Below are 142,451 nucleotides of genomic sequence, written 5' to 3' on the forward strand. Positions count from 1 at the left end.
TAAATATCAAATTTTATAAAAATCGGTGGCGATTTAAGATTTTTCCCATACAAACTTTCAACCCCTTATTTGCACCCTTAGGGGAAGAATTCTAGAAAACGATGAAATACGTGTTCAATTAAATACTTTTAAAAATCTAAATTTCAAATTTTATAAAAATCGGTGCCGATTTAAATTTTTTTCCATACAAACTTTGAACCCCTATTTCACCCCTTTAGGGTTAAAATTTTTCAAAATCCCTTCTTAGTAGATGTCCAGATTACGAAAGTAAACTTTTGTCCAAATTTTACTTTTCTACGCACAGCGGTTACGGCTGTGCGTGCGTCTTACCTCAGTCAGTGAGGACAAGTCCTTTTATATATATAGATATACAGTGGGTAAAAAAAGTATTTACACACCCTAATTTTTTGATGTTACATCTACAAAAAAACAGAATGCTTTTAATTAATTATTGTATTTAATAGCTTAATCTATATATACAGTGAGTAAAAAAAGTATTTGCACACCTAATTTTTTTGAAGTTACACCTAGAAAAACAGAGAATGATTTCAGTTAATTATTGTATTTAATAGCTTATTCTATATATATTTAGAATTGATTATTAAAAATTCTTAGAAAACAGAAATAAAAAAATTAGATGGTTAAAACACCTTTTTTAAAGTCAAATAAGTATTTGCACACCAACCATTCCCTAGATACAATGTTGCAAGCACCCTTCAAATCATTTTCATTTAAAAATATAATTTTCCTCAAATTTTAATCCAGCAGATGCCATGAATTTTCAATTGGGTGGATGACTGGCGTTTATGGCGGAGTTTTCGGCATTCTACGGACATTGTACATCACCCATTCCTTAAGTTTTCATAGCTGTATGCTTAGGATCATTGTCCTACTGAAAGTAGTATGTCTCACTTACGCCTAATTTCGATGCGCTGCAAGATAAAATATCGCGCAACACTTTACCGTAATCTACTGCTTTCATTATTCCTTCGATAAAAGCCAAGTTTCCCACACCATTTGCTGTCATGCAGCCTCAAACCATCACAAGACCACCGCCGTGTTTGACTTTACTATGCACATATTTCGCCTGAAGTTCAGTATTTGGCTTGCGCCACACGAATGTTTGTCTGTCCGTTCCAAAAAGATAAAATTTGCTTTCATCAGAAAAAAATAAAATTGTACCAAAATTCTAAAGGGGTATTTAAATATTCTTTCGCGAAAGTTAGTCTTTTTGCTATATTGGCCTCACTTATAAAATAATTTTTCCTCGTTGTTCTGTTACGAAGACCACCATTACCCAGTAACTTTCTTACAGTATGGGCACAGACAACCTTACCTGAACTTGACGCGATATCATTTGCTAAGCTTTGAGCGCTTGTAAATGGTTTATTTTGTACTGATTTTAAAATTTGTCGCCTTTCTCTCGTACTGAGCTTCTTCGGAGGAACGGACCTTTCCCTATTTTCAACACTACCCATTTCTTCTCGGTTTTTTATAATTTCCTACACAGTCGAGTAATTTAACTTTAAATTTGACCCGATTTGGCGATAACTTCAACCTTCATTACGGAGTAAAATAATTTCTTCACGCGTCGATAACGACAGTTCAAATTCTTTCGGCATATTGGCTTCAAGATTTTTCTGAACACTAAACAAATGTCTCGTTATTAGAATACGTTTCCCAATGTTCACATGTATACATACAATGTTCACATTTTACCTAAAGTGACAAAATGTCGCGGGAATAACATTGTATCTAGGGAATGGTTGGTGTGCAAATACTTATTTGACTTTAAAAGAGGTGTTTTTACCATCTAATTTTTTTATTTCTGTTTTCTAAGAATTTTTAATAATCAATTCTAAATATATATAGAATAAGCTATTAAATACAATTAACTGAAATCATTCTGTGTTTTTCTAGGTGTAACTTCAAAAAAATTAGGTGTGCAAATACTTTTTTTACCCACTGTATATTTTTCTTACAATAATTTTGAAGTTTTTGTTTGGATTTGAATATTAATACTCAAAACTGGATTTTTAGACTTTTAATATAAGCTATTATTTTTGTGTTATAATTTTCATATTTTAGGAGTAATGTTTTACTGTCTTAGAGTTAAATAGAACTGTGATAAGTTTTGTTAATGTATTAGTAATCAGAAGACTATTGCTCGCATGCCACGCCATGAAAGACTGGAGTAGATAAAGAAAGATGGCGCATGGCGTTGTATCGATAAATATTTTATTTTATTTAATTTATTTATTATACAGAAACCAACAGCATATTTATAACTACTTATATAAAAAAAACTTATACAAAAAAATAAAGCCAATTACAGTTTTCTACTTATAACTATTATCTATTACTAGTAGTACTACAGTAGTACTGTACTAGTACAGAGCTACACATCTTTTAAACATATTATAAGAAAAAAAAAAGATATATATTTAAATCTTAAAAAAAAAGAAATAACAAAATAAAACAATGCGAAGTAAAAAAGTAAAAGTAATAATATATACCAAAAATAAAAAATAATAATAAGATAAAATGCCCCATTTGTGTGTGTGTACGTTTGTGTGTGTATGTGTGTATAACTAAATAAGCAATTATGTAGATTGAAATTGTTTAATTTGGTTTCTAAAAGAATCTGCAGATAAATGGAAGAGATCAATATCAGAATACTTTTTATTGTATAATAATGGTACCCGAGAGAAAAAAGACTTAGCCGCGTATTTAGTATGTGATGTAGGCACATAAAATAGATTAGACTGGGCTATTCTAGTTCTTTTTATAGGTACGTTGATATTTAGACATGAAAGCAATTCGGGTGAATCAATGCTGCCTGACAGAGGGTTATAAATTATCATCAAGTCCAATAATCGACGATCACTTAGCGAAGTAATATGAAAGTGTTTACAGCTTTCCTCATAGGTCCCAAAATTCCTATATATTTTAAAGTTCAGGTGTTTAATAAACTTTACTTGTATAGCTTCAATAGCATTTATATATTTAGCAAACTGAGGATTCCAGATACAACTACCATACTCTAATATGCTTCCTACAAGCGCAAAATAAACACACAATTAAAGTTTTTGAAGGGTTTACATGAACGAATAACAAAACCTAAATATTTGTAAGCTTTATTCGTAATGTAATTAATATGTTCATTCATTTGCAATTTGCTATCCAATAAAATCCCTAAATCACGAACCAAATTAGTTTTGTTAATTGGAGAGTTATTAATAATATAGGCATGATCGATTAAAATGTTTTTTCGTGTAAAAGTAATTTGACTGCATTTTTCGACATTGACAGTAATCCTATTGTTTCTATAATATTGACTTAACCTATCTAAGTCGCTTTGGATCAATAAGCAGTCTGTAATACTGTTCACTTTCATGTACACATTCTTATCGTCTGCAAACATTGAAAACTTAGAATGCTTAAAACAATCTCTTATATGAAAAAGATATATATTATATAGCAGTGGTCCTAAATGTGAGCGTTGGGGTACTCCAGAAGTAATACAGACGTAATCAGATCGAGACCCCCCCCCAATCTAACAGCTTGCTTTCTATTAGACATATAAGACTTCATCCAACGAAATAAATCTCCTCGTATACCTAATACGTAGTTATAGTTTTTTCATAAGGATAACATGGTCCACGCGGTCAAACGCTTTCTCCAAATCTGTATAAATTACATCAACCTGATATCCCTCGTCCATGTATTTCAAAATGTCACTTGTAAACCCAATCAGTTTAGAATATTACATTTACAATTAGAATTTTACATTTCAATATGAGATAAATCAGTTCAGTTATTTAGTCAGGGAACATATATTAAAAATACTATTCAAAAATTTTGATAATTAAGTCAAAATAATGAGAAACAAATAATGTCAAGGTTATTTTAAATTTATAATTAAATTATAAGTTTAATAAATTTATGAAATAAACACTTATAATTAAACATAAGTTTATTTTAATCATAATACCAATATATTACTTTATATTCTTATACATATTCTCATCTAAAGTTTCCATAGTTATTAGCAGAAACTACTATTCTATTACAGCTACAGATATAAGTATTTTATTTACTACAAATAGCAGTTATATATTATTTACATGAATTATTTAATTCCACTTCCACTAGTAACAATCTTTGGTTATTGTGTTTGTTGCTCGTGCTTCCGGCACTTTGGTATACTGGCGTGGCCGTTATTGTAACAATGCTGTTAAAATAAACAAGAAGAAATAATATTAGACTAGTTAGAGGAGTAATACATAATCTGTGAAAATAAAAAATCTGGTTAGGAAATTGAAATTTTTCATGATATATAAAATTTCAAAGGAATGTTCAATGCCATGCACAAGTGTGCAATATGTGCATGCAATTAAGTAATTAATCTGTCTGATCCGTCTTAATTTTTTTACAGTGACGATCTATTTATTATTATATTTTATTAACATGTTTTACGACGACGGTACAAGTGTATAGGTAGCGGTAAGCGGTCGCCCTGTAGGTAGGTTTTCTTTTGTGCACTGTTCACTCGCAAGAAAAATAATCAATAATAGGAAAAGTCAACTTCAGCTATAGCTACACTATACATCTTCCCGTGCGCTGTCCATAGTCAGCAGAGCCACGTGTTCTCCGGCGGAGGAAGCGGCGTTAGGTTGCGCTAGCGGGCACGGCGCGATCGCACGTAGCGCTTCAGCGGCAGTGCGCGCGTGCAGCGCTTGCGGGGTGAGCCCCTCCACCGCGGCCAGACGCCGCGCCATGGCCTCGCTGGCCTTGTAGAACACGACCATGCGTCCGCTATCGTGCAGCTCCTTCAGAACGCGGGCCAGCACCTGCGCGGCGGTGTAGTCGAGCAGAGTCAGCTCCTCGCAGTTGACGAGTAGTGGACGAGTCGCGGAGGCCTCCTCGGCGGCGCGGTGTATGGCGGCGGCGCTGCGCTCCGCGTTCACGTACACGAGCGCGCGGCGTAGGCGTACTATCACAGCGCGCGCGGCCGCCTCAGACCACTGTATAGTACACGTAATGTTATAAAATAAATGATAAATGTTGAAAATATTTAGCTTTTAAACGTATTTAATAAATTAATAAAAGTTTTATTTATGATATATAAATCTAATTTATTCCAAATACTAAAACATGCAAAAAATTTTTTTCATACACGTAAAAAGAGAAGCAAGAACTTAATGTCTAATATCGTTTGACGATGAGAGTGCACAGCGAGAGCAAATGTTCGTCACAAGTTATTCGAGTTGACTATGTTAACTTTGGATTTAAGATTATTTAAGACAACAAAAAAAAACTACTTGTAGGAGCATTGCACAATTATTATATTGCACAATTATGTTATTTTTCCGCTATAGTTTTGTAGCGTATAAATAACCAAATTATTGGATACCCTGATGTTACTCCGTATTAATAGACGAGACCGATGTAAAGATCCATTGAACTGCCATAGAAGTTGAGGACTTCAAATCAACCCAATGACTGCCCGTCGCAATTCTTTACAGGTTTGTGAAGTGCACATTCTAATCGGCTCCCCACAAGCTGGTCCCACCGGTTAGAATTTCGAAAGGCAATACACCACCAAATTCGTACATAGAGATCTTCGGGTCAAGATCAAATGTGCACGTACCCGCCGCCACTTCCACCTCGCGCCGTCTGGTGCGCCACAGACGTAGTACTATACCTTGTCGCTGACGTCCTCGGAGCGGGCGAGCGCGCAAAGCGCGGGCGCGCGCAACACGTCGCGCAGCAGGCCCGCTAGCGAGGCCAGCGCGCCGCCCAGCACGGCCGCCTCCACGCTCACCAGCACGCCCACCGCGCACGTGCCCGCCGCCACCGCCGCCTCGCGCCGGCTGGTGCGCCACAGACGTTGTACTATCTTGAAGTCGATCTGGAGCATATGGGTTGTAGATTAGATCAGACAATGGCACTAATATTAGGTCCTTATATATGAAACTACAAATTTCCTCTTTGGTTAGGAACTCCAAATTTAAATATATACAGCTATTTACATGTGTTTTATAAATGTATTTGTGTTTCGTTAACCGCCATTCATTTGTCTTTTTTTCTGTTACTCAGTTTACGAAATGGAAAAATTGAAATATTGAATTATTTACGAGTTCCACCGTGGCAACATATACAAAACCAACATCAACTCACGTCACTCACTCAGTTCTGCTAAGAAGAAAGCTAACATGCAGGTTACGTAGAGGGAATAGTGTTAAGATACTTCTTTTTTATTAAAAACTTTTGGACTCAATGCCATGCTTTGCCTCGTTGTCAGAGCAAAGCAAGAAAAATATTAAATATTTCAATCTATTCTATATCTAATTAATATACATTAACAGTCGCACACTTCACCAAACACACTGACCATGAAGACAACGGCGCAGATGAGCACAGCGGAGAGGCAGGCTTTGGGGATGAAGTAGAAGGAGTGCGTGAGGTAGTTGAGCGCCAGCAGCACCAGCAGGCCGGCGTAGAGGCCGGCGGCGGGCGAGCGTACGCCGGAAGCATGCGACACGGCCGAGCGTGTAAAGGCGCCGCACGTGGGCATTGCCCGCACCAGGGCCCCCAGCGCGTTGCAGGCGCCCAGCGTCAGCATCTCCTGCGTAGCGTCCACGCGCCCTCCCGGGCTGAAGGCCTTGGCGATGGCGATGTTAGCGATGACCATGACGAGCGGCAGCAAAACGAGGCCGGAGCCGAGGCGCGCCGTCATCTCGCCGAAGCCCAGTGTCTGATTGTTGACGACGGCGCTGAAGGGAGGCAGACCGAACTTGGGCAGCCCTGGCTCCACCTTACCTGAACACCAATGTAACATTATGTCAATTAGTTATAAATAATATTCGTTTTAATTAAATCATTAAAAAAACTGGTAGCATTTTCCATATATTTATGGACTACAGAGTGGGACAGAAAGGCGTGCGAATTTCATAATCGGATTGATCGTGAGAGGGACGTGGGAGCTGAGCGCAAGTAGTGGGGATAGGTAGTTTGGTTCTCGGAAATTTAGTCGCCATGGAGCGTTTTACCGGTGAGCAGTTCTGTTCTGTGTAAAGGCTTCTATTTCGCTCTGAGTTTAGTTTACATCATTTAAATCAATGTCCTAGTGATAGTTTTATCAGATCGTGGGTCAAAAAATTTGAGTCTACGGTTTCGACACTGAATCATATACCTGCGGGACGTCCAATGTCAATTAGAACAGAACAAACTGTAAGCGAAGTAGCCACGTCCGTACGGCGCGATCCCCAATTATCAACCCGAAAGAGATTAACCGAGCTCACTATATCAAGAACATCATTAAGGTATCATCATGTTCCGCTTACGATAATTTCACCCGTATAAACTTCAATTAGTCTAGGAATTGAAACCAAATGACCACCATCTTCGCATAACAACTGCATAATTTGGAAGCCTATAATAGCAGGACCTGGTTTCAACAAGACGGCGCGACATCTCATACATCCAATGAGTCCTCAGCAGTTGTAAACGAAACGTTTACTGGAAAATTGATATCGCGTCCAGGACACTGGATTTTTTTCTCTGTGGGTACCTCAAGATCCGCGTTTATGCCAATACACCGACGACAATTAACGAACGAACATCATTCGAACAACATTCCCGAGGAAATGTCCGCTATCCCACGAGCGATGTGCCAGCGAGTTTTTTCACATTTGAGGTTCAGATTCGAGGAGTGTGTACGTTTGGATGGTACACATCTCAGTGATGTTATTTTTTAAAAATCCCATGTATTTACTTTATCTATATATATAAAAGGACTTGTCCTCACTGACTGAGATAAGACGCGCGCACAGCCGTAATCGCTGATGGTAGAAACGTGAAATTTGGACAGATGTTTATTTTCGTAACCTGGACATCCACTAAGAAGGGATTTTGAAAAATTTTAACCTTAAAGGGTTGAAATAGGGCTTCAAAGTTTGTATGGAAAAAAAATTAAATCGGCACCGATTTTTAAAAAAAATGAAATTTAGATTTTTAAAAGTATTTAATTGAATACGTGTTTCATCATTTGCTAGAATTCTTCCCCTAAGGGTGCAAATAAAGGGTTCAAAGTTTGTATAGATTTTTTTTAAATCGGCACCAATTTTTATAAAATTTGAAATTCAGACTTTTAAACGTATTTGATTGAACACATGTTACATGGTTTTCTAGAATTCACCCCTAAATAAGAAAGCGAAGCTGCGCGCGTCCGCTAGTAATAAATAAAGATTTTCTTTCCTAAGCCTTGTACTTTTTTTTCTATGATTGTTTCAAATACGCATATCTTAATGACCCACTCCGTACATACTAATTTCTAAAACCGAATAACTCAATAGAATACGAAATGTGCACAAGATGGGGCCCATACCCGACAGTTTGAAAAGCGGCTGGTCGGGGTCGTGGGTGCAGTAGGCGAGGGTGGACGCACCGAGCACCACGAGTGCGTTGCGCGCGATGGAGATCAGCCACAGCGTCTTCTTCAGGCGGTGACGCTTCGGACTCACGCGCACGTCTTTCAGTTTCTGCAGAAATACGTGTTCACAATTAATAGACCTACCTTTATGATTAGTAATATAAACAACAAACAAACAAAACAAAATACTCTTTATTGTACTATAGAAAAGACACATATACATGTATTTAAAACATAGAACAGTACAATTGGCGGCCTTATCGCTAAGAGAGCGATCTCTTCCAGGCAACCTTTGGGTAGAAAAGAGAATACATTGTCTGAAAAGGGAAGGGGTGTACAGAGCTGATATCTAGTTTTACACACACATACATAAATACATAAATACAGACATACATACATACATACATACATACATACATACATGCATACATGCATACATACATACATACATACATACACACATACATAAATATATAAATAAATACATAATACTTTGGTTATAAAATAATTTCTATTTTTTTTTTGAACACAGAAACAAGAACATGAAATAAATACAAAAAATACTATCGAAACCTAGGTACTTATAGCGTTAAATAATAATCTTTCAGCCTCTTTTTAAATGTTTGTATAGTCAAAGCTTGTTTGACTGTTATGGGTAAGGAATTCCACAAGCGCACAGATTTGATAGTGAAGGAATTGGTATAGAAGGAAGAAGAAGAACGAGGAAATTCAAGGGTTAAACGAGACTTAGAGCGGAGTGGTAAAGTATGTGATTCACATAAAAACTTAAATCGTTCTTTAAGATATGAAGGGGAATGCGTAGAAAAGAGAACATTATACAAAAGACAGAGAACATGAGTATTCCGGCGAAGTCGAATAGGGAGCCACTTGAGTTTTTTACGAAATTCGGATACGTGGTCGTACTTGCGAAGTCCAAAAATGAACCTTATGCAAACATTTTGGAGCCGCTCAAGCTTATTTAATTGCTCCTCTTTTATGTCAAGATAACAACAATCAGCATAATCGAGAATTGGTAGTAGGAGTGATTGTGCCAGCGCAACCTTAGTAGGAATGGGTAAGATATTACGTAGTCGACGTAACGACGCAACAGCTGAAAATATTTTTCTACTTACCTCACTAATTAACGGTTTCCAGGATAAATGCTGGTCAAACATAATTCCTAGATTTTTAACTTTGTCAGTAAAAGGGACGCAGGTTCCATCAAGCGATAATAATGGCAATTCATGAAACGTAATTTTAGAGATAAGTCTTGGACTACCTATTATAATTGCTTGAGTCTTTTTTGCATTTAGTTTTAAGCCTAAGGATTTACTACGTACTGTAATAGCTCTCAGTTCTTCATTCAACGCTAAGATTGTGTTTGAAAGATCGTGCAACGAACTTTGACGACATATTTGCAGGTCGTCAGCGTAAAGGTGGTAGGGAGAAGCAATATTATGACAGAAATAATTAATAAATAGTGAAAATAAGAGAGGGGACAACACGCCACCTTGTGGAACGCCAGCAAGCACCGGGGACCATTCAGAATACGAATCCTGTGTCCGGATACGTTGCTTGCGACCATGCAAGTAAGAATGAAACCAATCAATCACTTTAGGAGATATGTTAAGAGAATACATAATGGCTAATAGGATATCAAAGTCTATGGTATTGAAGGCGTCACTAAAGTCAAGCAGAATCATAACGGTAACTTGATGATTCTCCATACCCAGACGAATGTTATCCGATATGTTAACCAGTGCAGTAGTCGTACTATAACCGGGTCTGAAACCAGATTGCAAAGGATTAAAAAGGTTGTTATGAGTCAGGTATTTACTAAGTTGTTGGTGTATGAGACGCTCAAGGACTTTTGATAGAAATGGTAAAATGGATATAGGTCGGAAATCAGACATGGAAGAAGGATTGCGGTTTTTAGGCAGTGGCGTTAGCTGAGCTTCTTTCCAGGATGAAGGAAAGGTATCACTTTCTATGGAAAAATTTAGAATTGTTGTTAAGACAGGAATCAGGATATCAAGGATAGGTATGATCATCTTACGACTAATGCAATCAGCGCCAACAGCGTCAGATGAAATGGCCAATATATTCTTCTTAACATCACTTTCGGTGAATTGAGTGAAGTTGAAACTGTGATTTATAGGGGTGGGTAAGGCACGAATTTGATTTAGAGATTTTAATTTAGTGGGTACATCAATTGTAACAGAAGGAGAGAAATGAATATTAAGTTTATTTAAATCTATATTACAAGGATTGGAGTTCTGCTTTGCTTTCCCAACCCCAAGGGATTTAAGAAATTTCCAGGCCTTTTCTACGTTGTCTTCCTCGACAACAGACTTATGAATATGGCGTCGTTGTTTATCCCTACACACCCTGTTGCATCGATTTCGAGCTTTAATATATTTTATCCGGTTGTTCTCACTTGCATTACTTTTATATTTTAATTTTGCGCTATTTTTTTTATTTTGTAACTTTTTTATATCTTCCGTAAGCCATGGAGCCGGTAAGTGCTTAATACGTATGGGTCTTATAGGAGCATGAGTATCGTATAATTTAATAATAAGGGAGTTAAATACAGCTATCTGGTTGTCTATACTATTTTCTGTATAAACCATATTCCAATCTACATTTCCAGCTTCCTCACGTAAACGTTCTAAATCCATACCAGTAAAGTTACGCTGGAGAAATATTCTCGATTTTGCTTTGGGAGGTTTTGCTTTGTACGATAGAAAAATAAGATCACGATAGGAGAATGCGGTAGCATTGCATTGACCATGTGTTGCAACATGATCAATGGAAGAAACTAAAATTAAGTCTAAAAGAGAAGGGGTGCAGTTGGGGAATGTGTGAGTGGAGGATAGAGGGAGAATGTGCATATTAGTTCCGTTTACTACGTTCCGTAGCCGATTTGTTCGATTATCATTTTTAAGCAGGCACGTGTTGAAATCCCCCATGATAATCGAGTGGTTATATGAAAGAGTCAGTTTTTCGAGAAGAACTTCAAATGATCCGAAATAATCCACTGTAAGCGATGGGCTATAGTAAACGCCCTATATATAATTAAATTAGTATAAAAAACAGAATAGCCACTGAACTGAAAAGGCAAAAAATCAGGACTACAACCGCTTTGCCAGCGTTGCCAGATTTTTTCCCGGTGAAAAGCGGAATTTTCGAATATTTTAAGTAAAAAAGCGGGACATAAATATAAAATAGCGAGTTAATTTATTATTTACTAGCGACCCTATTGCGGCTTCGCCCGCTTTTACTACTGGATTATTCATATAATGTATGTTTGCAAATCACTTAAGATAATGTGAAAATTAATTAAACCCTAATGCAACCCGCATTTTCGTAGTTTCAATAAGGATTTTCCAATTGTTTTACACAGCAAGGATTTTTTAGTAGGTACCGTAATTTTATATCTGTGATACTAATCTTTTCAAGTACTTATTAAAATATATTTAAATTACTATTTTTAGATAGTTACATTAAATAGTAGATACATTAAATAATACATTCAACTCGAATTACGTGCAAACGCATCTAAATCTTCGTTGTTATAAAGGCAGGCGGGTTTTTTTTTTCGAGCTTGTGGTTAATGCTGAAGAGGGTATTCTTTCCCTGATGAAAAGCAAGCACTACGTGGCTGCCTGTGACGAAAATTAAATAGAATGCATCGGCCGGGAATTGAGCCCGGGCTGCCCGCGTGGCAGGCGAGCATTCTACCACTGAACCACCGATGCGTGTAAGGCAGGCGGGCGCGGCGGACTCGCTTGTATAAGCATAACGTCGCGAGGCGAGTTTCGCAGCAAGGATTTTTTGATATTGTAACAACTTCTAAAGTACTTATTAAAATGAAAAACAGAAAAGACAGTTTTGATCTACATCAAATGGCCAACGTAACTAATATACTTATTTATATGTTGAGAGTAAGGGATAAGTGAAACTTGACTCGATACAGTTGATGTGTGAACGGCGTGATGTGTCAATAATTAAATGCGTTTTTCTCTAAAACTATTCGCAATTTCGAAATAGTTTAAAAAGCAAATTTTATCTTCGTTTAACGTAAAAAATAATAAAGTATTTTAAAGGATAAGGATTAATACCATTATGGAGAAATATCCCTCACAATAAAAAATATATTGAAATTACAATTTTTAGACAGAAATATGATCAGTACACGTTATTCTTAAAAGATACGAATATGCTCTCGCGGACTTTTTTGTAGATCTTATTAAGAGGAACAATACTCCAGTACATTTTTTCATGTAGTACTTACCATTAAAGCAGCGCATGCGCGAAAGTGTCTCAGCGGGTAGGACCTTATACACATTTATCGTATTTATGTTAATTTACATAAGAATGTACAAATAATAAACTATATATAAACCTTCCCTGAGAAATACTCGACCTAATGGTGAAAACCGCATCCAAATCCGTTGGGTGGTTTAGAAGAAGAAGAGTTAGAAAGTTCAGACAGACACAAAAAGCGACTTTGTTTTATAAGATATAGGATTACTTATCCATTTTTAGGGATCCGTACATTTCAAGGAAAAAAAGGAACCCTTGTAAGATCACTTTGTTATCCGTCCGTCTATCTGTTGTCTATCAAAAGCCTTTATCTCAGGAACTCTTGGCGCTTGTCTAGATATCGAGTTGAAATTCAATCCATATACTCAGATCTACGGTCACTTGATTTCCTTAAAATAGTATTTAATCGTACCTATTTCTATATTTACTTAAAAACAGATATGGACATTTATATCGCATAAAATAAAAGGAATCAATTCGATAGTATAATGGGAATCAAAATGAATAAGGAACTTCCTGTTGACCTAAAATTTGAAATATGGCAGCTAGCATGCACAAGTAGTATTACTTCAGGAAAAATCAAAAACTACACATTTGTGGTTAAATCCTAAAAAATATATATTAAAAGGAGGAAAAAAAAATTGGTATTAAAGCCGCTAGTTCAAGAGAGGTATCAGATGGAAGGGCTCTGGCTAAGCGAAGCTTAAATTTCAGAAAATACTCGAGACTCCAGTTTTTGTATGAAACCCTCGGTGGGCGAGTCCGACTCGCGCTTGTCCGGTTTTTGGAGTTTTGAATAAAACTTCCAATGGTGATAGACATCAATAATTCAATATAAAATGTTTTTTTTATTATAGAAAAACGTCACTGTGCTTAAACGGTATTGTTAATATACTTATTTGTATTTCTATGAAATTATTAATAACTAATTAAAATCTTAAAGTAATAAATAAAGATTTTTCACAGCACGTAGAATAATCCCTAAAAAACAGGACAATGCCTGTCCCGATCGGAACGTCTGGCAACGCTGACTACAATCTACCTCTGATTTCTTAATTTTCCCATATCTATAAGCTACTAAAGCAATTGTAATGAAATTTGTACTGTTCCCTAAGTATCCATTTAAGTTAGGTATACTTTAACCTAACTTAAATAGATCATCATACTTAAATATTATTTAATTCCAACAATACTACATACATACATCCTGTGTTTGTGTATCGGCTCTTACAAAGTGAGAGATATTGGAGGTCTCGAGCTTATGAAGTTTTTGAACACTTAAATATACGTAGAACCATGTAGTTGTATCGTAAATAATAAGCAAAAAGATAGCCACCCTGAGCAGCAGCAGCACCGCGCAGCACACGGCGGCGAGCGCGGCGTCGGGGGCGCGCACTTCCCGCCAACGCTGCGCTATCATGTACAAGTTTTCCGCCGGACTTTCCGCCACGAAGCTTAGCCCCACCAGCCCCTTCAACTGCGCCACCACGATGATCAGGGCTGTGGCCGATGTGAACCCGCTGGTCACCGACGGAGAGATCAGCTCGACCAGGAAACCTGCGCAACGAGCACCACACATTACACACACTTTGCAATACAATCCATGTACATCATAATATGTAAGGAAGTCCTTTTAATTAAGAAAATAGCAATTTATTAATAACTGAGAAAATGGCCTCACGGATATGACTACCTGCAATGCGGGTATCGTGTTCTATCGGTGAATTTCTTAATTTTCTCATAAATAGTAATTTAATACAATATTCAATGGAGTTTATTATATTCATATTTTATATAAGTAAGTATGGGACATACTTATCTGATGAGTAGCATCAAAATATATATGTGAAACTGAAGTATATTGTGTATAAGTATGTACCTATATCTAGTTTTGCAAATGGTAAAGATAAGGTATTTTTATTAGTTGTCGCTCACAATCTTGTTTATAAACTCTATGTATGCGACAACTTGACATGCTCCCTTGAGCGCGGGGGACGAGCTCCCCAGGGAGGCTCACAGCAATTCCGGCGTTACGTTGTACAGCACAAGGCACAGCACAAGCGCACAGTTAGTAAATAAAATGTGCGTCAATGTTATATTTATATATGTTTAATTTAAATGTTGTTTAGCGTTTTAATATTAAGGCACATATTAAAGAGTACTGTAGAAGAAGACTGCTGCACCCCGGCAATTATTATGTTTACAAATACTAAACTCTTGAAAGGACTATCGTAAATAACAGCAGGTGTCTAGCGTCTAGAGTCTAGCGGAACCTGTTCATCCATGCGTACCATAATGCGGCGCCTGAGAACAAGCTGTCAAGTAAACAATTTCAAATATTCTCTTTTTGCTTGTATTTTTATTATAAGTAAGCTTACTTGCGCACAATTGTGCGGCCGAGGTAACACTAAGACAAAGAACAAATTAATTTAAAAGCGAGTTACACGAAGATAACAATATAAAAAGATTGTAGTTTGTTTTAGTTTCAAGTTTTGTCCGCACACAGCAGGCAGAGGGAACCTGGACATCTAATGTTAACACACCCCATTCCCATTAGGGCACGTCCTTCGCCAGTTTCTGCCGAATTCCGGAGGCATTGCGTGTGACCAGAGTACCTAATATATATTGTCAATAGTAATACGTGTTGTCAATTTCTGTGCAAATGAACATTAGTTTGAGTGGTGGAATCTATTGGTGCATACGCGTCGTGTACTGCACCAAGTAGAACATTGTAATCGTATTTAAAGTATAACATTTGAATTTAATTTTTGTGTTTACTTACCTATGTATGCCTAATAAGTGGATGTTAGCATGAAGACCGTCGCCGCAAGGCCGCTGTCATCTTTATAATTTAGACAACCTAATTTGTGTAAATGTTTAGAAGCTTTTATTAAAAATCTTAAGCAATTATGTGTTGACATAAAATGATATGTTATCTGTTTGTAAACGTTGTAAATGTTATGAATGGCGGCGACTATTTGCATTGGGAAACCAGTTTTAGGTGAATGTTACATATTATGTTCCTCTGATTATTTATTATAATTAAATTCGCAGTTTTCAATTTCTGTCGTAAAAAAGCTCATTAATTAGAGATATTTTGGCTTTCAATTAATTTGTAGGATGCAGTAAAATGGCAATATTTCGAAAAGCGCTATACAAAACTATCGCAAGGTCTATAAGTGTGTAGTGGGTACTGACCGAGGCGCAGCAGGCCCATGAGCAGCACGACGAGGCCGGACAGGAAGGTGAGCAGCACCACGAACTCCACGGGCAGGCCGCGGCATGTGTGCAGCGTCAGGAGCGCCATCAGGCTCGTCGGCCCGATGCTCACCTCCTTCACGGTGCCCAGCACCACGTATAGCATTGTGCCTGGTGCCCCACACAAACATATGTACATACTTACTCTTACAATCGCTTGGTATATTCAGTGCTTTCTTAATGTTATATAATATGATTCAGGCGAAACTCGATTATGTTACTTTTTAAAAAATGTTGAGCGAAATTGTCATTAATCTGAAACTTGCGTCTGGACTGTTACGAACCTGACTGACTGTTCATATAAAGGCAACAAACAAGCTTAAGGTTAATTAAATAAAATATTTTTATAAATAATTTTAACTAGTTTCTTGGGGTATTTTAAATAATTTGTGAATATAAGATACAACATAGTGGTTTATGATGTACATAGTGTTGGTACGTACCGACGAAGGAGGAGTAGAGGCCGTACTGCACGGGCAGGTTGGCGAGCGCGGCGTAGGCGATGCTCTGAGGCACCAGCGTGAGGCCCAGCGTGAGGCCCGCCACCGCGTCCGCCGCCCCGCACGTGCGGTCGTAGCGCCGCGCCCAGTGCAGCACCGGCAGCCGCCGCGCCAGCAGCGTTCGCAGCCCCGCCCTCGTCTTCTGTGCCCCCCGGTCCAGCGGGACCAGCTCCTCGGCGCCCATGTTGCGTGTTGTGTTGCTACTGTGCAGGCGTACGCGCGCGAGGACTATCGGCGACTGTCTAACGCCCAGTGAGCTGATAAAGCAGCAGCGACCTTTGTGCGCAAACAGGAGATAAGGCCGCTCCGACGACAACCACCGGCCACGGCGACGCTCCGAGAACCTGCTTCTAGTCAGCGCCAATCGTTAGATGTCGAAACGGTCGGCGGAGTCAAAGCACTTCATTAGACGAACGCATTGTGTCATCCTCGTTAGGAGAAACGGGTCCTAATGACCGTAAATAAAATTCAATATAATATGAAATACTTATTGCACTGAATTATTAAAACCCGCCTCGACTTAACTATTCGAAAGTGCCGCGCGAGTGTCCGCCGCGTCGCGCGTCGTCTTGTCCGGACAGAGATTTTGAACAAAATGTAAATTCAAGGATCCATTTACTTATTTGGTGTTTTTGTTATTCGCGCAATAAATAATTAATTAATAGATACTTTATTTAATGTGGTACGATATACGAAATACTACATTGTAACCTCATAATATCTGTTACAAAATTAAAGTTGAAATAGGACAATTAATATACCTGTGTACAGTATAATTAACATAATCGAAATGAATACAGAAACACATGAATAAAACAATAACATATAGTTTCAATTTTTGTGTTGATTCCCGGAAGTGTGAAATATCACACTCTCTCTGACTCGGCTCTGGTTTTCAAAAGGCACGGTTTTAAATCCTTTACACATTTTATATATAACTTCGCGATGTATCCCGCATATCGTAGGGAAGGCAACGAACACATAATGTTAAAACACTCTACTCCCCACTTTCCGTCAAATTTCTGAGGTATTGAGCCGCGCTTTTGTCTTGATACCAAAGAAGAAAACTGAAAGTATTAATAGATAATAATCCACTACCTCGAGGGGGAACCAAACCCACAACACTACAGACACGCTTGTGCCCATGCACCACCACGGCCCTTATAGGTAGGTTTTCTAAAGAATAGCCAATATCAACTATTAATTACGTAATCATGAGTGTGGTATGTATGTATGTATGTAGATAGAAGTTAAATTGTAAATGAAACAACAAAGTAGAATATAACACAATAGATTTATTTATATATTTTTATAAACCAATACTCTACACCATTCTGTTTCTGTACAACTAGCACTAGTGGTAGTCTACTGCTCAGTATATCACGTGTAAATGCACCGCCGCGACGTCCCCGTGACGTCACTGCGACGCCCCCGTGACGTCACCGCGACGCCACCCCGAGTAGAGTCAAACATAACAATATATTATATAATATTCAATTCCATAAGCTCAGGTACTTACAATTACTCATTATCTATACAGCAACATTGCAGTCAACAAATGGGAATACAATGCCAAATATTGTAGAATATCATAATTATTTATTACATAAACTGTGAAAGAACCAAGAACCATACAAAAGTGAATATAATTACTAGAGGACCTATCATTACCTCCCGAGCTTCAACTCCGGTCCCCCGGTCACACCGGTGAGGCGATCATCAACAACAATATAAATAAAGAGAAACAAACGTAATCTGCCCTGGTGCTGTGGTATGCGTCGCCCGGACTGCCTGCGACCCCCCGGGCGGGTCTAGCTGGTCACGCCCGCCACCTTCTGCATGATGATGTCGATCTGCTCGTCGATGCGCGGGCTCGTGCCGCTGCGGGGCAAACACTCGCGTTAGGGCCTGGGGGATAGGTACACTAGAGGGGGGCAGGGGGCAGGATGGGACACTCACCGGAAGGCGGCGGGGTCAGGCCCCACCATGGCGACAAGCTGGGGCACGTCGTGGGAATGGTGCACGAGGCGCGCGAGGGCAGCCAGCGCGCGCCACAGAGGCTCCTCGGGCGGCGCCCACGCGACCAGCTGCAGCGCCGCCATGCACAGCTCCACGCACACCTCGTCGAACACCTGCAGTGCAGTGCGCGCGCAACGCTACTTCAGTTACAGTTACAGATCTATTGACGTCGGAGACTAGGTACCGGGTACTGGGTGCATGTCTCATTGGGATAATATTTATATTGTTATTGTAAAATTTAGAATACAATAACATTCTGCTAATAAATAGGACGAGTAACGCGACTGTTGGTTTGATCCCCAATCGAGGGAATGAATGAGTATTTCTTAATATTTTCATTACTTCGATCTGACATCAAGGGAAAAGCTTGGCGTAGAGTTCCATCACTCAACACGCAATGCCTCGAACCGGAAAGTGAAACAAACGGAAAGAAGTGTCCTAACACAAGATTCCCTCTTCCTATATGCGGGATACACCTTGAAGCTGATTTTTTTTCATAAATATGACCAGATTCGTATTCAATATAATTTAAAAATTGTTATAATAAAGCACATACCTGTACGGTTCAACAATATATACCAAAAAAGCAAAACATTGATATTATAATAACTCAATTAAAAAAAGGAAATTTAAATATTAAATACAAATTACAAGGATATGATAATATGAATTATCTTAAAACATAATATTAATATGTTAAGATCGTCTCGGCGAATATTTCGATATTAGTATTCCCGAGAGTCCGGGTGACCGCGCAGCAAGGAGCGCGGCGAGGGAACCCGTTGGGGTCAATGACCCACCCAGGGTTACATAAGTATTATTAGATTGACGTATTCATTTTCCTTTCTTTTCAATTGAGATATAAACGAATCGACGACGTCTCAGCCTCTACAATATTCGATCAATATGGATCAATCAAATATACAATATTATAATTTTTAATATTTATTACTTTCTTCTCTTCGGAACATTCTCGAGACAATACTTCAAGTACTAAAATACTACGGCGCGCAATAAAACAAGCAATTTGCGAAATTAAAAAGTAAAAGTATCAGAAATAAATAAAACGTTCCCAAATTTCGTAAACACCCGTTTACCCGTTACCCTTCTCGCTCTCCAAATTAAATAATCGATTTTTTTAATTGAATTAAAAACCTATGCTGGGGTAGATTGAGTGATTGCTATATACATTATAAGGTCGTCTCCTTGTCTCCTGGCGGCTGCCTGACCGGTGGCCACGTGGTCGGCGGCGGCCCTTACAGCACACTCACTTTTACTTTTGCATTGCAAATATTCTTAAAAGGAATTGCTAAGGTTTTCTGCACAAATCGACTTTTCCCTTTTATGACAAAAATATAATATGTGCAATTATTGACACATTCTCCAAATACAACGCGGGCCGGTCGGGAGTTGAATTCCGACATACTATTTGTTAACTCTAAGTAAATCGGCTTCATCCTTGAAGTAATAAAACATTACAGAGGTTTAATCTGGCGCTCATACTGTCGGTGTCAGCTATAAATATAAATATAAATAAATACACACAGTACGTGTGATATATATGTTGTTATCTTGTTTGTTTGTTCGTGCACTATAACACTATAACCGACACGAGTTGACGGCGTACAGCGACGGTGCTCGTGGCGTAGAGACTGGGAATCTAGTGCTAAGACACTCCGTTCCCGTGAAGAAACTCCTGTCTCCGTTTTCTTCCGAACTATGAAGGCATACGTGTTAAATGGCGGAATTCGGACCAGACCAAAGGAAATGGGAATATCAAATATTTAATTTCCTCGAATTAGAGTCGAAGCCCGCATATGACAACTGCGTGGTTACTTAGTCGCTCCATCACCAGTTGCAACTGAGCACATGTACGAGTACGTGTTAACGTGGGCTCGGAAATTACTTGTTCTTCTATATTTGTTAAGTAAATCAACATTGACTTAGAAAATGTTATCATATTCTACGAAGATATCGGAGTAAATAGATTTAAATACATTTAATATATTGTTTGACAGACTTAATTTTCCCTCGCTTTAGTAATGAACCGTAGCGCGGCGTTGAGTTCCGCCACTCAATGCCTCGGGAATTCGGCGTGTAAGTGTCTTATTGGGAACGGAGTGTCACAATAGCTTCCCAGGTTTCCTCCGCCTACTCTGCTATATGCAGGATACAGCGTAAACGTATATATAATATATATATTTTAAACTAATAATTAAGACGTATTCGTATAAACACCCAGACGCACACACACACCTATATCGCGAATAAATATGCATATCGCAGGTGGGAATTATTTCATTCAATAAACGACCATGTTCCTTCCGAAGGATTACATGTTCTCTACATCCTGTTCGAGTCGTTTATTTTTGGAAGTCATTGATTTTTTTCTCAATTAAGTAACATTAAAATTGTAGAAAATATTACATGTATATAGGCATACGTGCTAATACCCAACGCGAGCCTCCACTGAGTTTATGAGTTAAGACTTAAAAGACAAAAGGAACATAAATGTTGAAAAATGATTAAGTAATGTTAAAAGGAAATTTTAATGAACATCAATGCTTTCTGCATTGAGGATGTTAGATATGAACAACAGAGTTACAATGGACCGGCGGTCATCACATAAAGTTTTTGCAGGGCGATAGTACCATCTAAGACTATATTTTATAAAGGGAACCCTAAATTCGTATATCAAATGTTTACAGGTCACAACTTTTCCAATCTTACATTACATTACTGAAGACCCAAATATTAATTTACAATCATTCTGTCGGTGATGCCGGGGGTCCACTATTACTAATTTCCATGACATATGTAGTACATTAGTTATGACATGAACTAGGCCCCGGTGGTGGTAGTGGTGGTGTCACCTTGAATTTGGTGCCGGGCTTCAGCGGTTGGCGCAGCGTCGCGCACAGTCCCAGCCGCTGCAACAACCACACTTCTGCACCACACGTCTGTACACTCCTACCCATTTCTCGACACTCTCCGAACCAAGTTATTGAGCAAGTTAGGAAAAACTCAGCTTTATTATAAAAATATTAATTAATAAATTTAAAAGAGATATTAATATACAATGTACAGGAATTATTTCCATTTTAATTAATTATCAAGAAAACTTGTAAGTTTGAAGACAAATATTAGCTTAAAATTGGATAATTTGGTCGGCATCAATTCTTAAGAAAAAGTGATTAGGTCGTGCAAGTAAGCTGGTTATCACAAATGATGGAATGCTCCAAATACAATATAGCAGAGTGCGATGTCGTACATACTTGCGGACAGACATGCACACTGCACGGGCAAGTAAGCAACTGTATTATAGGCATCGCCAGAGTCCCGATTTTGGCCCTTCTAGATTTTTAAGCCTTAAATTGAATATCTTCTTATATTTTCCTATACACCGTGAGATTGTTTTAATTACTTAATTTTTTTATAAGTGACTAACAGTTTCGAGATATTATTACTAACTGCCTTACATACGGGGTAAACCATAAAAATATAATAATAAGTATAGTGACGTTTTTCCTCTAAAATATTTGATATTGTTATCTATCATAGAACTAATGAATAAGTACTTCAAACTAGAACTGTTACTTATATTGTTTTGATCTGTGTTCTGCTTTTGGCGAAAGTCCCCTACATATACAGAATCTGGCAACCATGATGATATTGTTACAGGTTAGGTTGTCATTTTGACGATTTCGCTTAATATTTAACTTTTAGAAATAAAGCAAATACTTAGTCATTATGTGTACAATTTTCTGAGGAAGTAGTAGGTATTATTAAAGTTTTCCGTTCTTTAAATATACATAAACTTTAAATATAAATACACTAAACGGACCCGTCGACAAACAAAATTAAAATAAACTAACTCGTTGAAACTTGAAAACTAAATGTCAACGGGCAGAAACTTTACTTATAATTATTTATCTTAAAAATAATAAAAGCGTCACGTTATCAATATAAAATCATACTCATAAACTATGTTTGCAAAATTGCCTTCAAAATTATGTGAAAATATAAGAAAAATAACGCAGTTTGGATATTATACAATCTGTATGAAATTACTTAAGAATTATCATTATACTAAGATGGATATAAATAAAAAAGGCAAAGACACCTTCATAATTTTAAATATTAATTCACGTATTATTAAATATAACATTTCATTTTTAGGGATCCGTACCTCAAAAGGTAAAAGCAGAACCCTTATTGGAATACAACGTTACCAGTCTGTCCGTTGTCTGACCATTTATCTCCATATCTGGTGGTCCACTTTCGGGGTATCAAGCTGAAATTAATGTCAAATATCCAAGTTTAAGGTCCCTAGAGGAGAAGAAATTCGCTGCCCATTTGAATAAAAAAATCAAAACATAATAAAATGAAAGAAAAGATTATTACAAACTTATATTTGTAGTTCATTTTATACAAAATGAGTGCATATGCCCGCAATTTAAGCTTATCAACTTTTTTATAAGTTGCTTCCTGTTAACCTATAATTCTAATATTGGTACTCCGGAAGCCTCGGTGGGCGAGTCCGACTCGCACTTAACGGGTTCTTCAAGATCAATAACGAAGTGTAAGGTAGGTCCTACACCATTATGAAATGATATAGGCTTGCTCTTGATTACACAATACTGCAATTTTAAATGTAATAATAAGGGGTATTATGATATTTTAATAAATAATTACAATACACTTTACTTTAATGTTCACTTACAAAATTATAAAATGTAGATCGAGCCGAGATCGAGACAGTCTTCAGACTGCACAATATTTGTGAGAGGCGAAAGGAACATGCAAGAGGCAGCGCTCCTTTTACTGAACCTGCATACATGCAGGGCAATATTCCTCCTATACCCTATATAGTAAAATATTTCAAACCCAGAGCTAACGAAATTAATCAATGTTGAGTTAACAGTTCCGACCATACCTGTATTGTCGGAACGTGTGACGCACACGTACGTGTTATGTTATACTTCACAAATGGGGTTTTATTTTAAAACGATAATTTTATTATTTATTTAGTTTGGAAAAATAACTTTTTTATTTTTGGAAATTTATTTTTTTGTGAATTATATAGGGCTTTTATAGAGTAGTTAAAACTGTGGTTTCATTTAAAGTGGTGCTGACAATTCCAACCTGTATATAAACTTTTAAGTGTCTCCATTAGCCACCGGCTTGCCCCAAAACTACTGAAGTCTTCTCAGTTACAGAACTCAGATCAGATCGCGAAGATGCTTTGTTGACTTGAGGGAACCATCGTTTCTATGTTAAGACAATATACCAGCCTCCGTCCGAGCGTGATCGTGATTCGATTTCAATTGAAAACCTACATTTATTTTTAGAAGTTTAAAATTTATCGACGTTATTAATTGATATATTCAAGTATAAATAAAAGCATAATAATTGATTGAATTGAAATTGGGAAAAAATGAAGAAGCAATAATATAACAAGTGTTACATAAATAGGACGGGCAATAAATGATACAATGTTAGCAAGTCGTGGCGCTCTCTGACCAACATGTGTTGTTTACATTTAAAACATTTTATATCATTTGTCATATTTAAGGTATTTATTTGTGTATTCTTTTATCTTTATAACTAGTATAATGTGCTTCTTTGCGTTTCAACAGAAAAATAAATAGAATTTCAGATTTTAGAAAAGAAATTTTTAGAACAGAACTCAACACCACGCTTTGCCCCGTTACCAAAGCCAGGATATGAAAATATTAAATCTTTAATTTTTCGAGTGGGAATCGAATCCAAACCGGTCGCGTTTGCCATTGCACGCTGGTGCCTCTGCGCCATGATTCGCTTCATTAAATCTAATTTAAGAAAATTATAATTTACATATATAATATTTTTTTTTATAAATTAACATTATGAAGCTTATACTTTTTACTAAAAATACACATTAGTTAAACAAATATTAGGTCAGTCACAGGTGCCAGGCTTTCTTATTTCCGACATACATTTAAACTCCACTGTAAAGACAAGACACCTGTCACGTCATATTAAGTGTTCGGTAAATATTTGCTACATACAGGTGTTTGACAAATCATTATAAGATTTTAGAGCATTATCGTAATGAAAGTAATCTGGGTCAATATAATTGTCTCTTTTTGGCATATGTTTGTTGTAGGTTTTGGATTTGGAAGGAGTTTCTAAAATACTAGCGAAATGGTTGCGGCTTCGCCCGCTTTAACTACACAATTGCTAATCTGAATGATATTTTTGTACATTGAAAAGTAAAGTTTTAGCTAATTCAATTAAATATTTATATTGTAGTAGTGTATTCTTTGAAGCATTCATTTATATGGATATATTTTTAAAAACTTTGATCCGATTGAAATAAAACAAACATAAATAAATACTAAGGGAAATTCACTAAAAATAATAATGAAAACTGGACGGTTATCGGTTAAGCTGTTTCTGAGATTAGTGTATATAATCGTGTAGACAAACCAACAAACAGATAATGGTTTTGGATTCTATTATGTTGATAAATTGCGTCCAATAATAGATTTTTTGTTTTTCCTGTACCTCTGAACAGTCGTCAGTTATCATTTTATTGTAAAGTATAGATATAGATTTATCAGAATTAAACAAATAATTTTGTGTGTGCATTGTTGTGGAATTCAAATTTATGTCTTATTAGATAACCAGTTAAAGTTATTTTAAATTGTAAATATTATTATTAAAATAAGGAAAGTTTCGGTTTTTGTACCAATAGTATGTAGTGGTATGCTTGTTGATTAGAATGTAAAATTTTTAAGTTTTCATATTTTTTTATTTTGTTTTGCAGATTCTGCTGTATGTATAGTTAGTAATTTATTAATTATGTAAATTATTTTATATTATTACTAGCGGGCGCGCGCAGCTTCGCTTGCTTATTTAGGGGTGAATTCTAATAAACCACGAAACATGTGTCCAGTTAAATATTTTTAAGAGTCTAAATTTCAATTTTTTTAATAATCGGTGGCGTTTTAAAGATTTTTCAATACAAACTTTCAACCCCTTATTTGCACCCTTAGAAGGAGAATTTTAGATAACGATGAAACACGTGTTCAATTAATACTTTTAAAAATCTATATTTCAAATTTTATAAAAATCCAACCCGATTTAATTTTTTTTCCATACAAACTTCCAACTCCTGTTTCACCCCTTTAGGGTTAAAATTTTTCAAAATCCCTTCTTAATGGATGTCCAGATTACGAAAATAAACATCTGTCCAAATTCCACGTTTCTACGCACAGCGGTTACGACTGTGCGTGCGTCTTACCTCAGTCAGTGAGGACAAGTCCTTTTATATATATAGATTATTGTTTGTAAGTGATTTGAAATGTTTCAAAATTTTTGAGTGGGAAAGTTAGTATTACATATTTAAAATTAATTTTGTTATGATTAGAAGAAAAAAAATTAAATAAAGCAGCTATTAGACTGTATCATCATACAAATATGTACACTATAAAATCATGTCTGTATGAATACTTTAAAATATTATGCATTACATGTTTTTACCCGATTATGACGAAGCGAAAAGGGTTATGATTTTGACCATTATGTATGTATGTTAATATTTTCCCTCATAACTTCTAAACTACTTGCTATAATTAGACAAATGAGGAATTGTTAGAAGCGTCTAGCTAGATCGCCCGCTGGTTGTAGGCTGGCGTTACGTTAAATTGAATGTGGAAGGAACCCTCTGCGTGGAATAATGTCATGATATAAAAAATGGTTTAGGGCGGGGTATCAGATGAAACGGCTTTTCAGACTTTTTAGAGCGCGATATTTTAGTAGTTGGGTTTTAGTTATTTTTTTTTCTTGTTGTTAAAGTATAGGTGGCTCTTTTATATACAATGAGAGACGAGAGAGACAGACATACATGAAACATGCAGACACTCAACAGTACGTGCAGTACGGAGCAGGAGCTGATACCGACCACGGACTTTACCTCCTTGGTGGCGATGTTGTAGAGCAGCGCGGTGCCAGCGTCGCGCAGCGCCGGCTCGGTACTCAGCACGGCGTGCACGCACGCCTTGGTGCTGGCGCGCATGTTGCTGAGCACGCGCCCGCCACTCTCCCATTCGCTGATGTAGAGCAGCCACTCAGCGGGCGCGGCGTGAGCAAACAGGTTAGCCAGGAAGCGCGCCAGGGCCAGCTGCTCCGGGGGGCTGCCCTCGTCCACACGCGCCGCGTATGCCAGCAGGCAGTGCGCGCGCCTGTCCTGGTGCAGCAGCAGCGCCACGTCGTCGCGCAACGCCGCAGCCGCCAGCCAGCGCAGCGCACGCACGCGTGCCGCCTCGCCGCCCAGCCCCTCGTTGAGCACGCGCCCCGTCAGCGTTAGCACGCCATCGCCCAGCACCCAGCTGCCCTCGCCGTGCACGAGGTATTGGCGCAGCTCTTCCATGCTCTGTTTGTCCTCCTCGGAGAGCTCGACGCCTTCCAGTTCTTTCGCAAACGCCTCGAACTCTACAGCGCCCTGTAATGTAATTCAGGCGAGAAAACATATATTATTGCAGTGCTTGCATACGAAGCCGTGAGGGGGTCGACTAGTATTACAATATTTCTAAAACTTTTGTAATAAAATTTAATTTTTAAACACTAACAATATATAAACCAATAATATGCAAATGTGAAAAAAAATACATTTACAAACAGTATATCATAAGTAACCGAAAAGTATTTTGACTTAGATTAGATTTATAAAGGCATGGTATTGACTAATTAGTTATCTCTAATTTAACAATTAGAAAGACTCGTACATTCACTTATTTTATATAGATGTAATTTACCAATTTATAAATAACAATTAATGAGTAAATATTAGCGGCGCTACCCCCGTCCTCCGTCCCCCGCCCACCCTCCGCTGGCGAGCAACCAAGTGACTGGACGTTTCTGGAAACTAACCACCACTCACCACTCACTGGCGTAAAGAACACTCAACTTCATGCCTCGCGCCCTACTCGGCTATGGCTTTCGAAATACATTAAAGTGTCCCAGTCACTCCACACGGTGCTTACATCATAATTTAAAATATGAAATGACCTCAGTACAGGGAGGAACGATGCGCATAAAATGTTCCAGCAATACCTAAAGATATCATTATCCAAATGAAGCGTCATACAATCAATGTTTATTTTAGTGTTTATGTTTAGAATTTAGATTAGTGGGTTTTTGTATGTTGTATGCATTAAAGACGTTATTGAAATATTTTTCTGGTGTTTTTTATTTTAATTTAGAGCAATTTTGTTTGTATAGTATGACTACGTAAAGTGTGATGTTGCGTTTAAATATGAAATTATTTTCAAATGTAATGTGGCGGGATGCGAGCTCCGACGATAGCATATAAAGCGTGTACACGCTTGTTACAACTTATTTAATACAACTTATTTTCTTAATAAATTATTTGTATTTCCACGCTCTGGTAACAAGACAAAACGCAGCTTTAATTTCCATTTTCCATTTAAAATGTTGTTGTCTACCCTGCTACGAGCGATGTATAGCGTGAAGCTAGCAATGGAGGTATTCTCACATCAACGTCGGTGAACAGTATGGGCGGGTCGCGCTCGCGGCGGCGCTCCTCGGCCTCCGCCTCCGCCTCCGCGTCGCGCGAGCTCGGCCCTGCGCGCTCCACCGCCACCGCCGCGCCCGCCGCCTCTACCGCCTCTGCCATCTCTATAAACAATAAACATTTTACCATTTGTATCATATAGGCCGTCGTGGCGCAAGGACACAAGCGTATTGGGTTTGATCTCCACTCGGTCCCCCGATGAAATATTTTCACATCCTTCATTGCTTCAAGTAAATATGGTAGTTTGTATAACGTTGTTTACAATCAATCATATTTACCGAAATTAAAAAATCTATAATAATTATATATACTCAATGAATGTATCCAATAACAGTCGTGCCACTAAGACGCATCATGTAACAACCGCCGCCCGCGGGATATTTTAGGCGGCCCACTAATCGACGCATGTCGCGATCGAAACATTTTATTGCCCTCTTTTTTAGATTGTTAGTCGGTTACCTTACTAACTAGAACACTGTGGTACAATAGTACAGCAGTCCCGACCTCACACACCTAACAGAACGGTCGAGAACCGGTAGCAGAGCGACTGGAGGGTCGGTACGTCGTACGAGTGTAGTTCAGTGGTGCACGTGAGGCGCGGTGACACCTGGCGGGTCGCGGGTGCTGGCCGTGCTGTCCGCGGACGACTGCGCGCCGCCCGCCCTGCGCTGGCGCAGCGCCAGCCGCCCCTCCGCCCCACGCCTCACCTTACCACCGCCCGCCCTCGTCGCAGGCATATTTATAAAACGCTCCTCAAATCTAACACTTAACGAGCTATTTCAATTGTGAATGTCTTGGATATTACTATTTGAAAAAAAAAATGACTAAATTAGCTAAAGTTCCACGTGACTTTATTTGATGTACTTGTTTGGGGAGCGTTCAACCGCGTAGTTAATAATAGATGAGGTCACTGACGCGTCAAGAGTGCCTCATCGTTTTGTACCGACTTCATATACGCTGGATAAATATATTTAGAGTTTTATTTTATAAACATCTTTTCATAATTTTATAAGCAAATGGAAATATACGAATATGAAACTTCCAGAAAATAAGATCCACAAATTTCTGCTATTGTGCAATTATCACCATATAGGTACAATACGTAGTTTGAAGTTTTTAAATACCTAAATAACTAATATAGTACTTTATTAGTACTGCCATAGCGAATATGTACGAGTAACTAAGAAGTAGGTACGAGTTAATGTAACTAATTAAATCCATCACAGTCGATCTGGGCAACTCTGACAGCTACTGGTACCTACGAGCGATATTTTAATATCTAAAGTTAGATTTGTAATATGCAATCAGTACAGTTATTTTACAAATAATATTATAAATCCTTACCCAAATCAATAATTTATAATTTAAGGCTGTTTCTGAATGAGTAAATTAAATTGTTCATTGACATCAACACATTTGACTGTCAGTCAATTCTGTTTATTAAATAAATAATGATGTAGATAACGCGGGCGAAGCCGCGGAGGGGCTGTTAGTATCCTATAGAAACATGTCATCGATTTCATAAGAATGACATCGATGACATGTTTCATAAGCTGCACGTTGATTAGAAGCGTCAGATTATCAAATTACCATATTGGCACAAGTTGGTTTGGGCGACCAGCCCTGTCTGTTTGTCTGTCATCGATATTTATAAGAGCAATGTCAACCATTTGCTATGCACTCGTAGATAAATGAAATATTAGGAACATGATTTTATACTTTAATATTGTATACAAGTACCTATTGAAATGCGACAAACCTGAATACTTTTCTTAATCTGTAGTTCTAAAAATATATTTCAATTTTCAAAAGATTAGAAATTATCTTAGCAAAATTAAAAGACTCTTACTTGTATTAATAAATAATAATGCATTGTAACTTCGCAAACGTTAAAGTACCTTTTTTAGGCTTTTTGACGTATCCCGCACATAGCGGGGCAGGCAGAAGGATAAGACACTTCCGTTTCCCACTTTCCGCCGAATTCTCGAGGCCTGTTGAGTGGTGGAACTCAACGCCGCGTCGTGCCAGTAGTCAGTACGTTTAAGTACTTTTAATTTTTAAAACAGTAGAAGTGGTTAAATATCCGTTCAACGTCCATTAAAACTTTCTTAATTTCGTCAATCTATGAGACTACAAGAAATAGATTCTGACGTGCAGTTTACTGGTGGTACTCTTGGAAGATGAAATGGTTCAGATGAAATTACTAACGGTAACAAGGAAAATAAACAAGTGTCAGTAAAATAAGTGAGTGAGTACACTCACCGTCCTCCGACAGCGCGGCGCCGTCGTCTTGGTCGCGCTGCCGCTTGCGTCTCTTGTCGCGGCGGCGCTGCTTGCGCGCCAGCTTCTCCGCCAGCGTGTGGCGCCGCGCCTCCAGCTCCGCCGACACCGCCCTGCACAGCACCACACCGTCACACATGCTGCATACTAGCTCATTTCATCATGAGAGTAGCCTGTTTATATAGTAGTAGCGAGAACCTGGCAACCAAGTGTTACGACATTCTCTTCCTATTAAGGCACCGTTTCCCATTTTTCACCGAATTCTTGGTGCATTGCGAATTGAATGGAATTAAATATTTCATTCTCTCTAGTGGGAATGGTCGCGCCTAACGGTGGCCACGTTTGTGCCTTTTTTGTTGAATACAATTTAATTCCTTTTACAGTATTCCTAACACTAAAAATTTGCTATAAATTTTAACGCAACAAAATTTTTATACATTTACACACAAATTATTTTCGGTTTTAGAATTAGAAAGAAAATATAAGCCTAAATAATTCAAATATGCTAAAAAACAATAATAAGTGGAGATTTATTATTAGAAACAATATCTGAGTAATTGAAATGAACAAACAAAAGAAGTAAAAGTAACTAAAGGAAATTCTTAATATTAGAAAAAGTACCTAAAGTTTGCCGTGTGCGCGTACTAGATATTTTTCTATATTAAATAATTAATAATTTTTGCGAATAATATAAAATAAAATCCCAAATGATTAAAATTACGTTATCTTAAGTGTGTAACATCGGTATAGATAACCGAACCTCAGTTCGGTCTCTTATATTATATTATTATCTCAATAATCAAAAATATTTTTCTAAATATATTTAAATAACATTAAATAAAAAGTAACAGGCAATGTCGCGCAGGACCAAACTTTACACCACACCAACAAGTTAAACTACTTTTTAAATTGCTCTTTGGTTCTTTTCTAACAGAGTTCGAAGAGACCTAAAGAAAAGTATAAATTAATTATAAACAGCAAATAATTACATAAAAATTAACAGTAGTTCGAAAATATATAAATATTTACAAAACCATCAAAATCATCTGCCCGTTCGTGTCGGTCATACTATGCCGCTCGTAGGCTAGGTCATTCCGAATCAGTGGCATCGCCTTAATTACTAAAAAGGCGAAATAAATTGTATTTTTTTTTATAGAAAAAGGACAAGGCAAACGAGCGTTGGCGTCACCTGATGGTGATCACCGCCGCCCACGACCCCATGCAGCACCAGAGGAGCTACAGGTGCGTTGCCGGCCTTTGAGGTGGAGATAGACGCGCTTTTTGAAAGTATCCATATCGTACCGACCTGGAAACACTGCCGCGGGTAGGCTATTCCACAGTTCGGTGGCGCGTGGAAGGAAATTCCTACGAAACCGCACAGTAGTGGAGTGCCACGCATCCAGATGGTGTGGATGATATTTAAGTTTGTGACGTGCTGTGCGGTTAGAAAATTCGGCAGCAGGTAACAGGTCAAACAGTTCTTCAGAACACTCACCATGATAAATGCGATAGAGAACGCACAGCGAGGAGACGTCTCTACGCAGAGCCAAAGTGTCAAGCCTTTTACAGCTTACTGGGTCCTTAATGATTCGAACAGCTCTACGTTGTATGCGATCAAATGGGTCAAGCTGATACTGGGGTGCACCAGCCCAGAGATGAGAACAGTACTCCATTTGTGGCCGAACCTGGGCCCTATATAGGGCCAATCGGTGTTTTGGCGTGAAGTACCGTCTCGCTCTATTGATGACCCCCAGTTTCTTCGAGGCCAACTTGGCCTTGCTTTCCAGATGATCGCGATACTGGCAGTCACTCGAAACATTAAGGCCCAATATGCTGATACTGGGCGCGGCTGAAAAGTTAGTGTTCTGAAAGACTGGCGATACGATAAATGGGTTTTTTTTGTGGTTAACGTGCAAACCTGTGTCTTCAGGGGGTTAAATTGGACCAGGTTCTTTTCACCCCACGTAGGTCAAATTAATAAGTATTTTAATATATTAGTATATATCCACAACATTACAAATATGAAAATAACAAGTAACCTATGTTCATCCATCCTATGCTGACCCTCAAGTATCTCTATATTAGTATTTTATCACAATTAAATTAGCGGTTTGACCTTGATTGCGTAAAAGACAGACAGACAGACTTTCGAATTTGTAATATAGGTATGGAAGATATGGATTAAAATATTTTTTTATGCAATATTTTATAAAATTATTTCAATCAGTTGCTTTTTCTGAAGTTTTCTTATATTATTCTTATTAGGCAGCCATACATTTCACTTAATTCAATTATTGTTATTGTTATTATTATATTATTTATTTATTCATTCATCAGAAACTTAGGAATACCATTAATATCAACCATATCGACATTTAAAATTAATCAACATTTTTTATTTATTTTTTTAAAAGTGTTAAATTAATGTACAGGGTAACTTTTCCTATATCATAATTTCAAAAGACAGGAAAAACTAACTACAAATAAACACCAAGTAGTACTATCATTGTTTATTTCATAGCTAGTGAATACAAACGCGAGCGACTAGTCGTAGTTACTTTTACTGTCGACTGTACTACATCTATCTAAAATGGTCGTCCGTGTCCGCTAGTGAGCCGCAGCCGCACGAGGCGCACGAGCGCGCACAGCGCGAGCAGCAACGCGCGCACTTTACGTGACACGTATCTACACATGGTGTGCCTGTTTGTTTGAACGGTAGCATAGCAGGGAGGCGGAGGGAACCTGGGAACTAGTGTTGAGCCTATACACTCCGTACCCATTAAGACATTTCCGTCTCCCACTTCCCGCTGAATTCTAGAGGCAATGCGTGTTAAGTGGCATAACTAAGCGTTGCGCTTTGCGTTGTTAAGGAGAAAAAATGAAAATATTAAACATATATTTTATTTCCTCGCGTCAGAATCGAATCCACAATTTGTAGCGTTTCCACATGTGTGCTTGTACCCTTGCTGCCCAGATTATTTACTAATGTTTACTTCTAAGTTCTAATACAAATGAGAAAATTTGTCGCGATCCCACCTGTACTTGTTGTTTACATTTTCATTTAAAACCGTTCAGTAGTTTTTGAATATAATTGGGACAAACAAACATCCTTACAAATTTCCACGCTAAGCTGACGATTTTACAGTAATTTATTAATGTAAAGTTTTTAGAAAAGCTAAGTTAAGCTAATAAGAGGTGAGTAAGGCTGTGTACACAACACACAACACACAACACACGCACCTGGCCTCCTCTATCTGCGAGTTCAGCGTGACGTAGTCGGGGCTGTCGCGGCGACTGTGCCGCACGCCGTTGGCCAACACCTGATAGGGAGCGCATTATATTTTATCACATTAATGCGGTCAAAGGTTATTGTAACGCAACAGCGTAACGTCGTTACATAATGGTTGTGGGTTCGATCCCCCCGTGGGGTTTGTGGAAATGAATTACTTCTATGTTCTTCATCCCTCAATGTGTGTAGAACGGAGTGTCTTAATACAAGGTTCTTTTTACATGCTATACATATGTGAGATATAAGGTAAAAAAAATATTTAGAACTTTAATCAGTTGTCAGTGATGTTTTTTACTAAGGCAGGATTGTTGAATATATATTCAGAAAATATATAAATAAACATTAATGTAGCGAAGGACTCGAACCCAAGCCGCTTGGACCCCATACAGAGATGGTACCTGGTCCCCGTCGGGCACGAGCGCGTCCAGCGCAGCGGCGAGCGCAGCCCTCAAGGGCGCCGGGAGCACGTCGGGCTGCGCCAGCACGCGCTTGGGCACACGCGCGCCGCACGCGAACTGCGCCACCTCCTCGCTGAAGTGGTTGCAGTTGTGCTCCAGGAGGTGGTACGCCGCGCCGCTATGGGGGATAAGTACAGGTTAGAGTGCCAGGTTGTATGTATGACACAATGTTCATGTGTCGGGCTGTACCCACTGCTATATAAACACATCTTATAAAATCTAGTTTACTAAAACTTATAGTGAGTGTAGTGTTCATTTTTCTTACTTTCAATTATTTTCCTACTAATTGAACAATACAATACAATGATAATAAGTTTTGTAAGAGAAAATAAACAATGGACAGCGAAAACTGCGCAGAAACCATGCGTTACTCCGTTATTATAACTTTACTGAGATATATCTAAAGTGTGTATGTATGTATATATATATCTGGTTTTGTGTAGGTTTAATTTTTTTATATAGTTAGTACTATTCACACCCTACTCACTATCTATTTATTTTTTAACCGATTTCTGTAAGAAAAGGAGGTTATCAATACGACTGTATTTTTTTTGCGAATTCCAACGCCCTAAGGTTGCCTGGAAGAAATCGATATTTCAGCGATAAGGTCGCCTATTGTACCATATTCTTTTATTTGTATTTTCCTATTTCTTTTTTGGGTGTACAATAAAGAGTTTCTATTATTATTATTATCTTTTACTTGCAGAACGTAAGGAAAACAAAATTTAATATTTTGTAATCAATGTTAGATAATTGTAACCGTTGCGGGTTCGATCCCAACTCGCGTCAACACATTATTTTCATTTCCTCACTTTGTTAAAAGACCAAAACGCAGTGTTAATTTCAACTTTCAAGACGCAGTGTCTGAAAAGGATAAAAAAGGTAGTATAATAGTGGTGTGCTTTAATTGACGGTTGGTTACAGACCCTCGGGAAATGACATTGATTATATCCTGCTGGTGGGTGTTTAGGTCAAGGCCTGTATATACCTGTAGGTCCCTACGCGTAATATAATAACAGCTGTAATGTGGCTGGAAGCACGGCGGTTGTTCCCTCTGGTAATAAAGTAATGTGCCACATTGTGTCCCGTCACTCAACACGAACACGCAGTCTCGAAGATTCAGCGGCGCGCGGTACCTTGCTACATGCGTATGTACTAACGTGTAGGTGGTGGTGGCGAGTCCCTGTATGTACTCGCTGAAGACGGCGAAGGGCACGAAGGTGGTGCCGAGGCGCTCCACCTGGTGCGGCGCGCCCAGCTGCGTGCTGCCCTGCAATGCACACACTCATATAACGTCACGGAGCAGGTATCTCACATAAAGTAGACTACACAGAGAGAACCTATTGTTAAGACATTCTATTTCCCACGCATCGTGTAACTTTTTGCGCTTACTTTTACTCTTTTTATCAGACGATTCCTACTCGGGGGGAATAAATAAATTCATTCCCCCCCAGTGGGAATCCAACCCATAGCCGTCGCCTTTGCAGACGAATATGAAAACAATGTGAGTTGAACGATGAAACGAAATGTAACGAAACGTTTGTTTTATCAAAGGGAATAAAAAATGTTTAAATACAATCATGAACGAATTATCTTTTAGAAATACGAATTTATACCGCAATAGAAATATCAACAAAATATGTACATACAATTGATGTAATAGAATAAACTACGTTTCCACATCGTGCTGGAACAGCTTCAGTGTAAAAATACAGCGACGCCCACAGACCCCCCCTTCAACACCCCCCCCCCCCCCCATTCGCTGTGGCATTTACGACGAGAAAACGAACATGAAGTCACCTTTACGATTTGAGAGCATTCCTCGACACGATTTAGGAGGACATTAACGGGCGTGAGACAGGGACACTAGTACTGGACAACGGGCAAGTGCGAGCGGGACAGACGTCGCGGGATGGCTATTCCGGGTGGAAATGTGGAGCGGACGACACACCGCGCTGCAAGTGGTCAACCAATTCGCCGCTGCGAATATAAATTTCGGCCCTCATTGAAAAATACTTGTAAACGAACCATAATAATAATCAAGCATGCGCAGAGCGCTGCGTTGACAGATTAAGAAAGACTCGGCAATGTTCACGTAGCGATTATACTATTGTTAGCGCACTCGTGTAACGTGGCGCCGAGGCAAGTACGACGACGCGGTTGTGGATTCGATTCCTACTTGAAAATATTTCATATTTTCAATTTCTCGCTTTGGTGCATAGGCAAACCGCGGCATTGTTGAGAGTGGTTCACATAATTTTCTTCGATAAGTTCTATGCGCGATTGTGCGCGTCGAATTGATTTTTAAGTTGCATAAATAAATGGTCGTATTATTTTAAGGACTTTAAAATTACTTTAATTGTTTAGTCAGATTGATTTAGTTCTTTCTACTAATTTATATTATTTCTATGAATTGTACAACATAATTTTCACTAATTATAGCCGCGACGGGCTCGGGGACATCCATCACTGTTTACATAGTAGTACAGTCACCTTTATTTCTGTCCCTCTACTAACTACTCGAATATATGCCTTAATTAGACCGCGGCTCGGGGGACGCGCAGGTTATTCATTCATCTGATGTCAGCGACGCATTACGCTCATGAAACTACCGCATTTTACGTGGTATTGTAGTCATCGGCGCCTCGAACAGTAGACACTACTTTAATTAACTTTTATTTTTTTGTAATTTCTTTCTTAAATCTTTTCTAATTTAATTTTTTTACTAATTTTTTTATGTAATTTAATAATTTAAAATAATATACTTTTTTGCGCCTCTCGGGCCCAGTCTTGAAACCATTTCTTTAGTTCAGTTATAATTCAGTTAATTTTCATTCACTTCAGTAGGTAATTATAGTTGTAGACACAATAATTGCAATTTCTATTCCCAATCAGATCTATATACAAGGATATAAAAGAACATGTTCCCACTGACTGAGGTAAGACGCACGTAACCGATGTGCGTAGAAACGTGAAATTTGGACAGATGTTTATTTTCGTAATCTGGACATCCACTAAGAAGGGATTTTGAAAAATGTTAATCCTAAAGGAATGAAATAGGGGTTGAATGTTTGTATAGAAAAATCTTTAAATCGCCACCGATTTTTATAAAATTTGAAATTGATACTCTTAAATATTTCACTGAACACGTGTTCCATGGTTTTTAAGCATGAATCTGTTTAGCGACAGTAGGCAAGTGGCATACGACCACGGCTATACTTTACACGTATCTCTATCAGTAATACTGGCTCAGTATGCGTATACCTACTACACAAGAGATGTGCCATACACGAGAACAGTGTAATGTATAATGCGTAGTGACCCGTCACTACCTATATAGTGTACGTACCGGCGCGCAGATAGTGACGCCGGCGCCGCCGTAGAAGTACTCGCGCTCGTACACCACAATGGAGGTGTGCCACACGCCCTCGACCTGCTGTCCTGTAATGTTACGACGCTTTGAGAATTATATGTGTGTACATTAATGAGATGGTTGTGGCTTTGATTCTCACACGGAGGAATTAATGTTTTTATCATCAGTTAGCATTCGGGACAAGACAAGCGCGGTTTTGACTCCTGTATATGTATACAGCATGTGGAGCTAAGTAATCATTAATCAAGTTATTTTTGTTATTATCACACTACAGCTACAAAAAGACACTTTCGTTTCGGGACAATTTATTCTGAATAGCAGTGCATATGGATAAAAATAATTTTAATAGAATCATACTTTATTTGACATTTAATGCCCTACCTTACCTCAGTATCTTATTGGATTGTTTTCTGATATGGGTCCAAACAGATAGACTTAATAAAAATATCCCAAAGTAAGTGCTAAGAAACAAAACTGAATTAAAATTTTTGCATTTCCTAAACAAATATTATAGTGCTGTATTATTTTATTGCTCAGTCATTATATCTCATTAAATAATTAACAAACATTAATATTATTTTAATTATTATTAGAAATGTATCCATTTATAAAATAAGGAAAACTATATTATTTTTATTAACATTTCAGCAAATGAGATAACATTTCTCAATTTCCTTATATATACACAAAACATTGTTATGAACTTCGCAACACATATTTGTAAGTCTTGTAAACAAAATCAAAATTACATTAATTACATTAATTATTTTCCACAATAAGTGTAGTGAGTTCCAAAAACACATTAATTGAAAACATAACACCACTTTTAAGACTTCTGTTAATTTTGTAGTCAATAGACATAAATACAACTAAATATTATCTTGTTTTGCAGACATTCTTATGAATAGCAAATATTTTTGAAAAAATAATGTATTCTCAAATATGTAGGAAATAGAAATGTCCTTGAAACATATCTATAAATGCATGAGTGTTGTCCCACTAACATCAAACAAGTGGGTCAACTCGCCACTGCCATTGTGTACTGTAATTGTAACACCTTAGCCACTTGACTACAAATATTTAATTAAATACAAAAATATGTATAAATGAAATATATATATATTTATTTTTGTTATTATATTTTGAAACAATGTTGATTTTAAAATAGATCATATTTAAGTTATTAGAACTTTGTTCAGGTAACTAGCAAAGATAAAAAAAGATGAGTAGAAAAAGCAATCTAATGTGCATGAAATCTAGAAAAGTAAACACCAGGAACTAAATTAATTCAAAATGTAAGAAATAATGTCAACATTTATTATATAGTTTTGGTAGATACAACATTTTTATGTTTATTATAAAATTTTAAATTTAATTTTAGTATCAATTTATACCAAACTTTGAATTACAAATTTTTATGTTTTAAAAATTATTAAATTAAAGTAAATAACAAAGTAATACTACCTATTATTGCTGGAGATAGCACAGATGCAAGTCCATGGGTCAAATCATAGATGTACAGGTCAACGGGCACTCCTTCTTCACTAGCCATGATCACTGAAGGTGGAGTGTTTTATTATCTATAGATTATACACATATATTTTAATATTCACTTAGCAGTAATTTTTGTTTTCTTTAGTATAAATTACACAGTGTAAATGTAATTGCTAATAATGACGATATGCAACGCGCGGCGACGGCGATGCAGCGCGACGAGCACCTGTGCGGTGTGCCTGCGCCGCGGCGCCTCGCCATTCGGTCCTATCGTACACTTCTATACACCGCCCACTGATTTTACATTTACTATTTATAAGCTACAAGACACGTGAAACTTATCTCACAATGTTCACGTTATTTTGGGAAAATGGTGACCGAAAACTGTTTAGTAATTCGCCTAAATTACTATATACTAAGTGTAAAATGTATAATATAATATGTATAATAAGTGTAAAATGAAAATTGTCATAATATTATTACCAATTACTTGTGGCAAGTTGGAAATACCATACAATTCACACAATGTTTATTTTATACATGTTGACATAATTATATTTGCAAGTTTCCGATTCCTAAGTTATTTGTAATTCATTTATAAAAAAATATTGAATTTGTAAGAAAAAGAAACTTGAAACTAATAAATAAACAATGACAGTAAATGAACGACTTTGACATTTGTTAATTTTTTGTGAAATTTCGTTCTACAACACAGGAACATTAACAATTATTTTATTATTATTTTGATTTTATATTCCTTCTAAAACATTGTTTGACAATAAGTTTAATATACATTAAATTTATTGTCAAACAATGTTTGACATAATGTATAATAAAATAAGAATAGCTTTGATCATACTTATTATCATTCTTCTTTAATACAGTTTTATTTTTTTAAAGTTATAGTCATAAAAATTTAAAAGCAAAAAATATGGACGGCGTGGTATAATATTAAATCAAAAAAATGATATTGATGACTCATGATATACAGCGTCAAATAGGACTGTTTAAGAACGTTAGTTGTTACTTGTGTCATGTCATTGTCAATTTGTAAAAAATATCATGTCAGTGTAGTTGTGTGTAGTTGCTTTTATATTATTAAAATATGTCTGGATCCAAAAAAATGGTAAAGGGATATCTTTGAATTATAGCGTGACTACCATAAACTATTTCTAGTTTCAATAAAACAATCCTAGTCTTAGAAGAAAGGCAAAGGCAGTAATCCTAAGATTCCTTCAAATATTATATGTCAACAAAATTTTGAATTTTTATAACATATTCACAAAAATTTTATACTTATAAACACTGTCAGGAATGCTAAATATTTATTATTATTTAAATTGTTAACTGTGGCTTTTACAAGCGTGTAAGAGCTAAAACAGTAACGATGACTTGGCATATTTGATAGCAACGTTTGTTGTCACTAATAACTTAGATATGATTTTCTTATACTGTTAGATGCTACGAGTGCAGTCGTCAGAAGGCACAGCTCGGGTCGAGGTTCTGGACACCGACGTCACGTCACGATTATTTGAGCGCGTCTATGCCAGTTTACATTTGAACACATTTGGATTTGCGTTATTTAAAGATCGCGCTAAAAAAGAAGAGATTGCTTCGAGCAAATCGAGACAGCTCCGAGAATATGGCTTGCAACACGGAGATATGATCTACTTGACTCCTGTCAATGGTGCAGTTCTCTTTGATCAGCCTTCAACCAGTGTTGAGGTATTACAACCCTGAACATTCAATATAATTAAATTAAATTGTTACTGGTATTAAATAATTAGTAATTGCTTTGTTTATATTAGACGAATGCCAAATCCCACGAAGAATCTATAATAGCTGATGAAGCCTCAGAAGCACCAGTGCTCCCGTCCATAGACATAAATAATCTAGAAGAAGATGAAGTGGACATTGAACTGTATGGCCTTTCAGGGAAAATAGAGAGACAGCGAGATGAAAAATTGTAAGGAAATTATTTTAATAACATAATTATAAAATTTATTATAAACAATAAAAGAAAATATTAGCACCTTTTTTTATACATACTTACAAAAACTGCATGTAGTTCTCTTGATGAATTTTATATTTTTAGTCTTATAAGATAAATTGACAAACACAGGAAATATGTTTTGCCTTTCCATTTAGCTCAGAGTTGTATTTTTTATCTTGACAGTGTCTTCAGATTCAAGATTCAGGTTTTTAATTATTGGGATTGTTGATTTTAAAATTTGAAACTTCTTTATCAATTTAATAAGTTATTAAGTTGCATTAATATGCATTGAAAAATATTATAAAAGTACATAATATTTTATTTGTAGATGTAACCACAATGCCAATGGTCGGTGTGTGCACTGCTCCCCGTTGGAGCCGTGGGACGAGGACTACCTCAAGGAACATAACATCAAACATATGTCGTTTCATGCATATTTACGTAAGATGACAACTGGCAAGTTCGTCACACTGGAAGAACTCTCATTTAAAATAAAACCAGGTGGACCTAATATATTTGATAACTTTTATTAACTTTTCACTTTTGCTGAGAGACGTTTTTGGTCAGAGAGAACAGAACATATTCTTAATACATGGCCCTCTTGGGCCTTTAGTCTCATCAATACTGTGTTTTCGAAGGTCAACAGAGGTCCCACTCTGCTTCTCCCTTCATAAATCTTTTTTGCCATTCTTCCATTACTAATTCTCTTGATGATTTCATATATTCTATACAATACAGTATCACATAACAATACTCTGATTAATTGAATGAGCCCTTATCTGATCTACTATGTCAATCTGCTTATCTAATTCCGGTTATTATTACTAGACTATAAACATATTATACAATAGATTAAGCTGTGTAACACTTAAATCTTGATTAAAAATGCCTTTTTATGAGTGTATAAGTCCAAGCAATAGTAATAGAGGAATATTTGACAAACAAAGATTTTTTTCATATTATTTACATGTAGTATGTTTAGTGTTATTAATTGAATAGTCATTTTTTTCAAAAAAATTAGGTTATTAATGTTTTATTGTGTGAGGACCCCAGTACATGTGTTAAATGAAACCACTGAGCCTATTGGTATGTTTATATTATCATCATTAGCATCCCGGCTACATGGCTTGCTGCGGACTGGTGATGCTAACTTACAATATTTTTCATTATGCTTACTCATACATAGCCACTACAATTGCATACAGTTTAGTAGTGCATCGGGTGTATTATGTGTGTAGGTTGCAAAGAACATCCGCCGTGGCCACGCGGCATCTGCTCGACGTGCCAACCCGGCGCCGTGACGCTCAACCGGCAGCGTTACCGGCACGTGGACAACGTGTTGGTGGAGCACGCGGCGCCCGTGGATCGCTTCCTGGCTTACTGGCGCGCCACGGGCCACCAACGCGCCGCCTACCTACTGGGCCGCTACGAACGCCACGCCGATGTGCCGCTGGGCGTGCGCGCGCGCGTGGCGGCGCTGTACGAGCCGCCGCAAGAGGGCGCGCGTGACCGCCTGCGCCTGCTGCCCGACGCGCGCGCGCGCACCGTAGACGCGCTGGCGGCGCGCCTGGGCCTGCGTCGCGTGGGTTGGCTATTTACGGACCTGCTGGCGGCGGGCGCGGGCCAAGTGCAGTGCCTACGCGGCGCGGACTCGCACTTCCTGTCGGCGCAGGAGTGCATCACGGCGGGCGCGCTGCAGAACGCCCACCCACGCGCGTGCCGATCCGCGGCCGCGGGCGCCCTGGGCAGCAAATGGGTGACTGTGGTGGCCACGGGTGACGCGGCGCGGCGCGTGCACCTAGAGGGCTACCAGGTGTCGGGCCAGTGCCAGGCGCTGGTGCGCGATGGCGTGCTGCTACCCACGCGTGACGCCCCCGACCTCGCCTACATCCGCGACAGCTCACCGCAGCAGTTCGTGCCAGATGTCTACTACAAGGTTTGATTCAAACATTTACTTATGAAATGTTTCGCATGTAGTTAAGTTACAGTTAGACATACTCAATAAATGGTATGCAATGGTATCGGGTAATTTAACGGCAGCGTTCAATCTGTGGAAGATTTTGCAGATCATTATGATCCATAAACCAGGAATTTTCTGCATGAATATAAGTCCACTTGTATGTTATGGTCATTTTTTATATAGTACAGGGCTTCTTAAACTTTTGTCATTTACGACCCCATTTATAATTGCGAGTTTCTTAACGACCCTCTATCTATATATATAAAAGGACTTGTCCTCACTGACTGAGGTAAGACGCACGCACAGCCGTAACCGCTGAGTGTAGAAACGTGAAATTTGGACAGATGTTTACTTTCATAATCTGGACATCCACTAAGAAGGGATTTTGAAAAATTTTAATCCTAAAGGGGTGAAATAGGGGTTCAAAGTTTGTATGGAAAAAAAATTAAATCAGCACCGATTTTTATAAAACTTGAAATTTACATTTTTAAAAGTATTTAATTGAATACGTATTTCATCGTTTTCTAGAATTCTCCCCCTAAGGGTGCAACTAAGGGGTTAAAATTTTGTATAGATTTTTTTTTAAATCGTCACCAATTTTTATAAAAATTTGAAATTCAGACTCTTAAACGTATTTAATTGAACACATGTTTCATGGTTTTCTAGAATTCACCCCCTAAGGGTGCAAATAAGGGGTTGAAAGTTTGTATGGAAAAATCTTTAAATCACCACCGATTTTTATAAAATTTGAAATTTAGACTCTTAAAAATATTTAATTGAACATGTGTTTCATGGTTTTCTAGAATTTACCCCCTAAGGGTGCAAATAAAGGGTTGAAAGTTTGTATGGAACAATCTTTAAATCGTTACCAATTTTTATAAAATTTGAAATTTAGACTCTTAAAAATATTTCATCGAATACATGTTTCATGGGTTATTAGAATTCACCCCTAAATACGCAAGCGAAGCTGCGCGCGTCTGCTAGTACAAATATAAAAGAAAAATAAATTAATATTTTTTGATGATTTATTTATTAGGCAACAATATACATATGAAAATATATAGTTTTAGAATTCGTTTTGAAACATAAAAAAATCCGCCAACTCTAGTGATGTTATAAAATGGTATATATAAATATTTGACATTAAAATCTCTCGCGACCCCAGAATTTTGCTACGCGACCGCGGTCGCGACCCATAGTTTATGAAACCCTTATATAGTACATTGAAATATTTCCAGGAGCGTGACGCGTACGGCAACGAGGTGAACGTCTCGGCGAAGCGGCTGCCCGTGGCCTACCTGCTGGTAGACGTGCCGTGCGGTGTGGCACCCGACTCCGCCCAGCCTACCTTCGAGCCCGCCGCCGCCTTCCCGCCCGCGCACCGTGCACTGCCGCAGCACGTGCAGTCGCTGCGCACGCTGCACCGCCACGTGCAGCGCCACGCGAGCTTCCTGGATGCCGCCTCCGACTTCCACGTGCTGCTATACCTCGCCACCAACGAGGCGCTGCCGCTGTCGCTGGAACAGCTGGCGCCGCTGCTGGACGCCGTGCGCGAGCGCGATGCCGCCGCAGCCGCCGCTTGGTGCACCACGCCGCACGCCGCCACGCTTCTGCGCCTGGCTCGCGCCGCTGACGAGGCCGAGCCGGCGCCCTCCTCCGGCACGCCTCCCGGCGCGCCCCCCGGTCCGGCCGCGCTCTGGACGTGCCCGCTCTGCACCTTCCATAACGCGGCCGCGCTCGACGCCTGCGAGATGTGCGCCATGCCCAGGTAATCAATCACTTATGAGTCAATCAATTTTAAAGGTACTCCTTTTGATGTGAATGAAGAGGAAAATTAAAAATAAATATCTGAGAAATTTGTTGCATTACAAAATGTTTTTAACATTAGCCTAGATATTTTCATTACAGTTTTCGGGATATTTTAAAACTGCGGATGATCTGCATGATAGTTCTCTTGCGTTACCATAGTATTCTTATTCAATAAAACACAACATTTTATTTAGGTATATAAATGATGAAATTGATTGGCCATAATCAAAATAAAGTAATTAATACAATTAATTCATTAATTTATTGTAATCTATATATATAAAAGGACTTGTCCTCACTGACTGAGGTAAGACGCACGCACAGCCGTAACCGCTGATGGTAGGAACGTGAAATTTGGACAGATGTTTACTTTCGTAATCTGGACATCCACTAAGAAGGGAATTTGAAAAATTTTATCCCTAAAGGGGTGAAATAGGAGTTCAAAGTTTGTATGGAAAAAAAATTTTATAACCGATAATTAACCGATTTTTATAAAATTTGAAATTTAGATTTTTAAAAGTATTTAATTGAACACGTGTTACATCGTTTTCTAGAATTCTCCCCCTAAGGGTGCAAATAAGGGGTTGAAAGTTTGTATAGAATTTTTTTTAAATCGGCACCAATTTTTATAAAATTTGAAATTCAGACTCTTAAAAGTATTTAATTGAACACATATTTTATGGTTTTCTAGAATTCTTCTCCTAAGGGTGCAAATAAGGGGTTGAAAGTTTGTATGGAAAAATCTTTAAAACGCCACTGATTATTATAATTTTTTAAATTTAGACTCTTAAAAATATTTAATTGAACATGTATTTCATAGTTTTCTAGAATTCACCCCTAAGGGTACAAATAAGGGGTTCAAAATTTGTATGGAAAAATATTTAAATCGCCACCGATTTTTATAAAATTTGAAATTGAGACTGTAAAAAATATTTCATTGAACACATGTTTCATGGTTTATTAGAAATCACCCCTAAGGGTCCAAGTAAGCAGGCGAAGCTGCGTGCGCCCACTAGTCTTATTATATTCCACTTAATTTACTTTGAAACTTTTTTTAAATTACAATAATCCTAGTATAATAAAATCAGACTTACTCCTGACATACTATGACAACAATTAGTCAATAAAGCACAAATATTGATAGTTTTTATGCATAGATGAATAAACAAACGTGTATATATATATAAAAATTAAAGTTTTTTACACGTATATATATATACTAGCGGCCCGCCCGCGGCATTGCCCGCGTGAACTACGTTATTATTAATTTCTGTCTCCATGAGTACTTACGTCCTATGAGTGACGACCATGCAAAATTTGAGACTCCTAGCTTTTGTAGTAACGAAGTTTCATACAAACTTTCAACCCCAAAAACAGCCCCTTAGAAGTCGAATATTACAAATTCCCGTCTTAGCGAGCACCTACGTAAATCTAAAATCTAAACCTAAATTTAAGATTCCTAGCACATGTAGTTTCTGAGATTTCGTGATGAGTGAGTGACCTTTCGATTTTATATATATAGATGTTCCCACTGATTGAGGAATAGACCCGCGTACAGCCGTAACTGCTGATGGTAGGAAGGTGAAATTTGGATATATGTTTGTTTTAGCAATGTGAACACCCACTAAGGGATTTTGAAAAATTTTACCCCTGAGGGGGTGAAACAGGGATTAATAGTTTATATGGAAAAATCTTTAAATTGTCACCGATTTTTATAAAATTTGAAAATTTGACTCTTAAAAATATTTCATTGAACACGTGTTTCATGGTTTATTAGAATTCAACCCCTAAACTGAAAATATTTTCATAAATATATTTAATAAATATTCGAGAAGTTCAAGCGGGCGAGCCGCCCAAGTCTGCTAGTAATATATATTTTTTAACTTAGCTTCACGTTGTATCCCTAGTTGTCAGTGAGGACGGAGCGCTAAACATTTCCCTGGGTGGAAATCGAACCCTCAACCGTCCCCGCTTACGGGTATTTTAAAACAGAATATGATTTTACTTATGTCTTTTTGCAGGAACGCGATGTGAATATCTGCGAGACTCCCCTTTTGTACGGCGACACCCACTCCTCCCCCTCCCGCGCCCGCGCGACACACGTGTTCTATTGTTTACTGTAAGACATTAATTAATAAACGTTATTTTATTGTAAACGCTTCTTCTATCATTATTTTACATAATATACTCACATATAGCGGACGTACTGCCCTGTCGTTGATATAACTGTGATATTATAAATGTATGTAAGAACATACGTAAGGAGCAGGCTCGCTGAGGGCGTGCCAAGCGGACACTGTCGTATCTATTGATTAATAAAAAATAATCCTATTAATATTATAAATGTGCAATTTTGGGCCATCGCATCATCCTCGATGTATGTTGTATATCCACACTACAAAAGTTACTTACTATACATAAGTTACAATTTATGTAAACATTTTGTATAATTTGGTTACAATAATGTTATAATTACTTTTTGGAAACGTGATTGGTTTGAGTCAAAAAATTGTGTGTTATAAATTAATATTTATATATTGTAGGTTTCCCTAAAAAAATAGATATAAGTAAATAATCATGTTATTTTTTTTTTACATGATTGTTACATTTTGAGATGATTACAAATGAGGAATGCAAAATTTATTCTAAGCAATGATTAGACGCACAGACGGAGCACAGACGGGCGGGGACCAGATCTATATACCAATGTTCCTTGAGTAATGTTATATGAAATATGTATGTTGACTACATGTACTTACACTTTAGATCGCTGGTCTCCCAACAATATGTGTTATAAATACGCATGTCCATTTTACAGAACAGAAAAATCACGCTATAAATATATATGAGCAACAAAGTTCAGTAATTTACCACATAAATAAAAACCTCATTCAGTATTAGGCGTAGCGTGTGACTGTAGTCACTATAAAGGTGGTATGAATACTCATTCGAGGGTACGAATTACCTAATATTTTCATTTCTCCGCTCTGGTAAGAAACAAAGCGCCGCGTTGAACTCCGCCACTTAACACGCAAAGTCTCCAAAATTCAGCGGTAAGTACAGAATGGCGTACTTCACACATGTATGTTCGCTCTGCATACCCTGCTCCATGCGGGATACAGCGTGAAACGTGAAGCTATAAAACACCATTTACTGGTCACGGCCGTTCTAATACCCAGCCATTACTCACTCGCAGCAAATATGTCCGTTGCTCTCATGTTTTTAATGTTGCCAATATTTAAAAAATACTAAACATTATTATTTCACTTAGTAGTAATTCAATACAAAGTAAAATAAGTATAATAACTATAAAACATAAGTGTACTTTGTGTGTCAATAATTGATGATGGCGTTAGTTGAAAACTTGCGACTGACATTTATACTGCATCCGACGTGTCAATAAAGTTTTATTAAAATATATTATATTTTTTTATTGTTCATTTATAGATTTTCGTACTTACCTAAATAGGTAAGCAACTTTAAAATCAATGTTGCTCTAAAACATTTCCTCCTAACTAATCTAACTAACTAACCTAACCTAACCTAAAACTTTAGTATAACATTAGATGGTATGGACAAGTACGAAAAGAAAAATACAAATAGCATGAAAAAGAAGTAAATAAAAACATTTTTACATTTTTAAAGATTTATTCCAGACTTAAAAAATTCTAAAAAGATATATATATATATAACTAGTGGACCTGGACGCGGCTACGCCTGCTTCAACTATAAGAATATTTATTAAATATATTCATGAAATTATTTTCAATTCTCAATAGAATTAGTAAGAAAATATAAGCTTAAATCATCAAAAAGAATAATAAGTAGATACACATTATTAGAAAAAATTATCTGAGTTATTAAAATGAACTAACAAAAGGATTAAAAGTAACTAAAAGATAGGTATTCTTAATATTAGAAAAAGTACCTAAAGTTTTCCGTACGTGCGTACATAGATATCGACTCTACGAAATAACTAAACATTTCTCTTTATTAAGTAGGATAATTTTAGCGGGCAATATCAAATAAAATAAGAAGAGAATCAAAGTGTATTTTAAATTAATTATAAACAACAAATAATGTTCGAAAATCTATGAAAATTTATAAAACCATCAACGTCATCTGCCCGTTCGCGTCGGTCATACTCATACTGTGCCGCCCGCTAGGTGGCTAGGTCATTTGGAATCAGTGACATCTCCTTAATTATTTATTAGAATGTTATACAGTAAACTATAATTTCAATCTAGATAAAATGCTAAAAGTGACTATTATATTTATTTTCATAAGGATGAATATCAAAACGTCGCGGTAGCGGTCGCGTAGCAACGACGGTTGTTATTAACATGGCAGAATAAATTGCATGTCAAATTAGAATGTACTTTAAAATATATTAGTATATATGTGTAATGTAATGTTATATAGCCTATAGCACTTCTGAAGAATGCAGCTTTCATACAAAACAAAAACAATGAAAATCAGACCAGTAGATCCAGAGATCTTAGCGTTCAAACAAACAAACAAACTCTTCCGCTTTATTATATTAGTATAGATGTAATAGGTACGTATATTTTTTTGTATATTGAAACGTAATGTCCCTATTGCTGCTTTGATAGTAATATCATTACATAATTAGTCTCTACAATTACTAAGTTATAAGGAAAAATAATACATTTTTTACTTACTATTTGGTTTTTATGCAATTTTATTTTTAACTAGAGGACCCGGACGCGGCTACGCCTGCTTGAAATATAAGAATATAATTTCTATAGAAATATAATTTCAATCTAGATGAAATGCTAAAAGTGACTATTATATTTATTTTCATAAGGATGAACATCAAAATGACGCGGTTACGAACGCGGTCGCGTAGCGACGACGATTGTTATTAACATGGCAGAATAAATTGCATGTCACATTAGAAAGTATTTTAATTTATTAGTATATATGTGTAATGTAATGTTATATAGCCTATAGCACTTCTGAAGAATGCAGCTTTCATACAAAACAAAAAGAAAGTAAATCGATCCAGTAGATCCAGAGATCTTAGCGTTCAAACAAACAAACAAACAAACAAACAAACAAACAAACAAACAAACTCTTCCGCTTTATTATATTAGTATAGATAATAAGAACATGTATGCAAATGCTTGAAGCAATTGCAACCAATCTCTTACAGACAAGGTTTGATAAAAATTAAGATCTTGAAAGTTTTAAAAACAGGAAAAGGGGAATGACAATAGTATTCCATGAAGTAGATATGTTATGTACGTGGACGAAAGAAATGAAGACAAAACCAGCTAGGTGTCATCCATTTAGGTAGGGTAGTTTAGCTAGGTTTGTAAGGGTTTGTGATATTATTGATTTTTAGAATTTTAGGCACTGATTGGACATGTCAATATTTTGTCTGGCAGAGTAGACCTTCCTTAGACTAAATTAAATTTTAGAAAGTAGTTATATAAAAACATCTATTTGTACGAGATATCTTAAAACCCGGACAAGCGCGAATCTGGCTCGCCCACCGAGGCTTCAACCTTAGCTTCGCCAGAGGCCTTTCATCTGATACCTCACTTGAACTAAATTTTGCCCCCTTTTAAAGCTATTACTTTTTAGAATATAACCACAAATCTAGTTTTTAGATTTTTTCCTGAACTAATACTACCAGTAGATGGTAGCTGCTACAATCTAGGTGGGAATCGGAAGTACTTCCGATTGACCTAGAATGCTATGAATTTTGATTTCCTTCAAAATCTAGAATTACGCGTTTTTTTATACAAAAATAAAAAGTTACAAGATTTATTTTTTTAACGTTCACAAAAGCTAGTGCCTCAGACCTAAGGAGAACCGGCGCAAAAAACTCGGCAGGACGTATTTTTTTAAAATGTTGAACAAATACTTATTTAATTATTTACGGTTGGTACGGTTTGGTATCATTGTGATACCATTGAAACAGACTGGAGCGAGCATTTCATTCCCAAGGCGTGTTATCTATACTTATACTTACTAATATTATAAAGCGGAAGAGTTTGTTTGTTTGAACGCTAAGATCTCTGGATCTACTGGTCCGATTTACATAGTTTTTGTTTTGTATGAAAGCTGTATTCTTCAGAAGTGCTATAGGCTATATAACATTACATTACACATATAAACTAATATATTTTAAAGTACTTTATAATTTGACATGCAATTTATTCTGCCATGTTAGTAACAACCGTCGCGTCGCTACGCAACCGTTACCGCGACATTTTGATATTAATCCTTATGAAAATAAATATTATAGTCACTTTTAGCATTTTGTCTTGATTGAAATTATAGTTTACTGTATAACATTCTAATAAATAATTAAGGAGATGTCACTGATTCGAAATGACCTAGCCTACGGGTGGCACAGTGTGACCGACGCGAAAATATTAGTTCAAGCAGGCGTAGCCGCGTCCGGGTCCACTAGTCATTTATAAAATCATTAATTTGGTAATAACCTTTAACACACGAACAATTTTATTAAATCGTGATATAGAAAATTCTCTGACGTTTTCTGGTATCCTATTGTAAAAGCGTACACATTGTCCCATAAAAGTATTACGGATTCGATGCAATCGAGTAACAGGTGCACTAAGTTTAAGCCTATTCCTAGTGTTAATATTATGTACCTCTGGGGTGCCCTCTTTAATTTGGAGTCTATTGTGATACCGAGAAATACTGTAGAATCGACAGGATCTATGGGTTCATTATTCAAGAGTTCATCGGCAGAGGCCTAGCTAGGGGGGTGCGAGCGGTGGGGTCGCACCGGGCATCAAAAGGAAAAGGGGCATCAAAGTCGACGATCACTGTTTTTTTTTTAGAAATCATCCCAAGGAAAGGGGCATCAAGTCCCCTAAGCCACACCGGGCAGCAAATACCCTAGCTACGCCACTGTTCATCGGCTTTAATAATTTTCATGTTAGGTGTTCTAAAAATCATGCATTTAGTTTTCTTACTATTTAATAGTAGGTTATTAAGACTGAACCAATGTACTATTTTCGAGAAAGCATTGTTTTTATATCGTAATATACGATTTGTCCTCTTTTTCGTTTAAAAATCAAAGAAATGTCATCATCAAACAATACTATCTCATGGTTCTTTTCAACTACTACATTTATGTATATTAAAAAGAGAAAAGGACCAAGAATAGACCCTTGTTGGACCCCCATGCCGGTTATTGAACTAGGAGATTTCTTGCCATTCACATCAACCCTCTGAACTCTGTCAGCAAAATAAGAGGTCAGAAGATTGAGTGCACGTCCTCTTATGCCGTAGTGGTATAGCTTCATGACCAATGTTGAGTGCTGGACGCAATCAAAGGCTTTCGACAAATCACAGAACATGTCAAGAGTATCCTGCGATCCCTCCCAAGCCTCATATAAGTCATATATATTGTTTATAAGAGCTATGCCCACATCTGTAGTTGAACGTCCTTTAGTAAAACCATACTGTTTATCGTGCATAAGATTATGTGAACTAAAATTAAAATGCAGTAATAAGTATTTGATTTAGAATATTTTTTTCAAAAATCTTGCTAAACGATGGTAGTATAGAAACGGGTCGAAAATTATTGGGATCTTATGTACTACCCGATTTAAACATAGGTATGACTTTACTAAATTTCATTAGGTCAGGAAACACACCATTCTATACAATTATATATATGCGTCTATTATATATATAAACGGCGGCCGTATCTTTTTTTAAGTAGGTAAATATAGAAATTCGATTTTTTCGGAAATCATGGAGCCATAGATCTCAGTACCTATATGGTTTGAATTTCAACTCGATATCTCTAAGCGTCCCTGAGATGTCAATAATCTCTAGCGAGGTAGTGGTATATTAAAATAAACACGGGTCGAGTGCGAGTAGTACTCGCCCATCGAGACTTATGTAATTTTAGGTATGTCTACGGACATTACAAATTATAAAAGTTGACAAACTTAAGTTTGTGGATCAGGCATTATATAGGCACTCAGTTTGTTTATAGGCAATCATTTTGTATGAAATAAACTAAAAATATAAGTTTGTAATATTTTTTTGTGTGAAATGTAACGATTCTTGAATTTTTCGTTAACTTGTTTTGTAAGTTCTCGCTTTGTGCTAAATTTAATAGTTGTGTAAATACTCGTTTCTTTTGACTACATTGAAAGTTGTGCTCCAAGAGACCGTAGACATGAAATTTTGATATTGACACCTTCAGTTTTTTCGCTGACGTTTGTTATGGTTGACACACGTGTTAGTGAGAGTATCTTATTTTAGTATATTATTTTAAAGTGAAAATAGTTGCAAGTTGTTAAAAGATCTATATTAAGAAGGTGTTGGGTTGTAGTGAGTGTTTGTGTCGTTTTATTTGTTAGATTAGTGTTATTTAAGGTAGGTTAGATTATTTAGTTTTAATATGGATCCTGATCGTCCACCTGATCCCCCTGATCCTGGTGGTGATATACAATCATATTCCAGGAAAAGGCAAGGTGGAGACACAACTTCTGAAAATGATTTAATTAAAAAAACTATTTTTGATCCCTCAACCGCTACACCTTCTATCCAAAACCTATATGTCCATCCATCCCTATCTGATATCCCAAAAGCATATATTGATTCTGACAAAGGCCCTTTCTTAGTGTATGTGTCAAGGGAAACCCCTGACCCTGCAGCTGGAACAACAATTAGAGCTATTAAATTTGGTCAGTTTTTACACAAAAATAAGATAACTGATATTACCAAGGATGGAGTTAAAAATGTTGGGCGTAATAAAATTTGCGTCCAATTCTCAAATGCTACTGCAGCGAATTGTTTTTTATCAAACCCCATTCTTAGTCTATGTAAGTATGTGGCAATTATCCCAACTTTCAACATTTCAAGAATGGGAATTATAAGAGAGGTCCCAGTTGACTTCTCTTTAGATGAATTGGTTGAATCTTTGGAATTTCCCTCTGGATGTGGTCAGGTTTTGAAAGCGAGACGTTTGAACAGAAAGTGTGTTAGTGAGGGTGTGACTACATGGGTCCATACTCAGTCGGTTGTAGTTACATTCATTCATACACTTGTCCACATGTAGTTACATTACATGTGGACAAGTGTTGCCAGAAAGGGTCTTCTCATATCATTCTTCCCTACCTGTTGAACCATATAAATATCCTACCATCCAGTGCTTAAATTGCTGTAGATTCGGGCATGTTAAATTACAGTGTAGGTCTCAGCCTAGGTGCTACAGGTGTGGCCAAGCTCACTGTGGTGATACATGTGACATACCTAAAGAAATGTCTGTATGTTTGTTTTGTGATAGCAAGCATTTTGCTAATGACAAAGATTGTCCTGAGTTTGCAAGACAACAATCCATAAAAATTACAATGTCACAGGAATGTATTTCCTATATGGAGGCATCCTCTCGTTTCCCTCCTGTCCAACGATCCTATGCGGATATCTCAAAACAACTATTTTCCCCTCCTACTTACTCATACTCCCAACCACAAAAAGTCCTAGCCCCAGTCACTCCTTACAAATCTTACCGCAAGACTGTTTTCCAAACTCCTCGTCCCCGCGCTCCTTTAGCAAAGGGATATGACAGACAGGCTCACCAATCCATAATTGCAAATTGTTCCTCATCTCTTCCTAATGGCTGCGCTCTGAATGAAGGTGTTAATCAAGGTGTTGGCAGCTCAACAGAATCTAGTAAGGATCTGTTGATTGCTTTAATTAAAACCCTCATAAGCATAATCTCAACAGCCAATGAACTTCCTATACCGTCCAACGTTGCCTCTAACCTACTCAATATCCTTAATACTCTCAACAATGGCGCCGTTGTCCATTCTGCAGTGGAATAGTGGTAGTATTCGTGCTAAAAAGCATGAATTACTTCATATTATTTCTCTGCACAAACCTGCCATTGTTGCCCTCTCGGAAACATGGTTGGTCCCTGGTTCCCGTTTTAGGGTGCCGGGGTTCTCCTGTTTAAGGGAGGACAGAAATGATGGGTATGGAGGCAGTGCTATCCTTATCCAGCACTCCTCACCCTACTCCCTAATTCCTCTCCCCCCTCATAGCCAACAGATTAATGCTGTTGCCGTGAGGGCTTTCAATATCTCCTTCCTATCAGTCTATATTCCTCATCCCTCTTCCTCTCTTTTCCTTGAGCTTAAGTCTGTTATCTCTTCGCTTCCTAGTCCTGTGCTAGTCCTGGGAGATTTTAACACTCATCACACTTTGTGGGGGTGTTATTACTGTGACGGAGTTTCTCCTTCGTTGGTAGACATGATTGATGATGTATCTCTATGCATTCTCAATGATGGCTCACCGACTCGTAGGGATCTTCCTAACCAGAATCCAAGGACTGCTATTGACCTTTCCCTATCGTCCCCCTCTCTTGCCTCCCAGCTATCATGGTCTGTTCTTACTTCCACCCATGGTAGTGACCACTTCCCTATTCTACTTTCCTTGTACCATAGACTTCCTCTTGCTCCCATCCCTAATGCTCTGCCTAAATTTAACCTTAAAAGAGCTAACTGGAATAAGTATGCTAACTCTGTGGATTGCATGCTTGACAATCTTCCTGAGTCTAGTAATTTTGAGAATATCATTCTTTGCTATGATCGGTTTATCTCTACCATTGTATCTGCAGCTGACTCTCATATTCCAAAAAAACACTCCATTCAGAATTGGATGCATTTCAATCCCTGGTGGGATCAGGAATGCTCTGATTCTGTCCTTCGGCGAACATCTGCTGAGGAGTCGTACACAGTCTGTATGACTATGGAGAATTATATTGAGTATGCACGTAACGATGCGAAGTTTAGAAGAATGATTGGGAAAAAGAAGAAACTTGGATGGGTCAATTTTTGTGAATCCCTTGATCCCCGTTCTCCTCCTTCCCTTGTGTGGACTAATGTTAAGAGATTTCGTCGTTCTCTTAACAATGCTCCCAGTCCCAATTCCAATAATCCCTCTTTGTGGCTTAATGATTTTGCTAACAAACTGGCTCCTCCTTTTGTTCCATCCCATGATTTAATTATATCCCCTCTGATTGAATCTTCGGATGAAATGGATGCTTGTTTTTCATTTGAGGAACTCAATAATGTCTTAACGGATTTGAGAGACACTAGCCCAGGCGAGGATTGTGTTTCTTACTCTTTTATTGCTAGACTAAATGAGAAGTCTAAGCTACATTTTTTAAATTTGATTAACAACATCTTTCAATCAGGTAACATTCCCGAATCCTGGAAATCCCAAATTGTTATTCCCATCCTAAAACCTGGAAAATGTCCCTCTGACCCTAATTCATACAGACCTATTGCCCTAGCATCTGCTTTATCAAAAATTATGGAACGGCTTTTAAAAAATCGTTTGGAGTGGACAGTGGAAAGCAGAAATATCTTAGCACCCTCTCAATTTGGCTTCAGAAAGGGGTTAAGTACTACAGATAGTCTCAGTGTTTTTACTACAGACATTCGACGAGCATATGCCAAAGGAGAGTATTTGGTTGGTTTTTTTCTAGATGTTGCGTCTGCATATGACAATGTTCTTCTTCCGGCACTCAGGCAAAAATTGCATCAGCTGAGTATTCCGCCAAGGATGACTCATTTCATATGTAATCTGCTGACCGGTAGATCAATATCTGTAAAGCATCCACTTCTTACTATACCTCCCAGACTTGTCTGGCAAGGTTTGCCTCAAGATTCAGCTCTCAGTCCTCTGCTGTATAATGTATACACCCATGACCTCGAATTGTCTGTCAATAGTTTTTGTAACATTCTTCAGTATGCTGATGACATCGTCCTTTACTACAGCTCAAAATCTGTGGAGGACATAACTTATCGTTTAAATACTGCTTTGCACTATCTAAACCAGTGGCTCTCCAATCATGGCTTGGCACTATCAGTAGCAAAGTGCCGGGCGGTAGTGTTTACCAAAAAGAGAGTAACTCCTGATTTCCAAATAGTTTGCGGTAATAATACTATTCAATTAGCAGAAAATGTTAAATTCTTAGGCATGGTTCTTGATAAAAGACTGAACGGAATTGCTCATGCTGAACATATCAGTAAAAAATGTGAAAGCGGCATCAATGCTTTGAGAGCGGTGTCTGGTGTGTGGTGGGGTGCACATCCATATACTCTTAAACTACTGTACAATGCCATAATCCGTAGTCACATTGACTATGGATTATTTGTTTTAGACCCCTTTAACAAAGTTGCTACTGAGAAACTCAATAAAATTCAATACAAATGCCTAAGAATTATTATAGGTGCAATGAAGTCGTCCCCCACCAACGCACTGCAGGTGGAATGTGTAGATCCGCCTTTTCCTATCCGTCGACAATTCCTATCTGATCGGTTTGTTGGTAAAATGTTACAGCTTTCTTCCCATCCCCTATGGTCTAAGCTATCTGATTTAGCGGGCCTCATCCCTCGAGGCAGGCCTCTCCCTTACTTGCTCAATAGTTTCCTTAAATTTACCTCTCTTTCTCATCCCTTGTCATCTTTTCCATCTAATCCTTTATTCCGCACGCCTTATAAGGCTCTAGTACACCATCCTACTGTCATCACTAATCTTGGCCTAATCAAGGGAGATGTTGACACCAACACAAAATTTCAAGCCATAGTAAATGAAAATTTTTCAAACCATGTCCTCATCTTTACAGATGCATCAAAGCTTTCTAAGGAAAGCTGTGTTGGTGCAGCATGCTGGATACCAAAATACAAAATTATATTACAATTTAAATGTCCTCCCGATTCATCTGTGTTTACTGGTGAGGCTGTTGCTTTGTTAGAAGCAATCCGGTTCACACTCTCCCATGACTTTAAACTGACTGTCATATGTACCGACTCATTAAGCTGTATATTGGCGATAAAGGGAAATCCATTTCGTAGTAAATTAAGGTCTTCAATTATTTTAAGGATTCGTGAAGAACTGTACTCATGTTATCTAAAGGGATTGGATGTTACTTTGGCATGGATTCCAGGGCATTCTGGAATCAGTGGGAACGAATCTGCAGACTCTTGCGCAAAATTAGCCATCCAGTGTGGAAATTTAGATAACTTTTTTATTTCGGCCCAGGATCTGTTGTCACTTGCATTAACTCATTTGGATGTGTCTTGGTCTGAGTTCTGGGAATTATCAAAATCTCAGAAAGGTAAATTTTATGCTACTATCCAACCCAATATCCCAAGGCGACCTTGGTTCTTTTCTCAAAAATTTGCTAAACGGAGGATTATATCAACTATTTGTCGATTGCGCCTTGGGCATGCAAGTACACCTGTGCACCTAGCTAAGATCAGGGTCAGGGACCACTCACTGTGTGAGTGTGGCCTGGATGAAGGTTCCCCTTCCCACATCCTTTTCACATGTCCCAAGTTAATTCGTCCCTTGTATGATGTCCTTCCTTATATAGTTCCCCGCCCCCTTAATGTTCAATGTTTGTTAATGTTTGTATTTTCTCCTTTGTGTAAGTTTTTATGTAAATATATTAAATATAATAATATTAAAGTATAAGCTAACAATTTTGTAAAATATTACTTAGTACTAACCCTTTATTATGTATATATTGTTATATTTGTATATATATAATATCTATTCTTTTTACTTATAGGTGAAGGCAGTATATTAGCTGGATCTCTTTTTAACGTGCATTCTCCTATTGCGTTATATTATCTGTTTTACCGTACATTCTCCTTTGTGTGTTTTCCATTCAACGTGACACTGGCGAAGTGATTAGTGCTGAATTGGCACGCTCGGAACGCCATAAATAAAGAGCAACAACAACGACACCTTCACGCGATCTCGAGAGAAATGGTCTTGACGGACGGACCTATAAGGATTCCTTTCTACCTTTAACGGAACTTTAAAAACAATACAAACAAGTGTTATTTATATAGCTTAGATTTTAATAACAATTTTAAGTTTGTTTTTTTTGAATCTTAAGATTGATTGATTGGATGTTTGTGTAAATAAAAGACCTGCTAGGTTTTGTAGAAATTTATTTAATATTTACAATTTTATTTTTAGCAGCTGACGATACAATCACAGCGACACGCCTCGGAGCGGCACAGACACATTATATAATAATAATATTAAAAGAATAATTCAGACATTAGCGTACATATGACAGCACTCGTTAGTATTTGATATGTGTTGCACTCGCACCGCAATGGCGTGCTCGTCATTTTTACGTGACTTTTTTTTTTAATTCCTCTGCGGCATTCGGGATACACCAATAGTCAACACATTCATCACCTTCCATCCGCACGCACACACACACACACACACACTCACACGCACAGAGCGGGCCTCATAGCATTATATTACATTAAAAGTGCCTACGTTATGTACAAGTTTAGTTGCGCACGCGCATGTCTCGCCGCTATCTCATGTCATAAAAACTTTGAAAAAATATATATTTTAAAACATTTGTCATTTTGTTAAAATATAATTTAATGTGTTGAAGTTACGCTAACCGTTGGCGAGACGCGGCGCGCGCGTGTCGGTGAGGACTCGCGGAGACCTACTGCGTAGTCGTAGAAGCTTATTTTGGTTTATGCACACCCATCCTCAAATACGCGAGACTCAATTGAGCTAATATTTAAATCGATACCGGGTCGATTTGAGAACTTATAGTTAAAACATAACAGAGAGATCCCGCGAGCCGACCTCGCCGGAAGGCTTGGGGACCTCAGAAGAGGTACATTTAAAATAGATCGTTCAAGTTATATACAATTTGTTTACTGAGACACATTATGCTAACACTCGTGCATGTTGTAGACTACTGCGGGGGCGGCGCAGGGGCGGCGGGGGCGAGGCCGGGGGCGGCAGCGGCGGGGGCGGGGGCGGCGCGCATGGGCGGGAAGTGGCGTGGGTCGCGCAGGTCGAAGGCGCCGCGCGGGGGCGAGCCCGCCAGCGCCGCGCCCAGCTCCGACGCGCGCTCCGACTCTGCGGACACACGCGCACGCGATACACCAGCTGGTACCAGCTGGTAGGTCGTGGATAGTACTCGTGTTATCAGTTGTACCCAAATCCTAGCTCATGGCCAGGACTTTAAAATATTAATGAAGACAACTGAAAACACAAGCCTTTGAATATTTTTGTCAAAGACCATGAACCAATTGCATTGTGAAAAAATTACTAATTTTAGTAAATAATTAAATGTATGCGATAAATATTTTAAATATATTTTATTATAGATTAAAAGAACAGCCTGGCACAGTATAATACGAAACAAAAATTTTGAATTTAGTTCGTAATGGTAATGAATACCAGTTAATTAAAAGAAAAATTGAAACAAAATATGAATATAAAATTGTTTTAAAACGTGACACGATATTTTATCATATGAAATGATATACTATAAACTAATACATGCTAAGCGATGAGAATTAAGTAACGGAGACTGTACAGATTAAGGATGAACTGGTCACAAACAAATATTGAAAAACACTGTAGTGAAAACTTGTAAGTGGCAAAAAGGCTCTGCGGTGTACCACCTCGGACCCTCGAGCAAGCACCATCAGACGGGACGCACACGAGCCAGGGCTCCAACACCGAGTGCTATACCTACCTACGCGTTACCTGCACGCCGCGTGCGTCGCTCTGCTGGCGGGTGCACCGCGCCTGTCGTCACGTCACGCCTCGTCCGCCTCTACGCGCAACAAACACTGCGTGAGCGAGCTACTTACACGTGTGAATGCAGAGAGCTGAGGTTTGCTGTGGACAGCGTCTAGCGCAGCGAGCGGCGGCGGCGACCGCGACGCCCGCGGCACGGGGCCGCGGGCGCGCGCGGCGCCCCGGCGCATCTGCGGGCGGACCGGGAGTGTGGCGGGGGAGCGGGGGGAGGAGACAAAGCGAACAAACAAGGTTGAAAAGACCAAACGCAAGTGTATCGATGTACGACGACACTGCCGGGTCGTCCGGGGCTGGGGCGGGGCGAGTCCGGGCCTGGGGCGTGGGGGCGGGGGCTAGCTACCTGTCATGTGGTCCGGGTGCCGCCCGCGCAGCGCGCCCGCGTAACTGCAGCCCGGCGCGGCTGCGGGACATAATTCGTCAGGGTGCCTCGCCACCGCCCTCGCGGCCTCGCGCTGCCCTCCAACCCTCTACGCGCGCGCCTCCTCTGGACGACGCAGAGACAACCAACTTGTAAAACATTATTGCGGACTTCGAACCGACTTTCGGGAAACTTGGCGTCCATTTTGATATAATATTTAAAATTCAAAGGTTCGATACGGAGGGCGCGGGGGCGGCGGCAAGGCGACACACGACAAGGCAAACAAGGGCGGCGAACGAGTGGGCCGCCTTCGCGGGTATTGTGGTTATAGATATTATATAAGTCGATACATATAATGTACTTTTCATAAATTTGTATAAGTAACCTATAAGATCCCTAACAGCGTGAGAATAAGATTATGGAGGATACTGAAACATATTATTTGGGACCAATAAATTAATTAATAAATAAATACGTAAAATAATAAACATAAATAGTATATATGAAAATATTATAAAAAATACATTTTGGAGTACTTCGCATGGACGGGAGCGGACGAGGATGCATGTTGAGGGAGAATGTGGGTCTGATACTATAGGGCGGGGGCGCGCGGCGATCGCCACGAGGCGGCGTCGCGTGCCCTGCCCGGCGGCCTGCGGCCTGGCAGCAATCTCAGTAAAACAGCATTAATAAATATATACGCTAGCTAACAGCTATCAAGTACCTTCGGTGGCAGCAAGCGCGGGCGCGGCGTCCAGCAGGCGGTGCGTGCGCAGCAGCGCGCAGTCGCCGCCCTCCAGCGCGTCCAGCGCGTACACGTACACTACGCCGTCGGCCGTGGCCACCACAAGCCGCGCCGCGCGCGCCACGCTGGTGACGGCTGCCACGGCGCGGCGCGGCGCCCGTGGCAGGCGCGCGGCCGCGAATGCGCGACCCTGCGCCAGAACATCCGCCACCTGCGCCGGCAGGTAGCCTGCGCCCGCCGACACGGCCTGTGACAGCCAGTCCATCCAGCCCGCCTCGCCCGCCGCCTCGGCCTCGCCCGCCTCGGCAGGCGCGGGGCCCGCCTCGGCCTCCTGCAGGCGGAACACGTGCACGGTCTCGGTGTTGGAAGTGGCGGCCAAGTAAGCGCCGCACGCACTGAAGGCGAGGCAGGCGATGGACACGCAGCGCTTGACGCCGCGTCGAAACTCGTAGAGGCGCGCGCGCTCGGGTACAGCGAACACGCGGATGACGGTGCCACGCTCGGAGGCGGTGGCGAGGCGGCGCCCGCACATGGACCAGGCCAGCGCGGCCAGGGGGCTGTCGTGCGCGCTCAGCACGCACTTGGCGTTGAGGTGCACGGCGTCGAAGATCTGCACCTCGCCCACGGCGCTGGAGCCGGGGTAGGCCACGTAGCAGTGCTCCACGCTGGGCGACAGCGCGCAGAGGCCGCGCGCGTTGGGCGGCGTGTCGCGGATGGTGTGCAGAATCTTCATGTCGCGGATGTTGTGGATGTGCAGCGACTCCTCGAGGCACACGATGAGGCGCGACCGGTTCAGCTTCACCGCCAGGATCGTGTTACTGTAGCTGTAGTTGCATATTTCGGTGCCCTTCTTGTAGTGGCATACTATTAATTTTCTGTAACAACATTTACATTAAAAATTGTAAATTTTCGTCTCTAAGTTTGTCTATAAGCACGAGCAAGCAACGTCCAGGTAAGACTACTTACGAGGGGTTATCCAAAAGTTGAATGATAATAAATAGGTCATTGCCAGTATATAGAAAAATCCAAAAAATATATATTTTTGCTTGTTAATATACCCACTACTTTAGCCTTAAAAAAATCAGATAAATAAACCACGATATCCGGGAGGTGCATGCATTCATTTGAATACGGACCGTCGAAGAGATAACATCAAAATGGAGAAAAACGAAATTAGAGCAGTTAACAAGTGCGTTTTAAAAAATGTCCATCAAGGACATACATAGCGACTTGGTGGAAACATTGGGTGACTCTGCGCCTTCTTATTCCACAGTTGCACGCTGGGTCAAGGAGTTTAAGTTAGGTAGAACATCTACTGAAGACGAATATTGCGACGGACGCCCATCCAAGTCCTCCACTGAAGACAACGTTAAAAAAGTTGAAGATTTTGTATTGGCAGAGCGAAAAGTGACCATCGGGCATGTAGCTGAGGTCACTGGGATCTCATATGGTAGCGTTCAAAGGATCCTTGTGAACGAATAGCATATGAAAACGGTCTCCGCGCGTTGGGTACTGAAAATGTTATTCGACGAACAAATAAAAAACGGGTCGACATTTCGAGAGCGAATCTCGAAGTTTCAAGCAGATCAAACATTTTTTTTGTCACGTTTCGTGATCATAGACTCATTTTGATTCTGAAACAACAATCGATGACTTAGAAGAGTCTCAGCGACGCTAAAAAAATTCAAAGTGTCAAGTTCGGCTGGAAAGGTTAGGCGTCCGTTTTTTGGGAAGGAATAATTATGGTGGAATACCTGGAAAGGGGAGCTATTAAGGGCTCTTAATAGCTCCCCTTTCCAGGGAGTGCTGTTTCACCAAGACAATGCTACAGCTCACAAAGCCGCAGTCGCGACGGCTGCGATTCAAGAAACGGGATCCGAACTGCTTGAACACACACCCTATTCGCCGGACCTTACCCTGGTACTTGATAGCCCTAAAGATGGACTAAATATATTGACTTGTTAAGAGACTATATCGAAAAATAAAATACTTTATCATTAGATATATAAAAGGACTTGTCCTCACTGACTGAGGTAAGACGCGCGCACAGCCGTAACCGCTGTGCGTAGAAACGTTAAATTTGGACAAAAGTTTGCTTTCGTAATCTGGACATCCACTAAGAAGGGATTTTGTAAAATTTTAACCCTAAAGGGGTGAAATAGGGGTTCAAAGTTTGTATGGAAAAAAATTTAAATCAGCACCGATTTTTATAAAATTTGAAATTTATATTTTTAAAAGTATTTAATTGAACACGTGTTTCATCGTTTTCTAGAATTCTCTCCCTAAGGGTGCAAATAAGGGGTTGAAAGTTTGTATGGGAAAATTCTTAAATCGCCACCGATTTTCATAAAATTTGATATTTAGAGTCTTAAAAATATTTAATTGAACATATGTTTCATGGTTTTCTAGAATTCACCCCCTAAGGGTGCAAATAAGGGGTTGAAAGTTTGTATGGAAAAATCTTTAAATCGCCATCGATTTTTATAAAATTTGAAATTTAGACTCTTAAAAATATTTCATTGAACATATGTTTCATGGGTTATTAGAATTCACCCTTAGATACGCAAGCGAAGCTGCGCGCGTCCGCTAGTCATTAGATAAACTAAATAAAATACAGTGTTATAGTTAAGCTATTTACGAGGGGTGGTCCAAAAGATTACTTTTGGACATAGATAGTTTAACTTAAGGAGTAATTAACAATTACTTTTTTTAATAAACTTTATCAACAGAACTGTCGTCGAATAAGTAATTAGGCGATATTGAAACATCACATGTATGCAGCAACCTTGCAATCAACATCTGCATGTTGTTATGTTATATGTATCCGAAGTGAACTACACTCACGTCCCGTTACGGGACAACTCTATTACAGTGATCAGATAAAATAACAATTCGGTAATTAAGCTAGAAAACATACGTACTAATGTAAATGCGTTTGAAATTATAATCAATCACGGCCATCTTATAATACAATTCTATCATATAATACAATTCTATCATATACAATGTCAGTGGTGTCAGTGGTGTCAGTAATGTCAGTGATGTCAGTGATGTCAGTGCGGGCTGCATCAGACGAAACGAACACGATCGCTGATAACGCGAGGACGCAAGGACGTCGTAAACGTTGTAACCGTTGATGCCCTTGACTGTTTCTTAATAGATCTTCTGAATATATTGTTTATAGATATAAATATACTTCTGAAGGACATGTCATAAAAGACGTCGTCGTTTCTTGTCGTCGTCTTAGCTATATATTTGAGGCGGACGCGCGTGACGGCGCGTGCCAACTGTGAAAGGTCGACTGTAGAACATTTCACAATTTAAAGAAATTACTCAAACAGTATTAAGACTAGTGTCGTCCACGATGTGCGCACCGCGTCTTCTTGTTTCGTATACAAACAATTATATTTGATTATAATTCAGCGATCAAAGTTAAAACAAAATGACAAACTTTCACGTTTCCGACGTATGCGTGTGTGGCCGACGTCAATGTACTTTAGCGTAAACATCTCCGATAGTTCCGAGGAATATGTGATTAAGGCAATGACGTCGATAATTAGTAATTTAGTTTGTTAAATATACAGTAAGTTTGCAAGGCGCCAGGCCCGCGCTGGCGCTCCGCAGCTGTGCCGCGTGTGTCACCAGCGCGGCCAAGTTCACGGCGCGCCCGCACGAGTGCACAGTACGATATTTAAGACATTTAAAATAACTGTTTCACTTATTTAAAACTGCCAATATCGATTTAGATAATTATACTAGTCCGTCCGTTTCGTCATCAGTCATCCGTTTTTCCCGACTTTTATAACAAAATTAGTCGATAGAGCCGTCCTTATACAAGACTATCTCAAAGTCAAAGTCAAAATATCTTTATTCCATAAAAATGCTTAACATTTACTTGGATCATTTACATTTACATTCACAGTTGTCCATATTTTAGAATTATTCTATTTTTATAAATTGAATAGCTATCTTAGCTCGCAGATATAATTTTATCATGTCCAATTAATTATTAATGTAATATCTAATTCGTCGTCGTTCTTAATATTTTTTTATATGTCTATTTTCCGCGTAAGCATCTACTAGTCTTTCTTACGTGAGGTAATCGTTCCGTCGTTCCTGGACACGACTATGTCGTAAATGCATATGCAACACTTCTATTGCATAATAATAATGTAAATATGTATGCAATAAAAATAAGCTGTTAAATAAATATATTAAGTTTGAGCAAGCATGAAGCGTGACCGAAATAGAGACCTCGCGATGCGTCGTAGGCTTGTCGAGGCTCGTCGAGGCTGGTAGGAGCCCGCGAGTTGCAGGTACACACAAACAAACTCTTTAACCAACACAAGGTGGTACTATTATAAAACAAAGGCAATCCAATATTCTAATTTAACACTCTTACTCAAACCTCTTTTTTATAAATTAATTTGTATATATTCAAATTTATGATATATTTTTACAATTGCAAAGTGCCTGTGATGGTACAAGGCGAAGAGATGATTAAGCTTAGTGATAAACCTTTAGAGATGTAGGTCCAGCCGTTTAGAAGCGTATCTTCATGCCTTATCTTTAGAAACATAGCTCCAAGGACTAATCTCTTACTACAGATCTCTCAGATATTATGTTTTCAAAGGTCAACCAAGGTCTCGCTCCGCCTCTCTTATAGTGGTTATGATGACTAATATAATTCTAAACTAGCTTCTATCACTTTATTATTTTCTTCATAAATTAGACACATTACTAACCTTGGGGCAGCTACTGTGACAATAGCAACCAAGGAGCTGCTAAACAGTCGGTCCACGAGGCAGGTGTCCTGCCCCGACCGGCTTGCATAGATTTCTTCAATCCCATCATCGGGTGTGAGTGCGAATAAATGGTAGCCACTACTACTACCTGCTACCAGCGACCTGTAAAATCATTACAGATATATCATAAGCAGAAACAAATTTACTTTTATATAAAGTATTTAAAAAATATTTAATTGCACCTACTTCCATACTCATCAACTCATTAAATTATATGAATACTAAAATATCATGTGTCACCTCCACCTGATATTTATATAATTATTGCAATATAACTTCTAATTAATATTATCCATATGTTAATTAATTTGAAAAAAAAAACCATAACCAAAAAACCAAATATTGCTTAATCAATATAAATGTATCAAGAACCTCCACTACGGTAAATGAGCAATGCCACCTTATATAATAAAAAGAAAACAACAATCAGCTGTTGACAAAATGAACAAAAACTTAGAAAATATAATTAAAATGACATTCATATTTTATTTGTTTCTTTACAAGTTAGCGTCGTTGTGGAGTATAATGTTTATTTACAACATCTGATTTTTGCTTGTTGTTACGAAAACGCTGGCATTGACATATTGCATCATCGCGCAATAACGCCAGTTGTGTTTGTTAACCAAGGCGCTGCTCTACGTGACTGTGTTAGAACAATAGTCGTCAGCCCAGCCCGAGCCCGTGCCCGTCCCTGCACCCACGACGGGAGGCTACCAGTGGTCTTGAAGGTCGTCGGTCTATCTACAGCTGGGTTCTACGATTACGCTTGAAGAGCGATAACGTCCGCGACGCCTCGTACGTGGGTTTGCTCTTTCACTTTCGACTCTAAAGTCATCCCAATTACCACTTACGTGCAATCTTGGTTGAATTGAACGAATATCCCTCCTGCATTGGTTCCCTCCGCGCCGTGACCTCCTCCCAAACTCATTGGACCGCTCGAAGTTGCAAGTTTGTTTAAATATTAATTGTTATGAACGACATACGCGCACTGCGACCTTTGCACAAACACTCACTGACTCCTTGACTCCTTGTAAATAACAAAAGCTGTGTAATCGTCACAAGTAGATTTTTTTGACACAAAGGACGACCTTGCTCGCTGCTAAAAACAAGCCCCTCCCGCGCCACTCGATCCAATCCAGCCATTCGCTGCTCCTAAGATGACTGTTGCGCTCAGCGCTCGCTCTCTTATTACTATTTACTACCAAATTTATATTATTAAAGTTACATTTTTTTAATAATTTAGTTTCTTGTATACAAAAAAGTAAATATAATTATTCAACTTCTGTAAAATGATATTATATTAGAATTTTCTTTATTGCTTTCTCCAATCTATGACTGTAAACTACTACAAGCACTATAAAAGTAAATCGTTTGGTTGGTAATGGCAATATTAATTTATTTTGACACTTATCAGCTGACGCCTGACAGTGACATCTGTCAAACAGACCACTCAAAATCAATTTTATTGTCAAAATGTCAATACTGTCAAAACAGAAGAGCACATGTGGCTGTTTATTAAAGCGAGCGTGTGATTTCTTTTTAAATTAACATTTAGTAAAAGGAAATTCTAGAAAAATAGAAATCATATTACTAGGTTGTACTAAAATAACAAAATGGGTCGCAAAATCCCTGCTAAAAAACATCGAGGAGTTAAAGATCCCGCAGTACAACAAGCAAGGCGATTGCAAAGGTAACTTTTGTGTATACTGTATACGTATTGATTGTTTGCTCACTAATCCATCGATTATTCTTTATATGATTTTAATTTGAACTTTTCTTTATCTAGCTTAAAAGGCAAAATTAATGCGCCACCAAAGGATCCAGATGAACAACCAGTACCACGTTCTCTCACAGAACTCTTTGCATTTGCTAACAAAGATGGAAATGTCAAAAAGAAAAAGAAAATGAGGAATATATTTTTAAAAGGTATCATTATATTTTTCCAGTATTAAAATCTTGCGGTATCCTGCACACAGCAGGGTAGGCAGACATAGTTAAGACACTCCATTCCCCAATTTTCGCCTTATTTTGCAAAGGCATTGCGTGTTAAGTGGTGAAACTTAAACTTGAATTTTTCAGAAGATAAAAATCAAGTTGTTGCTAAACATAATCCAATAGTCTCCTTAAAAAAGCTACCTGGAGAGTCTGGCCGTGGATTCTCTTTGCGAATTAATAGTGCTATAAGAACTTTACATGACCCCATGGAACAGCTGGACTACCCTGTAAGCACTGTTTATTTTATTTACTTAGGTCACTAACTTATATCATATTTTTATGTAACAACACATTGTCAAATTAAAATAATATTAATATACACAATTATATAAATTATAATGACCTAAATAAACAACACTGCTTTTAAGAGGACAACATCATTAAGAATTTAATATATATCATCAATTTTTTTTCTTTTTTCTTAAACTAGAAATTAGAATTACTAACAGAATCAATTCATTACAAATATATTTCATTCATTATATGCATAATGCTATATGATTTAAGTTAAAGAAATTTGTATCCACAATTAAATCTAATTCTTCATTGTGCTCTCAATTAAATATCTAATTCTTCACATTGATAAGACAGTGCGGCACCACTTTTGCCCCTCAAAGCAATGCAGATATTTCTAGAATTAGTTATGCCTTACAAAATTTTCTTTTAACTTTGTTAATGGGTTAATGTTTTTATTATGGTTATTAAAAAGTGTTAGCTTTAATAATAAAAATTTCTTTAGCAAGATATGGATGAAGAAGATATAAAGGGTGAGCGTATAGCAGCTCAGAGAGAGCGCCGACAGCGGAAACATAAAAAAGCAAACAAAAATGCTCCACCAGAGGAACCAAAGATCAGTAGAGCAAAAAAACTTGCTCTTAAGAAACAGGAGAAGAAAAACAAAGCTGCAGAGGTTTGTTTATAAACATAATAAAATTGTAACTCATTGCTGTCTTTACATGGAAGATATATGAAAAAATATCGGTGCGTTTTTGCATATAATGTCAGAAATGGCTTAACCAATTTCAAGTCAGTTTTCACTACTATATTTTGGATGACTTCCCTTAAGGTTTAGTGTGTGTTTAATTTTTTTCATAAATATAAAAATATATCAAAATAGAATATTTTGTTCAACAAAATAATTGCTTTATTGCATTGGCAGAAACTTTCGTTTTCAATGTATTGAATATTGTCTTCAAAATGATAACTCAATTAAAATACGAAAATAATTCAGATCAGTAAACAAATAAATGTATAGTTTAAATCATTTTTTCCTGCAAAGTAGACAGGGGCAAGAGTGTGTCTGAGATGTGTATTAAGTAGTGGACCTTAACACGTTGCTCTTGAGTTTCGTATGTCAGAGCTGTGAGAAAAATAAAAATATAAATATGATAATTCCTGGAGTGAACATGAAACCTTGAATCACTGTATTTACTACTACCGACCCCACCTCTCTGCCGACCTTGTTATATGGGATACAGTGTGAAGCTGAAATAAAAATAAACTATATAATAATACGCGGCGTTCAGTTCCGCCACTCAACACGCAATGCCTCCAGTATTGGACGGAATTAACACAAGGTTCCTTACGCCTACCCTGCTATGTGCGGAATACGTAAGGTACGTACGTAAGTAAGATAGCATTATCGTAGCCTAATATATATTATAATACATTGGTTGCAGGAGGCGTCCCGGCCGGAGGTGGTGTACGAGCGCGTGGGGTTCGGCGACGTGACGCACGCGCCGCCCGCGCTGCCCGTGCGACCGCGGCACGCGCGCAGCCTGCACGGCCCGCACGGCGCGCCCAGAGTGAGTGTCATCGTAGCCTCGAACCCCGCAGGGGACGCTCGCTACCTTAAAAAACCGGTATCGCTGTTAAAGCCGATATATTATTTATAGTTTCACAATGACATATAGGAATGCCGTTCAATATGCCGCGGCCACGCCTAAAGAGAATAGCACAGACAGAGACAAACTAGAGTTAAGACACTCCACTTGCTGTCGAATTTTCGAGATATTTAGTGTTGAGTGGCAGAACTCAACACCGCGGTTTGCCTTGTTATCTTAACAAAGAACATGATAAATTAATTTCCTAATATTTGTTATATTTATATTAATTAACTAGCGACCCCCTTGCGGCTTCGCCCGCTTTTACTACTGGATTATTCATATAATGTATGTTTGCAAAGCACTTAAAATAATGTGAAAATTAATTAAACCCTAATGCAACCCGCATTTTCGTAGTTTCAATAAGGATTTTCCAATTGTTTTACACAGCAAGGATTTTTTAGTAGGTACCGTAATTTTAAATCTGTGCTACTAATCTTTTCAAGTACTTATAAAATATATTTAAATGACTAATTTTAGATAGTTAAATTACTATTTTTAAACGGAAGAAATTATAAACAAAAACCTGCCTACTAATGACTACTACAAAAAATATGAAACCAAATATGTATATCGCGCTGAAATAATACATTCAACTCCAATTATCCAATACGTGCAAACGCATCTAAATCTTCGTTGCTATAAAGACAGGCGGGTTTTTTTTTTCGAGTTTGTGATTAATGCTGAAGAGGGTGTTCTGTCCCTGGTGAAAAGCAAGCACAACGTGGCTGCCTGTGAGGAAAATTAAATAGAATGCATCGGCCGGGAATTGAACCCGGGCCGCCCGCATGGCAGGTGAGCATTCTACTACTGAACCACCGATGCGGAGCAGGCGGGAGCGGCGGACGCATGGCGAGTGGCGAGCCGTTTCGCAGCAAGGATTTTTTGATATTGTAACAACTTCTAAAGTACTTATTAAAATGAAAAACAGTAAAAGACAGTTTTGATCTACATTAAATGGCCAACGTAACTAATGTACTTATATATATGCTGAGAGTAAGGGATAAGTGAAACTTGAGTCGATACAGCTGAAGTGTCAACGGCGTGATGTGTCGAAAAATTAAATGCGTTTTTCTCCAAAACTATTCGCAATTTCGAAATTGTGTGAAAAGCAAATTTTATCTTCCTTTAACGTAGAAATTTAATAAAGTATTTTAAAGGATAAGGATTAATACCATTATGGAAAAATATCCCTCACAATAAAAAATATATTGAAATTCTTATTTTTAGACAGAAAAGTTATCACTACACGTTATTCTTAAAAGATATGAATATGCCATCGCGGACTTTTTTGTAGATCTTATTAAGAGCAACAATACTCCAGTACATTTTTTTCATGTAGTACTTACCATTAAAGCAGCGCATGCGCAAAAGTGTCTCAACGGGTAGGACTTTATACATATTTATCGTATTTATGTTAATTTACATAAGAATGTACAAATAATAAACTATATATAAACCTTCTACGAAAAATACTCGACCTAATGGTGAAAACTGCATAAAAATCCGTTGGGTGGTTTAGAAGAAGAAGAGTTAGAAACAACAGACAGACACGAAAAGCGACTTTGTTTTATAAGATATAGGATAACTAGCGGACGCGCGCAGCTTCGCCTGCGGGTAATAGGGTAATAATACTCTTAGGGGTAAATTCTAATAAACTATGAAACACGTGTTCAATGAAATATTTTTAGGAGTCTCAATTTAAAATCTTATAAAAATCAGTGGCGATTTAGAGACTTTTCTATACGAACTTTCAACCCCTTATTTGCACCCCTAGGAGATGAATTAAAATAAACCACGAAACATGTGTTCAATGAAATATTTTTAAGAGTCTAAGTTTCAAATTTTATAGTAATCGGTGGCGATTTAAAGATTTTTCCATACAAACTTTCAACTCTTTATTGGCACAAGGGTGCTCCATTTTAAAGGGCCCCCTAAGGAGGGGGTAAATTCTAAAAAACCGTAAAACACGTGCTCAATTAAATATTTATAAAAGTCCGAATTTACAGTTTTATAAAAATCGGTGGCGATTTATAGATTTTTCCATACAACCTTTCAACCCCTTATTTGTACTCTTAAGAAGTGAATTCTAGAAAACCATGAAACACATGTTCAATTAAATATTTTTAAGAGTCTAAATTTAAAATTTTTTAAAAATCGATGGCCATTTAAGAATTTTTCCATACACACTTTCAACCCCTTATTTCCACCCTTAGGGGAAGAATTTTAGAAAACCATGAAACATGTGTTCAATTAAATACTTTTAAGAGTCTGAATTTCAAATTTTATAAAAATTGGTGCCGATTTAAAAAAAAATCTATACATTCTTTCAACCCCTTATTTGCACCCTTAGGGGAAGAATTTTAGAAAACCATGAAACATGTATTCAATTAAATACTTTCAAGAGTCTGAATTTCAAATTTTATAAGAATCGGTGCCGATTTTTTTTTTTTCATACAAACTTTCAACCCCTATTTCAACCCCTTTAGAATTAAAATTTTTCAAAATCCCTTCTTAGTGGATGTCCAGATTACGAAAGTAAACATCTGTCCAAATTTCATGTTTCTACGCACAGCGGTTACGGCTGTGCGTGCGTCTTACCTCAGTCAGTGAGGACAAGTCCTTTTATATATATATAGACTAGTGGACCCGGACGCGGCTACGCCTGCTTGAACTATAAGAATATTTATTAAATATTATATAATATATTTATTTTTATAAGAATGAATATCAAAATAAAAGTTTATTTTGGGTGACGTTGGACTTTGCAAACCGGTGCTTAGCAACGACGGTTGTTATTAACATGGCAGAATAAATTGCATGTCAAATTAGAAAGTATTTTAAAATATATTAGTTTATATGTGTAATGTAATGTTATATAGCCTATAGCACTTCTGAAGAATGCAGCTTTCATACAAAACAAAAACATAGTAAATCGGACCAGTAGATCCAGAGATCTTAGCGTTCAAACAAACAAACAAACAAACAAACAAACAAACTCTTCCGCTTTATTATATTAAGTATAGATTTAAATTGGGAAATTTGAAATCGGGACCCACAGTCGATGCGTTCACTTGCAGTCACAGATTCCCAGGTTTCCTCTGCCTGCCTTGCTTTATGCGGGATGCAACGTGAAGCTAAAAAAAATATTATTATGTTTACCAGCCAGGACAACGGGACCTCCTCTTGACATCCATGCTGCGCGCGGGCAGCAGTAGCACAGGTGTTGGTGCGAGCGCGGCCGAGCTCATGCGGCGCGAGCGCGTGCGCCTCGACGTGGTGGCCGCCTACCGCGCGCTCAAGAAGGAGCGGCGACTCAACGCTAAACCGTCGCCGGCGTTAAACAACGTGCAGTAGTCACGTCGTGTCTTATTTTGAAAAGTGTCTCGTTATAATTCATCATAATACCTCAGCTTACTCTGCTATGCGGGGTGGTCACTGATAAATTATCTTTTTTAATGTTACCTAATCATAGGATGCCTTAATAAAAGTCGTCTATTACAGACTTGTTCTATATTGCAAACTAGACATATTGTATAGCAATTACAATTATTGTAATTCATAGAGTATGTAATCAACTCTTACTACCCTGTGAGCCTATTTTAGAGCAATAAATAGTGACTCGCGAGAAGTGATTTTCTACTAAGTATGTGAAACATACAAACACTCCTATTGTTTAAACACGTCCTTCGCTTTAATAGTTTGACTGAAATTCTGATAAATATTATTCTCTACGTAAAGTTGCTTTAAATATTTTAAAGGCGTTTTACTAAAAAAATATATTCTTCGAAAATTTTCTTTGAACCTTTCAGTAAAAGGTTATTCTTATGTTATTTTTACTGTTTCTTTTATCGAATATTGGACAAATTATATGGTCTATATTTAGCGGAAACAACTTAATATATCTTCAGCTTTACGCTGTATCCCGCACATATAGCTGGGTAGGGCGCTGCCTTGTGTTAAGACACTCCACTCTCCACTTTCCGCAGAAGATGGTATTACATGTTGAGTGGCGCAATGGCTCAATGCCGCGCGTAAGAAGCTCAGAAAATGTCTGTTCTTTGTGGGTACTACGTTCTAAATGACTAATGCTTAGAGAATGTAAGATATTTTCAGTAAATTGAGGTAATATGCTGGTGATAGACTGTGCATACGTAAGACACCTAAGTAGTCCAATTTAGACATCAATCAGGTCGTACAGTTTCTTGGAATTGTTATCAAGAGAGCAGTGTCTGGTGTCTGGTGTCGCCAATCGCCGTATTGTTACCTATAGGTACAGATTACAATGCACAAACCCCTACCAGGTAGAAGGAATACTTGTATATATGAATTCATTGAAAAGGAAGGAAACGTCTTATGATTCTGTTACTTTAAAAATATATATGATACGAAAACATACATAATATCGAGGCCAGTCGTCGCACAGGGTCAAAGAGTACGTCTGTACAAGTGATAACTACATGTTATCGGTTCTATTCCCAGTCGAAATGAAAGTCCAGGATTGAGTTCCGCCACTCAACACGCAATGGGTCCGGAAGTGTCTTGATGTGAACGGACTGTCTTAACGCAAGGTACCCAGGATCCCGCTGCTTACCCTGCTCTGGGTAAGATGTAGCGTGACGCTAAAAGATAGGTATAGTGGGTAGTTTGTTTCTTTGTTCACAACATCTACGAGTACATCGATGTGACGCGCCCGGCCACCTACAGTACACTGAACTCCGGAGTTGTTGTTTTCAACTCCGTTGTTGTTGTTGTCCTAAACATGTTTCTTTTGCATTTATTTTATTTTTAACGTTTGTTATTAAATCCAGTGAAAAAGAAAAATAAGTTGAGTCACAAGCGCACGATGACTTTTGCTAATAAAAGAATATTTGTAAAAAACACCAGTGAAATGATTTTATACAACCGAATCCATACACATATCTTTTTTTTTTGCAAAATATAAGGATTGACAATCGGGGCCAAATTAATTAAATCTTAGAAAGGAGCCTTGTAACTTTAAAAAACTTAGGTACCTACGTAGATAGACTGGTGCTCAAGAAATAAAAATTATGTCTAAACTAGTGTAGTAGTGATATTTAACCAATGTAATGTTGAATTAACTCTGGTTAAAGTTAGAAATGATTAGGCTCATTATTTCATAACCATAAGTACAAAATCTTAAATTTCATAGATGATGCGGAATAAGTCTAGAGAGGACATGGTGATCTTGAGACTTGGGTTCGACCGCTGAATGTATAAGGTAAAATATACATAAAATAAAATTGTAACTTATCGCTGTCTGTATGTAGTACGTGTGTAAGATATATGAAAAATCTATTGATGGGAACGCAATTGTCAAAACAAACAATAACTTTAAAATGCTTATATGTTGCATACCTACATCACCAACCCTATAAGGCAGGGATTCCCAATCTTTTTCAGCTTACGGCGCAGTTACAAGTTTGGTATTTTTTGACGGCGCCCTACCCAACTAGCTTGGGTTAGAAAACAAAACAGTCGAAAGAAATAGATACCTAGACTAATATGAAATTGAGTTTTATTTATTTATATGAGAAAAGAACAATTAAGACAAGAATAATAAATTACGACAGTTCTTAGTCAAAACAATGTGACGGTTGAGCTTGGTGGTCTCAGCACAGTTTCTCAAGAGATTTTGAGATTTCCGATTTTAGATTTAGGAACCAACTCACGGCGCCCCTTTTAACTTTCTATGGCGCACTAGGGTTGGGAACCCCTGCTATAAGGAATATTGGTGAAGCATACAATTAATACCTCATAGTACTTAAAATATTATTGTTGTATAAAAACTCCTCCTCCGAGACAGATCTGGATCCCGCACACGGCAGGGTACCTAGTGTTAAGACACTTCGTTCCCACCTAAGGGCCGCCTAAGGGTTGAAGGTCTCGAGTAATCATTTAATTCAATAACTATTTATCTTTAATTAATAAATCACTTGGGATCCTATAACAACGAACGTTTCTGAACGCTATTCTCATAAACGACTTAACAGATTTAAATACAGTTTTCACATGTTTTTTCGCAAACTTCCCTTAATATTGCGTGTTGAATAGCCAGATGTTTTTGTTTTTAATGTCAATACTGAGCAACCTACCAGCACCTGTAGAACACGAAATACCTAATTGTGGAGTTGTCATTGCAGCGAAGCCGCGAGCGGGCTCCGTGTTGGCGGTCTGCGGGTAGATGTGTTCCTAGTGTGTGTGTGTGTGTGCGTGTGTGTGTGGCAGAAACACAATATAAAATAACTTCCAGCTATCGCTTAAGGAAAAAATACGTATATTATGAGTTCATTTGTGTTGTTCAAGTATTTACGGGCGATAAATGACTTACAGAAGTTTACCTCAACGGAGTGAGCTCGGCTCGAGTCATGTGATGTCGACCGACGAATAATCTATCTATATATATAAAAGGACTTGTCCTCACTGACTGAGGTAAGACGCACGCACAGCCGTAACCGCTGATGGTAGAAACGTGAAATTTGAACAGATATTTACTTTCGTAATCTGGACATCCACTAAGAAGGGATTTTGAAAAATTTTAACCCTAAAGGGGTGAAATAAGGGTTCAAAGTTTGTATGGATAAAAAATTTAATCGGCATCAATTTTTATAAAATTTGAAATTTAGATTTTTAAAAGTATTTAATTAAACACGTGCTTCATCGTTTTCTAGAATTCTCCCCCTAAGGGTGCAAATAAGGGGTTGAAAGTTTGTATGGAAAAATTCTTAAATCGCCACCGATTTTTATAAAATTTGATATTTAGACTCTTAAAAATATTTAATTGAACATGTGTTTCATGGTTTTCTAGAATTCACGCCCTAGGGGTGCAAATAAGGGGTTGAAAGTTTTTATGGAAAAATCTTTAAATCGCCACCGATTTTTATAAAATTTGAAATTTAGACTCTTAAAAATATTTCATTGAACACATGTTTCATGGGTTATTAGAATTCACTCCTAAATACGCAAGCGAAGCTGCGTGCGTCCGCTAGTAAACAATAAGGACCACGAATGCACAAGCGTGCGACTGTAAACGCGATAACATGTGGGTTCGATACCCACTTGAGGAAATGAAATCTCTATATATAATAAAATAGTAAAATTTATTGTCTGTACATTTAGTATTTTTGACTGAAATGGATTTTTAAAATCATTCTTTTTTTAATTTCTTGCCTGTCTGTCTGTATGTATGGTCACGAGGATCTCTGAAAGTACTGAACTGATTTATGTAAACCTTTTCCAATTTGTTTGTTTTAACCCAGCTTAATATCTAAAATTTGCTTCATCAAAATCGGTTCATTAAAAAAAAGTTACAGTCATTTGAATGAACTCAAGGCATGAGTTTGCCTGCAGATATATAGCAATCTATATGTATGATTATACTTATAATAAATCTGTATTTGTTTGTAATTAATCTGTAAGCAAGGAGGAGGTTCTCAAATAATTATTTTCGATTATTCGATGAATATTTCGGTATAATAATTTAACATTTAAGGCTGTTTTATTTTGAAGACACTCCGTATCCCATTAACACTTCCGTTCTCCACTTTCTGTTGAATTCTTGAGTAATTGCGTGTAGACTCAATATTGTTGAATGGCGGAATTCAACGCCTTTTTGCCTCGATTAGAAATGTAACTATTCGATATATCAAACCCCCGACTGGGAATCGAACCCAAAATTGTCGCGTTTACAGTCGCAATCAAAAAATATTTTTATACTACTTAAGATAGAAATGTGAAATAACACGCCGTCGTGGCGCAGGGGTACAAGGATGTGCTGACGTGTTGAGGTTGAGGGTTCGATGCCTATTATTTCTTAATATTTTCATTTCTTCGCTCTGGCACCAAGACGAAAAATCTCTCAAATGTAGTGTTTTAACCCTCTACCTACCCAGTATACAGCGTGATAGCGATAGCGAGCTGGTTTTAAATTGACACTGATATAAAGAAGAAAAATAATTTGTTTTTGTACTCGAGAAATCATCAACATTACCACTGAACAATGTAAATGCAGCGTATCAAGGAAACAACGGCCGGCGGAGAGTCCGACAGCGATGACTCTCATTTACTACATCATTACCGCCATTACTCTTTCTAAACAGAAAAGCTATTTCATGTAAATATTTAAATGACCTATTATTATTATTATGGGATATATTACAAGACAACGCAGAAGCATAAGAGTGCGACTGTAAACCCGACGATTGCAGGTTCGACCAAATTGTTTAATAATTCGGCGGCAAGTGCGGAACGGAGTGTGTTAACACTAAGTTCCTAGGCTCCCCCTGGCTACCCTGCTGTGCCTGCTGTGTGCGCGATACACCGAGACCTTTGTGGGTCAAAGTCGAACCAGACTGGGAATGAATCATTTTGTTAGGATAAAGTGCTCGCCTGGCTCACTCTACGTGGCCTACGCTACTATGTGAAGTGTAAGTTGGGAAAAACAAGTTAATTTAAGGACATGGATAAATGAACACGATGAATAAATTATATTTTTTATTTCGACCTTTGTTACCAATATATTTAATATTATTACTATTTTTTATTTATTATAAAAATTACTTATTATTCATAACTTATTTAACATGTACCCACTGTTATTATTACAGTCGACCTTTTGAAAATATAATTTTATTATTCTTTTACAGTCGTTTCCTCCGTTATGTAATGCGAGACAAGGCTATTTAATAAAAGATGATAAATATCATACAAAATATGACTGTACTTATTTTATTTATGCTCCATAAATATAGAAAGCAAGGAAAATTTAAATGATATTTTTTTACGGTACCTATTCAAATATTGTAATCTATACAGACTATACATATATAAGAGAGTAAACGTGGAGCGTCTGTACATTGAATATATTTACAAATAATAAATGAGGGGGTTTAGGAATAGTGATGGAGCCCAAATTTTCCAACGAGCCAACGAGTAAATTAAATTATTCATAGACATGTTGATGTCTGTCAAATGTGTTGACATTTGACTGTCAGTCAATTCTGTTAATTAAATGAATAATCATGTAGTTCAAGCGGGCGAAGCCGCGGGGGGGCCGCTAGTGTTGAATATTTCTTTAACTCGTTACATATAACATAATCTGAAATTAGCATAATTTTCGCCTTTTTCGACAAGGTCCGAGGTGACCTCTGCGCGGGTTCAAATTCCAATACTACTTCCGCTCCGACTCGCTAATTAAATATTTCCTAATAAAGAGGAAGTATTTGCTAATGAAGTCGCAGTCGTTAGTCGTCGTATTAGTTTCAGAATGCAGATTTCTTCTTTCGATAAACTGACAAACCTCTTTCCCTCAATGAGAGCAACGAGTACTCGACAGTCGCAATAATTGTTTGTAACAATGTTATTTAATCGACCTGAGTATAATTAAAAAATTTTTTATTAAAATATCTGTAAAAAAAGAATATTTAGAGGATAAACATGTATGGAATTAATGTCTATTGAATGTAATGCAGGATAGCTGCCAGCTAATGTAATAGATTGTATCATTGACTTTTAAAAGAGCAACTGTTGAGTTTCTTGCCGGCTCTTCTCAACAGAACTGCCTTCTGAACCGGTGGTAGCTTTTTTTCATATGTTCATTCGACGATTCAAAAGTGCTTTTAACAGTCTATTTGAATAAAGAATATTTTGAATTTGAATTTGATGACTGTTGCAAGTCTTACGTAAGTATTTAAAATTAGCTTAAATTAAAATGTAAAAGGCGATTTCTTTGATTTATGACAATTAGGTACATTTTAGTACCTGAGTGCCAAGAGCCGGCCTGTCCCGACCCTGGTGCGCCCGGGGCTGGGCGGGGCTCGTTGATACACAAAAAATACTTTCAATAAACGCACTTTACGAATATATATATAGCAATTTTTGGCAAAAGTAGAGAATGTGTCTTTCACAAGGTGACGGTCCTTGACCCTTAAAGTAGGTACGAAAGATATATTAGGATAAACTAACTTAACCTGTATTTTTTCATTATTACATTATTTTCATTCTTTTCATTGTTCAAAGGTGACTGTTGTTATAGAAAGAACGTTTATTAGCATCTTCATCTGTTTTCTGAAATATTATTATCTCTGTAGGTACAGATGTAATGCACTTACACTACGCGTAGCGCAGTTAGTAGGTGAGGCCTAGGGTAGGTGTCTTAGTGTTCAACAATTACTTGACGCTGTATCTCTAGGAACCAGGAAACTAAGTGATGAGTGTTAAGTTAACACACTCCGTTACCACTTTACCACCCAATTTTCGTAACCACCGAGTGGAACCGAGTGGAAATCGAACTCAGAACCACCGCCTTTGAGTTGTTTGATTTTTTCAATGTTTATAGGTACCTGTATATCGTGTTTTATGGATATAAGTACAATACACTGGCCACAAACTCAACCACAGAGACCAGAGTCTAACACGACGTAAGTAATAAATTTCCTTACCTCATACCTAATTAAACATGTCATGTATTTCATACCAATTATATGTCATTATTATTAATAGCGGACCACGTGGGTAGGTACAGCGCCCGAGCTCGCGGCGCTTGAGGATAACTGAAAGTTATCCGTGACCGACCGACGTATCATTAAGATGTAAATCGACTTTTATCTCCGCGCGGCCTTGAGGCGCGGACTCTTTCTTGGAAACCTTACTTGTTGTGGATTGATGACCACAATTTAGAATGTATTCATTGGGAAATTGTATTGATAACCAAATAAAATTTAAAAAATGTAAGAGGACACTGGTCGACGAGAGTACCTCTAAGGCTATGCTCTATACCAAGCAAACATATTTAATAATTCGTTTTCCGAACCAAACTTCATTGCGTGTTGAATTATGATTCATGAGTGAACAAGCAGCCTCGTATTGCTTGCACTATCTCAGGGATACACAAACACACACACACACACACAGAGAGAGAGAGAGAGAGATATCCTGTGTCGCTGTAAAGGCCAGTAGGACTAACAACATTAATCTCAAGTTCGAAGAAAGCAAACGCCATCGTGCATAGAGGATTGGACGGTGGAGATTGTAATTGTAGTATTAATTTGGTAATATTTAACAATTAAGTAAAACCGTACAGTCCACCTCGTCACAAACGAACGGTAGGCGAGTGTTTCGCGTTGTCGTTGTCTGTTATTATGAGAACAAGTAGTTCATGATCGAATGTATAAATTACATAATCAATCTGTTGGTAAACGCCGCATAATAAAAGTGAAACAGGTGACAAGCGGGCGAAAATTTAAATTAATTAGTGCAAAAAGATTTTATCATATAAACAAGCTTCATATCTTTATATAGATAATCTCTGTCTGCCGGAGTTCAGTGGCGAGGGTGACGTCACAGACGCTGACAGCTGAAGGGATTAAGAGCTCAGCAGTCGAGAGCCGATATCTGTCGGAGATGTTTTTACTGAAAATAAACTAGATCCGTCGGAACGTGATGGATAAAGATATATTTAAGCCTACATGGTACAGGCTACAGGCTACAGGCTACAGGCTACAGGCTACAGGCTAGAGGCTACAGGCTAGAGGCTCCAGGTTCTTCAGTTTCACGCCGTATCCCGCATGTAGCAGGCACACTGTGTCGGTGTCACATGAATACTTTTCCCTGTTTATAATACGAGTATTATAAAAAGACAGTAAAGTAGGTAATTGAAGCCAACCGCAAATTCAAAGTGGGTTTTTCTTCAATAACATATTCGATTGGTATTTTTTATTGCTTGTTATGTTGCAGACAAGTTGTTCTTGTTTTTATTTATTTATTTTAAAAAGCCATCACAATAAAATTAATCGGTTGAAATGATATAGCAGCAGGTATATAGTGCAGTAGTGCAGTAGTAGTACGTAAGTAAACACACGGTGGTTCGCGGTTCAATCTTTTTGGAAAATGAATATATATATTCTTTTACGTAAATATTTTCCCTTTGTCGGATCATTGACTTCTTGATCTTAAATTTTCTTAATAAGATTAGAGCCTTACGTTTCATCTACCTCGCAAAGGGTATGACCAACTCGGACGCCATCACCAACACCTGAGAGACGACGCTGACGACGACTATTATTGTGTAGAGTTAATCTAAATTAACTTTTGTAGGTGTAATGTAAGCAGCAGAAGATAAACAGATGTAGATGGAAACATTGGCTGAGTTAAGTAAGGTCCCAGGCACGTGTCAGTATCGATACTTCGTAAGCAATTACTAGAAGCTAGCGAGCGTCAAGCTACTAGGTACCTATTACTACCTAACCTGACAAGCGGGCGATCAACCAGGTTCGAGTGCAGTGTGCGAGAGGGAGACACGTGTCAAGTGACATATGTTTCTATTTATATATTCAGAAAAACCCTATCATACAATGTAACGTGACGTCACGTTACTCGCACTTGAAAATACAAATAATCAACATTTCATATTATATCTGTAATGCATCTTGTTGTTCGAGAAGTCCATATCTGGTCCCGGATGTACAGATATGTCACAACAGTGCGACGTCACGGCACTCCACTCTCAGTGACAGTATCGAGTGACAGATGCAGGAAGTCCACACTAGGTACGTGGTACGTAGACTCCCAGCGTTACAGCTGGTCATATACAAGCTGTAACCCGCGTTGACCGACACGCGGCGTGAGCACCTGGCTCAGTGGTCAGTGGTCAGTGGTCGCTGCTTGTGTAGCGAGCGTCGTCATTGACCGACTCAAATATTCATACCCAATTGATGATATCGAAATAAGGAAATTTAACAAAAATAAAAATAACACCATAAAATATGACTTCATTATGAATTATAGGTAAATTTTGTTTAAAAAACATGCCACGAGTTTTACGAGTATTTTTGTGTCTTTTTTTTTTCGGTTAACTTTTAATTGGATTATAATTTATATAATAGTAATCTATACAACACCTCGGCAATGTACAAAAACCTGGGAACCTGGGACATCCAGCGAATGTGGGATTGTATAAAGTACTTGCTGTTCCGCCGACACTACCGCTGCGCATATTCCTGTATGGGAGCTCTGTATCTGGTACAACGCCCGCCCGCAATTAATATTTACTAGATTTGCAAGTACAAATATCAAGGCTATTCATAACTTTTTTTGTAAATTTTAAAAGTAATAATTAAAACAAATATGGGTAATAATAGTTAACAAGTATAAATAATGAGCATTTGTTGTATATCCGCGTTTTGTTCTACGAAGTTTTATTATGAAACTGTTTGTTATGAAACGGAACACATTCAGGATTAAATATAATATGACATGAAGCAGATTTACGATGTACTTGTGTACGACGCGAGCTGCAACGACGCGGTCACGTACTGTCCTGGACTGCTGGCTTGAGCTGCTAGTCACTTAGTGTATGTGAAATCTTGCAATCTCAATTATACCTAAATTTGGATTAGACTTTAGGTCTGATGAAACCGAAATGACATATCTATATGTATAAAGGTCCTCACTGACTGAGGTAAGACGCACGCACAGCCGTAACCGCTGATGGTAGGAACGTGAAATTTGGACAGATGTTTACTTTCGTAATCTGGACATCCACTAAGAAGGGATTTTGAAAAATTTTAACCCTAAAGGGGTGAAATAGGGGTTCAAAGTTTGTATGGAAAAAAAATTAAATCGCCACCGATTTTTATAAAATTTGATATTTAGACTCTTAAAAATATTTCATTGAACACATGTTTCATGGGTTAGAATTCCCCCTAAATACGCAAGCGAAGCTGCGCGCGTCCGCTAGTTATCTATATTGTTGTTAATCTATTAAACAAAATTATTAGCGGATTACAATTTTTTTTTACAATGTACGTAATAAATGAAGTGGCTTGATTTTTAAATACGAAATACGAAAAAGAAATATCTAGAGCTAGTCTAGATGGAGTCGGAACGCAGCCGAAGGGACTTTTAAAGTAAAGAAGAAAGAGTAAAGTCTTGGGAACCACCCTGGTACTCACGAGAACCCCAAGATGAAGCCGGAAGGTAGCTCTAAAGGGGCTTCTGAACTAATGAAGATAGACACGTCGTGTTTGGGCTCGTTTGATTAATGTGTTCAGTTTATATATATATACTAGCGACCCCCTTGCGGCTTCGCCCGCTTTTACTACTGGATTATTTATATAATGTATGTTTGCAAAGCACTTAAGATAATGTGAAAATTAATTAAACTCTAATGGAACCCGCATTTTCGTAGTTTCAATAAGGATTTTCCAATTGTTTTACACAGCAAGGATTTTTTAGTAGGTACCGTAATTTTAAATCTGTGCTACTAATCTTTTCAAGTACTTATTAAAATATATTTAAATGATTATTTTTAGATAGTAAAATGACTATTTTTAAACGGAAGAAATTATAAACAAAAACCTACCTACTAATAACTACTACAAAAAATATGAAACCAAATATATCGCGCTGAAATAATACATTCAACTCCAATTATCCAATACGTGCAAACGCATCTAAATCTTCGTTGCTATAGAGGCAGGCGGGTTTTTTTTTTTCGAGCTTGTGGTTAATGCTTAAGAGGGTATTCTGTCCCTGATGAAAAGCAAGCACTACGTGGCTGCCTGTGAGGAAAATTAAATAGAATGCATCGGCCGGGAATCGAACCCGGGCCGCCCGCGTGGCAGGCGAGCATTCTACCACTGAACCACCGATGACTGCTCATGACGCGCTTGTATAAGCAAAACGTCGCGTTTCGCAGCAAGGATGTTTTGATATTGTAACAACTTCTAAAGTACTTATTAAAATGAAAAACAGTAAAAGACAGTTTTGATCTACATTAAATGGCCAACGTAACTAATATACTTATTTATATGCTGAGAGTAAAGGATAAGTAAAACTTGAGTCGGCACAGCTGATGAGTCAACGACGTGATGTGTCAACAATTAAATGCGTTTTTCTCTAAAACTATTCGCAATTTCGAAATAGTGTAAACAGCAAATTTTATTTTCGTTTAACGTAAAAAATTAATAAAGTATTTTAAAGGATAAGGATTAATACCATTATGGAAAAATATGCCTCACAATAAAAAATATATTGAAATTACTATTTTTAGACAGAAATATGATCACTACACGTTATCCTTAAAAGATAAAAATATGCTGTCGCGGACTTTTTTGTAGATCTTATTAAGGGGAACAATACTCCAGTACATTATTTTCATGTAGTACTTACCATTAAAGCAGCGCATGCGCGAAAGTGTCTCAACGGGTAGGACTTTATACACATTTATCGTATTTATGTTAATTTACATAAGAATGTACAAATAATAAACTATATATAAACCTTCTATGAAAAATACTCGACCTAATGGTGAAAACTGCATCAAAATCCGTTAGGTGGTTTAGAAGAAGAAGAGTTAGAAAGTTCAGACAGACACGAAAAGCGACTTTGTTTTATAAGATATAGGATAGGATATACAAACGGACCCGGACGCGGCTTCGCCTGCTTGAACTATTAGAATATTTATATTTATATTTTATAAGAATATAGAAACAATTTTTATAAACTTATTAGCAATTTTCAATAGAATTAGTAATAAAATATTAGCCTAAATAATAAAAAAAGCTAAAGAAGAAGACTTATTATTAAAAAAAATATCTGAGTAATTGAAATTAACAAAAAAAAGAAGTAAAAGTTACTAAAGGAAATTCTTAATATTAGAAAAAGTACCCAAAGTTTTCCATGCGCTGGTACATAGATAATTTTTCGCGAATAATATCAAATAAAATCCCAAAGGATTAAAATTACGATATATTAAGTGTATGTATGACATCGGTATAATTATAAATAACATTAAATAAAAAGTAGCGGGCGATCAAACTTTACACCACACCAACAAATTAAACGACTTTTTAAACTACACTTTAGTTCTCTTATAACAGAGTTCGAGTTCGATTTAGAAAAGAACCAAAGAAAAGTATAAATTAATTATAAACATCAAATAATTACATAAAAATGAACAGTAGTTCGAAAATGTATTAAAATTTACAGAACCATCAAAGTCACCTGCAAGTGCATCTGCAGTGACATCTCCTTAATTATTTATTACAATGTTATACAGTAAGCTATAATTTCAATCTAGATAAAATGCTAAAAGTGACTATTATATATATTTTCATAAGGATGAATATCAAATTATAGAAAATACATTAATACAAAATCCCGATACATATAAAGTAAGTTCATTTGCTCAACCTTCAGAGATATCCATAATTATACCAACGCGGACTTTTTTAAACAATATTTAAAAGACAATATTTTTGTAAAACATTGTTTTTATGTGTCTCATAAGGCAGGGCCGCCGCGCGCCGTTAGGTACTCGTATGCGTTAAGCAAACTCATTTTGGGTGACGTTTTCTTAAAACAACAAACTTTGCAAATCGTTGCTTAGCAACGACGGTTGTTATTAACATGGCGGAATAAATTGCATGTCAAATTATTCAGTATTTTAATGTATTAGTATATATCGACAATGCCACAAATATGAGAAAAAAAAATTACCTATGTTCATCCCAAGACCCTCAAGTATATTAGTATTTTACACAATTAAGTCAGCGGTTTGACCCTGATTGCGTAAAAGACAGACAGACAGAGTTACTTTCGAATTTATAATATAAGTATGGACATTTCGCAGTTGACCACTAAATCATCTTGCAATAATGATGCATTAATAGAAATGAGAAAATTAAAAGAAAATTAAAAATATTAATTTAAAAACCTTTTTAATATCAAGATTTTAGTTAAAAGGTCCGTTGTATTAAAATGAAAATAATAGTTTCATTAAAGGCTTGTAGTTATTGATCTTATACGCCATTGTATATAATATGCATCTGCAAGGACACAGTATTTGTCCCCACGGGGCGGGAGGCGCCACGCCGCCTGCCCGCTGCAATGTTCACGTGTCATTAAGTCTCGCTTGACCTAGACCTTTTGACCTTCGCACCACTCAACAAGTTATTTTCTACTCGTCGATAGATGGCGCCAGCCGTCCCCACCCGGGGCCGTCCCGCCCGTAGCATGCCTAATGATAAATTCATATTCTGTGAAAATCTGAATCTGAATATGATTTAAGTGCAGTTTTTTTTTTCAATTTAAAACTGTTCCGGATGACTGAGGCAGCTCTCGTGTCGATTGTTGGTACACCACGAAATGCAAAATTGCTTAACATTTTATTTCTATGACTGATTTAAATACTACTAGCCTACTCTACTACTTATAAATCGTCAATCACAAATTCCATGCAACTTTAATATAATATCAGTCTGTGTTTTATTTCAAATTAATAACTGCGTTAAATGCTGCGGTGTTGAGCTCCGTTATTTAAAACGGTTTCAGAATTAATTTCGGAGTGTCTTAAAATTAGGTTCTTAGGTTCCTTACGACTATTCTACTATGTGTAGGATATAGCATAGATTAGAGGACAAAAATTTAAAATTAAAACGTTTTAAATTAGCATTATACAGAGAGCGTCAGCGTCAGCCTTTTACGAGAACAACGTACGAGATAAAACAATTCAAACCCACACCTAAAGAACTTCGTCAAGATACCTCAACAGTCAACACCTTAAACGTAGTGACGCAGTTGCCACCAATACCGTACGACTCGATATCGGAGAGAGGCCCCGCGGCTGCCCTGAGGCTTTGTGTGCGTACGTCGTTCTTAACAAATGGCGTTTTATTTTATAACGTTAATTTTATTAATTCTTTTATTGGAAAAAATAATTTTTAATTTTTGGCAAAATCTCTTTTTGTAATTGTATTAGGCTTTTATAGAGTAGTTAAAGCTGTGGTTTCATTTTAAGTGATGCTGACTAAAACACACGTTTATGGTCAGTTGTGTGTGTATGTGTGTGTGTGTGACACACACATGCACACACATATATTACGTTTACGTTATATGTAAATCAATACGTATGTTTTTGCAAAATTCCATAAAAAAATATTTCATAACTTTATCTTTGGCCACATGCTCCGCAGATGTGAGGGCCGCAAATACCAAACTCATGTGATATTAACATTTTAATATTTTTTAGTTTCACGCTGCATCCCGCACACAGCGGGCGAGCAGAGCAAGCGTCGTTATTGATATCGATCGTGAGCGTCGTAAGTGCTAAGTAGTACATCCCACACGTAGCAGGATAAGCAGATGGAACCTGGGAACCAGTGTTAGGACACTACATTTCCGTTCCCCAGTTTGTACTAAATGCACTCTATTTCAGAAACCATACAATATATTTTGATACATTTAGGTAACAGCCCTACAAGTGAGGTGTACCGGTTGTCGCACGATCCTCTTAACAATATAATCTGATGCCGTTAGGCCGATTATGATAACCGACACTGACTACTCACTCTACGAGAGCAGCTCTCATATAACTTTTTGTTATAATTTTGTAGTTATTTCATTAAAATAAAATTTTAATAAAATAATTTAAAATAACTACAAAATTATTACGAAATTATGAAAAACATTTTTCACGAACGTTACATGCATCAGAATTTTATGAAACATACATATGTATGTATCACTTAGAATAATATTGTTAAAGTAATTATTCTAGTTAGTAGTATATAGTACATACGGGCTACACGCTACAAGCCATTTACATTGTTATTTGGATACGGTCGAGTTTGTTTTATTAGATTTAAAATCCCGTTAAAAATATAAATTTGAAATGAGAGCCAAGTTAAATGCTAAGTCAAGCATCGTTCCCGTCGTTTTGTTGGTGGAGCCAACAAAAGAGGGAACCTAGTGGGAACCTAGTGGTACGACACTCCGTTCCCCATTAACACACAACATCGTTTCCCACTTTCTGCCGAATTTTGGTGGCATAGCGTGTTGAGTGAGCGAATGAGAAAATATTAAATATTTCCTTCCACCGCGTGGGAATCGAACCCGTGGCCCTGCGAGCTGCGCACGACGGCCTCGGTCGGGTTATTACTATTATTGTTTTAAAGCCTGGTACATGCGGGATTAGGCGTAGTTCTGTTGACTCACAAATAACACTACATTTTGGTTGGTTATAAACTTATAATACTCGTACTTGTACACACATAAACATGTGGCCACATTTATATTTTATTTTAGTTTAATCAATGCATATGTTTAAAAAAATTGTATATTTCAAAAACGACATCTTTTGTCATAGGTGTTTACATAAATGTATATTGCATTTTTAGTAATTTATGTGACCATAGACATTTCCAGAAAGTGAGTACGTTACGAGTTACTTTATTTTGAAAATATAACAATGTATACATATTGGTACCCGTGACTGTATCCATGAAATTATTTTTTAGCTTTTAGAACATTTGTCTGCAACATAAAATCGTTTAACTTAATTTTTTTTTTACTTTTCAACCGTTTTCTCTAAGAAAAGGAGGTTATCAATTCGACTGTATTTTTTTTTATCGTGGTTATTATTATTTTTTTAGTTTCTTAGTTATTTTTCTCTATTGATAACTGCACTGTACTCTCTTCCCGCTGTTTGACAGTCATCCATTTCGATTGGTTGGCTGGAAGAGATTTCTTTTAGAAATAAGCCCACCTTTGCTAACTAAATTTTTAATTTTGTATTTCTTATATGTTTTTGTGTGCAATAAAGAATATAAAATGTTCATATTTCAAACAAATTTCGTACATATTTATACTTACATATACATTATCACGTAGGTACACTTCTCTACTTTATATCTGTGATCTTGGCGCGTGTTAGGTCGGCACTTGATAACAATTGACAGCCACTTATCTATTTTTTATACTTAATAGAGATCAATAAAATGGTAGTGATAAAAAGAAGGACACAAACGATACAAAGTGAGTGTATTTTTTTTTGAAAAAAATGTTTTAATGGTGTAAAATTATAACACCTATATGAGAATAAAACGCGTTAGTCATTAGTTTGACACGTGACTGCTCGCAGTATTACCTATGCGAGCATTAGCGCCGGCTTATCAGTGCTCCTAGTCTTCTACATACCTCGAGCGAGGAAAATAGTTACAATAAGCACGAATATTTCTCTAAAGTCTGAGTCACCTGCACGGTGCACCTGTAGTTCTGCAGGACGTCGCGGCAGATGATTTAGAAACATACAAAGGATATATTCTATATTCAAGATAATACGTCATTAATTTACGATTTTATCGAAACATTACACTGACAAAACTGTTGGTTGTTGTTCCCGCGCGGTCCGTGTCGAGATCCCTTAACACTGGTTTTGAGGCAAAGCGCGGCATTGAGGTCCGCCACTCAACACGCAATGCCTCCAGAATTCTGCTGACAAATAGAGAATGGAGTGTCGTAACACTAAGTTCCCTCTGTGTGCACGATACAGGAAACAAAAACACCCTTCATAGGTTAAAAGTACGTAGGTACATTGGCCGGTCGTAAACCGGTGGTGTAATTTAAACGTATTTGTTTTCTAGCATACATATTATGTTATATAACAGTTTGTTATTTTGTTCCACAGTCAACTATTTGCACAGTGGTAGGTAGTTGCACAGATATGACGTGAGTCGTGAGGGCAGCTCGTCCCGTAAACTTACATTTTACAATGACATAACACGTCACTGAGTACTTGAAACACTACTGTAGACTCGTACAAGTGGGTTACTTATCACCCTCTTATCAGCGACCGACTCCACGCTCATTCTGGAACAATTGCAGAGTGTCTTATCACTGCGTATCGACTATCAAGTGCCGCTACACTACATATTACACTTACAGTTTGCTGCTGCTTTTGCTTTTGTATGACTCAAATATTTAACATCTTCACATTTTTGCTGCATTGTAGGGAAGATAAAGGGTCATTACCCTTTACCTTTAATGCGCTGTGTTAATATCTTCCGTTCCCCGATTTTCGAAACATTGCGCATAGAGTGGCGGAACTCAACGCCGCGCTTTATCGGAGAACTGAATATAATTGAAATATCATGATAATGGTGTCCCTGAGTGGAGATGGAACCTATACCTACGGTTTACGGTGAGACCCCATCGTCGGATATTTGTTACTTACGAAGGTAAGGGAATGACAACAAGTATCAAAAAACCTATAATTAGTAATGAACAATATTGTCGCTTGCAACTTTAGAAGTATTATCGAAGACTGAGTCATGATTGCTGACTAACAGTCATTTCACTGCGACCTAGAACGTAAATAAATCATGAGATATTTACTGTTTGTATTTGAAATCCAATTTAAAACTTGCAATACTCGTATACAAAACAAGGAAGACAATAAAAGCTGAAACCAAAATTGTGCTACTTCGATCTTTATTCGTTTATAGTTTTTAATTTTATTTAATAAAAAAATACTTACATAAATTATTTAAGACAGACAGATATTATTTGGTCGGATTGGTAATTAAGTTTCTTATACAGTTATACTTCCAAGTCCGTGCGCGCAGCAGGTCGAGGTCCCTCTATTCGCTGTGTTAACACCCCTCGGTGTTCACTGCACAGATTTGATTGTAAAATTTATGATTATCTTTTTCTGGAGTGTTCAATGAGCTGTAGGTTACAATAAGAAGTTTGTAAAGATTGAAAGAAATTTGTTCTAAATCTCTGAATAAGCAGAAATACATTTGTTTTGCATCATTCATATACGGAGCAATTAGTTGTAGTTGAAGTGGCTGGAATGTTGTTGTTGTGAGGCTGGCACAGCGAGCGGGGGACGCGCCGTGCACACGTGTCCTGCTGCACGAGGCCTGCTTTAGAGTAATAGCCTTTGTTCGGGATGAGTCATCTTCCTTTTTTACAATTTGTCAGAAGTGTCGACGTCGCGCGGCGCGGAGCTCGCACGGGTCCTGCCAGCGCGCTACGAAGATAGACAATCAAATATTCTTACAGTACTTACATATCACATACATTTTGTGTCTTGCGGCAGACGGTCTGCCTACCCTGCTATATACGAACTGCCGTCTGCCGCAGACGGAAACTGACAAGCTAGTGTTAAGATACTTCACTCCCCCCTTTCCGCCCAATTCTGGAGGCGCCGCTTGTTGAGTGCTTTCACGCAACCGCGTTTTGCCTCCTTACCAGAGCGAAAAACTGAAAATATTAAACATTTAATTTGTTCGGGTGGGGATCGAATCACAACTCCCATCCTAAGCCACGACTGGGCTCCGGCTCCGGCTCCGGCATACCGCCACTCGTATAGTATAGTTTATTGATTTAATTTAGTGGAATGTGCATCGATCAATCAACACCTAATATTGTACTCATTGATATTACATCAAGCATCTCACAGTCGACGGCGGAGGGGGGAGGGGCCTGGGACGCTATTGTTTTTCACGATCGTACCAAAGCGTGTGAGTATTTACATAATGTGTAGAGTTACGTCACTAACGCGTCTTGCAATCAGATGTAAGTATATTTCCGCGACCGGACGTCAAATCAAACAGCAAGTTACTCTAGCCTCTAGGAACCTCAAGCAGAATTAATAGCATGCGGTGACTAAGTACATTTTATAATTGGGTCTCCTTTTTTGCTCAATAATGAAACATTTAATTGAATATCGACGGCGACCCGCAGTCAACTCTGAGACGAGCGCACCTGCCTCCTCCGGCCTCCTTGGTGACGGAGAGAATGTTAAAACACTTCTATATTCCTACTTTACTTATATATTCAGTAATTATGGTTTAATGTACATAAACGCGCGTTCTTCGATAACTTGTATTGTGTCGCGCTACGTACCTACATACGAGGTTGGGTTAACTTCATTGTTACACCTTTTCTTTTATTTGCAGCTTCACGCTGTATCCCGCATATAGCAATTCTGGAGATATTGCGTGTTGAGTGGCGAACCTCAACGCTACTTATCTCGACACCAGAGCAAAGATATGAAAAAATGGAAATCGAACCCACAACCAGTCTCGTTTACAGTCGCACTGATCACCACCTGTTCCATAATTATCAGAATTGAAATAAATAAAAAAAAAGCATTTAATATTATTATTAGTTTACTTGTGTATTATACAAGTGCATGTACAGTGATGCTATTATTATATTGATGATACTTTAACAATACTCTACTACCGACCAAAATAAACCGCAACTAAAGTAAATATGACTTTAGGCGCGATGAGTTTATTTTTATATTTTCCTTAAGCGAGATAATCCCCATTACCCACTCGTGGTGCGCGTCGTCCGCGTCATGGCGACTCGCTGAAACAACACGTAGAACAACATCGTCGTAAAAGACTCAATAGTAAAAATATTCCAAGATTATACTATAAATGTATAATACATTGCATAATAAAATGTAATCTCTGCGGAGTACTTAATTAGAGTTAACAGATTAATGCGAGTACCTACACGGGAAGGCGCGTGAGTCACACTCGGCGTCGCGTCGCGGGTTACCTAACGAGTGTTGTTGCAGTACTTCACGATACAAGCTCTCGCAATGTCAGCATCGAATGTTATTTAGCAGCTATCTACACACACACACACACACGCACATGCACACGCACACGCACACACACGCAGCTCTAACAGTATCTCAAACGCGCCACAGGATAAGACACACTTCAGATGTTCCGTAAACACCTTACACATAGTTATCTATGTAACAATATGTATAACAACTTACACATTTACGAGTATTCCTCACACGTATAGTGGATTAATTAATTATTATAACAGCGGGTGAAACAAAACGCGCGCCCCGGGGGACCCCCGCGGCGCACCTGGGGCGCGTCGTTGCCAATACGGCACTCAGGCTTTATTACACGAATGACGCCCGCGGCGCCCCTTCATTCATTGCTCTCACTCAACTACTCTATATTACCAAATATTCTCCTCCCTGAGTTTGACGCCACCGCGGTGCTTGTGGACTCGAGCTCTACCCGAGATGGTGATTAGATAGCTTTGGTAGACTAAACGATACTCGCTATTTGACTGTTGTAACAGATGTAACCTCATCACCGTTCATATTTTCCTGTTTTCTTACTGGCGGCCTGGCGGACTGCTGGCGGCGCAGTCGGCGGTGATGATAAAATCTAATTGCAACAATTAAGTAATTATAATTGTGTATAATCTTGGATTGTTAGAGGCTAGTGGGTTCAAGTTATTAATGAGATCAACATTTAAGGATAAACATTTATTTCTTGTTATCTAACTTTACGCTGTATCTCTCTATATCTCGTTCGCGAGCGTACATTTTATGCAGCTTCATTACGTATCAATTTTATTGGAAAATTTTTCCGTTTGTGACGAAAGAGCAAAGCTGTCGTCCATATCTAGTGCGCCGGCTCCTTGACAGACAGCTGAGAGGCGAGAGTCGAGTCGCTGTCTTACCACTATCTGATCTGGGACAAGGCGGAGAGATGGAGAGACGGAGACGCACTGAGCACTGCACTGCATCATAGTAACGAGCTCTCATACTCGTACTTTATTACTATTTAAGTAAATAGCGTGATTATATTTTTCATTTTTATGTTTTTTTCCTCTTTCAAGGTTTTTCTTATAACTTTTGTTCATTAGTTAATCTTTTTTACGCATTTAATTTGCTATTATTTCACATTACTTAATGAAACGACACTTAAAAGGCGAGCGTTAATTAATAGTTGATACCTACCTATTATTATTATAAATATATTGTTATTATTTCTTTAATTATTTTTATTATTACACAGGTCTTTAATTGTTTTCATCGCACACAGTGCAGTTGCGATAAAAAATCTACAAATATAAATGTAACACGAAGTATTTAATAATTGATAGTTCAAGTCACGTATTTAATTGCCTTTGCATCGTATATGTAATATTTGTTGCTGGTCTCATGTTGTAGACGCCGCTCCCCATGGCACCGAGTTCTTGACTCCCTGCGTGTCGAGTGGTGGTGGTGGTGGTGGTGGTGGTGTCTGTACCGTGTTCCCCGCATCAGTAACAATTACAAACCTTGCGACGCGCCCCGGTTGGACACCGACGCTATAAGTATACATATATGTAGATAAATAATAGTACAAAAATACGCATTATTATACAAGCTATACCGCCAACAAGGCGCTGCTGTTAAGCATAAGCAAACGTAACAGGCTTAATAACTTTACAATCAAAGTAATAAACTAAAGTCTCTGTGTGTTGGTGCAGGACTGAATGATGATGTCAATAAGAGATTAGCAACACTCGAGAGAGATCAGTGTTTATGAGTGTTTATTTGGCTTACAGCCGCAGTGTTGCTGGCGCGCGGCGGTCACTTGGCAAACTTAAGAGTGATAAGGGTGTGTAATGACGGCCTCATCGAGTAATTTAAGTTTTTTGAGGATTTATTTTATTTTGTTTAGCTACAAATTACTGTACTGTTATAGCAATTAGCAATTTTCTCGAATTAAGTAAAATATAATAAATTCACTATTTTTTTTATTTATAATCGGATTGTAATAAAATAACCCTATATGTTTTCGGAAGCTTCCCAGAATCCAATGGTGAAAACCGCATCTAAATCGGTTAAGCCGATTCTGAGATTAGCGATAACAAACGCACAGACAAACGGACAAAAATTTTAAAAATCATTGTTTTGAGTTCTATTAGGTTAATAAAGGTTCCCAGTAACATTTTTTTACAAGTACAGACACCGACCCTCTTACGATTTTATTATAAGTATAGATATAAGCCGGTCCTCGTCCGCGAAGCGTCCATTGCGGTTATGTGTAATTGTTATCAGGGAACTGACATTAAACGACATCTTAGTATGTGTTTAAATTAAAACGTCATTATTAATTATTGAACGGAAATCGTTTACTCTTCATTACAGCCCGCTGCGGTCGTTGCGTTCACACATCTAGACGTGTTGTGTCTACCTACACCACTGCACTGAACTGCACTGCACTGCACTGCACTGCACTGCACTGCACTGCACTGCACTGCAGCTATCTATTCATTTACGTTATAGATACCTACATCTTACTTATCTGATTATATTATTTATACAAAAGTAGGTTGTAAGTTGTTTTTAACAGAAATAAGAGCCTTACATTAAAACTATTAACTGGTATATTGATCTACGTAACGACGGGGATCCCGGTCTAGGGAAATTGTACAAGAAGCAGGTGACTTTCTAAATGTAAACTGGCTTCGCGGGGGAGCGGACGTGGACGCGGGCGGGGGAGGTCCGCTCACGTGCTCCGGCGCCACCTGGCCGTGCAGCATCAATGGACGTGTTCCTCCTCCCTCCTGGTCACATGACTCCCGCCCCCGAGGCCCCTCACGCCTGCCGGACCGGTCCCGCTGACCGCCGCCGCCTGCACACTCGTCACTCGTCACTCGTCACTATATTGCATACTCGCGCTTATAAGACTGTTTTGTTTATGAACCCGGCCCGCCCGCGGCTTCGCCTGTTTGAGCTACATGATTATTCATTTAATAAGTAGAATTGACTGACAACTATGATGACTATTATGTTTTTATCTACATTATCGTAATTTCTATAAGGATTTTCGATTGTTTTCAATTAAAAAATACGACCAATGTAGATACTTGATATTTATAATAATATACATTGAGCATTGATATGTAAAGCTAATGATTTATTGTATTGTATAGCGAACTCGTGTAAAAGAGGGTACAAATAAGTGAAAAAAACTAACTTCTTAATTGGGTGATGCAAGAGCGTTCATCAAAGACCGTACTTACTCTTTTACTACTGAGGGGCGAGGCAAAGTCTTCAATAATATATATACCTATCACTATAAAATAGACCTGAACTGTTACCGCCTTCACCGCGTGGAGGTACTCCTAGCTTATGTTATTTTAAATTATTAGGTTTCTCTTAAGGTTTAGTTGGGCTGTTAGGGTTCCATATGAGCTGCTCCAGATCTTCATTTTTGTTATATGGACAGAAAATGCAATGTAGATCAACTTTTACTAAGGTGCTATATTTATATCTCTTAGATATTAGGAGGGCTGCTAGGGATCCACGTCAGGTACTCCAGATTTTCATTTCTGTTATGGGGGTGGAAATTGTTTGTCATTTTGTTCAATTTTCCCCAAGGCAATATATTTATATCTTTTATTTTATTTATAAAATATAGCTTAGATGTTGCCTAGACATAATAACTATACCTGCAACCAAAAAAAATCATTCAAATCCGTCCAGTAGTTCCGAAGATTAGCGTGTACAAGGATACAAATAAACAGACAAACATACATTTTTTTTTGTGGATTTGGCCTCTATTACTGTTTCTAAGCTGAATTATTATTTTGTAAATATATTCAAAGTACAGACGCACCATTTTTATTCTCTTATTATATGCATAGATATAGATTTAAAAGTAGTACCAACACTCGTACAGGAGGAACATTCGATCTCCACTAGAGGAAGTGAAATATTTATTTACGTTTATATTTCCATATCTACGCTCTGGTGTCGCAAAGGCAAAGCGCGGCGTTGAGTTCTGCCACTCACCACGCGTGCTAAGTTCACAATATAGACTAGGCCGCGGGCTCGCGGGTGCGCCCGCGTCGTTCGCCAACATGAAGTACGACGCAACACGATATTCCGAATTGATTGATTAACATGTATCGGACCCGTTATCGACGTCCAGCATTAAAATAGATCATTTCAATGAATCAGTGATTGTCTCTCATCATGTGACAGCGCTCCCCCCCCCCCTCGTCCCCCCGTCCCCCGAGCTCGTAGCTCTCGAACGTACCTAATGTTGCACTGTTGTCTATATCTAAGATGAAGATGGAACCTGGCACAACATACACAACAGTAATAAGTAGGTACTATATTGAATATTTATAGGAATGTATTATTTATATAAATAAAGTGTCCTCATCGTGACGTCATTAAAACTGCGATACTTAATATTCATTATTTTCTTTGGAAGTTAATTAATTGATAAGTTATTTTAATTTGAAACATTTTTAACTTCCTAGCTGTGAAACTCGCTCGTCACATTGTTATCGCAATGGCATACTCGTATATTTTTAAAACCGGTTACTCCTTTTTTATGATGAAAAATATGTTATTTTTGATTTACTTTACACGATAGATGTATAAGTGAGGCGAGGTACGAGCACGACCTGTCGCGATCCTTGAACATTTCGTTCAAGTTCATACGTTAATCTCACTCCGGTATGTATTTGCAGAATGCAAACTTATTTTGAAGGAAAGAGTTCAACGCATGGGTCGGTGCGTGCCGCTCGCCCCCCCCCTCGCTCCCGTCCCCCTCGCTCCCGTCACTCGTTTATTGTTATATTTCTTTAATAAATATAATGTCGCTAATAGTATATAATACAAGAGTGCCAGTTACGTCACGATTGAGTAATTATATTGTGTGAGTTTGGTGGCAGCGCGCGGTCAGCGACCCGCGGCGTCTTCGCGAGTACTTGGTGGCGACGAGTCGAAGAATCAGCAGCTACTGATATATAGCTCTCCGGATAACTACGCATTAACAATAGACAGATAGATGCCATGAGTGCTGGTGTACCGGATGAGGGCGGGGCGGGGCGGGGCGGTGCGGCCGGTGCAGTGCGTGCACCGCGCATGACGTCACGGAGGGCACCTCGCCGCCCTCTCCGCCGCCCCGCAGCCCCGCAGCGCCCCGCAGGTAGACTAGCGGTCCCAGGGACCCTCGACCACCACCCTACTGAGCTAATACATATTGTTATTTTTTATATTAATCCCATCAGGAGAATGCGGAACAAAAAACCACAATCGACGTAGGGTTCTGAGAATATGAAAAAAATCCACTTATATGCGTTAGTTTTCCTCAACAACAAACCCTGCGAGCGGCCGACGTTAATATATCGTAAAGCAAGTAAATTTAAATAAGAGAAAGTAGTTTGAATGACACCAACTAAATACATAGATCTACTTCTACTGTAGTGTAGGTAGTAGGTAGTAGGTAGCAGGTAGCAGGTAGTCTAACGAGATCTTTCGAAATCACTAAAATACGTTGTGCGCAAACATTGTAGTCCGTACCGTAGTCGGGCTCTGTGACTCGTTACAGGTAAACACTTCCCTACGTAAGTACGTACCTACTTGGTTCCCGAAGACGTAGATGTGGCAACAACATAGAAGTTCAACTCCATATGAACTTAATAAGAAAAGCAAGAAAATCCATCCGGGGCTGCCATTAAACGAACTATAGTCTATTGCTTTGGGCGTGAGACAAATTGTAAACAAAGAAAACAATATTTCTCAATCTCTCTCTCTTCTAATAAGTACCACAGTCTTGGCTGTATGTGTAATAGGTAACATTTATAGTACTATCAGCGTGTCACTTCCATAGTTGTCTTCTCTGAACCCTGAGCCCTGAGTGTCGTGAGGTTACGGACGGACAGAGATATTTTAGTGCTAGTGCTATGCTTATTTATATTTATGTTGACTTTATCCATTCATTTGACCCAGACTCAAGAGTAGGTACCTGTAATGAAAGCTAACTGCTAACAAAACCACTCGCCATGTATAAATAATGTATGTAAAACTTTCAATTACTGACTGCGTAAGTAAGTCAGTCAAGGCACAGCAGGAGCTACTGGACTTCCAAGGTTTAAATATCGCATGCAGGTTCCTTGGGAGCGCGAGCGTCGAGTTGTCCATTTATACCTGCTCTATAATATTGTAATTTTATTGTATTGTAATTTCAACCTATAATAGTAATATTGTTTCACATTATGATGAGATGTAGATTGTCAACGGTGGAATGAATAATAATTAAAGGAGATGAGATGAAAGATGGACCTTGAGGAATTGCAAAAGAGATAATTAGAAAGAAGAAACACATTAATAACTTTTACTGGAATAATTTATTGAAATGATTTTTCAATGGTGAGTAAACGTTCAGCTAGCCTCGGGGAAGTCGTGAGCTTTGAGAGTAGCCTGGCGGAGCACTCGGTATATTACGATGTTGATATCACATTGTAAAGGCCGAACGTATCAATTTATGCGCATTTAATTTGAATAAAATAAATGTGCTAATTTTGTATGTTCACATTCTCATTTGGTATGTGACAGCAAACCACTGAAAATCAGGACATCCTGGAATGGTAATGATGGAATGATAAATAAAAAACACTAAACACATAAACTATATATATACAGATATTTTTTAGTTAATGTTTATTTTCACAAATGGTAGGAAAATAGGCTCAATAGCAAACTGATTAAGACTTAGGGTCTGCTGGGAGCCGGGGTCGGGGGTGCGCGGGTGTGCGGCGGCGCGGCGTGAGGGGGGGCGCGCAGCCTCCGCGGCGCATCTCCCTGCACGCGCGCTGCCGCCCCGCCAGTCGCGCTCGGTCCGCGGTCCCGTGTGCACGCCGCGCTTGCCGTTGTCTGCCGCCGCCTTCGCCGCCACCACGCCGCCGCCGCCGCCGCAGAACCCGCCGTCGCCGCGCGGCATGTGCCCCTGACCCCGGCCCTGCCGCCCTTACCGCCTGCACCACGATCCCCGCATCAAGAACAAGTGAGTATACCCCTCTGGCCCTCCCGAGTCCGGTGCGTTCACCACCAGCACATGTTCCGGAGTACGATATGTGATAACAGCTGTGTTTACGTTTGCGAAATTATGTCAATTCTCGTAATTTTAATAATTTAAATAGTGGAATTGATTAAGTAGGTACGTGTATGTCTGTCTGTGTCAGTGATAAGTGTACGAGCGACTGCGTGCTGGAGCACTGTTCCAGGACTGGACAGGTCGTCGCAGTAGTCCTTCGAAAACAACGCGCTATAGTTGTTATAAATTGAGCTTCAAGCTCAATATTGATATTTCTCTATTATTTTAATCGTTTTGTCTGTTTATGTGGTCAAAAACAATATTTTAATTAAGTTCACGACGATTCGGTAACTTTGCAAAACAATTCCGTATAAATCTTGCGAATACCCGCTTTAGACCGGACGTACGGCCAATAATATGCAAATCTAATTTTATTTTATATAATCTTCTAACAATTTACTTATTTATTCGAAATGCGTATAAGAAACTTCTCGTCTTAAATAATTCTATGTATTTTTATGCAGAACATCGTACACAGCTGGTGTCGTCCGATTGGTCCACCGCTTTAATTATTTTAGTCAATTGTTCAAAGCCAACTCGATGGTGCTTTATAAATTGAGATCGGTGGTTCTGGACACACTCGTAAATGAGAGCGCCCCTGAGGGCGCGTCGAGGGTTGTTCCCGGTTGTGTATTCATGATATATGTTAATTGCAGAATGATTCCAAGACGCAAGCACAACGCCTCGTCGGGCTCGCTGCCGCCGCCGGACGACAAGCACGCCAGCAACGACTACATACGTAAGTGACACACATCTACAATTACCTTCTGTACGTATTGACGGCTGAAGCTTGGCCTACAAGTTCCATATCCTATCTCCCATAGGTGGGCACTAACGCCCAATGTTAATAACCAATCCTAATCCAAAAGTTGCTACCATAGATTGAAATAGACAGAGATGGAGGTAGGCATGCAGGTTAGTGATTGGATAGATATGTCGGACAGTACGAGATAGACGTTAACTGGAGATAGGAGATACATTATTAATATTGGGCGTAAGAGATCTCCCGAAATATATACAAAAACTAGAAAATATGATATTTGACGTATTATGTTCTAGGAAAACGAAGTTACGAGCTTCAATTAGTTCTATTCTATAATTTTGTAATGGTACAGTTAGTTAAGTAGCAGGTAGTTTCTTTGTATGAGAATGTAGCCGTGCCATAAAAACAGTATGATTTGATTAAATTCAGAATAGCTAGTACTGCGCAATTGTTTTGTAATATAAATAAACGATACACAATGAGTCGGTGCATTCAAGTCAAGTGAGCTATGAAATTGATTTGAGGTCGTTACGTATAATTAGTGTAAGTGTAGTAACAGAGTGTGCAGTTAGTCTCAGCTGTCCCGCGCGGCCCTGCACGGCCCTGGACTTGACCGGCGCGCGGTCTGCTCCGCGACTGCAGAGCGTAGACCTCTCGCATTGAGGTAGATCGATCGCTTTATTATACCTATAAGGAACAAGCCACGAATCACGATCGAGTCTCTTTACTATTGTTACCTACTAATACCTAATAACATAAGTGCATATAACATATTTATAACAATTCTTAACTTTGTGATGTCAAATTCATACTTTATTTCATTTTTAGTATCTGACAGCGGTTCCCGAGATGGTTGGAAATCAGCGCTCAAGAGGCGCTTCAACAGGAAGACACTTCACAAGCGAATACCCATCACCTCCTGGTTGCCACAGTGAGTATTAGTTATGCATTCACGATAGCTTAACGTTCGTTGTGCCTCGTATATAGCAGTTATTCGACTTACCAACCTGTCGCGTGTACAGTTGCATGGCATCTGCAATATTGAACAACAAATATTTTTAACATTAAGTAACTAATGTTATGATTGAAAAAAACTTTTACATATTTTCTCGACATCAACAGGTACAACGCAGAAAAAGCAATTGGCGACGTAATAGCTGGTGTCACGGTCGGTTTGACGGTGATACCGCAATCGCTGGCGTACTCCAACATCGCGGGGCTGCCCCCGCAGTACGGGCTGTACGGTTCCTTCATGGGCTGCTTCGTGTACATCGTGCTGGGGGGCTGCCGCGCCGTGCCCGCCGGACCCACCGCCATCGCGTCCTTGCTGACGTGGCAAGTCGCAGGCGGGGTCATCGAAAAGGCTATATTGCTCAACTTTCTAACTGGCCTGGTGGAGCTGTTGATGGGAATCCTAGGTCTTGGGTTCCTCATAAACTTTGTATCGGGACCTGTGTCGTCAGGATTCACGTCGGCCGTGGCTCTGATGATAGCGACGTCTCAAGTGAAGGACCTGTTCGCCATACAAGTAACCGGGACCACGTTCCTACAACAATGGATATCTGTGTTCCGAAACATTCACAACGCCTCCCTCTGGGACCCCGTGCTCGGCTTCATCTGCATTGCACTTCTATTGTCGATGAGGGTGCGTTTATAAGTGACTACCGACTATTTTTACACATTCCTACGGCACTTCAAAATAATTTATAAAAATTTAAACAGTTTTTAATTGAAAAAAAGTTACATTTCATATATTAATTTAATTTCTTTTTGTTATAGAAAATTGGAATGGTTAAATTTGGAACTAAAAACGAAGACGGTCCAAGTACGCGGCAGAAAGTTTTAACTAAGTGCTTGTGGATGCTGGGCACCTGTCGTAACGCGATAGTGGTGATACTCAGCGGAGCACTTGGGTGCTGGTTCGTGACCACGCACGGCACCTCTCCGGTACGGCTTATGGGTAAGTATTTACAAGAAACTACGTATTACATTAATAATTTTTTTTGTTGGCTCGCGCTGTGTATCACAGTAGACACAAGGAACCTGAGAACTTAGTGTTAAGATAATTGTTTCCCATTAAGATACTAGCGTTCCCCACTTTCTGCTGAAATCTGGAGGCATTGCGCGTTGAGCCTATGCTAAATGCTTCGCCGTGCTATGCCTTGTTACCAGAAGGAGGAAATGAAAGTATTAAATATTTCCATGTCCTTGAGTGGGAATCGAACCCCCAACCTGTAGCGTTTATATACTTGTGCATACTTGTGCTCCTGAACCACGTAAACGTACCTCAAACATCGAAATTCTACATAATATATTTAATATTATTAATTAATGAACTACAATTGATAACTATTTTTATGTTTTACGCTTTCTCTAGCCGCAAACGTACATGGTGGTTAGTATAAAACTAGGAACGACTAGACTAGACTACACTCATCGTAGCCTTAGAGTTAGACTCTCACCCTGCACGCGCCAGTACTCACTTCATCGTCAATAGATTTTTCATATTGAATAGAATGAAATGTTCGTTTCATATGTATGTTTAATGTAAACCGTTATGTAACAATGTGAACGTGGCACTCCAGGGGCGATACCGTCGGGCGTGCCGATGCCGCAGCTGCCGCCCTTCAGCTACGAGCGCGCGGGCAACAGCACGGCGGACTTCCTGGACATGGTGTCGGAGCTGGGCTCGGGGCTGCTGGTGATCCCGCTGATCGTGCTGTTGGAGGACATAGCCATCTGCAAGGCCTTCTCCGATGGCCGCACCATCGACGCCACGCAGGAGATGATCGCGCTCGGCGTCGCCAACGTCGCCAACTCCTTCATGCAGGCCTACCCTGGCGGGGGCTCCCTGGCGCGCTCTGTCGTGTCCAACGGATCCGGAGTCAAGACTACTTTTAATGGAATCTATACAGGTCAGTTCAAACTATTTTTAAAATTTTGAAAATGTTTATTAGTATTTCACATTTAGGAAAGAAAAATACCTATTACAAACATAGAACGAGGCAACTATTAAAATATTGATGTGTTAATCATTCTAAAAATATTTTTAATATACTTGTAACTTGTATGTTTTTATAAATAAAAGGCTTTGAAAATTAAATGAAACGTGTTTTTCAGGTGTGATGGTGATTTTGGCGCTCCAGTTCTTCACGCAGTACTTCGAGTACATCCCAAAGGCGGCGCTCGCGGCCGTCATCATGTCTGCGATACTGTTCATGGTCGAATATGACGTCATCAAACCAATGTGGCGAGCGAAGAGTTAGTACACATTTTATTAGTACCACTTAAAATAAATAAAAGCTTCACGCTGTATCCCGCACAACGCGGGGTAGGCAGAGGGAACCTAGTGTTAAAACATTCCCCACAACTTCATTCCCCGCTTTCTGCCGATTTCACGCAATGCCCCCAGCATTGCGTGTTAAATGGCAGAACTCAACGCCGCGCTTTGACACCAGACTCGACGCGGATAATTCAACGGGGCTTGGGAACGAGAGTGTCCTAATACTAAGTTCCCTCTGCCTGCCCTACTTTATGCGGAATACAGCGTGAAGGTTTAAATTTTATGTTATAATTCAGTTAAATTAGTTTTAATTGCTATCATTGTCGGAAATAGTAATAAAATATATATATATATATATATTTTAAAACACTGTTTATGTTTTTTACAGAATTGGACTTAATTCCGGGCATCGGTACCTTTGTGTTGTGCTTGACACTTCCTATTGAATTAGGAATCCTGACGGGAGTCGTAGTCAACATAATATTCATCCTTTACCACGCCGCCCGGCCCAAGTTCTCGGTGGAGATGCTGAAGACGGAGCAGGGCGTGGAGTACCTGATGATCACACCGGACCGCTGCCTCATGTTCCCCTCGGTGGATTACGTCCGCCGCCTGGTCACCAAGTGCGCCGCCAGCAGCTCCGTGCCCGTGGTCATTGAGTGCACGCACATCTACAGCGCCGACTATACCGCCGCCAAGAGCATTGAGCAGCTCACCGCCGACTTCCACGCGCGCCTGCAGCCACTGTACTTCTACAACGTGAAGCCCTCCGTGTGTTCCATCTTCGAGGCCGTGACCAAGCCCGAGCACTTCGTGGTGTTCTACGAAGACGACGAGCTGGACCGCCTACTGGCCGCCGACGAGCGGCTGGCGCCGCGCAAGGCGCCGCCCCCGCTGCACGCCTGACGCACCTGTGATGGGGCGAAGGCCCGCACTCCTCAGTATTAGGACGCCGTGATCGAGAGAAGCTTTAGTCGACTATTGTCTGCTTATGTTTCGCATAGATTTATTTTTATATAAACTATATTAGTTTCAAAGCGGACCCCATGAGTCCCTTCGTATCGTTGTGATCGTAGAGTATAAAGATTAGTATTTATGGTCCATCGGACCGCAACCAACTATAATGTTCTATCGTTAAGGGTTAATTCATGCAGGCGCAGAGTTGAAGCGCATCGAAGCGTCAATCTAAAACAGTAAATTCAACCTTATCTCCACAACATATTGCATATATTTCTTCTAAGATAAAAAAACACGCGCGAATTCGCACGAATTCAGGGAAATCCGTGCGTCTGCGCGCGAGCGTCTTTTTTAGGTGCGCGCGCACCCAAGCGGCTATTACACGAACCAACGCGTCGCCCCTCGTCAGTCGTCAGTCGGATCAACTGATGACCATCACTAATGCCTCGAAAAGCGCGGAAATGCGCGCGAATTCACGCGAATACGCGCGCATTCCTGCAACTTCGCTTTGATTGTGAGAAATTTGACGCTTCGATGCGCTTCGACTCTGCGCTAGTATGAATTAACCCTAAATGAGTTGTTGAAACTGAAAATATGTAACGTGACTAATGTGAGAGTAACGCGAAGTGATAGCTGTAGAGTCTTAAAAGGTCATTTTATTTATTTTTAGATAAACGAGTACAAGTTAGATTGTAAATAGAGAGCTAAGGTAAAGGAGAGAGAGAGAGAGGGTGTGAGGGTGAGAGCGTGTGACTGAGACTGTTCCTTGTGATTCACGACTACGGTACCTATTCAATTTATTTTTATGAAATATTGAATAAATAAATGAACACTATTTTAAACGAAAACTATATAAAATGATTAATTGTAAAATATGAATATGGTGCGTTAAAAATTACTAATGTTTCCCAGTTCCAAGAACAAAATAATTATACTCTTAAAGAGTTTTAATAAACATTTGTTTTATTTCACCCTTTATGTCGTTTTGACTCACATTTAATGAGTAATAAAAATATTTTGGTATTATCGAAAAAAAAATTATCGAAATTACAGTTTTTTTAAGCAAAACCTTTTTTAATTATGATTTTTTTTTTCTAAATAAAACCTGGCATTAAAATTATTGCTATATGCACAAACTTTAATAATAAATAATTATAGAAAATAATATTTTAATTACTTTAAATTTGACGAAATTAAAAAGTAATAAAGGAAATTATTTATTGATACTTATATACCTATTAAATAATAATTTAAAATCCGTTATTGTTAGAGTCAATGCCAACATGGATATTTTTTAAAGAAGGTTTTTAGTTTTCGTTCGTTGTGTTTACTAGTTATTTCTTTTCTTAAACGTTTAAAAAAACCGATATATTATTTTATGTTTTATAGATGTATGTATATTTATTTAGTGAATTAATAAACTTAAGAACATTTATGGCTAAAGGCACTTCGAACGCTTGATTGAATTTATAACTCAGGAAAAAATTATGAAAACTAATTGGTTTAACAAGTAACACAAAGGCATTAAAACAATTGTGACCGTTGATTTTGCGGGATTATTCAAACGACACACTTCTACTTAGTAATTCCTTTATTATTTCTTTTTTTTTTTTTTTTTTTTTTTCTGTTTATTGGTCCACAAAACAAAACACAAAACAAAATACATTGACATAAAGAAAAAAAAATCATAAACATAGTAATTACACGTGATTGCATTTTTCTAGATGTAGACACAGCATGCATTTTAGTAAACAAAAAAATAGCCTAACTTATGGTAACAGTGAAAAAGAAAAAAAAATTTTAAATCTTAACAATTTTAAAACGTAAATACAAAGACTAATTTGACCATTTTAATAATAATTACAACTAAAATTATATTAATTATATTAATTTTAAAATCTAAACAATTTCTTTTAACATACGACGTAGAGAGGATATAGACATATGATTAAAAATGTCTAACTTAAAGCATATAGCATTATATGAAGCAGTTATGCGATGCAGGGGTGAGTGGCTTAAAACATTGGTTCTAGTGAGAGGAAGGCAAAATGTTTTTCTATTTCGTAAACGACTGTTAGACCGTGGTACACAGAAATTTAAGCGATACAAGAGGTCGGATGAATCAATGATTCCATTAATTAACTTATAGAGTAGAATGATATCAAGTACCTTCCTACGTGTAGAGAGGGGTGAAATTTTATAATACTCTAACCGTTTTACATAGGAATTCAACTCATGGCATTTATTATCTGAGTAAGATATGTGATATAAGAACCTTTTTTGAACATTTTCCAATCTATTAATATGAATTTGATAGCTAGGACTCCACACCACACTACAATACTCTAGGATATTTCGCACAAACGTATTAAACAAAAGAATAGTTATGTGTGGTTGCTTAAATAATTTTAATTGTCTATTGATAAAACCTGATAATTTGGAAGCTTTCCTTATTATATTTTCGAAATGTGCTCTGAAACTTAACGAGCCATCAAATGTGACACCCAGATCCCGAATGCTTGTCACTTCTTGTAAAGGTAAATTATCAATAAAATATGTAACGTTTTCAACATCAACTTTACGAGAAAAATTTAAAAAGAAACATTTACTGGTATTGAGATGCATTTCATTCAAATTACACCAATTACTAATTATGTTTATGTCTGCTTGTAAAATGTGCTTATCAGATTCGTGATTAATAATTCGATAAATTTTTAAATCATCTGCGAAAAATTTAAAACTTGATTTAATATCTTTAGATAGGTCGTTTATAAATATCAAAAATAACAATGGACCAAGGTGTGACCCTTGGGGAACCCCAGAAGTTACTTTACATTGTTCTGATTTAAATCCACGGATATATACCAATTGCGAACGGTTATTTAAGTATGACTCAATCCATCTTAACAAACTGCCATGTATACCCATATGTTCAATTTTTTTTAGTAATAAGTCATGTTTTACCATATCGAACGCTTTTCTAAAATCAGTGTATATAGCATGAACCTCTTTTTGATTATCTAAACCTTCCGCGATATCAGACACATATGAAACTAAGTTAGATGTTGTAGATCTACCAGGTAGGAAACCATGCTGGTTACAGTTTATGTATCTACGTATATGAAATAAAATATTTTTGTTGACAATTGCTTCTAATATTTTACCACAGTTTGATAACAGTGAAATAGGACGATAATTAGTCACATCGCAGGCATCTTGGCCCTTATGAATAGGTGTTATATAAGCCTCTTTCCATTTAAATGGAAATATACCAGATTCTAATGACTTATTGTATATTTTAGCCAAGGGCTTATGTAGATAGAGTGCACATTTTTTTAAAAATAAAGGAGACAAACCATCAGGGCCAGGAGACTTATATACCTTAATTGATTGGAGTTGTTTCAAAACATCTACTTCATCTACAATCATTTTGCCAAATGATAGCTTATTATCCATTGTAGTATAAGATGTTCCTACTACGGATGTGGAAGTGCTTTGGTTTAGGTTATAAACACTCTGAAAATATTTTGAAAAAAGATTACAAATTTTTTGTCCTCCAACCGCTTTTTCGTTATTTAGGTTCATCTCATTAGGAATCGAAGTACAATTATTCTTTTTTTCTTTGAAAATTTTCCAAAAATACAATGGATCTCGTCGCAGATGAGTAGGAGCATTAATTTTAAAATTACCATAACATTCCTTTAATAATAGTTCACAACGATCTTTTAAGATAATATAACTTAAATTATCCATACAGTTTTCATACATTTTATACTTTCTATGATATTTGGCTTTTTCTTTGAGTGCTTTTATAAGTGACAAAGAAAACCAACTAGGGAAATTCTCATTTTGTGGCTTTCTAAGAGGGGTAAATTTATCGATAATGGGCATTAAAGTTGAATAGAACTTCTCAACCATATCGTCAACATGCAAATCTCCTTCCCAAATAGAAGTCCAATTAATTGATTCCAACACAGAGTTCAGAGACTCATAATCACATTTTGTAAAATTATATGACAGTATTTTATTGTATTTAAGACTGCGACCTGACGACGAATGATAAGAGATTTCTAAAGGAGGATGATGAATTTCTGATGGTATTAAAGTTACTGAAGCATGATTTATAGTAATGTAAGCGGGATCAGTGGAGAAGACTAAATCGAGCATTTTACCATTTCCATTCGAAACATTATTACATTGGTAAAGGTTATTATAAAAGATATTGTCCAAAAAGTTATTTACTATATGGTTTTCTGATGTTAAGGGAGACAAAAAACACTTACTTTTATTATACTCCCACAGTAAATCACTCAAATTAAAATCACCTATTAACATTGTGGATGAATTTCTATTAAGCTCTTTCAGCACACATGAAAGATTTCGTAAAAAAGTGTCAACGTAACAATCGTTCAATGGTGGTGGGATATAGATTACGTATATATTAACAATATTATTCTTACCTAATCTTAAAGTAATCCAGAGGTCTTCACACGAAGACTCTCTGTTAATATTGCGAATTACTTCAAACTTTTTTAATATAGCTATCATTACGCCACCGCCATCTTTTTTATGAGAACAAAACAAAGAAGAGGATCTATCCCGTCTAAATATATTATATCTGCGATCAATTAGCTCATGATCAAATACAGTTTCATTAAGCCAAGTCTCAGTCATAACTATAACATCATAATTATTAGCTAGTACATTTAGATAAAAGCTATTTACTTTCGTGCGTAAACCTCTCACGTTTTGATAATATATATTTAACTTGAATTTTATAAATATTTATTCTCCATTGAGAGCATACCTGAATTAAAACAACAATTACAATGTCCCTAGAAAAGTTTTGTCCTTAACTAACTTAGCCTCCGATTTATTATTTTTTCGTACGAAAATTTTGCCTCCCCTTATCCATATGAATTCATAGTTCTTTTCTTTAGCAAGTATTCTAGTAGCAGCGTGTAACTGCTTATTCGCAGGTGATAGATGTTCCATTGCATAAATGGGTTACTCAGTCGCGAAACCGAGGTGTGAAGAATTAAGTTTTGAATTTTTATTTTTATAGTTATACAGTTTGATAGCACCCAGAAAATTATCACGAACTCTAGGACTTAACATTTTTATAACTATGCTTCGAGGTCTCTTGCTGGTAGAATTAAATTTAGCAACCCTGTTAAAGCCCGATACGTCATTATCTGATAGCTTGAACGATACTGTGTTAGCTAATTGATGCTCAATAGATTTTCAGATTTGTTCTCAGGCACACAGTGTAGTTCAATATTAGAATCACGTGCTCTTTGCTCCATTTCAGCTAAATGGGCAGAAACATCACCCAGTTGGGTTTTTAAGGATGAGTTTTCTGCTGTTAGTTTAGAGATAAGCTTTGAGTTTTCTAAATTCTTTTTCAAGTGGTCTTCATAACCTTCTGATAAAAAGTTTACAGACTTGATAATCTCGTCCAGTTCTACACGCATTTGAGAGAACTTCAAGCCAAGGTCCTTGATGTCCTTTTGCATATTACTTAGGGACGAATCAAATTTATTCAAGCAGGCTTGTTGCTCTGTGAATTTTTAACTTTCAAATTTTTAAATTTCAACAGAGTTTCCCCTTATTTCTTCTTACTTCTTAAGTTACCAGGTCATATTTATACCATTTACTTTACATATAATAATATCAATTTGACCAATCTTTCTACGAATAGACATTAAATATTAGTTGTTATGATTACATTTATATTTATGCATTTACCCTTGATTATAGTTAAATGACATAGTCTCTTTTATAATTAAATTAAAGTAAAACGATTAATGCTACGGAAATAAGCTTTTAGCGCTTAACATGGAAATATAAGATTTAGTGAAAGATTAATTACAAAAGCTTATTATTATATCATAAATTAATATTCAAATAATTACTGTAGTATTAAAAGATTATGTAATCATATTAAATTGATTATTCTAATAATATGAAAGACCGGAAATTAAATACTACAGAGAACGGAAACCGCTCAACAAAATATAGATTATTAATTAGAAATATAAATTATCAATTATAAGTAAAGATTAATCATTGTATAATCAGTCAAGTATTATTCATCTATGAGTAGGCAAAGATCTTAATTGTTCAGCCAAGTCGACGAACCCAAGGTTGATAACAGTATGCAACGTGCATAGATATCATGTAAAGATCACTGAAACGAAATTGTGCGTAACTCTCTAGGTAGTCTGTGGTTTTTTTTCTAATATTCTATAACCTATCTCAATAGAGACAATATCCAGAGACTAAAGAGTTCTACAGATGTCACCACTCGCCACTTGTTTGACATTTATTCGACGCAGTGACGTATGACGTATGACGTACGACGTAGGGTCGTAGGTAAATAAAAGACCAACAGTATGAGGCTTTATTTCTACAAATTGTACAATGTTTATGCTTTAAAAATACTATTACATTTTAAAACAAAATAAATTCAAAGTATTTTTTACTATAGTTTGATGAATCTGACTGTTTCTTATTAAGTTAATAAAACAAAGATTTTTAAAAAAGTACATCATCTGTATAGTATTCAAAATTATTAAAGGAATTATCTAATAATATTATTATTTAATATAGCATTTCAAAATAAAGTAAATTTTTAAATCGACCAAATGTTGAATAATCTTCATATTATTCTTTCTATTACCTTCTTATTATTGTAACAATGATTCCCAGGATGAAGCCTAAATAATAGGAAAAAAAGAATTATTTAATATATTTTAAAACTTGTCATTTCCTATTTTAGATTTTTTTATAATAATATAAACATTCTACACTAAACAATATAAACCTATTTTCATATAGCTATACATATTTTAGCCATAATGATGAGAAGGCAGGCATTCTTGATAATTACATCAATAAGATTCTAATGGACTAACTTCAATGTAAAATAAATATTTTTGATAGTTTATGAATAACAGACAAAGAGATATTAATAAAGTTACTTTTACCTTGCAGGAAACATTCTGTGATTATTTTAAGCATTTAAATGTTTATTTAAATACTTGGATAATGTCCTATCATGCTGAGAATGCTGTACTTCTAATAAATCTGACCTCATCAGTGAATACTCTAAAAAATTTACAAAATTATTATGATTGTCATCATAAGTAAACCTTATGAATTTTATTTGCTTTAAAAAATACAATGATTACTAACTCTAATCTTACAGAAGTATCTATATTCTATACACTTAAAATAAAAAAAGAAATACATGTTTATTATAATACTAGTAGTACATACCACTTATGTTGTCTTCAGTAAGAGAGATTATTAAGTGTAACAAACTCAAATAATAAGAGATAAATGATTGATATGCACTATTTATCTCCAATTATTCACTAAGACATCATCGAATAAAACACCAGTGTTTGACAGCTGTCAACTTTAATCAAATTGCGTAATATAAACTAAATACCTCCAATGCGCCATCTTGTATACAAAAACTGAACTGTTTGCAATATCGCACTCGCAGATTTATAATTGAACGGATACTAAAAACTTCCATATAATACTAATAGATGGGAATGAATCAATAATTATAATAAATAATACGAAGTTGTTTAATAATTTTATTACATTAAAAAATAATATATTACAAAACGATAACTTAAATTTAATAGATAACATTTTTTTTTTTAATTAGTATAATTTTCATGTTATTGAAATCTGTTTCTGTTTCTGGTTAGGTTTAGGTTTAGGTTTAGGTTTAGGTTTGGGTTTGGGTTTAGGTTTGGGTTTGGGTTTGGGGTTGGGTTTGGGTTTGGGTTTGGGTTTGGGTTTGGGTTTGGGTTTGGGTTTGGGTTTGGGTTTGGGTTTGGGTTTGGGTTTGGGTTTGGGTTTGGGTTTGGGTTTGGGTTTGGGTTTGGGTTTGGGTTTGGGTTTGGGTTTGGGTTTGGGTTTGGGTTTGGGTTTGGGTTTGGTTAGGTTAGGTTAGGTTAGGTTAGGTTAGGTTAGGTTAGGTTAGGTTAGGTTAGGTTCTCCCGTATGGCGATGACACGCTGGTCTTGGCGAAGCAGAGGACCTATCGGGAGGCGGCGGTCCTCGCGACGGCTGGAGTGGCGGAGGTCGTCGGCCGCATAAAGCGGCTGGGTTTGGAGGTCTCCCTCAACAAGTCCGAGGCGTTATACTTCCACGCTCCTCGAAAGGGCCCACCAGCAGATGCCCACATCGTTGTCGGTGGCGTCAATATTGACGTCAAGAGGAGCATGAGGTACCTCGGACTTGTTCTGGATGGTCGGTGGAGTTTTCGGGGCCACTTTACATCCTTGGCCCCGAAACTGTTGAAGACAGCGGCGGCATTGGCGCGCCTTTTGCCCAACGTCGATGGGCCGAGCGCCTCTAGCCGTCGGCTGTACACCGGAGTGGTCCGATCGATGGCGCTCTATGGTGCTCCCGTATGGGCGGACGCCCTGGATCGGCACAACATCACTCTGCTGCGACGTGCGCAGAGGGTGATGGCCATCCGGGCGATACGGGGGTACCGGACCATCTCCGGTGAGGTGGCGTGCGTGCTGGCTGGAGTCATGCCGTGGGATCTGGATGCTCTGTCTCTGGCGTCGGTCTATTGCCGGCGTCGAGGCCTAGTGTCCGGGGAACCGGCAAGTCAGGCACGCACGGAGGAGGCGCGGGAAACCGCGGTAAGAATGTGGGAATCCCGGCTGGCGACACCATCTGCCGGCCGGTTGACGATCGAGGCGGTTCGTCCAGTTTTCCGCCAGTGGTTAGCGCGGCGTCACGGCGTCCTAACCTTCCGCACCACACAGGTGCTCACGGGGCATGGTTGCTTCGGGGGTTACCTGTGTCGGATCGCTGGGAGGGAGCCCGACGCTCGCTGCCACCACTGCGACGACTGCCTCGACGAGACGGCCCAGCACACGTTGGAGGTGTGCACAGCCTGGGCGTCTCAACGTCGCGCTTTGCGCGACGTCATCGGGGACGACCTTTCCCTGCCGGCCGTGGTCAAGGCCATGGCCGGTAGCGAGACGTCGTGGGACGCGGTCTCATCCTTCTGCGAGGCAGTGGTGCTCGAGAAGGAGTCGGCGGAACGGGCGAGGGAGGCTATTGCCGAAGTCGCCATCCGCCGTAAGAGACCGGGTCGCCGGAGGGCGGCATACGATCGCCGCCTTCCGCCCTAATGTGCCAGAGGGCGGTCAGCTTGGGGAAGCTGGCCGCCTACCAACCTGGCCCGAGTAGGCGCGCGCAGGTCGCTCCCGCGCGCTACTCCGAGCAGGCCGTCGAGGGTGCCCACACACCCTTGGCTCCGCGACGTGCCGTGCAGGCTCCCGCCGCCGCGATTCGTGGACGATTCTAGTCCCCGCGTCTCGCGGCCAGTGGCGGTCGAGGAGGAGCACCGTGAGGTTTTAGTGGGTATGCGGACGGCCTACATCTGCCTAGTCCGCGAGTCCCACATAACCCGCTCGAGTCCCCACTCGGGCCGGTATCCGTAAAAGGATTTCCTCACGTTAAAAAAAAAAAAAAAAAAAAAAAAAAAAAAAAAAAAAAAAAAAAAAAAGGTTCTCCCGTATGGGCGGACGCCCTGGACCGGCACAACATCACCCTGCTGCGACGTGCGCAGAGGGTGATGGCCATCCGGGCGATACGGGGGTACCGGACCATCTCCGGTGAAGTGGCGTGCGTGCTGGCTGGAGTCATGCCGTGGGATCTGGATGCTCTGTCTCTGGCGTCGGTCTATTGCCGGCGTCGAGGCCTAGTGTCCGGGGAACCGGCAAGCCAAGCACGCACTGAGGAGGCGCGGGAAGCCGCAGTTAAAATGTGGGAAACTCGGCTGGCAACACCATCTGCCGGCCTGAGGACGATCGAGGCTGTTCGTCCAGTGTTCCGCCAGTGGATAGCGCGACGTCACGGCGTCCTAACCTTCCGCATGACACAGGTGCTCACGGGGCATGGCTGCTTCGGGGGTTACCTGTGTCGGATCGCCGGAAGGGAGCCCGACGCTCGCTGCCACCACTGCGACGACTGCCTCGATGAGACGGCCCAGCACACGTTGGAGGTGTGCTCAGCCTGGGCGTCTCAACGTCGCGCTTTGCGCGACGTCATAGGGGACGACCTTTCCCTGCCGGCCGTGGTCAAGGCTATGGCCGGCAGCGAGACGTCGTGGGACGCGGTCTCATCCTTCTGCGAGGCAGTGGTGCTCGAGAAGGAGTCGGCGGAACGGGCGAGGGAGGCTTTTGCCGAAGTCGCCATCCGCCGTAGGAGACCGGGTCGCCGGAGGGCGGCACACGACCGCCGCCTTCCGCCCTAATGTGCCAGAGGGCGGTCAGCTTGGGGAAGCTGGCCGCCTACCAACCTGGCCCGAGTAGGCGCGCGCAGGTTGCTCCCGCGCGCCACTCAGAGCAGGCCGTCGAGGGTGCCCACACACCCTTGACTCCGCGACGTGCCTAGCAGGCTCCCGCCGCCGCGTTTCGTGGACGATTATAGTCCCCGCGTCTCGCGGCCAGTGGCGGTCGAGGAGGAGCACCGTGAGGTTTTAGTGGGTATTGGGATCGGCCTTCAGCCGGTCTACGAGTCCCACATAACCCGCTCGAGTCCCCACTCGGGCCGGTATCCGTAAAAGGATTTCCTCACGTTAAAAAAAAAAAAAAAAAAAAAAAAAAAAAAGGTTAGGTTAGGTTAGGTTAGGTTAGGTTAGGTTTTTTTTTTTTGGGAGTTGAAGCCCATAACTTTAAATTTTAATTACAATTATCCAGTCACTTTCTCGACCGCGGTCCTCGCTAAAGGATACGGGCGGCCGGGGTCGATCGAGCAGACTTGGTGGACTTAATAAACTTTTAATGACTTTTGAATTTTTATATAACTTTTCTATGGACTTCAAAGTAAATATAAGACACTGTTTTTTTTTTTTTATTATAAGAACAAGAATTAAGACGCTCCGTTTACACACACACATAAAATTCTTTATATACATATCTTATTTGTTACTGTATATACAGACTATTTTGTAACTAAAGAATATTTAGACGTAACTTATGCTATATATTATTTATATTTACAGGTGTATATATATATACTTTTTTTTTTTCCCATATGTTCATATGTTATTTAGTATGTATATTTTTATATATATATATTTTGTTTTTTTTTTGTTTTTTTTTTTTTTTTTTTTTTTTTTTTTTTTTTTTTTTTTTAAATACATTTCGTATGTTACACATTACTATCTTTAACTTAACTGTACAATACTCTTAATAACTAGAACTATAACATTATATCTACACATATTTGTAGAGACATAGATTTATGACTAAACATATTTATATTTTAAAAATAAACATATAAATAGAAAAAATATTTTTGATAACAACATGAGTTGAGATACACTTATCACTATTTTAAGTAACTATTGTGTGTAAACGGTATTTAATAACTTAGATTATAACATATTTACAGTTTTATGCGAATGTATATGCCAATTGAAGGCGCCCTTAGCTTTAAGTAACAAAAATTGAGATATATAATATATGTGCATTTATTGCGACGGAATTTCAAAATATAAAACATTAAACAAAATTAAAATTAACAGAATTTAAGCATATTAAAATTAGAAGAAGATAAATATTATGTACCATAATCGATTTTGCTCCTTATTCGACTAGACAGATGTACTATAGTGGGACAAATGGATGAAATAGCAGAATGCTCGGTATTTATTTTGCTATTGGTTTTAATATTATATTTAGTGCAATTGTAACAAATAGGACTTTTTTCACTTGAAATGTGTGGGCAGTTTGGTGCTTGATGTGTGGTATCTGCACATTGTGAACAAGGTCTGCAGTCAGACACACAGTTTTTACTAATGTGCCCAAACTGCAGACACTTGTAACATTGAATAAAGGGAGAGAAATCTCCCACAAAAACCTTTTGGTGGTCGACGTTAATACGACCCAAGTGAATAGCCTCGCGATAGACAGCGGGTTGAACGATAAATACAGCATTATAAAGGTTAGGATTCTTATTATTATTACGTTTAAATCTTAATTTGAGATCATCCGGTTGTTTTATTAGGTCGCTTATACTGGGATTTTGTAAAATAATGATTGAAGTTAAATCCTCAAGAGGAATATCATTCGACACTCCTTTGAGGATAAACATAGGGCGGAGCTTATTCGCCGGCACTGCTGTAATTGAGGTGGATTCTTTTAGCTGATTCAAGGTTTCTTGGCACTGGGACTCATTGGCAAACTCTACTCTGACTTTATTGTTAGAAATGGCTTTAACTCTGGTGGGGGCATAATTTTTATTTCTAAAGGAGATACTTTTCTTGAATTTATTTATAGTGTTTGGTTGTTCTTCGGAAGATTCTAGGGGGGATATAACTATTGCGGGCTTATATTGTGATTTTGGGGATTTTTCAGGGGGGGTTCTAGAAGATACAACCTGTGCGTAAGAAGAACCTGAACCAGCTGAAAGTTCCTCCTTTATTTCTACCTTAAACTTGGCCATCTCTTCCTTCATAGCAGAGACGATCTCATCTCTGAGAGCAGTGTTATCAACCACAGGAGCGGGTGTGGGAGCAGAAGCCGGAGGATCGGGGGGTGAATTTAAATTTTTGGGCTCCAGTTGTGACTCTAAGAAAATATCTGCAGCTATTCCAATTTCCTCAGCGGCTTCGATAATAAACCGTTTATTGATAGAGGTTACGCTTTTATTTTCATTTACCGCCTGGATGATTTGTCTGGCTAAAGTGTTAATAACACTGCTCATAGACCGAACGTCTTTTACTGCCGCAGCCTTTACTGGAAGGTCCCTACGCTGCAATTTATCGGCCTTTTTAGTTTTAGGTTTAGGTTTGGGTTTAGGGAGTGTTACGGGCACCGCGTCATCTGTTTCTCCGTCAGAGGACATTGCCAACATAATGGATTCAATATCAGGGGAGCTGCATCTGCTGCCAGGTGATTGAGCAGCTCCAGACACAGGGGGGATAGGATTCTGACGACTTGTCCCGGCTTCCGAGGAAGCCTGTGGATAAATAGGATTCAGAAGGATGGAAAATAATTCACTCGCAAGGGTGATCAAAGGGCTGCGCAGCCTTTTAATAACAGATTCACAAGAGAATGACAAACATAAACGTCAATAGTGACAGATTATTAACAACTTACAAATAAAATGTTGCTACTTAAAATATGTTAATTATAATGTATAATAAAGTTAATTATTTAAATTAAGAAAAATAAAACTATTATTTTGGTCTTGAACATGCCCCCGGCCGTTGAAAGCTGGCCTTTCAACACGACTCGTTGGCTACTGGAAGTGGACATATTTTACTGAAAGACCTTCGGACCACTCCTGTTGAAGTTTTAATATCGGCCACTCTGTTAACTCCATCACTACCAGGGAATACAGCAACCACTCGACCCAGTCTCCACTTTAATGGTGGTAGATTGTCCTCTTTGAGAAGAACAAGGGAATTCATAAGCAAGCCATCTTTACAGGTACGCCATTTTATTCTTTGTTGGAGCTCCGAGATATATTCCTTGCTCCACCTGGACCAGAAATGCCGTCGTAACTGTTCGATCCGCTGGAATCGAGTTAAGTGATTGTAAGGAGAGTCGCCATGAGGAGTCGGTAAAGACATCAGTGGTCGTCCGATGATAAAATGTCCTGGAGTAAGAGGCATGAAGTCTTCGGGTTCTGGCGATAGAGGTGTAAGCGGTCGGGAGTTGAGGATCGCCTCAATTTGAACTAAAACTGTGTAAAGTTCCTCAAATGTCAAATTAAATTTCCCAACACTTGCTGAAGATGAAATTTGGTTGATTTTACACCTGCCTCCCATAAGCCTCCGAAATGCGGCGAATAAGCCGGTATAAAATGAAATTCAATTTGGTCATTGGCGGCAGCCGATGACAGCGAATTACAATTATGCTTTAAAAATTTTGATAATTCGTTGTAAGCACCAACAAATGAAGTCCCATTATCCGAGTAAATATTTAAGGGTTTTCCCCTTCGTGCAATGAACCTCCTTAACGCTAACAAATAATTATTGCTGGTCAAATCGCCTACTAGCTCAATATGAACGGCTTTAGTTGAAAAACAAACAAAAAGTACAATGTATACTTTTACCAATCTGCATCCACGACCTTGACGGCTAGCAGCATAAATTGGACCGGCATAATCAACGCCTACAGATTGAAAAGGAAAACTATTGGATAATACGCGATTTTTGGGTAAATTACCCATGATAGGTGAAATAACTTGACCCTTCATACGACTGCACCTTACGCATTTCCGATAGCAAGCTTTGACGAGATTACGGCCACCGATTGGCCAATATTGTTCTCTAATCGAGGCAAGTAACAGCTGAGGCCCTGCGTGTTTAAGTCGCTGATGTTCGTGATTGACAAGTAACTTAGTGAATTGATGTGTGGACTGTATTAATATAGGAAACTTTTTATCATATGGGTACTCTGAGTTACCCAAGCGACCACCAACACGCATAATGTTATTTTTATCGAGAAAAATATTAAATTTGAGTAATGGGCTCTTTTTTAACAAAGGCTGGTGGTTCAATAACAACGAATACTCTGGAAATGATTCCTGTTGTGAGACTCTTAATAGTAAATTTAAAGCGTCTTGCAAATCCGTTTTACTTAAATAATTATGAGTAATTTTATTCTTTTTACATAATTTAATAAATCTCAAGGCGTACGCAGTAGCACGTATTAATCTAGACATATTCGAAAAACGATTAAAATCTATGAATTGATTATTATTGGAAGACATTTCACTCGTGGAAGTAGTGAATAATGAAATTTCTGGTCGTAATTCAGGTAGAATTTTATCAGAGTTCACCGTGACTGGCCAACATAATTGATCCTCCTGTAAAAATCTTTTACATTATTATTTAATGTGTTCAGTTGAAGTGACTCATCAATGTTAATTAAATTGCATTTTACATTTGACAACTGATTAGATGAGACTGAACCACATACTAACCATCCAAGCTTAGTTTCACACAACGTAAGGGTACATTGACCTTGACCTAATCTTATGCGCTGAGATCCTAATAGGTCCCAGAATACATCAGCACCTAATATCATATCAATCCCGGCAGGTGAATGAAAGTTCGGGTCCGCTAAGCAAATATTGGATGGGAATTTAAACTGCGATAAATCTAATTGCTGAGATGGCACGTTACTTGTAATAGATGGTAAAATAAAACATTGCAAGCTTGTAGTATATTTATTATTCAATGATTTTATTGAAACTGTACACATTTTATTTACCTGTGACAGTACGCTGTTAACGCCCATTAAGGATTTATCAATTTCAGTTATATGTGTATTCAACTTACTATATAAACGTTCCGTCATAATACATGAAGTGCTACCACTGTCGAGAATAACGCGAGCAATAATTTCACGATCATTCTTATCACATATTTTAATAAGTGCAGTAGACAGCAATACTTCATGCTGAGCGCACGGGAGCGGTGACGTAACGCTCGTTGATAAAACAATACCGTTTTCGGAGCCTGACCTAGAAGGTTCGTTAGATGTGCGTGCGCCATCGACGCTAACCTGTCGGTTACCTTTCTGTTTAGGTTTATAACCAGACAAATGAATAAGAGTGTGGTGTTTACGTTTACAGAATTTACACCCTGACTTTTTACATTGATTTGCGTAATGTCCTTTTTTAAAACAATTATAACATATTTTAAAAGTAGATAAAATTTGTAATCTCGCGTCAATGCTCAATGAAAGAAAATCAGAACAAGTAGACAAGTTATGTTCACCGTTACACTTAGGGCACAGTGTTTTAGATGGAGAAGATAAAGAAGATGGAGAAGGTATAGGCTCACTCTTGTGGTATGAAATCATAGCTTTATACCTTGAAGGTTTCAATAAGTTACTGTTATCATTATTATTATTAACTGACGATTTAATATGGTGAGATTCAAGTGTCTCTAATAAGTCAGCGCGATTACGAATGAAATCAAGAAGTGATTTTAATTTAATTGGTTGATCGTTATCTAATCGACCTTTGAACTCCTCCCAGTCACGGAATGCTTTCGCATCTAATTTTTGAGTAATAATATAAATCAACAGTGTATCCCAGTGTTCCGTGGGCTCCCCAAGGGAGCTTAACGCACGAATATTTTTATTTATCTGATCAATTACACTTTTAAAAATAAAGGAGGACTGTTTATTTATTACCTCAATATGAAATAAAGCTGAGATGTGGTGCTGAACTAATAATCGCTTATTATCAAACCGCTCACACAAAAGAGTCCATGCAGTAATGTAATTCTTCGCTGAAAATTCAATTGACTGGATGAAAACTGCAGCAGTCCCTTCTAACGAAGCACGCAAGTAATGAAACTTGTTTATATCATCAATTTCGCTATTTAAATGAATGAGACTGGTAAATGTATCTCGAAACTCGAGCCAATTGCTATAGGAACCACTAAATTTTGGCAATTGAATAGTAGGTAACTTGACCAGCTTATGATTATTTATATGAGACGCTTCATTGATTAATTTACACCTAACATCATCTCGTTGAAAATTTTCTATTAATTGTTGTGCTTTAACAACGCAGGTGAAATATTGAGATTCAAATGACATGCGTTCTTGCAACTGTATATCTAGCACATCTAAACATTCTAAGTTCGTTTGAACCTCATCAAACTGATTATAAACAGTTTCGATCTTACCTAGTCTTAATTGTAACTCACTGATATCGGAAGCCGTCAACGAAGCAGGATCCAATGAATTAATATAACTGACAAACAGTGTCAGTCGACCCTTATAGCTTCCGCGTCTCTTAATGAATTCCTTCTCTTCAGGCATTATGGGAGATAAGCGTTATCACCTGGAATTGTTTACAGTAAACCTTAAATTAATACAATTCCTACCTGAACAAATAGAAAAAGGACATAGAGAAACATGTGAGTACAAATTATAAACCTTTGACTAGTGTTTTAATGATCTGACTTTGTTAATTAAATTAAAAGTAACAATGTTTGTTAATGAATGCTGTTAAACCAAAGAATGAAAGTTCAATGAACTAATGTGACCAGTAAACTGTATTAATAAATTAATGTCTTACTTGAGTGAATATTAATAGATTTGAGTATATTAAATTTATAAAAATTACAGTATTTATAATATATTTCTCAAATCTTACTCAAAAATGACTAAACTTCACCAATTACCTAGTTACATGAACAAATTCGTGTCTATGACACGTGTAAAATTAACTATTTAATTTTACTAACCTGATACAGCATTTAATTGAATTAAATACCTTGCGAGTGGTGGGTTGTATTAAGAGAAACACTTAATAATAAATATCTAAAGAATACTTCTTCAAAATGTGATATGATTCCCCGTGACCTTACTTGACCTCTGCACACGTTGACAAATATTTCCTTAAATATTCTTGAAATCCTTTAATTTAATAGATTTTCCTTATTTCTTCTATTTCAGATGGTGTTCTCAACATCCAGATCGATTTGAATCATGAATACTTCAAATCGTGATATGATATCTCGTGTGCTTACTTAACCTCTGCACACGTTGAAAAATATTTCCTTAAATTCTTGAAATCCTTTGATTTAATTGATTTTCGTTAATCCCAGACGGTGTCCTCAACATCCAGCTCGACATGGACCATGGATAAATAGGATTCAGAAGGATGGAAAATAATTCACTCGCAAGGGTGATCAAAGGGCTGCGCAGCCTTTTAATAACAGATTCACAAGAGAATGACAAACATAAACGTCAATAGTGACAGATTATTAACAACTTACAAATAAAATGTTGCTACTTAAAATATGTTAATTATAATGTATAATAAAGTTAATTATTTAAATTAAGAAAAATAAAACTATTATTTTGGTCTTGAACAGCCTGAGACAAAGTCTTTTTCTTTGTACTTGTAGGCGTTTGAAACATTCTTTTATAGTCCATTTTTATAATTAAAACAACAAATAATGATTCTACAAAAAGTTAGCGCAGTCTAGAAAGAGAACAGAGGCAGGTAAGTACAGGTAAGTGGGTGGTTTTGAGAGCTATACTCGAAAAACTCTAAAAACGTCAACAATGCAACGAGATAACGCAGGAATTACAAGATTAAATATTAAATAATTAAGTAAAATACTAAAATTAGAGTGTAACATTAAAGCCTAACATTAAATACTAAACAGAACGACAAAATATATATATATATTTTTTTAATCTTTCTAAGAAAATATTTGAAATTCAAAATTAAAGTTAACAAAATTATTAAAATTATGTTACAGCTGCTTACATAAACCATTCACAAATTATATTCCCACCATTATGTATTTTCCGACAAAAGAAATATAATACAAAGAAAATAATTAAGTTCTAAATTTTAAACATTTATGATAATGCACGAACGTTCATGCTTTGTTTAGCTCAATGTTCAAAGCCGACAGCTGCCGACTTTCTCTAAGCAATAGTTCGAACACTGCGCACGCGAAACTGACCCTTATATCTCACGTACGAAGTTCAAATTTGGACTGGACAACTGGACAACTCAAGGACAACAGGGGTTTATGACGCTATTTTGTATAGAGATATTTTGTATAGATTTTTTCTTAAGAAAATATTTAAAATTTAAAATCAAAGTTACCGAAAATTATTCAAATTAAGAGTTATATTACTATTTACTATATTATTAAACCTAAAACAAACACCTATCAGTCAGTATATCAATATAATTTACTAATTCTAATTTATTTTTACAAAACTAATTTATATACAATTAAACTTAACTATTTAGTATGGAGATCGGTGTTACGTAATTAGATTTGAAAAATCACTTTTTTATTTACAGTCGGATTTTAATTCTATTTTTTCTATTTTGTTGGATAGGTATAAAAAATGATCTTTACAAAATATCAATATTCTAGGTAATTGTTTTAGGTGTTAAATATACATTTGAAAATTTTTGAAGAATTACACTGTGCCCTCACTCAATGTTATTGTTAATAACTATTTTAATTATTATCCAAAAAATTTGAAAATTTCCACAAATGTTCTTTATTAAATTGTCCTTACGTTAAAAAAATAAAAAAGTGGGGTTGTCGATTTTGAATTAATTTTACCGACCTTGAAACTTGATATTTTCCCGAGGTGTGTCCGTTCTTAAGGTTTTTCTCAAATAACTTCGAATTTTTACACTAGATTTTAATTCTAAAAACACATTCTGAATAGTCACAACCAGGCACATCGAACAACATATAGTACATATCTCCACTTCTCTCCGTCGCGAAGTTAGCTCAAAGGTCATTCAAGGTCAAACTTCAATAAATACTCTTATATCTTTAAAACGGAAAATAGGAAAATTCTAAAATTTTGCAGGGACGTGTGGAAGAACTATGTGCACTGTATTATAAAATAAAAAAGTGGGGTTACCGATCTTGTTTCTCCGTCGCACGCGAAAAACAGAGATTTTTGGTACACTTTTTCACTGTTTTACACTAAAAACTCCGGTTATTCTGAAACTACTTGTCCGATTTGAATTATTTTTGTAAATATATGTACATTAGAGTCCCTGCTAGCACTATGCAAAAGTTTATCTAGATAAAAATTAGTTTACTATTTTTAATCACTATTTAAACTAATTTTAAGCGTATTTCGCTAATAAATGCACAGTTTTTCCAAGTTTTTTCACATTTCCACTTATCCGATTTTCACAATTTTTTCACTAACTTGTAGGGTAATTAAGCGCGCAACTTTTGACACATTTCACATATTTTTACGATAATTATTTCAGAACTTATGATTTTTTGGTCATAACTTAGCGGTTTTTTTGGCCTCGGGAGCTGCGGACGCGTGCGTACGCGACGCCGGCTCGACCCAGACTGGTTAGGTTAGGTTAGGTTAGGTTAGGTTAGGTTAGGTTAGGTTTCCAGGTGGCGGTTGTTTCGGAGCCCTACAGCGTTCCCGACAGAGATAACTGGGTAGCCGACAACACCGGGGTGGTGACTATTATCACCCAGGTCGCGGCGGGCTCTCCGCCCTTCTCACGAGTAGAGAGGGGTGCGGGATGCGTTGCTGCACTTGTCGGCGACCTAGTTGTCGTTGGGGTCTACTTTTCCCCCAATCGAACTCTTGCGGAGTTTGAAGAGTTCCTTATACGATTGGGGGAAATGGTAGAACGATTTCGTCCGGCGGAGGTGTTAGTGGCCGGCGATCTCAACGCGAAGTCCAGCGTGTGGGGCTCCGCAACGACGGATGTGCGTGGTGTGACGCTGTCGGAGTGGGTTGTTGCCACCGGTTTGTCTGTGCTCAACCGAGGGACCAAGAACACGTGTGTGCGAAGGCTGGGCGGATCCGTCGTGGACGTTTCGTTCGCGAGCCCGGCCCTAGCGCGTCGTGTTCGGGGCTGGCGAGTGCTGGATGATGTGGAGACTCTCTCGGATCACCTATACATCTTATACGAGATCTCCACACATTCAGCGGTGCAACCAGCCCCCTGTCCAAACTCGCGAGAGTACGGACCGCGGTGGCAACTGGGTCGTCTCGACAGGCAGTTGTTGGAGGAGGCCGCGATAGTGGAGTCCTGGCTGCCCCAGAGCTTGGCGTCTGCAGAAGACGCCGCATCCTGGGCGCAGGGGGCGCTGACGCGTATCTGTGACGCGTCAATGCCCCGTTCCGGGCGCCGCCCTCAACGGCGGCAAGTGTACTGGTGGTCGTGGGAGATCGCGCAACTGCGTAACACCTGCGTTGCGGCGAGACGCCAGTACAGCCACTATCGCAGACGGGTACAGAAGGTGCAGGAGGAGGAAGACCGACTGTACCGCGTCTATGTCGAGGCGAGAACGCAGCTGCAAGAGGAGATCGGTCGTGTGAAAGGCGAGTCGCACGACCGGTTGATCGCGGGGATAGACCAAGACCCGTACGGCACACCTTACCGAATGGTGCTCGGTAGGTTACGGGCTTGGGCACCACCACTGACGCAGACACTCCGACCGGACATTCTCCGAGGGGTTCTGTCGTCGCTATTCCCGCAGCGGGCCAGTTTTGCACCACCCAGTATGGCCCGCCCTGCAGCGCGTGAGGAGGTAGAGGAGGACGACGAGGACAGCGTCACACCACCGGTGGAGGAGGAGGAGCTCGAAGAAGCTGTACGCCGATCTCGGCTCAGGAGCACCGCCCCGGGCTTGGATGGCATTCCCGGCCGGGCGCTAACTCTGGCCCTGAACACCTTAGGGCCCAGAGTGCGAGGACTATTCACTGCCTGTCTGGCTCAAGCCATAATTCCACAGCGGTGGAAGACAGGCAGGTTAGTCCTCATCAAGAAGGAGGGTCGCCCGGCGGATTCATCCTCCGCCTACAGGCCCATCGTGCTCTTGAGCGAGATCGCCAAGCTCTTCGAGCGTGTTGTAGCCAGGAGGCTACAACACCATTTGGAGGGGACAGGTCCGGACCTCTCGGACCACCAGTATGGCTTCCGCAGGGGGCGCTCGACGGTGGATGCCATACTAGAGGTTAAGTCCTATGCGCAGGACGCGGTGGCCCGAGGCGATGGAGTCTTGGCGGTGTCTTTAGACATCGCCAACGCTTTCAACTCCCTGCCATGGCCCTGCATAAAGGAGGCACTGTTATACCATCGTGTGCCTCCATACCTGCGCCGCGTCATCGGGGCTTACCTGTCCGGGAGGTCTGTGACCTTTCCGGCTCCTGGAGGAGGTTGGGAGGAGTTTGTGGTGTCGGCCGGTGTTCCACAAGGATCGGTGCTGGGTCCGATCCTCTGGAACATCGGGTACGACTGGGTGCTGCGGGGCGGCACCCTGAGGGGGATAAAGGTCCTCTGTTACGCCGATGACACGCTGGTCTTGGCGCAGCAGAGGACCTATCGAGAGGCGGCGGTCCTCGCGACTGCTGGAGTTGCGGAGGTAGTCGGCCGCATAAAGCGGCTGGGCTTGGAAGTCTCCCTCAACAAGTCCGAGGCAATCTACTTCCATGCTCCTCGAAAGGGCCCACCGGCAGATGCCCACATCATCGTCGGTGGCGTCAAGATTGACGTTGCCCGGAGCATGAAGTACCTCGGACTTGTTCTGGATGGTCGGTGGAGTTTTCGGGGCCACTTTACATCTTTGGCCCCGAAACTGTTGAAGACAGCGGCGGCACTGGCGCGCCTTTTGCCCAATGTGGATGGGCCGAGCGCCTCTAGCCGTCGGCTGTACACCGGAGTGGTCAGATCGATGGCGCTCTACGGTGCTCCCGTATGGGCGGACGCTCTGGATCGGCACAACATCACCCTGCTGCGACGTGCGCAGAGGGTGATGGCCATCCGGGCGATACGGGGGTACCGGACCATCTCCGGTGAAGTGGCGTGCGTGCTGGCTGGAGTCATGCCGTGGGATCTGGATGCTCGTTCTCTGGCGTCGGTCTATTGCCGGCGTCGAGGCCTAGTGTCCGGGGAACCGGCAAGCCAAGCACGCACTGAGGAGGCGCGGGAAGCCGCGGTTGAAATGTGGGAAACTCGGCTGGCAACACCATCTGCCGGCCTGAGGACGATCGAGGCTGTTCGTCCAGTGTTCCGCCAGTGGTTAGCGCGGCGTCACGGCGTCCTAACCTTCCGCATGACACAGGTGCTCACGGGGCATGGCTGCTTCGGGGGTTACCTGTGTCGGATCGCCGGAAGGGAGCCCGACGCTCGCTGCCACCACTGCGGCGACTGCCTCGATGAGACGGCCCAGCACACGTTGGAGGTGTGCTCAGCCTGGGCGTCTCAACGTCGCGTTTTGCGCGACGTCATAGGGGACGACCTTTCCCTGCCGGCCGTGGTCAAGGCCATGGCCGGCAGCGAGACGTCGTGGGACGCGGTCTCATCCTTCTGCGAGGCAGTGGTGCTCGAGAAGGAGTCGGCGGAACGGGCGAGGGAGGCTTTTGCCGAAGTCGCCATCCGCCGTAGGAGACCGGGTCGCCGGAGGGCGGCACACGACCGCCGCCTTCCGCCCTAATGTGCCAGAGGGCGGTCAGCTTGGGGAAGCTGGCCGCCTACCAACCTGGCCCGAGTAGGCGCGCGCAGGTTGCTCCCGCGCGCCACTCAGAGCAGGCCGTCGAGGGTGCCCACACACCCTTGACTCCGCGACGTGCCTAGCAGGCTCCCGCCGCCGCGTTTCGTGGACGATTATAGTCCCCGCGTCTCGCGGCCAGTGGCGGTCGAGGAGGAGCACCGTGAGGTTTTAGTGGGTATTGGGATCGGCCTTCAGCCGGTCTACGAGTCCCACATAACCCGCTCGAGTCCCCACTCGGGCCGGTATCCGTAAAAGGATTTCCTCACGATAAAAAAAAAAAAAAAAAAAAAAAAAAAAAAAAAAAAAAAAAAAGGTTAGGTTAGGTTAGGTTTTTTTTTTTTTTTTTTTTGGGTGTTGAAGCCCTAGACTTTAATTTATTTTACTGATATCCAGTCTACTCTCACGACCGCAGTCCTCGCTAATGGATACGGGCGGCCGGGGTCGATCGAGTATACCTGATGGACTTAAGAAAATTTTTAATAACATTTAGTAATTTGTATATAACTTTATCTTAGGACTTCAAAATGATATTAGACACAATTCTTTAATATAACTTTTAAAGATTTAGACACTTTTTTACAAAGTAAATTTTGTTGTTCACATATTTTTGTTTAACAGGAATAAAAATCACTTTAATATTACATATAAAATTAAGACGCTTTTTTAATAAACAATATTCAATAAACACATATCTTTTTATATATCTTATTACACATAACTATTTTCTAACTTAAACTTATTTAGATATTACTAGTAGTATATATATATATTTTTCTTTTTTACTTCTTTTTTTTTCTTTTTGTTAATGTATATTTTTGTATTATATTTTTATATATTTTTTATATATTTTTTTTTTTTATTATATTTTTTTATATATTTTTTATATATTTTTATATATTTTTTATATTCTTTTTTTTTATATATTCTTTTTTATATATATTTTTTAAATTTACATTTCTTTTGATACACTGACTTTTTAATCAAAACTGTACAATGATATGTAGAACTATGAATTATGACCTTAAGACTATACTTATTAATAAAGACATAAATTTAAAACTAAACATATTTGTATAAACATAAATTTTAAAACCAAAACATATTAATAAACAATAAATTTAATACTATACATATTTATAAACATTTTTAATAACGTTATATTTTGAGACACAGTTTCAACTAGTTTTAAATAACAATTATATGTAAATTTTTAACTAAGATTATAACTTATTGCATTTATTTATGCGAAAATATAAATCAAAAGAAGGCGCGTTTGGAGTTTAGTAGGTGCCGTAATCTATTTTGTTTTTAACCTGATTTTGCATATAGATAACGGTTGGGCAAGAATAAGACATAGCGGAGTGTTCGGAATTTAAATTACTGTTGGTTTTACTGTTGAATTTTTCACAATTATAACATTTAGGAGTTGTTTTATTGGGTATATTGGGACATGCAGAGTGTTGGTGATTCACATCAGCGCAGTGTGAACAGGGCCTGCAGTCGGACACACAGTTTTTGCTGATATGTCCGAACTGCAGGCACCTGTAACACTGCATGAAAGGAGAGAAGTCACCAACATAGACCTGCTGGTGATCTATATTTAGTCGGCCCAGTCGGATTGCTTCCCGCCACACGACTGGACTAACGATAACAACTGCATTATATAAATTAGAATTACGATTATTATTACGTCTAAAACGGAGTTTAAAATCATTTTCATTATTTACAAGTGTTTTAATAGTTGGATTTTGCTGTATTACTATTGTAACTAAATCGTCGAGGGAAATATCAGTAGATATTCCCTTTAGAATAAGCATAGGTCGAAGTTTCTTGGCGGGTTCCGCGGTTACTATTGCAGACTCCTTAAGGAGTTCAAGTGTTTCATTACGATGTGTTTCGTTTAAGAATTCCACCCTTAATTTATTATTTTTAATAGTTTGAACTCTAGTGGGTGCATATGACTTGTTTCGGAATGAAATGCTATTTTTGAATTGTTTGATTGTGTCTTGTTTATTGTTAGTGTTTTCTATGGGTGTAATAACTAGTGCAGGCTTGTAGCTAGGTTTTGGGGGCTTTACTAAGGGTGGCTGGGATTTTTCTGAGTCTATTTCGGAACGGGTGGGGGATGTGTGAAGTGTACTTAACGGTTGCAGCTCTAATTTAAATTTCGATATCTCCTCCCTAACTGCTGCCACGATATCCTCTCTCAGTGTGCTATCGACCACTGGGGGTGCTATTGGGGGTGTGGGGGGTGTTGCTGTCGGAGCTGTGACCACAGGTGTCGGGTTCGAATCCCCTGGTTCCATCACAGCCTCCATATAAATGTCTGTGGCGAGTCTTATCTCCTGAGCGGCTTGTACTATGATTTTTTTATTTTCAGAGGTAACACTTTTGTGTTCCTCTATTGCAAAAACTATGGCCTGAGTCAGTTTATGGACGACGGCATACATCTTGTGGATATCCTTCGCTTCCACAGCAACAGCAGGGAGGGGCCTCGCGACTTTCGAAGCCTTCGACCTAGGCTTATTTTTGGTTTTAGGTGGAGTTTTGGGGCGATCTAGATCAAGATCTAGGCCGAGTTCCCCGTCGAGAGACATCTCTAATAATTGAGCGACTGAATCTGGAGTGCTGCACCTGCTCTCTGTGGCCACAGCATCTCCAGAGCCAGGGTTTTGAATTTTATTTTCCCTCTGGCTACTCGTCCCAGCCTCCGAGGTAGGCTGAGTCGTCTTATTATTTTTACAAGGCGGCGTTGAGAACATACGCTTGTAATCCATTTTTAAAAACAAATATAAGAGCAATAACAATTAAAAATTTAAAGTAAAAATTTAGATAATATTTAACAGATATAATTGCGCTTAAAAGGATTCCAACAAAAGAAATAGAATAAAAGAAAATAATTTAGTTTTAAATTTTAAATATTTATGATAATGGACGATCGTTAATGCTTTGTTTATTTCAATGTTCGAAGTTAACAGCTGCCGACTTTCTCACAATAGTTCACACGGCACAGATTCTACCTGCACACGCGAAACTGACCTTTATAACTACTCTTAACTAAGTTCAAATTTGGACTGGACAGCTGGGCGACTGGGCAACTCAAGGGCAATTAAAGTTTATAACACTGTTTTGTAAAGATTTTGCCTAAGAAAATATTTAAAATTTAAAATTAAAGTTAGAAATCAAAATATTAAATAATAATAAAACTAAAATTAACACAAATATTCTAAATAATATAGTCTCTAAGTTATTCCTCTCGACAAGGCGCTTCTTATGAACTATAACATGCTATGTTTACTATAAAATAGGATTACATCGACTTTTGTATGAAAATTGGTTGACGTAATATAATTCGAAAATTCACTTTTTTATTTTAAGTCTCATTTTAACACTGATTTTTCTAAATGATTAGGTAGGCCGAAAAAATGATATAAGGAAAGTTTCAAAATTGTCACTGCTGTATAAGTATGTATTTTAGAGTTTTTTAGGTTCACTAATTAAATTTAACAAAGTTTCACTATGCAGTCCGTTGGTATTTTCTTAATATCTATTACATTTATTGACCGAAAATTCTAAAACTTTGCACAAATGTTCTTGATAATATTGTCTGTAAGTTAAAAATATAAAAATATGGGGTTACCGATTTAACTTTTATGCAACTGACCTTTGAAGTTAAAGTTTTTGATGCACTGTGACAATTTTCGAGTTTTTCCCGAATATCTCGCGATTTTCCGACTGGATTTTCAAATAAAAACTAGATTCTTGATGGTCTCGTCCAGGCGCATCGAACTATGTATATCACTTGACTCTACTTATCTCCGTTTGGAAAATGACCCAAAGGTCATTCAAGGTCAAACTACTCTAAAAATGCTAATAACTTAAAAACGGAGAGTCCAAAAATTCTGAGATTTTGCAAAAACGTGCGGGGCCACTATATACACTGGGTAGTAAAATAAAAAAGGGGGGTTACTGATCTTATTTTCACGCCGCACGCGAAAAACTAGTCTAAATGTTGCACTTTTTCACTGTTTTGAAAGTTAATGTCTAATAACTCGGTAAATAATTATCCGATTTTCAAGATTTATATATGTAAATGTTCATAAACTTACTGGCTATTACTGTGTGATATTTCAGCTCGATACACAAAGATTTACTATTTTTAAAACACTTATTTCACTATTTGAGTCAATTTCTCCACTAAAAATACAGTTTTTCACAATTTTTTGGCACTTTCAATTATCCGATTTTCACAATTTTTACACAGGCACTTAGGTGAGTTCAGCGCGCTTCTTTTGATATGTTTCACAACTTTCTACGATAACTTTTGAGTAACTTATGATTTTTTGGTCATAACTTAGCGGTTTTTTGGCCTCGGGAGCTGCGGACGCGTGCGTACGCGACGCCGGCTCGACCCAGACTCGGTTAGGTTAGGTTAGGTTAGGTTAGGTTAGGTTAGGTTAGGTTAGGTTCCCAAGGGAGTTGCTGGTCTCCTACTGGGCGCGTCCCCCGGTGGCGGATAGGGGAAACCACTCGCACTTGCGGGCGAGTGGACCGGGAATTTGTTCCCGGCGCGGACCAAAACCAGCTAGGCATGGGCGTGTCTTTAGTCCATTGTTATGGACACGGCCTAGGGGAGCACACCCCGACAGAAAAGCCCCACTGTGGAACAGTAACAAACATGTCGGACAAGCAGAATTACAATTCACTACCCCAGGAGGGTTCCGGTCTCTACGAGGCCGGGGAATCCCTCCGTGCTACGGCACGCAAGCCCCGCGAATCTGGGGGGGGCCAGTCTTTCCGATGTGTTGCTGGGGAGGGGCCCGAGATGGGCGGAGTGGAGGGAGTGCCTGTGAAGGGCGGAGAAGGAGAAGGAGAAGGAGAAGTTGGGTCCGGGAAGGGCGAAGGTGTTGGAAGTGCAACGGCAGTGGTTGTGGAGACACGTGAATGTGAACAGCGGAGGCAGTCCGTGTCGAGTAGTGTGGCGTTTGGGTCAGATTATGTTGGCCAATTCGCAGAGGGGGAGCCGCGAGTGGTTTTGACCAGGGTGGATCTCGACGATGTAGCGTCTATCACTGGTGGTAGATCGAGGAGAGGATCTGGTTCGTCGTTTGGGCGGCTATGGGCAGCATTGGAGTCGAGAGCTTCTGATTCCGAAAGCGTAATGTCGGTGGAGTCGCAACGAACTAAGACGCGGTCACAGTTCATGAAAGATAGGAGGAAAAGACCACGGAAGCCGAGTGACCAATCAGGGTCCTCCGGCGATGGAGAGTCCGACCGACCGGCGTCAAAAGTTGTGGCCAAGAAAAGAGAAAGAGGTCGGCCTACTATAGAAGCTGAGAAGATTAGGGAGGCCAATAAAGAGGAGTTACAACTCAGAAATGAGAAAGAGGTACTGGAAAGTGTCTCAGTCGTGCGGTCTAGAGTCAGTTCTAGACTTTCAGACATGTCTCGGCGGTCCGATGGGGAGCAGGACGAAGCCAGACTCGCATCTGACCTACAGCATCAGGTGGCTGGGAGCCTAGAAATTATAAGGAAGGTTGCCACCAAGTCTGGTAACCTGAAGGGCACCTTTACCAGGGCCCTAAAGGAGGCTGCCAAAGCCATAGGCATGGCCGTAGACGAGTTGGCACAGCGGACGGCGACAGAGGAGGTGGCGCAGCTGCGCGTTCATAATAACAAGCTGCGCTACGAAATGTCGGAGTTGAGAAACGAGGTCAGTCTTTTACGGGCTGACCTCCAAAAGCAAAAGGGCCAAGGAGTGGCACCTGAGAAGGTTATGCCTGGGCGTTCCGACGAGCTGATGCGCTCCATTATGATGGAGGTCGGAACCATGGTCAGTGCAAGGATTGAGGGACTTGAGAGCCGACTTCTTCCGGAGAAGAGCATGCGCCCTCCGCTGGCGGCGTCAAAGGGTGCCAATAAAGCGACTGCCACAACATCGGCGAGGGCAGAGACGACAACCACGCTCATGGCTCCTGCGAACCCTGCTCCCAAAAGAGGCCCAATGCCGGAGAGTGGCAAGGGTAAGGGCAAGGGCAAAGGCAAGGGTAAGGGGAAGAGCACTGTGGCGAAAGCTCCAGAGCCGCGGCCTCTACCACCTGCTCTGGCAGACCTAAATGAGGGGTGGAACGTCGTCGCCAGGAAGGGCAAGAAGAAGAAGGAGAAGGCTGTCCAGCAGCAGCCGAAGGGCGGGAAGACGCGACAAAAGTCTGCGCCGAAAGCTCCCAGACTGCGACCTCCTAGGTCGTCTGTGGTTGCGCTGAAGCTGCAGCCGGGTGCTAAGGAGGTGACTTACAAGGACGTCCTGACCCAGATCAAGGAGAAGGTGGTACTGGAAGATCTGGGCATCACGGACGTCAGGTTCAGAGTTGCCTCAACGGGAGCGAGGCTACTCGAACTGCCGGGTTTGAATACCGGGGAGAAGGCGGACGTTCTCGCGCAACATCTGCGGAGCGTCCTTAACGCTGGCGATGTGCAGGTCTCGAGGCCCACCAGGTGTGCGGAGCTGAGAGTTTGTGGGCTCGATGACTCTGTGACATCGGAGGAGGTGGCGGCGGCTGTGAGTCGAGCAGGTGGCTGCGACGCTAGCGCCGTTAAAGTGGGGGAGATCCGCCAAGATCGAAATGGGCTCGGTACTGCCTGGCTCCGCTGTCCAGTGGCAGCGGCGAAGAAGGTCAGCGGCGGAAGGCTGTTGGTCGGCTTTGTGTCGGCACGCGTGCAGTTACTGAAGCCTCGCGTGCTGCGCTGCTTCCGCTGCCACGAAGTAGGGCATGTCGCGGCTAATTGCACGAGTGACAAAGACCGGAGTGCACACTGTTACAGGTGCGGGAAGCCAGGGCACAAACAAAGTAGCTGCTCCGCTTCGGCGCATTGTCCTATTTGTGAGGACGCAAAAAGGCCCGCGGATCATCTGGCAGGTGGAGCAGCGTGCGCCAAGATGTGCGCTCAATCGAAGAAGCGGAGAGGTGCGGCGAGGCGAACAAGCCGAAGCCGACCTGAAGCCCCGACGCAGGGCGAGGAGCTGCAGCACATGGAGCATCAATAATGGCGCTCCACGTGCTCCAGGCGAACATCAACCACTGTGCCAGAGCCCAAGACTTATTGGTCCAAAGCCTGGTGCAGTGGTCGATTCAGGTGGCGGTCGTTGCGGAGCCTTATAGCATTCCTGCGCGTGACAACTGGGTCGCAGACAACACCGGAGTGGTAGCTCTGGTCACCCAGATCGCTGCGGGCTCTCCGCCCTTTTCACGAGTAGAGAAGGGTGCGGGATGCGTCGCGGCACATGTCGGCGATCTAGTTGTAATAGGCGTCTACTTTTCTCCCAATCGAACTCTTGCAGAGTTCGAGGAATTCCTAATCCGCTTGGGGGAAATGGTGGAAAGACACCGTACGCCGGAGGTCTTGGTCGCAGGAGACCTGAATGCTAAATCCAGCGTGTGGGGCTCCGCAAAGACGGACGTACGTGGTGCGACATTGGAGGAGTGGATTGTCGCCACCGGTTTGTCAGTTCTCAACCGAGGGACTACAAACACGTGTGTGCGAAGGCAGGGCGGGTCCGTCGTAGACATTACGTTTGCGAGTCCTGTCCTAGCGTGCCGTGTTCAGGGCTGGCGAGTGCTGAATGATGTGGAGACTCTCTCGGACCATCTCTACATCCAATATGAGATCTCCACACATTCAGCGGCGCAGTCAGCCCCCAGTCCAACTTCGGGAGAGTTCGGACCGCGGTGGCGACTTGGGTGTCTCGACAGAGAACTCCTGGAGGAGGCTGCGATAGTGCAGGCCTGGCTGCCCCAGAGCTTGGCGTCTGTGGAAGACGCTGCCACCTGGGCGCAGAGGGCTATGACGCGTATCTGCGACGCGTCTATGCCCCGTTCTAGGCACCGCCCTCAGCGGCGACAAGTGTACTGGTGGTCGGGAGAGATCGCTCAATTGCGCGTCACCTGCATTGAGGCGAGACGCCAGTACACGCACTATCGCAGGCGGGTACGCCGAGAGGAAGAGGAGGAGGAACGGCGGTACCGCACGTATGTTGAGGCGAGGAAGGCGCTACAGGAAGCAATCGGTCGTTCGAAGGCAGAATCTAACGACCGATTGATCGCGGGGATAGACGGGGATCCGTTCGGAACGCCGTATCGCATGGTGTGCGGTAAACTCCGGACGTGGGCTCCGCCCTTGACGCAGTCGCTCCAACCGGACGTCCTCCGAGGAGTGCTGACGTCATTGTTCCCGCAGCGGGCCAGTTTTACACCACCAACCATGGCCCGCCCTGTAGTGCAGGAGGAGGAAGTCGATAGTGTCGCACCACTGGTGGATGAGAAGGAGCTCGAAGAAGCTATATGCCGATCTCGGCTCAAGAGCACCGCCCCGGGCTTGGATGGCGTTCCCGGCCGGGCGCTAACTCTGGCCCTTAACATCCTTGGGCCCAGAGTGCGAGGGCTATTCTCTGCCTGTCTGGCTCAAGCCATAATTCCACAGCGGTGGAAGACAGGCAGGCTAGTCCTCATCAAGAAGGAGGGTCGCCCGGCGGATTCAGCCTCCGCCTATAGGCCCATCGTGCTCTTGAGCGAGATCGCCAAGCTCTTCGAGCGTGTTGTAGCCAGGAGGCTGCAACACCACTTGGAGGAGACAGGTCCGGACCTCTCGGACCAGCAGTATGGCTTCCGCAGGGGGCGATCGACGGTGGATGCCATACTGGAGGTGAAGTCCCATGCGCAGGATGCGGTGGCCAAGGGCGATGGAGTTTTGGCGGTGTCTTTAGACATCGCCAACGCCTTCAACTCCCTGCCCTGGCCCTGCATTAAGGAGGCACTTTTATACCACCGTGTGCCTCCATACCTGCGCTGCGTCATCGGGGCTTACCTGTCCGGGAGGTCTGTGATCTTTCCGGCTCCTGGAGGAGGTTGGGAGGAGTATGAGGTGTCGGCCGGTGTTCCACAAGGATCGGTGCTGGGTCCGATCCTCTGGAACATCGGATACGACTGGGTGCTGCGAGGCGGTACCCTGAGGGGGATAAAGGTCCTCTGCTACGCCGATGACACGCTGGTCTTGGCACAGCAGAGGACCTATCGGGAGGCGGCGGTACTCGCGACCGCTGGAGTAGCGGAGATTGTCGGCCGCATAAGGCGGCTTGGTCTGGAGGTCGCCTTGAACAAGTCCGAGGCGTTATACTTCCATGCTCCTCGAAAGGGCCCACCACCTGATGCCCACATCGTCGTCGGTGGCGTCAACATAGACGTCAAGAGGAGCATGAAGTACCTCGGACTTGTTCTGGACGGTCGGTGGAGTTTCCGGGGCCACTTTACATCCTTGGCCCCGAAACTGATGAAGACAGCGGCGGCACTGGCGCGCCTTTTGCCCAATGTCGATGGGCCGAGCGCCTCTAGCCGTCGGCTGTACACCGGAGTGGTCAGGTCGATGGCCCTCTACGGTGCTCCCGTCTGGGCGGACGCCCTGGATCGGCAAAACATCACCCTGCTACGACGGGCGCAGAGGGTGATGGCCATCCGGGCGATACGGGGGTACCGGACCATCTCCGGTGAGGTGGCGTGCGTGCTGGCTGGAGTCATGCCGTGGGATCTGGATGCTCGGTCTCTGGCGTCGGTCTATTGCCGGCGTCGAGGCCTAGTGTCCGGGGAACCGGCAAGCCAGGCACGCACTGAGGAGGTGCGGGTAGCCGCAATGGAGTTGTGGGAATCTCGGCTGGCAACACCATCTGCCGGCCTGAGGACGATCGAGGCTGTTCGTCCAGTGTTCCGCCAGTGGTTAGCGCGGCGTCACGGCGTCCTAACCTTCCGCACGACACAGGTGCTCACGGGGCATGGCTGTTTCGGGGGTTATCTGTGTCGGATCGCCGGGAGGGAGCCCGACGCTCGCTGCCACCACTGCGACGACTGCCTCGATGAGACGGCCCAGCACACATTGGAGGTGTGCTCAGCCTGGGCGTCTCAACGTCGCGCTTTGCGCGACGTCATAGGGGACGACCTTTCCCTGCCGGCCGTGGTCAAAGCTATGGCCGGCAGCGAGACGTCGTGGGATGCGGTCTCATCCTTCTGCGAGGCAGTGGTGCTCGAGAAGGAGTCGGCGGAACGGGCGAGGGAGGCTTTTGCCGAAGTCGCCATCCGCCGTAAGAGACCGGGTCGCCGGAGGGCGGCACACGATCGCCGCCTTCCGCCCTAATGTGCCAGAGGGCGGTCAGCTTGGGGAAGCTGACCGCCTACCAACCTGGCCCGAGTAGGCGCGCGCAGGTTGCTCCCGCGCGCTACTCCGAGCAGGCCGTCGAGGGTGCCCACACACCCTTGACTCCGCGACGTGCCTTGCAGGCTCCCGCCGCCGCGTTTCGCGGAAGACTCACGTCCCCGTGTCTCGCGGTCAGTGGCGGTCGAGGAGGAGCACCGTGAGGTTTTAGTGGGTATTGGGATCGGCCTTCAGCCGGTCCACGAGTCCCACATAACCCGCTCGAGTCCCCACTCGGGCCGGTATCCGTAAAAGGATTTCCTCACGATAAAAAAAAAAAAAAAAAAAAAAAAAAAAAAAAAAAAAAAAAAAAAAAGGTTAGGTTAGGTTAGGTTAGGTTAGGTTAGGTTAGGTTAGGTTAGGTTAGGTTAGGTTAGGTTAGGTTAGGTTAGGTTAGGTTAGGTTAGGTTAGGTTAGGTTAGGTTAGGTTAGGTTAGGTTAGGTTTTTTTTTTTTTTTTTTTTTTTTTTTTTTTTTTTTTTTTTTTTCGTCCCTCTGACGTAATCAGAGACTTTATTAATTTTGTTTTATTTTATTCAACTGATTTTAATTTTGAAGAAGTGGCTCTAGGCCAATGATGAATTTCACTTTAAAATAATATCTTGGATGAAACTGCTGGAATGTGCTTTAGAATAAGATTTACCGCTGACGCTGGAAGTACTTTTATTTTATTTATTTCTACTAATAACTTTGTTGCCTATGTCTTTACAGAAATTTACAAATGCTTCGTGGCTCTCCCTGTCCCTTAACAATGTTTTTAGGTTGTCGGCTGCTATCCTTTTACCGGTTTGGATCTCCAGTTGGGCCCTCTCACTACTGTGGACCGGACACTCGCACAGAATGTGAGTCACGCTCTCTGCGGTGCCCGGCTCACAGATGCACGATGGGCTCTCCCTGCACTTAAACCTATGTAAGTACTGGGAGAACCCACCGTGGCCGGTCAATATTTGAGTCAACACCGTGTCCATATTAAGCCTCCTGGTGGTCTTGTAAGCGCTTGCTACATCCGCGAAGAACAGTTTTGTTCCGGACGCCGTTTGGCCAGACTGGTATCTCCGATTCCATTCGCCAATCGACTTCTGACGAAGAAGTCGTTTGGCGAATGAGATCGGACACGCGTCGTAGTCTGGCCTTTTTTTCAATTTGGTCGCTAGCTTGGCCAGCTCGTCTGCGCGCTCGTTCCCCTCCAGCCCTGCGTGTGCCTTCACCCAAAACAAGCATACGTTCTTATTTTGGGTGCGACAACGCCTCAGGTTGTCCCTGATTTGCACTACCAGTGGGTGGAGGGACTTTTGGCCTATCACCGACTCGAGTGACGATCTCGAGTCGGTGTATAGACCAAAGGAGCTGGCCGGATTTTCCAGCATTAGGGCTGTGGCCCTGCACAGCGCCAGTAGCTCAGCCTGGTAGACCGAGCAGTGCGAAGCAAGTTTCAGTTTGAAGGCCCTGGTTTCCGCGTCGCCATTCCACACGGATATGGCCGCCCCAACTCGCTCTTCAAACTTACTCCCATCTGTAAACATTCGCACTGCTTGGCAGTTGTGCCTATCAACCTGCTCTCGGTCCTCCAGGCTGGAGAATTTGAGGGCTGTTCCCTCTGCCGGGTGCTGCAATCCGAAGGGCCCAACTCTCCGCTCGATCTGCCTGTCCCCAAGGACGGCTTCGGATTTCCCCCTCTTGATCTCATAGAGGGCCGCCGCCTCCTGCACCCTGAGATCAAGTGGCAGCAATCCAGCAAGCACCAGGGAGGCATTCAGGGAGACGGTTCGGTGGGCCCTGACGATTTTCTGGGCAAAACCCCTTTGCAATGCGTCCAAACGCTTCCGGACTCCCAACTTTTGTGCCTCTTTTGCCCATGCGCTCGCCGCATACAATACCACCGGTTCGACAACTGCCGTGTATATTAGTTTAACGACTTCGGGCTGAAGACCCCAACTGGCTTTCGCCGCTCTGGACAGTTGTTTATAAATGTTTGTCACCTTTAGATTTAATTTGTTGACATGTGAGTTGAAGGTGAGCTTGTCGTCGATTGTCAGTCCGAGTATCTTTATTTCTTTGAAGAATGCAACACCGATCCCGCCCATGGTCAGGCGTGGGGTATCATATTTTAGCTTACGCGTCACCATCATCGCCTGAGTTTTGTGTGGCGCAAACTTCAATTTATTCGTTGTACCCCACTCCTGAACATAGGCGAGAGCGGCGTTGGCCCGCAGGGACAACTCCAGACCGGTGTCTCCCTCAAACACTAGAACGACGTCGTCCGCGAATGCCTGGCAATAAATCTGTTGGCGCACGAGTCCATGAAGCAGGGGATCAAGAAGAAGGTTCCACAAGGTTGGGCCACCTATCGATCCCTGCACACAGCCTTTTGTGGAATTTTTAGAGTATTCCGCGCCGGCGTATCTCACGGCAACCCTTCGGTCCTGGAGATAGCTGTCGATCACTCGTCTTAGGTTAATAGGGCAACTTTCCTCAGCCAGTCTAGTTTTTATAGCTGGCCACCATGCGCTATCGAAGGCTCCCTCTATGTCCAGGGAGACTATTAGGACTAGTTTCTTCAAAAGAAGTTTGTCGTTAATATGTCCCATCAAGTCGTAGAGGGAGTCTTCGGTACTTTTTTGGGGTATGAAACCGTACTGGCGGGTACAGAGGCTTGGGAGGATATGCCACCTAATGCGTGTGATCAACAGCTTCTCCAGGATTTTACCCATAACTGGCAGGAGCCCAATAGGGCGATAGGATTTGGGTTCCGTGTAGTCCGATTTCCCGGGTTTTCGGAGGGCCACGACTGTCGCTATCTTCCAGATTTTTGGGAAGTGCCCAAGTTCCAGACATTTATTTGCAATTCCCAAATATATGTCGGGGCAAGTGGCTATTGCGTGCTGGCAGATATCCGCTCCTAGTCCGTCTGAGCCGGGAGCTTTTTTCGGGTTGAAGCCGTTCACCGCCGCGAGCATCTCGTATGTGGTAAATGGTGGATCCAAACGCTCACATTTTTCCCCATCATTTATGCCTTCCGCCCTTTTCCTAATGCGGCAATGCTCGGCTCCATCCTGGACAGGATCGTCGTCCGGGTAGAAGACTTCTGCCAACAGAGCGGCTGAGTCTTCGGGGCCGCAGGTTTTTCCGTTTCTCTTCAGTAAGGTGTCTTGTTCCCTCTTTGCTGTTCTTCCGATTACCCTGTATATTCCCTCCCAGATCCCTTCCCTGTCCTGCTTCTCACAAAAGCTCTTCCAGCTTGCTAACTGGGCACTTTTCTCTTTTTCTTGATACTCTTCTTTTGCTTTCAGGTACTCACCCACGACTTTGGATCTTCGCACTGGAGCGGCGCAGCGGATTCGACGTTTCAGCGTTGCAACTTCGTGTTTTAGTGCGGCGAGCTCTTCGTTCCACCAAGGTAAGTTAAACTTTTCTTTATTTTTCTTTTTTGGTATTGATTCTTCGCAAACT

The 142,451-nt window shown here is 39.7% G+C and overlaps 8 protein-coding genes and 1 pseudogene across 21 annotated transcripts; 4 read left to right on the plus strand and 5 right to left on the minus strand.

The window, feature by feature from the left end:
* Positions 1–2,035: 2,035 nt before the first annotated feature.
* Positions 2,036–17,388, minus strand: LOC146531719 (sodium-independent sulfate anion transporter-like). Its single transcript, XM_085198786.1, has 7 exons — positions 16,465–17,388; positions 15,962–16,132; positions 14,100–14,320; positions 8,393–8,546; positions 6,398–6,825; positions 5,708–5,914; positions 2,036–5,027 (listed from the first exon to the last, which is right to left on the minus strand). Exons 1-7 carry the CDS (start codon positions 16,703–16,705, stop codon positions 4,605–4,607), a joined length of 1,845 nt encoding a protein of 614 aa, XP_085054912.1. The 5' UTR covers positions 16,706–17,388; the 3' UTR covers positions 2,036–4,604.
* Positions 17,389–17,796: 408 nt separating this feature from the next.
* On the minus strand, positions 17,797–39,689 carry LOC146531720 (uncharacterized). Of its 6 annotated transcripts, none has more exons than XM_085198789.1 (12): positions 39,498–39,689; positions 38,985–39,077; positions 37,497–37,588; positions 35,308–35,417; positions 34,088–34,265; positions 33,641–33,720; positions 30,383–30,513; positions 28,082–28,224; positions 26,489–27,028; positions 21,414–21,470; positions 18,481–18,653; positions 17,797–18,402 (listed from the first exon to the last, which is right to left on the minus strand). In XM_085198789.1, exons 2-12 carry the CDS (start codon positions 39,070–39,072, stop codon positions 18,333–18,335), a joined length of 1,662 nt encoding a protein of 553 aa, XP_085054915.1. In that variant the 5' UTR covers positions 39,073–39,077; positions 39,498–39,689; the 3' UTR covers positions 17,797–18,332. The 6 variants fall into 6 exon arrangements, with proteins under 6 accessions (XP_085054915.1, XP_085054916.1, XP_085054914.1 ...); XM_085198790.1 differs by having other exon boundaries at positions 26,501–27,028; positions 38,985–39,100; XM_085198788.1 differs by having other exon boundaries at positions 38,985–39,100.
* A 298-nt stretch (positions 39,690–39,987) lies between these two features.
* On the plus strand, positions 39,988–48,196 carry Npl4 (nuclear protein localization 4). The gene is made up of 7 exons (XM_085198125.1): positions 39,988–40,140; positions 40,473–40,739; positions 40,823–40,980; positions 41,336–41,508; positions 42,246–42,943; positions 44,206–44,735; positions 46,798–48,196. The coding sequence occupies exons 1-7, from the start codon at positions 40,120–40,122 to the stop codon at positions 46,808–46,810; spliced, it is 1,860 nt and encodes a 619-aa protein (XP_085054251.1). The 5' UTR covers positions 39,988–40,119; the 3' UTR covers positions 46,811–48,196.
* A 10,554-nt stretch (positions 48,197–58,750) lies between these two features.
* Atg18a (Autophagy-related 18a) lies at positions 58,751–67,388 on the minus strand. Of its 7 annotated transcripts, XR_014878772.1 has the most exons (6): positions 67,166–67,384; positions 66,255–66,416; positions 61,489–62,384; positions 60,747–60,806; positions 60,342–60,422; positions 59,577–59,716 (listed from the first exon to the last, which is right to left on the minus strand). XR_014878772.1 is itself a non-coding variant. In XM_085197874.1 (5 exons), exons 1-5 carry the CDS (start codon positions 67,240–67,242, stop codon positions 59,550–59,552), a joined length of 1,362 nt encoding a protein of 453 aa, XP_085054000.1. In that variant the 5' UTR covers positions 67,243–67,388; the 3' UTR covers positions 58,751–59,549. The 7 variants fall into 7 exon arrangements, 5 of the variants coding, with proteins under 5 accessions (XP_085054000.1, XP_085054001.1, XP_085054003.1 ...); XM_085197874.1 differs by lacking the exon at positions 60,342–60,422 and having other exon boundaries at positions 58,751–59,716; positions 67,166–67,388; XR_014878773.1 differs by lacking the exon at positions 60,747–60,806 and having other exon boundaries at positions 59,584–59,716.
* On the plus strand, positions 66,903–73,695 carry LOC146531723 (coiled-coil domain-containing protein 137). Of its 3 annotated transcripts, none has more exons than XM_085197881.1 (6): positions 66,903–67,109; positions 68,101–68,240; positions 68,394–68,536; positions 69,049–69,219; positions 69,989–70,114; positions 73,358–73,695. In XM_085197881.1, the coding sequence occupies exons 2-6, from the start codon at positions 68,219–68,221 to the stop codon at positions 73,547–73,549; spliced, it is 654 nt and encodes a 217-aa protein (XP_085054007.1). In that variant the 5' UTR covers positions 66,903–67,109; positions 68,101–68,218; the 3' UTR covers positions 73,550–73,695. The 3 variants fall into 3 exon arrangements, with proteins under 3 accessions (XP_085054007.1, XP_085054005.1, XP_085054006.1); XM_085197879.1 differs by lacking the exon at positions 66,903–67,109 and adding an exon at positions 67,661–68,004; XM_085197880.1 differs by lacking the exon at positions 66,903–67,109 and adding an exon at positions 67,661–68,004 and having other exon boundaries at positions 68,397–68,536.
* A 26,783-nt stretch (positions 73,696–100,478) lies between these two features.
* Positions 100,479–106,668, plus strand: Esp (Epidermal stripes and patches). The gene is made up of 8 exons (XM_085198071.1): positions 100,479–100,620; positions 101,367–101,449; positions 102,302–102,404; positions 102,596–103,118; positions 103,253–103,433; positions 104,059–104,388; positions 104,594–104,734; positions 105,145–106,668. Exons 2-8 carry the CDS (start codon positions 101,368–101,370, stop codon positions 105,660–105,662), a joined length of 1,878 nt encoding a protein of 625 aa, XP_085054197.1. The 5' UTR covers positions 100,479–100,620; position 101,367; the 3' UTR covers positions 105,663–106,668.
* A 3,376-nt stretch (positions 106,669–110,044) lies between these two features.
* On the minus strand, positions 110,045–111,283 carry LOC146531725 (uncharacterized; annotated as a pseudogene).
* A 7,492-nt stretch (positions 111,284–118,775) lies between these two features.
* On the minus strand, positions 118,776–120,253 carry LOC146531726 (uncharacterized). The gene has a single exon (XM_085198407.1). The coding sequence runs from the start codon at positions 119,539–119,541 to the stop codon at positions 118,993–118,995; it is 549 nt and encodes a 182-aa protein (XP_085054533.1). The 5' UTR covers positions 119,542–120,253; the 3' UTR covers positions 118,776–118,992.
* Positions 120,254–136,137: 15,884 nt separating this feature from the next.
* On the plus strand, positions 136,138–139,571 carry LOC146531727 (uncharacterized). Its single transcript, XM_085198593.1, has 2 exons — positions 136,138–137,076; positions 139,560–139,571. The coding sequence occupies exons 1-2, from the start codon at positions 136,138–136,140 to the stop codon at positions 139,569–139,571; spliced, it is 951 nt and encodes a 316-aa protein (XP_085054719.1).
* The last annotated feature ends 2,880 nt before the right edge of the window (positions 139,572–142,451 follow it).

The sequence above is a fragment of the Heliconius melpomene genome, chromosome 15 (assembly GCF_056956725.1).
Source record: "Heliconius melpomene rosina isolate 202511_hmr_F chromosome 15, ASM5695672v1, whole genome shotgun sequence".
NCBI classification, from domain to species: Eukaryota; Metazoa; Arthropoda; class Insecta; order Lepidoptera; family Nymphalidae; genus Heliconius; species Heliconius melpomene.

What these genes read in the sequence shown, in the direction of transcription:
- LOC146531719 (XM_085198786.1), bottom strand. Translation starts at nt 16,705, where the DNA reads ATGGGCGCCGAGGAGCTGGTCCCGCTGGACCGGGGGGCACAGAAGACG. An exon ending in GCCGCTTTTCAAACTGTCGG is followed by an intron (nt 6,826 to 8,392) that starts GTATGGGCCCCA and finishes ATTGGTGTTCAG; the next exon opens with GTAAGGTGGAGCCAGGGCTG. An exon ending in TCTGCGCCGTTGTCTTCATG is followed by an intron (nt 5,915 to 6,397) that starts GTCAGTGTGTTT and finishes CATATGCTCCAG; the next exon opens with ATCGACTTCAAGATAGTACA.
- LOC146531720 (XM_085198789.1), bottom strand. Translation starts at nt 39,072, where the DNA reads ATGGCTAGTGAAGAAGGAGTGCCCGTTGACCTGTACATCTATGATTTG. An exon ending in CGCCGCGCTGTCGGAGGACG is followed by an intron (nt 28,225 to 30,382) that starts GTGAGTGTACTC and finishes TATTGTTTATAG; the next exon opens with AGATGGCAGAGGCGGTAGAG. An exon ending in CCTGACCCCGCCGCCTTCCG is followed by an intron (nt 18,403 to 18,480) that starts GTGAGTGTCCCA and finishes TTTGCCCCGCAG; the next exon opens with CGGCACGAGCCCGCGCATCG.
- Npl4 (XM_085198125.1), top strand. Translation starts at nt 40,120, where the DNA reads ATGTCTGGATCCAAAAAAATG. An exon ending in TGTCTGGATCCAAAAAAATG is followed by an intron (nt 40,141 to 40,472) that starts GTAAAGGGATAT and finishes TTATACTGTTAG; the next exon opens with ATGCTACGAGTGCAGTCGTC. An exon ending in AGCCTTCAACCAGTGTTGAG is followed by an intron (nt 40,740 to 40,822) that starts GTATTACAACCC and finishes TGTTTATATTAG; the next exon opens with ACGAATGCCAAATCCCACGA.
- Atg18a (XM_085197874.1), bottom strand. Translation starts at nt 67,242, where the DNA reads ATGAGTTTGGGAGGAGGTCACGGCGCGGAGGGAACCAATGCAGGAGGG. An exon ending in CAATTCAACCAAGATTGCAC is followed by an intron (nt 66,417 to 67,165) that starts GTAAGTGGTAAT and finishes ATGATTTTACAG; the next exon opens with GTCGCTGGTAGCAGGTAGTA. An exon ending in GTCACAGTAGCTGCCCCAAG is followed by an intron (nt 62,385 to 66,254) that starts GTTAGTAATGTG and finishes ATGTTGTTACAG; the next exon opens with AAAATTAATAGTATGCCACT.
- LOC146531723 (XM_085197879.1), top strand. Translation starts at nt 67,928, where the DNA reads ATGGGTCGCAAAATCCCTGCTAAAAAACATCGAGGAGTTAAAGATCCC. An exon ending in CAAGCAAGGCGATTGCAAAG is followed by an intron (nt 68,005 to 68,100) that starts GTAACTTTTGTG and finishes TTCTTTATCTAG; the next exon opens with CTTAAAAGGCAAAATTAATG. An exon ending in GAGGAATATATTTTTAAAAG is followed by an intron (nt 68,241 to 68,393) that starts GTATCATTATAT and finishes TGAATTTTTCAG; the next exon opens with AAGATAAAAATCAAGTTGTT.
- Esp (XM_085198071.1), top strand. Translation starts at nt 101,368, where the DNA reads ATGATTCCAAGACGCAAGCACAACGCCTCGTCGGGCTCGCTGCCGCCG. An exon ending in CGCCAGCAACGACTACATAC is followed by an intron (nt 101,450 to 102,301) that starts GTAAGTGACACA and finishes TTTCATTTTTAG; the next exon opens with TATCTGACAGCGGTTCCCGA. An exon ending in ACCAATGTGGCGAGCGAAGA is followed by an intron (nt 104,735 to 105,144) that starts GTTAGTACACAT and finishes TGTTTTTTACAG; the next exon opens with AATTGGACTTAATTCCGGGC.
- LOC146531726 (XM_085198407.1), bottom strand. Translation starts at nt 119,541, where the DNA reads ATGGGAGGCAGGTGTAAAATCAACCAAATTTCATCTTCAGCAAGTGTT.
- LOC146531727 (XM_085198593.1), top strand. Translation starts at nt 136,138, where the DNA reads ATGGTGGAAAGACACCGTACGCCGGAGGTCTTGGTCGCAGGAGACCTG.